The sequence below is a fragment of the Peromyscus maniculatus genome, chromosome 20 (genome assembly GCF_049852395.1).
Source record: "Peromyscus maniculatus bairdii isolate BWxNUB_F1_BW_parent chromosome 20, HU_Pman_BW_mat_3.1, whole genome shotgun sequence".
NCBI classification, from domain to species: Eukaryota; Metazoa; Chordata; class Mammalia; order Rodentia; family Cricetidae; genus Peromyscus; species Peromyscus maniculatus.
Window position 1 is genome coordinate 48659322 of NC_134871.1, and position 140212 is coordinate 48799533.

The following is a 140212-nucleotide window of genomic DNA, read 5'->3' on the forward strand; positions in this document are numbered from 1 at the left end:
ATCTCCTGGCGTTGTAACTGATCAGGGTGCTGAGAACAGAATTCAGTGCAAAAGCAGTACACTCTTTTTTTTGTTTGTTTGTTTGTTTGTTTGTTTGTTTGTTTTTTGTTTTTTGTTTTTTGTTTTTCGAGACAAGGTTTCTCTGTGTAGCTTTGCGCCTTTCCTGGAACTCACTTGGTTGCCCAGACTGGCCTCGAACTCACAGAGATCCGCCTGGCTCTGCCTCCCGAGTGCTGGGATTAAAGGCGTGCGCCACCACCGCCCGGCACAAAAGCAGTACACTCTTAACCACTGAGCCATCTCTCAAGCCCCTGTTGCCAATTTTTCACTGTGCTTAATTTATAAATTAAATTTTATCACAGCTGGCTCTGGATAAGAAGAAACAGATTCGAGGTTCATTCAGCACTGTCCACAGTTCTGAGCATCTGAGCATATGCTACAGAGCCCCATAGGAGACAGTTCAGCTCTTGACTTAGCCCCAAGTTCAGGTCTCCCTCTGGCAAGTTTTTACAAGCACCCAACTGATAAGACAGGGAGATGGCTAAAGGGGTCTGGGGACTCACCACACCTGGGGAACTGGACGTCCCCCACCTCCTGGCCTTGGTGGATGGGCTCACAGCTCTGAGGCGGTGACTCTTTGTGCTTCTCACTAGGGAGGCTTTGTGAGAAGGGAAAACATCTTTAAATACATCAACATGCTTTAAACAGGAGCAACACCACTTACAGATCCATGCAGGTCTGATTACAGAAATAAAGTATTCTCTAAATAATGAAAAGGTAAGACTGACATGCCATATGAGTTTGGATCAGTTGCTGAGGGCTGGGGGAGGTAGGGCTGGTTGGGACAGTGAGGAGGAAGAGCTAGCATATGCACAGCATTCAGGGAAAGGTTGGATGAAGCTCTAGTTGGTAGCATGCTTGCCTAGCACGCACAAAGCCCTGGGTTTGATCCCCAGCAGGGTGTGGAGGCACACACTTGTGATCTCAGCACTCACGAGGTGGAGGCAGGAGAATCAGAAGTTGGTCATCCTCTGTTGCATAAGAAGTTTGAGGCCAGCCTGGGCTACATGAGATCCTGATTCCAAATAAAAGAAAGAAACTATGAGAATAGGCTGTGGGCACTTAGCATGGTGCCCGGCACAAAGGAAGTGTCTCATTGAGGGCACAATCATCATTATTATAAGTTGTCATTAATTACCCATAGTAAGAAACTAGTGCAAGCCTGGTGGTTAGTGGAAGTGTTTTGAGCAACACCAGGTGTCTGAAGGGATCCCTCTTTAGCATCACTTGGCAAAGGGACCCATGGGAATGTGCTGCTGGCCCGGTGCTGAATGGATGTCCTGATGCAGAAGGTGGTGAGGAGGTCCAAAAGACATCAGCTCACAGGGACTGGAAATCAATCCAGAGAACTAGTCCCACATTCTCAGTCTGCAGGCGCAAATGAGACCTAGAAAAATGAACAGCATTCCCTGACCCCAACTGAGCTCTGCTAGAAGTGCAATCCAAGCTGCACCCCTGTCCCCGAACCACTTCCTCTGCTATGAGCCAGAGTCTCGAGGGAACAAGGCTGGGCATCCATCCCCCAGAGTCTAGAAGATGAAGGGGTGGGGGTAGGAGGCGGCAACTGGGCCAGCAACAGTTCCACAGGGCTGTGCAAGCAGAGGTGACTCTCTGTCTCTAGAAACTGACAACAGGGTGCCTCCCTGCACGATGAGGTGTCCTGACAGGGTGAGATCACACCCAGCTTGGTGTGACTAAAGTCACTCACCGTGGGATAAGTAGGTTTCTCAGAGGGAGTGTCCTAGGAGGCATTGGAGGCCTCCTCTGCGTCTCACCCAATATTATTGATTTTCTATTACATAATAAGCATGGTATAAAGGCTTATAGGTGTGAGCGCATGAAACTATTTCCCAGCCCACAGAGCAGGCACTGTTACCATGCCAGCTTGCAGAGCAGGGGAGGTCAGCTGAGCGGGGCAGCCCGGAACACCACTCTCCACCCATCTTGATAGTCTCTAAGTGTTCTCATTATGACATAATTCAAATTCAGAGAAAAATTGTAAGCTTAATTTCCTTAGTATTGTTCTTAAGAGTCCCCAAATGTTGCTATTTGAGCAGATTTTATTGTATTATAGTACCTTCTATCTCTAATTTTTGATAGGGCTGTCATGACGAAATGCCACGGCCTGGATGGCTTCAGAGCTGAAACTCATTTTCTCACACCTTACACTGAAAGCCGAGGACTAAGCTACAGCAGGGTTGTTTTCCCCAGGGGCCTCATCTCCCCAGATCTTTCTCTGTGTGGGGCCCCCCTGGCTCTCCCTGAGTGTAAACATTCCCACTTCTTGTAAGGACCGAAATCAGATGAAGTTAGTGTCCACCCTAACAACCTTCTTTTAACTTATACTTCTTTAAAACTTGTTGATATTCCTGTCTGTAACTCCAGTTATGGGGAATCTGATGCCCTGTCTGGTGTTCAAGGGCACTGCATACATGTGGTGCAAATAAATGCAAGCAAACATTCATGCACAAAAAATAAAACAAGTATCTTTTAAAAAATGTCTTACTTTCAAATACAGTCAATGTTATGAAGTGTTAGGTATCCTTCAATATCCACGACTTGATGACACCATTCAGCCCACAACACGATGTCTTAGGGTTTCTATTGCTGTGATAAACACCATGATCAAAAGCAGCTTGGGGAGGGGAGGGTTTATCTCATCTTACAGCTTGTAGTCCATCATCCAGAGAAGTCAGGGCAGGCGCTCAAGGCAGGAACCTGGATTCAGGAGCTGATGTAGAGGTCACAAAAGAACACCACTTACTGGCTTGCTCCTCATGGCTTGCTCAGCCTGCTTTCTAGGACCACCAGCCCACAGTGAGCTGCTCCCCACCCCCCACATCAATCAAGAAAATGTACTACAGGCTTGGCCACAGACTAGTCTGGGGACGGCGTTTTCTCAATGAGGTTCCCTCTTTCCAACTGACCCTAGCTTGGATCAAGTTGACATAAAAGTATCTAGCACAGGCTATTTACATGTTTGTATCTCAATGCCTTCCGAGTAAACCAAAGACACGAGGTCCCTTTACCTAATACTTGGTGAATAGTTCCTAAAATCAAGAACACTCTCCTACAGCTCACAGGACATCACAGAACAAGCAATTGACGATGCTATGCTATAAGAATACGGTTCTGTCTGCCATGAGCTGTGGTGCTTTCTAATCATCTGTTTGTTCCAGTGCAGGTTTAGCAACTTGGATCACTAGTGAAGCTGGGATCTGCCAAGTTCCTCCTTTGTAGAGTTACTAGTTTCCTTCCATAGTTAATAATTAACTATTCCAGGCCAGCGAGAAAGCTCAGCAGATAAAAGTGTTTCCTGTGCCAGCCTGATGACCTGAGTTGGATCCCTGGAGCCCATGGTGGAAGGAGAAAAAAGAAAGTTGGCCTTCTGACCTGCACACACACACACACACACACACCTTAACACACAATAGTAATAAATAAAAACTTAAAATTAATAGTTAATAGTCTTGTGTAAAATTACTTTGAAGCCCCAAGAGTCTCTTTTTTAAGGTTTATTTATTTTTTTTTTTTTTTTGGTTTTTCGAGACAAGGTTTCTCTGTGTAGCTTTGCGCCTTTCCTGGAGCTCACTTGGTAGCCCAGGCTGGCCTCGAACTCACAGAGATCCGCCTGGCTCTGCCTCCCGAGTGCTGGGATTAAAGGCGTGCGCCACCAACGCCCGGCTTAAGGTTTATTTTTTATCTTTGATTATGTGTACGTGTGTGTGTGGGGGGGGGGGTGCATGTGAACACAGGTGCCAGCTAGAGGCAGAAACCAGAGGTTTCCGATACCCCTGAAGCTGTAGTTACAAGAGGTTGTGAGCCACCCGATGTGCGTGATGAGAACCTCGCTCAGGGCTTCTGTAAGAGCGATACATACCCTTAACTGTTGAGCCAATTCTCCAGCCTGAAATATCTTTTTAAAAACTTTTATTAATCATCATCCTCCTCTGTCTCTGTCTCTCTCTGTCTCTCTGTCTCTCTGTATGTGTGACCCATGTCTAGTTAGGTCAGAAGACAACTTGGTGAGGTCAGTGCCCTCCTTTGACCCTTACGTGGATTCTGAGGACTTGAACTTGAGTCGTCAGACTTGCGTCCTTGGGTGGCAAGCGCCTTTACCTGCTGAGCCATCTCGCTGGCTCCAAACGACGTGAACACCTCGCTTCTTGTCAAACACAGATTCCTGCTGCTGATCCCTGCTGCACTGTGTTATTACAATGGGGTGGCATGATGGTCATTGTCCTATGCCATAGCTCCCTCCACTTGAGGGGCCCCCCCACTTTCGTCTATTTATTTCTACCAGTGTAAACTCAACAATCCTTACTTAATAGGTAATGATCCTTTGTTACTCTCTTTTAATGCCCAAGTTGTCCCAGACTTAGCTAGTCAGAGCTGCTTCAAGCTAGAGAGCCCTGCCCCCCCCCTTTTTTTTTTAGCTTACAGGAAGGCAATTTATTAACAGAAAATAACCTGAGAAGTCCTGTCCACAGACAGTGACCACAGTGGCCTTCCTTCCTGTGGGGGCTGTCAGAGGGGATGGAGGTAACATCCTCAGTCGGCCTGGTCTGTCATCCCAAGTGAGCAAGAACTCTGGGGATTGACAGGTCCTGGGTCCAAGAGCTGTAGCCTGTTTCCTCCTGTGGCCCAGAGTTTGGTAGACAGAACAGCAGTGCCCAGTTCTTGAAGCCGACATGGCACATATGGGAGGACTCGTCTTCACCGTCTTACCAGAAAGATCCATGACAAGGACAAAGGTCTCACTGAAAGATGCAAAGATGTGAGAGATACCAACTAGTTCTCTCCTCCAGCCACCTGAGCTCTGAGGCCGAAGATCCATCCTTCCTGATTTGCCTTCACCTTGCAGGGTACCATTTTCTTCCAGCCATCTCAGGACTGAAAAGAGAGTGTGAGAAGGGCCAACCAACCCCTCCCCCCCCCCTTTTTTTTTTCTGAGACAGGGTTTCTCTGTGTAGTTTTGATGCCTGTCCTGGATCTCACTCTGTAGACCAGGCTGGCCTCGAACTCACAGAGATCTGCCTGGCTCTGCCTCCCGAGTGCTGGGATTAAAGGCTTGTGCCACCAACGCCCAGCCCAACCCCACTTTTAAACGCAACGTTGCACAACATCATTTGCCCATTACCGAGACGAGACCACGTCTAAGGGCATCAGGGGGTGGATGCTGAAGCCTCACCCCTTCGTGCTCCTAGGCTGGGGATGAGGCCAAAGGCTCTAGCCACGTGGGTTCCCTCATGTCATACAAGTCTACTGGATTCCTTCACTAGTTGAGCACCTACTATTTGCCAGGCATGGCCTCAGCTCTTTAAAAGGTAGGGAAGTGGGCATGATCAGGATAGACAACTCATGACTGTGTACTTTCTAGAACTGAGAAATTAGTTCAGAGTTAAAATTTTTAAAAATTCTTGTTCTTATTTATAACTTTTTTTTTTTTTTTTTTTCGAGACAGGGTTTCTCTGTGTAGCTTTGCATCTTTCCTGGAACTCGCTTTGGAGACCAGGCTGGCCTCGAACTCACAGAGATCCGCCTGCCTCTACCTCCCGAGTGCTGGGATTAAAGGCGTGTGCCACCACCGCCCGGCTATTTATAACTTTTATATTTACCTTAAATTCGTTTATTATGTGTCTGTGTGTGTGCACACATGCCACCGTAAGTGGAGATCAGAGGACAGCTTTCAGGAGTCAGTTGTCTCCTTCCGTGGAAGTTGTCAGACTCAGTAACAAGCACCTTTATCCACACGGTGGAGGCAGGCGTCGCTGGGGCGAGCGGAAGCGCAGCAGTTGGCAGCTGCTGGAGTTGGCAGTTGCTGTGGCTCTGGGAATACAAGCCTAGGGTTCCCAGGTACAGAGATGGCATTTAAAACCACGAGACTGGATGAGATCATCCGGGCAAAGGGTGTAGATCCAAGAGAAGAGTCCAGACAGTGAACGGTAAAGTGAAGCAAGTGATACCTCCACTGCCATTCTCGAGAGGTGTCACGTGAATGCATAGAGGACCAAGTCGGGGGTGCGGGGCGGTGGGGGGGAAGGCTGAGAACCCAGGAGGCTCTGGCTGTGGGCCCCTAGAACGGGGCCTACTGGAGGCGGGGCCTCACTTGGGTGTGGGGCGTGGCCTTGGCTCTGGGCGGCAGCTCTGGGGCCGGCCGGCGGCCGGGGCGATGACGTCAGTGCATGACTGGGTTTTTATGAATGAAAGGAATCCTGTGCGTGAGTAATTCCGGGAAGCTCGCCTTACAACTGCGCGCGGCTCCGGCCCCCTGCGCCGCCCGCCCGCCCCATAACAAAACTCGGGAGCGGCGCTGCGCGGAGCCGGGTACCCCGTGAACCGCGGTCCCGATCGGAGAGGAGTGGGGCTCGAGAGCGGCCTGGGACCGCCACCGCGACAGCTGCGGGGACAGCTGCGACCAGCGCGCGCGGAGCGCCGGGCCTGGCGGAGAGCGGGAAGGACGGCGTCAGGGACCGGGACTGCGCTAGGGGTGAGCGCTCCGGGTCGTGCCTGGGGCCGCCCTGTCGGCGCCCCCTGTACTTCTGCCCACCGAGGGGCCCCACTGGTGCTGGCTGGGAGGCGGTGCGCCGGCCGGGGAGGAAGCCAGGGCGGAGGCGGGGGCGGGGGCGGGGCGTGCACGTACGTGACTCTGTGAGAACAGTCCCTGGAGCCGCGCCCAGCACCGTGTGTGCGCGGTTTGTTTACGTCCCCCGGTGGCGTGCATGCGCGTGTGTTCTCTGGGGGAGCGCCCTGGGTCCCGCGGGCTGAGTGCGCACGGTGTACCTCGGGGTGTGTGCGTGTGTTTGTCTGTGGTCGCACGCGCTCCCTGGAGACTGGCACTAGCCGGGTGCACCTTGAAGTGAGTGCGCACCGGTGGCCACTGGAGCAAATGCGGAATAAGGACCCGAGTGAAGGAAGTGGCCCAATCGATGGTCACACCAGGTCTGGAATTTTTTTTTTCTCTCTCCCTCCTCTCCACCCTCTGGCATCCTCCTCCTTCCCACCAGCCGGGAGTGCCGAGCCCCAGTTGTCTCCGGAGTTTCCCCTGGCTGTAGTGTGACATCAGTGTTTGTTTCTCGCCCAGCGCGGGTGCCTGCAGCCTTAGGTAGAGCAGAGGTGAGCGAGCCAGCCTTCTCCTGGCCACCTGGTGGACCTGGTACCGAAGTACGTGGAAGTCCTTCCTTAGCCCCAGGTTTTCTGGCTCAGTATGGGCTGTTCATCGCTGGACTGTCCCATTTCTCCAGTCTCAGGAGAAATAGGGAAGGCCAGAAAGGCCGTGGCAAGGATTGGGGAAGGCAAGACTCCCAGGCTACTCTGGTGGCTACAGTGGCTGGTCTGGATTTCTGAGGCTGCACCTGCTGGATCCTGAAGGATGGCGTGAGGCTGATAGCCACGCTCCTGGTAGCTTCAGTTCTCAGATGGGACTCGTTAGACTGGACCTGCATGTGGACTGCTGGACCCCAGGGCTAATTAAAGACTGGCACACCTAGAGTCCACCCTGGACCAGCAAGATCAGCAGGCAGTGTAATCCCTGGTCTTCCTGCGGGGTAAATGTGGGAGGGGAACACTGCCAGAAGGCACCTGCTTAGGCCGGCAACCCGAAGGATGGCTCGTTCTGGGAACCCCATGATCCTACTCAGACTTTTTCCTTCTTGTTCCCGCTACCTGAGGGTTCTGGAATCCAAGGAGGTGGCAACTGAGCTTGTCAGGGGGCGGAATCAATGATACCTTAACTTTGAGCCCAGTGAGTTCTGCTACCGCTGTGAGGACTGCAGTGTCCACGTCTGCAGCAGGAAGGCAGGAGAGCCATCTAGGGCAGCTGCAATGCACGGCCTGTTTACTGGGGAAACTGGGAAAACAGAGCCAACCCCAAGGCCTGCAGCTGGAGGTGTATGTAGAGTTGGTGGTTGGGGGCCTTGCAGCCAGGGCCACAGGACTTAGGTGGGTCCATCCTCAAAGCTGATCAAGAAACATTCCCCAGTGGGGCTGGGGGTCAGTGGTGAGGGGAAGTGGTTAACTGGCCACTGACAGATGGAAACTTAGCATTGAAAGATCCTATTTCCTCTGAATCCCCAGGGGTCCACTAGGGCCCAGGATCCCTAGATGATGCACTTTTCTTTTTGGTTTGTTTTGCTTTTCGAGACAAGGTTTCTCTGTGTAGCCCTGACTGTCCTAGAACTCACTCTTAGACCAGGGTGGCCTCGAACTCACAGAGATCTGCCTGGCTCTGCCTCCCGAGCGCTGGGATTAAAGGCGTGTGCCACCACCGCCCGGCCGCACTTTTTAAAAAAAGAGTCTTTTACCTGCATGTATGTGTTTGCACCCTGTGTGTGCCTGGTGCCAGGAGAAGTCAGAAGAGGGTCTTGGATCCCTGGGAATTGTAGTTACGGGTGGTTGTGCACCATCGTGTGAGTGCTGGGCACTAAGTCTGGGTCCTCCTCTTCAGGAGCAACACTCACCGCGGCAGGAAGGCCTGGTGAGACCAGTTCTCCTGTGGCCGTGGGTCTGTGGGGCTGCTGGATCCCATCTCAGTGCACAGGGAAGCTTCGCTGTCCTGAGCCTTGCACAGTGGCTGGGCTAGACCCTTAGGGGTGTGTGTGGTGAACAGACAGACAGACCCAGGGACTGCCTTCTGGGAAACAGAGTCCAAGAGCCACGAACAAAGTAGCAGCTGAGATCGGTGCCAGGAAGGGGAAGTAGCAGTAGGCTCCTACTTAGCCAGGGCAGTCACGGAAGGTTTCCCCACGGAGGTGGCTGGGCAGCAGAGTCTGATGGTACGGTGGCTCTGGAACCCAGAGGACAAGGGCTACGATTCCTCACTGGGCTTTCAGGGCTCAACACAGGGCCTGGCATACAGTGGGTGCTTCTTGGATATGTGGGTAGTTGAAGAAATGGGCAATGAATGGGTCCATGTCCTTGGGCTTCAGCGGCATAGGACAGACAGAGGACCACAGGTCCAGGGAGGCAGAAAGCGAGACTGGGGGCTGTAGGGGTCTTGGAGGAATTTCCCCTCAAATGAGCAGGTCCTTCAGGGTGCAGGTGGCTTCCTCCTTCACACACACACACACACACACACACACACACACACACACACACACACACACACAGGAGCCTGTGTTCCTCCTGGCCAATAGTCGTTAGGAAATCCAATCTGCTCACTCATTGGTTATTAACAAAAAGAATGTTGAGAGAGTGGAGGGAACATGTTATCGGCCGGAGGCTCTTCTGTGGCCTGGGGCAGCTGGTAGCATGGGACTGTGGTTTTGATTTTTTTTTTTCAAAGATTTTTTTTTTTTTTAAGTTCATTTTTTATTTACGTAGGTGTTTGTGCCTTAGTGCGTTTATGTGTACCACATGTGTGGCAGCTGGCTGTGGGGGCCAGAGGGTGTCGAATCCCTGGAACTGTAGTTTTACGGGTGGTTATGATCCACTTGATGTATTACTGAGGACAGAAGCTGGGTCGTCCTCTGCAAGGCTCTCCTAAACACAGAGCCATCTCTCCAGCCCTGATTTGGTTTGGTTTTGTGACACAGGGGTCTTATGTAGCCTGAGCCAGCTTTGAACTGCTGGCCTTCCTATTTCTGCCTCTTGAGGGCTGCAGTCACGGTGGACGTGACCACACCCGACTAGCACAAGGTCTCGAAACCTGCCAAACATGGTCAAGTTTGTAGGTTTGTGTCTCTAGTGACCCCTTTGATGCTATTGGAGGTGGAGGCCGAGGAGTGGGTAAGGCAGTGGTGAGGCCATTGTGGTCTTGGTCTGGCTGGAAGAGGAAGTGGTCCCTAGCTGCGCAGGTGGAGGAGAAAGGAGGTTAGGGCTCATAGCCTGGCCGTCTGTGGGCTCATGCTTCTGCCTCCAGGAGGCCCTCCCTGGTTTCCTTTCCTTTCCTTCCAGCGCCTCCACCCTGCTGGAGGCTTTGGAGCTTTACCCTGGGCCAGAATCTGACAGTGTAAACTCAGACATTGCCATTGCTGGGTAGTACCTTAGACTCGGGGGAGGCTGGGCGTGGTGGGCGATCCAGGCCCAGAGAAAGAGAGTGACAACCTGAAGTCACACGGTGAGAGCATGGGTAGCAGAATGGGGCTGGAACCCCGGGGCTGCTGCTTCCCTGCCCTGCTCCCTTCTCCCGGCCTTGCGCCCTTCCAGCAGGGAGGAGGCGCCCCGTGCTCACTGCCAAGACCCAGGCAAACACATTTTTTCCCTCTGTCCTCACTAAGTAAGCAGTCCGGCTCAGCAGCCAGCGAGGAGCCCATGCCAGTGGGTGGGCCGTCTGCAGGATGTCTCGGGTGTACAGCGAGGGGCCAGAGACAGGGACAGGAAGGCCATGGCCCCCGGCTGGTTAGCCGTCATGTCCCCAAGAATGAGCTCATTCCTGGGTCTCCAAAGAATACTAGGAACCTCAGACCTGGAGTTGGCCCTGCTGGCTTCCCCAGGAAGAAGAAAAGCCTTTGAGGGTGGGCACCTCGGGCCAGGCAGACCAGTGGCAGTGGCGTCTCCTTGCCTTGTGTCCTAGAAACTGGGGTCCTGCTGCTAGAAAAGCCAGAAGCCAAAGGTGATGGGAAAATTTGTCCCCCTTCTTGTGTTAGGACATTCCCTCTGTGACTGGCTCACTGCTGAGCTAGGACATTCCTGGGCAAATGTGGGCCTCCATGCACTTTGAGGATGCCCCTGAGGGGCCTGAGGCTAGAGTGGGGGATGTGGGGTTGGAGGAGGATGGGCGGGTCCTAGCCTTCCTAGGGTAGACTGTTCATTGTCTTCTCTTGGGGGGCTGGCTGTGTCGAGAAGGATTCTGAGGCCATGTGAAGGTTCAGTGGAAAACTGAGGTTTTGGGGTTTGTTGTTTTGTTCTGTTTTTTGAGACAGGGTTTCTCTGTGTAGCCCTGGCTGTCCTGGAACTGGCCCTGTAGACCAGGCTGGCCTCGAACTCAGAGATCCACCTGCCTCTGCCTCCCGAGTGCTGGGATCAAAGGCGTGCGCCACCTGAGGTTTTGAAAGATTCAGGGGCTGTTTCATCTCACTGGAAATAAGTGCCTGGTTAGAGTGGTCTGTGCCCAGCCACCCGAGTCCAACCCTGACTTGATCTAAGACTCAAGGAGACCAGAAAAGACAACTGAGTCGTGAGGGGCCAGGCTCTGCTGCTGCCAAGGCTCTGGACCAGGCACAGCACCCAGCACTCAGCACCCAGCAGGTCCTTAGTTAACCTCTGCAGGGAGAGACCCCCTTCTTCCATCGGGTCCCTTGACTAAGCATGTACCCCTCACCCGTCCAGCTGCACACAACTGGCAAGAAGGCCTGGGTATCTGGGGTCACTTGCTCACCCCATCCCTAGCCGACCTAGGTCCGGGCACAGCACAGGTCAAGTGGCCTCCTCTTCACAGAGATGAGGAAGCAGGGCCCGTAGGAGGAGCATACTGTGAGGACGTGTCTGGCTCAGAGTGGCTTCAGTCCTGGGCTCTGTCCTCTGTGGCTGTGTCCCCTCTGTCACCCTCTTTGGGCATTATTTGACCGTGTTATCAGGGAGACTACGAAGATGATGGTAGGAAGGTATCAAGAGTCAGTCCTGAGCCTGCCTGGAGGGGGGGGGGGCGCCTTTAATCCCAGCCCTCAGGAGGCAGAGGCAGGCAGATCTCTGTGAGTTCAAGGCCAGCCTGGTCTACAAAGTGAGTTCCAGGACAGCCAGGGCTACACAGAGAGACCCTGTCTCGAAAAAAAATGGAGAGAAAAAAAAAAAAAAAAAAAAAGTCAGAATTCTGCCTGTATTGCGGACAGGCTGCTGTGTGGCTTCCAGCAAGTGATGTGCCTCCCTGGGTCACTCCTTCCTCTTGGGGTGGTCTCTAGGGCCTTTCCTACACGCAGTTCTGTGGTGACCCTAGCTGGCTGTGCTGACTCAGAACAAGTCCCCAGAGCTGACTGCAGCCCTGACGCCTGGTCAGGCTCAGCCGTTTTACTAAGATGCCAGACCACCTCTGTCCCTCTGTTTATACGACAAGCTTCCACTAAAACTGTGGAAGACATTGTCCCACTTTACAGATGGGATAGTAGAGACCAGAGATGTGAAGTAGTTCTCCTCAGGTTGCACAGCCTGGAGAAAACATGGACAGAACTCAAACTCAGGGCTTGCCTCTCAGCCAGTACCCCTTTCCCTGTCTCCCAAGCCCTGACCTGGGCCCAAGGTCACATGGGTGGGGTCCCTATGCTTGCTCCAATTCTCCTGGCGCCAGTGACATCTGCCTCACGAGGCAGATGGCAAGGAGAAGGACGTGGAGGCTAACTAGCAGGTTTCACTCACACTGTGTTCCCCCATGCTGCTGGTCTTGGAACTTGGCTGGGACACTGACCAGCTGGGTGACCGTGACAGAAACTCCACCCACCCACACCCCCACGGCCTGTTCCCTGCCCCTGTTGAGCCCGGGGCTGACTCAGCTGCCTGGTATAGGGACAACAAGGAAATAAATGGTTACCCCACTAAGGGGGAGAAAGGCTGGGGGACAGAGGGTGCCCGGCAAGACCTGTGGGTCAGGGAGGGCTTCCTACCCTGGGACAGAGAGTGAGCAGGAGCCTGGCAGATAAACTGAGGAGGAAAGTGGAGAGGCGGCAGGGCTTGGAGGCAGAATGGAGGCGGGCTGGTGGGAAGCAGGGTGCGGCTGGGCACGGGGCCTGTCTGGAGCACAACACGGTGTCTGGACTCTGGTCCTCTGGCTAATAGGGATCAATGGGACCCGTGGGGGCGGGGTGCCATGTGGGCCGTGGCATGTCAGATTTTCTTGATGGACAGACACCCTACCCCCCACCCCCTACAGTGTGTAGCTCAGGCAGGGGACTGTTTAAAAAATGCCACCGCAACCAGACATGTTAGCCCACACCTGTAGTCCCAGGCAGGAGGATCATTAAGTTCTAGGCTCTTCTGTGAAATCAAGGAGACACCGCCCCCCCCCAACAGAATCAGCACAGGAAGTCTAGAACTGCCCAAGTCCTGGTCTGGGCCCCAGGTGCAGCTTTTAGATACATCCTAAGAGGCATGGTGGCTTTTGTTTTGTAGAGATAGGGTCTTGCTAGAGATAGGGTCTTGCTTGAACTTGATACGTAGCCAAGGATGGACTAGAAATTGTGATCTTCCTGCTTCCGCCTCCCCAACCCTGGGACCGCAGGGTGTGTGTCACGCCTGACCTAGTGGCTCTTTATCAATCTTAGTTGTGTTTGAGGCGGGGCTCATGTAGCCCAGGTGGCTCTGAATTCATGATCTAACAGGAGGACCTGAACTCCAGACCCTCCTTCCTGTCTGTTCCTGATGCTGGGATCCCTGCCCTGTGGCTCTGCTCCCTTGCAGCCCCCGTAAGACCCTCCTAGCCTTGGGGCCACAGTAGCTGGCAGTCAAAAGTGTCTTGAATGGCCAACTTCCTCTTCCTGCCCCCCTCCTTCCTGCTGCCCGAGCTGCCCCACCGACCCCTAACCCACGGAGAGTTCCTCAGAAGCCCCAGACTGTCCCCACCGCGGCCTGAGTCACAACTGAGAATTCCACAGTTGCCACACAAGCATCTTCTCTGGCCAGACACTGTTCTAAGCCCTGGGGTAAGCCACAGAAGATTCAACAGGGAGACGGGGCATCCTCACAGGACAGACACTGAGCAAGATGCTGCCTGTATGTGAGGGTGGTAAAAGCCTCAGGGTGAGCTGTGCGTGCAAGTGTGTGTGGAGGCCGGAGGTTGGCCCCGAGCATCCTCCTTGATGGCTTGCAGCCCCATATGAACTCAGAGCTCCTGGTTCAGCAAGCCTAGCTAGCCAGCTTGCTCTGGGGAGCCCATCTCCACCCACTCCCATTCTGGGACTACAGGTGGGGTACCACACTCACCCTGCATTTACATGGGTCTTGGGGATCCAAACCCTGGGCCTCTCACTTGCCCTTTTAAATTTTTAACGTTTATTTATTTATTTTTTTATTTCCTGTGCATGAGTATTTTGTCTGTGTACCACGTGTTCAATCCCCAGTATAAAAAGAAAGGAAAAGGATTGGAGAGATGGCTCCGTGGTTAAGAGTGCTTCTTTAACAGGGTCTCATGTAACCCTGGCTGGCCTCAAACTGGCTATGTGGCCCCCACTGGCCTTGAAGTCCTTCTTGATCCGATGCCTCAAATGCTGGGATACAGATGCTGGGTTCGCTGCTCCCCAGTGCCGGGTGCATGGCAAACTCTAGCTCTTCAGGTGATCACTGAAGGAATGAAGGCTTCTGGCCCACGGGGAAGGCTCTGGGTTCACTGGGCACACTCTAGGTTAGGGGATAGCTGCTGTTCCCTCTAGGGCCATGGAGAGTTAGTTACTGGTGTGCAGACCTCAAACAGTTGGGAAATCTTCCCAAAACATGGCCTTGGACAAATGCTGCTGGGAGGACACTGGCATGCTCTATCTTTGTTGTTGTTGTTTTCGAGACAGGGTTTCTCTGTGTAGCTTTCCTGGAACTCGCTTTGGAGACCAGGCTGGCCTCGAACTCACAGAGATCCTCCTGCTTCTGCCTCCCGAGTGCTGGGATTAAAGGCGTGCTCTATCTTGATGGGGTACAGGATGACACATTTGGGCACACGTCTGTAGATAGCCTGTCATCCCAGCACTCAAGAGGCAGAGGCAGGGATAGGGAGTCTGAGGCCAGCCTGGGCTACATGGTGAGCTTGCTGCCAAGCCTAAGGATCTTAGGTGGACACCCTAGCACCTACAGGTGGAAGGAGAGAACTGACTCCGCAGATTCTCCTCCCACCTCCATAGTTGAAACACAGCCAAACGTCATCCCTATGGGAGAGTGGTCAGTGGGAGGGTGCCTGCTCCCTTGGCTCATGTCTCTCAAGTACTTCGTGTCCGCAGGCACCAACTTTGGCGTGGTGAGCCTGTCGTGAAACCGACACGGTACTGGAGAGCGGGGAGGGAGGGGCAAACCACCAGCCTGGATGGACGGTGGTCAGGGAGGACCTCTCCGAAGAGGTGACATTCAGCAAAGACCTAGATAGTGAGTCATAGGGGAGCTGGGATCAGAGGAGGTCCGTCTCAGTTCTGAGGTGGGAGCCTTGAATGGCCAGGGTGTGGAGACTGGATTTTACTCTAAGTAAAACATGAAGAGACCAACTAAGAGACCCGAACTTCGTGCTCTCCTAGGTCTCCAGCCCAGAGGGCACCGTCTGCAAAAATGTCTGTGGATCCCTTATCCAGCAAAGCCCTGAAGGTGAGCTAGCTTCTGGACCACACTGGTTTCTGTGGTCTCTCTCTGCTGCTGCTCCTCACAGAGCGGCGGCATCCCAATTCCCCTTTCCTTCCTGGAAGCCCCAAAGGGTTAGACTAAGCAGCCACAGGGCTAAGGGGCAGCTCACTTCCTTCTGCGCCTGCTGTCCCCATTGAAAGGGGCTTTCCAGGCTGGGTTTCTCAGCTTGGTTAGTTCGAGCCCTGGTGGCCTCCAGTGTGCTGATGGTGGTCTCGGTCACCTTCAAGGTCTTAGCTCGAGTGCAGCAACCGCCAAAATGGGGAGGGAGGGAGGGAGAAAGGGAGGGCGCCCTGGGAAGTGGGGCGGCACCCCCAGCACGGGCCCCGTGCCTCTGTTTCCCCACGGCTCGCAGGTGAAGCGCGAGCTGAGCGAGAACACGCCGCACCTGTCGGATGAGGCGCTGATGGGGTTGTCGGTGCGCGAGCTGAACCGGAACCTGCGCGGTCTGTCGGCGGAGGAGGTGACGCGGCTCAAGCAGCGGCGGCGCACGCTCAAGAACCGCGGCTACGCGGCCAGCTGCCGTGTGAAGCGCGTGTGCCAGAAGGAGGAGCTGCAGAAGCAGAAGTCGGAGCTGGAGCGCGAGGTGGACAAGCTGGCGCGCGAGAACGCCGCCATGCGCCTGGAGCTCGACGCGCTGCGCGGCAAGTGTGAGGCGCTGCAGGGCTTCGCGCGCTCGGTGGCCGCCGCCCGCGGCCCGGCCGCGCTGGTGGCCCCCGCCAGCGTCATCACCATCGTCAAGTCGGCGCCCGGCCCCTCCCCCGCTCCTGACCCCGCCCCCTGCTCTTAGTACCCGCCCCTTCCCCCGACCCACGCCCCTCCGACCCGACTCCCTTCCCCAAGTGCCTGAGTGCCTCCTGCTCCCGGTCCCGTTTCTCTGCCACTGTTACCCGGCGTGATGACTTCACATTCCTTTCCTGGGCTCTTTCTAACTCTTGCAGGCCCCCAGACTGGGACCTGATGGCCCTGGGGAGGGGGCAACTTTGCTAAGTTGTGAGGGGGACGTTGGGGTCCTGGGTTTCCCTGGGCTGAAAGTCCATCTCAGATCGGAAGCGAGGTGGTGTCGAGATGGCCCGGAGAAGAGCTGGCGGGAGAGGCTTTGGATCGACCCAGTATGCCCTCCCGAACTTCCCACGACTTAGGACTAGGTGTGCCTTGTGGGGCTGCCCTGCTGGGAAGCAGAGCTCAAGAGACCTCCCAACTCTGCTTGGGACCTAGGAATGTCAGGCTTTCCCCAGCTAAGTCTTTGGACCGGACCAGCGGAGCTCAGTTGACAGATGGGGTAGCAGTCAGGCAAACGGACCCAAGGCCACACAGAGCTGAGTGGCTGAGCTGCAACCCCATTGGGGCCTTCTCACTGCTGCCCTACCATTCCAGCCGCGGACTGACCTCACGGGGAACACACAGGGACCCCTCTCTGCCTGGGAGACCTTTGTCTAGGTGGTGGGGAAGACAAGCTGAAGGAGAGAGGAGGTGACGCTAAGGAACGAGGCGAGGAGCTGGCCAGCCTGAGGAGGGGCAATGAAGATGACCTCTGTGGTAGGTAGGGACAGACACTAGGGTCCTGACGCAGGCAGATGAGAAAAGGGGGGGTCCCTCGGAATTAGGGCTTCCGCTTTGGTCCGGAGTATCCGTGGTGGTGTGGGGGCTGACCACTGGTCCCCTGGGAAGTCTGGCCCTAGCACCTCCCCAACACTGTATACAGCTGACCTTCTACACTTATTTATTGCACGAATCTAAGTTATTCTCGCCAGCAGAGCCCAGCTTTCTGCCCTGGGAAATATGTGGGCCCTGGGCTGGACTTTATATTTTATATCTACAAATAAATCACATTTAATCTTATATTTAGGGAAAGCTGGATGGCAACAACGAGGTTTTTTAAAAATTGCCCAGCTCCCAGAGTTATTTATTTTCTGACTTAAAGTGAGCCAGTTATCTGCCTTGAGTATTTTGTAGACTTTCTGAATAAAGTCGAGTTCTCTTTTTCCACAGAGAAGTGTATATATCCTGGAGTGTTCTGTGTGGTCTCTGAATGAGTGGCCTGAGACCACTTTTGGGTCTTGGGAACTTCTGGGTCATGGGAGGCTAAGTCCCACGCTACCTTTTACAAGCAGGTGTGGGTGGAGCCTGGGCAAGGAAAAGCTATGCTCAGTCTGTACACAGTCCCAGGTGGAGAGAGAAGTCCTGGGTTTTCAAACTCTGTCTACCGCTTTCGCGTAGGTCTCATTTGCTACAGCCCCGGGGAAACTACTATCCTGTGGACTTGAAGGCCCAGAGAAGTAGATTGCTGAGTTCTGGCCAGCAGGCCCTCAGCCTTAATCTTCCGTCTTGGGAGGGAGGGAGGTGACACCCACTCATTACTCGGTCCTGTCTGGTAAGGAATGGAATACTCTGGTCTTCAGCCAGAGAAATGGGTTGGAACCCAACTGGTCTTTTTCTGGGGGATACTGACTAGTTTCTCGCTGTACCCGTTTCCTTTCAAATGAAGGTGCTATGGACGCATGGTCTAGAAAAGCCAGAAGGGCTGCCAGTCCTAAAAGTGTTAACAAATGACAGGCCATAGGACTAGGGTGAGGACCTTGTCTGTGGCTGGTCAGGAGGGAGAGGGGCCAAGGAAAGGGGTAGAGTTGGACTGTGGGGAAGAGCTAGATCACGTGGCTGGACCCACAGAACTGCCTCCCCTTCAAATTGGGGCTGTGCCAACACTCCTTCCTGAGAGGCTAAGCTCCGGGCCTGGCGGCAGGAAGGGGTGTAGGTGGGAATGAGGGTGCCCAGATGATGTAGCCTTTTACCTTCGCGGAACAGGCTGCCTGGGAAGTTCCCCGCCCACACACATTCCTGCCATGCCTGTCAGCCCCAGGCTAGACCTTAGAACGGCACGGTGCCTGGGCATGGTGCATGCAGGAAAGGTACTAGGGCCTGGTACCCCTGCCTTAGGCCTCCTGGTTCCTAAGGATGGAGGATGGGCTCAGAGAAGCCAAGGCAGGCCTTTGACCTTTTGGGAGATACCGACAAAAAGTTCACCACTTACCTCTGGAAAAAACTGGACTGAGGCCCAGCCCTCGTGGGGATGGGGAGAGGGTGAGCACTTTGTGGTCAGCTGTCTGTGCAGAAAGAAGAAACTGTCCATTGGGGACGTGGAACCTGATTTCAGTTCCAGACATCATAAACACCCCCCATGACCCACATACACATGGAACACAGGAAGAGGGTGGACATCCCCATCCACGGCCACTACACTTCTTCCAGACAAAGGGGGCAGGAAAGAACCTCACCGGCAGGCAGAGGAGTTTCGGTACAATCTATATTATCTCATGTATATTTTTCCTGACTTCATTTGCTGCTTCTGTCACGCATTTAAAATATCACAGAGACCAAAATAGAGCGGCTTTCTGGTGGAAGGCATGGCAGTCACAGGACGAGATACAAAACTAGGGGTTGTCTTCTCATACATCATACAGTTAATTTTCAAGTATTTTCTTTTATGTACAAAGAGCTACTCTATCTGGAAAAAATAAAAAATAAATGAGACAAGATAGGTTCTGCATCCTAGGGAGAAGGAATGGGGCGGTCGGGTACAGGTTCCTGTCCCGTGTTCCCATGGACCACAAGCTTCCTGCCACTGAGCTCCCCCACAGCCTCGCCGACCATGCCCACAGGCAAGTGCCAGGGTGGGTGGGGACCAGTGGGGACAGAAACCAGCAACATCCTTTGGCCTGGAAGGAAGGGAAAAGTCTGAGAAACAGACTGGTGGAAGCCATCCCAGGAGGGAACCATGGCCACGCCCCAAGGAGCTCCCATCTGCCAGTGCCTTCCTGGGCAGCTTGGGACCAGCTGGCCAGGCCTACTGGGTGGGTGGGGCTGAGAGCTGCCCTCCTGCACCCCACATGCTGGCCTCTAGGCCATGAGGAAGGAAGGAGAGTAAGAGGTTGCTAGGATGCAACAGCCCCATGAGGCCCCTCCCCACGGACCCTAGGGAAGGAACCGGTTTGTTCCAGAAGTGACCAGAGGGAGGTCTTCCAGCGAAGGCCACATGGGCAGGGCTCTTCCTTCCACATCACCCTGCCCACCTCCAGAGGCTGCTGAAGCCAAACCCAGGTGCTGTCTGGACCCCACTCACCAGGTCCTCCGCCCGCTCCCTTGGAGGCTCCAGCCCTGGAGGCAGATCCAGGATGTGAGTGTAGAGGGAGCCAGGGGAGAGGATGAGGGGTCCCAGACAAGGACACCTGACCTAGAGTCCTGAGTGCCAGCAGCTCAACACGGAAGTGCCTGGGACTGACTGGGGACTGGGGAGGGGCTTTCATATGTGACTAAGGCACAGAAGAGATGAGCCAGGGGCCAGAGGGAGCAGAACACCAGGCCCTGCATGGCCAGGGGAGCCAGGGGTCTGAGACCACCCCACCTTGACCCCGCTGCACAACCATCCCTCCAGCCTCCCTCTGGAAGCGGTCTGAACGTGGAGACTCAGACTTCTTCCATGACCCAGGAGGGATAAGCCCCAGGCAGAGACCAGGACCTAGCAGGAGTCTGACTGCTCCATCGAGGAGGAGCAAACCCTGGCACAGTCAGAAGTATGGGGGGGCTCTGCCCCAAACTATCAAGAACTGGACCCAAGTGAGAGAGCAGGATGGCCTGCTGGCTGTCCCCAGCAGGCCACAAGAGCCAAAAGGCAGGCAAGCCAAATGGCCACAGTGAGGACACCCAAGGGCCCAGAGCCCCACATGTCACCCAAGGGCCCATAGGCACGGAGGCATCCTTCCTAGGTGGGCCCCGAGGCTCCTGGGGTCTGGCTCTGATCCTTGCAGCATGCCAGGCAGGCCTAGGTTAGGAGAAGGGGAAGGTCCACAGAACATTCACTCTCCTCCTCCTGCCCAGAATGAGACAAATCTCACACTGGACAAGGACGAAGAGGGAGGGGCAGGCAGGTGGGAAGATGAGGTCAGGTCTGGGTACTGCATGGTGTGCGTGGGCTGGGCCTGACAGCCTCAGCAGATAGCTGGCTGGGAGGGGGCTTGGGATGCAGCTTCTGGCCAACACACAAGCATTGGGGCCCAGGCATGGCTGGTTCCAGATGTGTCCCAGTACAGGATGGGCAGCAGAGGGGTGGCAGCTGCAGCCGGCGTCCCCTGCTCTTGCCCCAGGTAGTGCAGGGCTGGCCGTGTCGACTCATTCCTGAGGCCTGTTCCTCTGGAAGCGATATGCGAGTGTTTCTGGTCCAATAAATAAAGGGGCCACAGCAACACTGTGCGGGCGACTCCCCGGCCTGGCTGGAGGCTGGAGGCGGCGCCTCTCCTTCCCGACCAGTGCCCACACTTAGAACTCATCATCGGAGCTGAGCAACAGAGTCTTCTCGTTGTCACGGGCACCACTGAGGCTGTGGGACCGGGAAAGGCTGTGGGTGCCACCGCGCCAGGTGGGCCCAGGCTCCAGAGTAGACTGCTGCGTGTACTGCTGGTAGGCAGGGGAGAAGTTGTGGATGGCATCCTGCACAATGTCATGGGGGTTCATGGTCTCTTTGAGGCTGCTGGAGATGCTCTTCATGGGGGCACAGCGGCCTGCAGGGAGGAGGCGGTGGGGCAGGGCCAGAGCAGGAAGAGGGAGGCTTGGTCAGTCCCCTGCCACTGCTGCTGGGTCGGACCCACCCCAATGCTCTGTTCACCCCCACCCCGCCCCCCACCCCAGACACGAAAGAGGGCAGGAGAACAGTGCTGCTGCTGACTGGGAATGAACACAGGGGGCTGCGAACAGAGCGAAGACGAAGGGAAGAGGCAACTCGTCCCTGCGAAGGATGCTCACAGGTGGGAAGGGACCCGGCAGAAACGGGAAACCCGCAGGCAGTCACCTGGAATACCCCAAACCGTATGCCAGGCCTCTACCTGGGAGGGCTGCTGGACCAGGTACCAGAGGCCCCACAGGAGCAGGCTGGCCTGTTGGCTATCCCTCTAAAAGGGCAAGAACTCACTCCTTTGGCATGATTCCAACCCCTCCACCTGCAGAGGTGCCCTACAGGATTGGGGGGTAGGGGTGGAAGCACAGTGGAGGCCACCAAGGCAAGCTGGAGGGATGAACACAACCCTGGGCCAGGACTCCCGCGGGACTCACAGTCTCTCCACTCTCTGGGTGCTCTGTCTTGGAGACACTGCTAAACGCCCCTGCCATTTCTTTAGTGGACACTGTGTCCCAGAACCTAGCAGGGTGTATTTCAAAATTAAGAACGGAACGAAGCAGCCAAGCTCTACAAAGGGCAGCCCCTTTGGTAGGTGCTCAGGGCTCTTATCCAGGAGTGCCAACTGGGAGGAGATGGGTACACAGAGGAGCTACAGAAACACATGCCAGGGACAGGACCAGACTGACGTGCAGGACGGATGGACGGGCAGACAGAGGAGAGAGCAGACCTACCGTATGGGCCGTATGTCAGCACTGCCCGAGGCCAAACCCAGGGCAAATGCAGGGTAAAGGGGCAGGGAGAGAAGCCGGAGGGATAGAGAAGACAAGAGACAGCTGAGTGAAAATTGCCGCCCACCCCAGGCCCAGTGACACCCCTTCCCCCCCATCACCATACAGCCAGGCTGCTCTGGCTGCTGCTCAAGGACAGTGCCCAGGCGAACTGGGGTCATCCTGGTGGCAGTGGAAGTCCATCCCACAGCTGGGTCGGGGCCTCCATTCCCACTTCTCCCAGGGTTTGCTGGAGCTACACCTGCATGGAGCCCCGTGCCTTGCAAAGCTCATTCCTCTACGTAGATTTGGAAGTCAAGTCGCAGAGTGACTGCAGAGCGGCCTAAGGTGAAGCCGGGAGGAACTGGGGGCCCCGGCTAAGAGGACAGACCGCGGCCTCAGCAACAGAAGCTTGTCCTGGGTGGGCTGCTTCTGCTGCAGGGTAGGGTGCATCTAATGGGGGGAGGGGTGCAGTCTGGGGGTAGTACATGAAAAGACAGCTAGGTCACCAGTAAGGCGTTCCTGGAGAGTCTACAACACAGCACCCCTCTGCTGTAGATAACCCAGCTTGCGCCTGCAAGCAGCCTGGCTCCAGGCCTCAGGGCCTGTTAAGTCAGGTCTAAGGGACGGGGATGAGTGTTATCAGATGTTTCCCACTGCAGTCCAGCAGGAAGCAGGGGGCACCAGAGAGCAAGTGACTCAGCACAGAGTAGGGACGCCACCAGGGTGGCATCTGGAGGCCCGAGTGTGGCAGAGCGCACACGCCAGCAGAGGCATCTTAAGGTTTCTTCCCAATCAGGACAGGAGCAACAGAGGGAAGAGGCAGGGAGTCCTGTGCCTGTGGACCCCTAAGACTCTCCATGCCCAGCACGGGGACCTGTGGTGGGCACTGAAGCCCGGGGAGAGGGGTTGTCTGGCTTCCAGCCCTGGGGAGAAGCTGGCAGCAACTGGTGACAGATGCCTGGGGCAGGAGGCCTCCCTCTCTGGCCTGCAGTCTCTCACTGTGGATGCCAGCCTCAGGCATTCCCCTCAGGAACTGGCCTCTGCCTTGCTGGCCCACTGCCTTCCCAGGCACCAGAGAGCTTCTCAAGGCTTACGCATCACAGCCAATCACAGAAGTGCCCAGGGGGGCCCGACCCACTGAGGTCTCTCTAGGGCGCTCTTCTGTACACCAGAGGCTACAGGAGCCTCTTCAACAAGGATTAGCAGTGTAAAAGCAAGCTCTGGCAACTGCCTCTGCCCGTGCTTCTCCCAGGGAAGCCCTTTCTGCCCTGGGTTCCTTGAAGACTCTCACTCAGCAGACAGGACAGAGCAGACTCCGCACAGTCATGTCTGTTCACTCGTCTCTGTCCCAACTTCCTTCTTTGTTCTTTTTTCTCACACTAACAGTAACCCTCCTGCCTCAGTCTCCCGAATGCTGGGATTACAGGTATACACCTTTCTATAGCACCTGTGGGTCTTCACACTAGGACCTAAAGGGTGAACCTCGCTCCCAGAAACAAACGGGGGTCCCTCTGGGCCCCCCTGTTCTCTGACGTCAGCTCCCTTTCAGAACAGACAGATGCTGGGTGGGGGAGGTTCTGGGGCCAACCTCAGGAGGCTGGGGTCCCGCCCTAGGAAGCTGGCTCGTACCTTGAGCGTCCAGCCTCTTGTCGGCATAGACCTTGTAGGTGAAGGCATGCCGCAGGGCCAGGGCTGCGAAGAACATCTCGATACAGATGATGAAGTCCTGGTAGCCGGCAGCCACGGTGCCCTCGCCCACGGACACACGGGCTGAGTTGATCTTGGGGATGGCCCCACATTTCTCTAGGATGGCCAGTAGCATGCCTGCACAGAAGAAGCACCGTGCGGTCACACACTGGACCCTTCCCACGCCCTTCCTCAGGCTGCGAGCGCCACACACTCCAGGGTACGAGAGGGTTCATCCGCTCCTAGAGGCAAGGCTGAGGACACAAGCCAAGGCCTCCACAAACCCCATCCTCTCAGCTACCTGTCATCAGAACACCGGGACATCACTCACTGGACAAGGCTGCACTCAAGTTTCCTGCAAGCCCCACCCCTCCCAAATGCCCAGTGGCCAAGGTATCTCTGAGTTCCGGGGCAGGACATAAAGGACAGCACTCTGGCTTCGGACCCACAGATCTGGGAACATGGAGGGGAGAGATGGACTCAAACGGAAGTGGAAATAGGCTGTGGTCACCAGGCTGAGAGGAGGCTCACCTTGCCAGAAGGAGAGAAAGATGACGGACTTGATCATGAAGAACTTGAGGACGGGGCTGTAGGGACTGAGCAGCTCCCGTGTGGCGAAGTAGAAGAGGAAGAGCGCGTAAAGGGCCAGGCTGACCGAGATGTTGTAGATGATAGTCACATAGAGGTACCCACTGGCGACACTGTGGACAGGCATGCTGTGGCTGGGACCGACCCAACGAGGGCAGGCCGCCCCTCCTCTGCCCTGCCCACAACCTGTCTCCACGGCTCACAGCTGTGCTCTCCAGCGAGGCACAATGAACCACTGGAGGGAGGGGACACTGGGGATGTGCTACAGGGGTGTGCCTAGGGGCAGGCCAGTCTTCCACTACCAACTCGCTCACTCACATGGTGGCCCTGCTCTGAACCCATTCCTCATGGAGGACACTAGAGGGAAGCCAGGACTATGCTGGAGGCCAGGTCACAGTGGGTACCCTAAGCTCGCTCTGCTCTCTCCTCCCGACCTCGGTGTGCCCGTCCGCCTAGGGGGGCTGTGGTGCTGGTTACAGGCAGAAAGAAGAACTCGGAGCACAGGGCCGGGTGTAAGGCCACCTCACTAACCCGCAAATGAGAAGGTGTGACCAGTTCACACAGTGGGGTCTTTATATCCGGGGCTGATATAAAGGCCTCCCAGGGCTCGTCAGAGCAGGCACCACCTTCTGAGACTCACCCACGGCTACCCCTGCACACCCTGGGTACAAACATGGGCATGACTGGCTAAGAGCTGGCACCAGGACCAAGCGCCAAACGGCCACTGCCAGGCTCAGGCTCAGAGGTTCGGGGAGGAAGATCACAGGTATGGGCTGTACAAGGCAGGGCACCCACCCTTGTGCCAACACACCCACAGGTCCCAGGGGAGGACCCCTGCTTACTCAAAGTCTCCGTCCCGGTACTTGCCGAAGGCCTGGAGAATAACGGTGCTGACAGCCATGAGCGGCTTCACCACACAGAACTGTAGGGTGGCCTGTGTGGGAGACAGACAAGACGGGATGAAGCAGGATGTGGAAAAGCACCAGCCCTGGCAGCTGGGCCTACGCTGGTGGCTGGGGAGGGAACTGTGTGTGTGTGTGTGGGGGGGGACGGGGAACGGGGACAGGGTGTGTAAGGAGACACGGGGCCCAGCGGACCAGGAGGAGAAGACACCTTAGAGACCGCTGGGAGGATGAGGGCCTGCAGGAGGATGGGGAAAGGCAGGGTCAAGGCAGGGGGAGCAGGTCCAGGCCAGTGGGATGGCACTCGTCTGCCAAGCCTGCTGGTGTAAGTTGGATCCTCAGGACAACACGGTGGAAGGAAAGAACTTCCTGCAAGTCACACCCACACACGGACACACAAACAATAAACAAACAAATAAATAAATAAGTGCATGCATACATACACAGAAAGGAGCAGGTCATGGAAAGAACTTCCTGCAAGTCACACCCACACACGGACACACAAACAATAAACAAACAAAGAAATAAATAAATGCATGCATACATACATAGAAAGGAGCAGGTCATGGAAAGAACTTCCTGCAAGTCACACCCACACACAAACAATAAGCCAACAAAGAAATAAATAAATGCATGCATACATAGAAAGGAGCAGGTCACGCAGAGGCTCACCCAGGGCAGAGTGTGAGCAAGGACAGGAGTGGGTACTAGGGAGAGCAGCAGGTCCTGGACCTCATGCTCTGGACAAGTGGGCTCTAATGAGGAGCTGGCCACACAGGGAGCGGGTGAGGACAAGGAGGGGACATCCCTCTAATATGTAGGAGACCCAAAAGGTACATGGGAATTCAGGCCTAGTCAGCTATTGATTGACTGCGGTCTTTCCGGCAATCACCTGGTCTCCAAGTAGCCATCTGGGTAAATGTTAACGTAACCCATGCCCACAGCACAGGGCTGCCAATATGGGATGGAAGAGGGGGACAGCAGTGTCTTCTTGAGGCTGCCCATTCTATGTGCAGTCAGGCTTTTTCAAACTCGCTCAGACCCGGGAGGCCGTGCTAAGCCAGGCCCTACAACTCCTGTAATCCAGTGGGGTGTCCGCACCACCCACAGACCCCCACTGACTTACGAGTGTTCACCCTCAGCCAGGAGCCCTGAGTAAAGGGGTGGGCACGTGAAAGTCCAGCCATGTGGACTGGCCAGCGTGGCTCTGGATAGGACCCGTGGCTGGTAGAAGGGCAGCCTGGGAATGCATCTCTGCCCCACTGACGACCTGGTTTGTGCTGTGGGAGAGCCATGGCAGACAGATGTGACAGGAAGCCCCACAGCATCCCTGGGCTGCGAACCTCCCCCCAGAGGGAGTTCGAGGAGGGAGGAGATCGGGGGTTCACACCCCAGAAACTGAGGCAAAGGGCTGCACTGGCAATCGCAGCATGGAGTCCGAGGCAGCAGGCCCCAGAGTCTGTCCGGCTACACCACGGGTCAGTCTGAGATCCACAGACCAGGCTAGATGTCCAAGTCCTGTGTCAGTCCCAGGAATGGGTAGGCAGTCCTTTCTGACCTTTCAGACCTCTGCTGGGGGGCCAGGGGTCACTGATCCCAAACTCTCTACTTCTCCCCCTTCCTCTCTCCTTTCCCTGCCTCTGCCTCTCCCCCTTCCTCCTTCCCTCCTCCTCCTCACTGGCAGTGCTAGGGGCAGAACCCAGGACCTCACACAGGCCAGGCGAGTGCTTTTCCACCACTTTGTAGCCCAAGCCCAGGAATTTCCACTTCTAACAAGTGCTCCAAAACTCAGTCACTGGGCGCAGGGCCCAAGGACATCCTGGCCCACCCCGTGGCTCTGGAATGAAGATACTGTGAGTGCTGGGGGCGCCTGCTGGGAGCCCTCGGGTGTTCCTGTCCTCTCACTGCCCGTCCGCCATGTCAAGGTTCACCGGCGGCGGAGCCCACAGGGCAGGAATGATCTGTACCTGCTGACAGTGATGGGAGGTTCACTCTGCTCCCTCCGCTGCTCTAGAGGGCAGAACTGCGAGGACAATGTAATGATCAAAAGCGGCTATGAGTCACGCTGGGCCCTGGACTGGGTGGCTGAACCATGTAAACAAAGGCTCTGCAAGCCCCACCCTGGACCAGGACAGTTTTAACCCCTTCTGGGCCACTCCACGAGAGAGATCCTGAGGCTCCCTCAGGGAGGCAGAAGCAGTAGCAGAACTGGAGCCCAGGCATGTCTATACTGTTGTGTTGGGTAGCCATGCTGTGGCCATGAGGCCTTCACAGAAACTGAAAACAGGGTGGCCCTAGGGTAGGCTGGGGTGTCCTGGCAGGAGGCAGGGCGGGCATTTCTCTGGATTATTTGGTCATGCTGGAGGGGCTGACAGAGGGCCTGCAGAGGCCCAGGACAGTCATGAAGACTGGGTGTGGCACCCTCAGATCCTATCTCCCTGAATGAGCCAGAGCTGCACTAAAGGCTTATATCCACTGCCTCATCTGTTCCTTTTAGTCACCCCTTGAGATAAGTATTGCCACCCCCATTTTATAAAAGGACAAACAAGCTCAGAGAGGTTAAGCAAATGGTCTGAGGTCACATAGTCAGACAAGCCGAGAAGTGGTAGCTAAGGAAACCAGAAGCTGTGGCGTTGCCAACTGGAATGTGCGAGGGTAGGGACCACACAGTCCTGTCTGTTATGTATCTTTAATGCCTAGACCCTCTTGCCCAGACACAGGGATGAGTTTTCAAACTGACAGTCTAGAACTCTAGTGTCTCCAGATCAGCTTGGGGACAGCTGGGGACCAGGGGACCTCCACAGGTCGGGAGAAGGTCAGCACGCAACAGGAACTGCCCTCCGAGACACAGGTCGGAACCCGTGTGTCTAGCCTGGTCCTCCTGACCTGGGGCTGCTGCTAGGCACACACCTGTTTGCAGAACCGCAGGAATCCGATGGAGTAGGTCTTTCCCCAGAGGCAGCACGTGCCATACATACAGCTTGACCTAGGAGAGACGAGTAGAGAGGGGTAGGAGATGGGGAGGGTGGGAGGGGGAAGGCTGCCCCCCCCCTCATCAAACAAGCCAGGGCACAGGGTGGGAGCAGAAGCACTGAAGGAAAAGGAAATGCTGTAGGAGGGAGAAACGCCAACAGGAAAGGACAGAGAGGGCCAGGGAGGAGCTGGGGAGCAAGGCACAGCAGGGCAAGGGCACAGGTGTGGTGGTAATCTAATTGTACTGAAATGTGATTTTGATTGTATGTTAATAAATAAAGTTGCCCGGGGGTCAGAGCTATTAGAGCCATAGCAAGAGTGTGGCGGTGGTGGCACACGCCTTTAATCCCATAGATATCTGTGTGTTCAGGGATATAGCCAGCATTGGAGACATATGCCTTTAAGACCTAGGGGGCTGTACATTCAGACAGTGACGAGGCAGTCACGTGTTTGGGTTTACAACCAATGAGAAGGCAGAACAAAATACTTTAAATAGACGAACAGACAGGAAATAGAGCCCTCATTTGGGAAGCTGGGACACCGCAGGCGGAAGGGTGAGATTTTAGCTCTGACCTCTCGGCTTTCTCTTTTGCATTGTTTCTGTGTTTCTTATTTAATAAGACGGTTGGTTACATCTATACACAGGGGTCTGTATGTCCACCTGCAAGGCTGTGAGGGGCCCAGGCGGGCTTCAGGAAGCTGTCATACTCACTCGATGGCCTTCCCTCTGATCTCAGCCATGATGGCACTCTCCCCGCCGAGGTACTCATAGCACAGGCTCAGGAAGTTGTAAATGACAAAGGCTGTGAAAAATCCAGAGCAAAGCAGTCGGGTCAGCAGAATGGTCGCGGGGACTAGAACAACATGAAAGGAGCTGAGCCCAGCTACACTTAGCCCTGCAGTCTTTGCAGACTGTGAACACGCGGCAGGGAGGAACTGAGTCCCGCCTCCGGTACCAACCAAAGCCCCGGTCCCTGCGCCCACAGCCAACACTGAAGGAATCAAAGTCAAGGGGATGGACGTGGGATGGGAAGGTGGGGATGGGCACCACCTAGCCCCAAAGCATCTCCAGCCAAGGCCCAGGGCAGGCCACAGGCTTCCTCGCAGACTGGTTCTCACAGGACCCTCCCTCTGGCAGGCCAGGAAGGAGACCTTCCTCGAGGTGGATCCTCCAGAAAAGTCACAGGGCCCATCATCATCATCATCGTCATCATCATCATCATCATCGTCATCGTCGTCATCGTCATCATCATCCCAGTTCTGACTGAGCTGCTCAGACTACCATAGCATTGAGGCCTGCCTAAGAGCACACGGGCCGGCCGGTCAGTGTACTGTGTCACTCCAAAGAATCACTAGTGAGTCCACAATGGACTGCATCCCTTCTCGGAGAAAGGGGACCAGAGACATGATTTGTTTGGTCAAATCAGCCCCTGACCATCTGGAAAAATCCATCCCCTTTCTAGGAAAAATACAGGCTCACACAGAATAGATCCAAACACCCAGCAATAGCGTTTATACCAGAGGCCTATACAGGCCAGAAACGGAACAAAGAGGGGCTGACATGTGACCAGGAGGGGTGTAACTCAGGCAGCAGGTTGTCACCCTGCCACACTCTCAAAACGGTTCCAGACCTGGTCTCTAGGAAGGCCCCTGTGCATCCTGAATACCTACCACAGCCTATATGCCAGGCTGTGTGCTAGGCCCCAGGACACGTCAATGATCATGGGACCCACAGTCCAGAGGGAAGTGATGGTCTCTCATACTCCTGCCCTGGACTGTTGGATATCTAGAACTTTCTGCTCCATTCTAGATACCACATCTCAAGTTACAGACAGGAGTACACCATCAGGGAAGGAGGGAGAGGATCAAGAACAAACAGGATTATACTGGAGGCTTGTCCACACTCTATACAGGAGCCACACGGTCTCAGACAGATCCCAGGAAGACTTCAGCTTAACAGAATGAACAAACCTTTCTCCCCCCCTTTTTTTCCAGGCAGGGGCTCATCATGTAGCTAAGGCTGGCCCCAAACCAGCAGAGATGCTTCAGCCTCTGTCTCCCAAAAGTGCTGGATTACAGGCAAGTGCCATCACACCTGACTTGGAAAAAATATTTCTTTTTTGTTTTTGTTTTTAATTTTTTTTTTCAAGACAGGGTTTCTCTGTGTAGCTTTGGTGCCTGTCCTGGATCTTGCTCTGTAGACCAGGCTGGCTTCTGCCTCCCAAGTGCTGGGATTAAAGGCATGCATCACCATCACCCAGTGGAAAGAACATTTCTATGAGCATCGTCATCAGAGAAGGAAGCCATGAGCTCCAGGGTGGCCACTAGACACAAGCATCAGAGGCAGGCACCCCTCGGCAGAGATGGGGTCCCTTCTCTAGCCAGTAACTACCTGGACAGAAGGTTATAGTCTAAATCACTAGGGCCCACTCAGTCTCTCCACTGTCAGCCCCACAAACAACAACACACAGTCTGGGAGCTCAGCATGTCGCGAGAACCTGCTCAATAGTGTCCTCTAGGCCCCAGGCCAGGAGCCATACGCTGTTCAATATACACTCACTGACTACTACGAATGTTAGGTGCCGTGGAGAGCTGAGGGTTCCGAGTGTATCCGGCTGCTCCACGCTCTGTCCAGTTTGACTATCTTCGGCTGGTCTCTGCCTCTGCTAAACAGAGACGCTAAGTTGATCGGGAAAGACCAAGTTGTCTGGGACATTCCAGATAACTGAGGATATGTCTGGAAAACTGAATGTGCCTGCTCTGGACAGAAGTCCTTTCTGCTTGGTACACAGAGACTCAGAACGTTCTTTCTTGAATTTCGGGGCTATGTGGCCATCCTAGGCAATCACAGTACAATGAACCAGCTCTGGTGGACAGAGGACCTACCGCTAAGTAAATGTCCCCAGTTCTACACGGCTCCAAGCCCTCTGTGAACCCTGCTTGTCCCTGCTCTGGCAGCCCACATGCTGCTTCGGATCCCTCTTCCATCAGCTCTCTCCCTGTCCTCCCATCCACTGAGCTCTACACGTCTTGTTTGTGAGCTGTGGCCAGCGGCACCATTACCCGTCTGGGTGACCTACTGACCGCAAACTGGCCAATGGCTCTTTTTTTTTAAAATTACATTCATTTATTTATTTGTATATATGTGCGAATACATGTGTGCCACAGCACGGGTGTGGAGCTCAGAGGAGAACTTGCAGGAGTCAGGTCATCAGCTTTGGCGGCAAGCATCTTTCCTGGCTGAGCTGTCTCACTGACCCCCGGCCTATGGTTCTTTGTTCATTCACTGTGGCCTCTGGCAAGAAAGACGGTTCGTTTTGGACCACACGTCAAGATTCAGTGCATCTAAAACTTGAACTCTGAGGCCAGGTGTGATGTTGTACAGCTGTGATGCCAGCTCAGGGAAGGCTGGGGCAAGAGGACCATGAGTTTAAGGCCAGCCTGGGCTACATAGCTAGACTGTATCTCAAAGACAAGAATCTGAACTCAGAAATGGGTAGAGGACACTGCATTCCTCCTATGCATGTAAACTTTCTCAAAGAGAGTTCACACTTCTCTGGGGGAAAACAATGGTCTTTTCCTCTCCTTCACCAAGCCCAGCATCTAGCAAATCCTGGCTGCAAAGAACCAGGTAGGAATCTGGCTTTCCATCGCTATGGGGTCATTCCGGACAAGGTTTGCAGCTCCCTGCAACTCTGTTTTCACACTGTAAAATGGGTGTGTGATACATACTCCACCTGGTAATAGGAGGTGAGAATGTGCTAACGATGATGAAGAACCTGGAGCAAACTGTCAATGCCACATGAACATCTGTCACACTACACAGGGAGGGAGCAGGGGAAGCCACATGGCCACCTCTGGTCACCGACCCTCCAGGCTCTGACCTCACCCCAAACCCAATCAGACACCACAGTGTGTACAGCAATTGTCTCTCACCCCCGCCATGTGGCCTATCCCAGTGCTGGGTGAACTACAGCCCCCAACAGATGAGTGCTGTATAGAGCTGGGGCATCCTGGGAAAGGTACCCAACATCTCTGAGGCTCAGCCTTTGCCTCAGAGAACGGGAACCCTGCCGTCTACCTGAGTACAGATGTGTACTTCCTGGGTGTGACACACAACTGCCCTCTCTTCCCTCTGAAATGCAACCAAACTGTTGGAACCGACCTCATATAAGAAGCAAACCATCAGGGGCAGGGAGGATGCCAGTGGGGCCACTGCTGGGAGAGAGCAGGAGCTCTGGGTGATGCGATGGCTGCTAGCCCAAAGATCAAAAACTAAAGCAGAGGCAGAGATGGCTCAGTGGGGGAGAGCACTGTTGCACCAGCACGGAGACCCGGGTTCAAATCCCGGCCGAAGCCGAGCACGGTCATGTGTGCACACCTGTAACTCCAAAGCTGATGAGGGGGTGGAGAATGTTCAGGGGCACAGCCAGAAGACCGTTAGGGTTTTCTGGCCACAGTCTAGCTCCAGGTTTAGAGAAAGACCCTAACTAAAGGAATAAGGCAGAAAGTGATCAGACACCAGACAGCCTCCTCTGGCCTCTTCACCTGCACACCTGCACACACGCACACGCGCACACGCACACACGCGCGCACACACACACACACACACACACACACACACACGATGGTGGGGGGAGAAAAATCATTATTAGTATCCCTAGAGAAGAGACTACTCAGAGCACCAAGAACAAGGGACCTGAAGAAGAGCAGAGAAGAGCCGCTGACACATCACGATGAGAAACGAAGGGAAACAGGCAAAGAAAGTCAGAGACGATGAAGTGAAAACAGTCAATAAACAGCTCCTGGAGAGCAACAGAGACAGAGCGAGCCACTGAAAAGACACGAGCCTCGGTCCAGGAGCGCATCCCCAGGGCAGAAACCCCAGAAAGAAGAAGGAAAGGAGAGGACGCTTCCGAGGGACTGGGTGGCGGCGGGACAGCTTCTGAACCATAAAGACACCGTCCCTGGGTGGACATTCCTGAAGACCTGAAGATGGAGAAGTGTCTCAAGCCCAGGGACGGCTGCTGCTCCTGCCCAGCCCACAGGGGTCTCCATCCCTCACACTGAGCACGTGAGCAAGGCCGTCCTCCAGCCCAAGACTCAGGTCTGCTAACTTCACCAAGGTCACGGTCTGTGGCTCCGACCTGTGCAAACCTCCAACCAAATGGACACTTCAGCCCCCAGCTAAGAGGAGTGTTCACGCTTCAGAAAGCCGTGAAGGCCTCTGGATGAAGTGAGCGGGACCGGGACACAAAGATTAGGTAGGTTGTGGCTAGTGGTGGGGTGGTTCTGGCTTGCTTTAACTCTGTTATATACTTTATGTTCACGTTAAGCAAAACCTGGGTAGTTTTAAAACCCAACCTTGCTGAACTCTGATGTGAATATCTCTTTCCAAGTTGCTAACTAAATAATAAAGTTTAAATAATTAAATCATTTTTAAAAGGAAAGGAAAAGTATCAAAGACACAAACAAGAAAAGGTCTCAGGTCCTAGCCGGGCGGTGGTGGCGCACGCCTTTAATCCCAGCACTTGGGAGGCAGAGGCAGGTGGATCTCTGTGAGTTCGAGGCCAGCCTGGTCTACAGAGCGAGTCCCAGGAAAGGCGCAAAGCTACACAGAGAAACCCTGTCTTGAAAAAACAAAAACAAAAAACAAAAAAAAGAAAAAAAGAAAGAAAGAAAAAGAAAAGGTCTCAGGTCCTGACCTGACCTGCGGCGTTCAAGCCTGCCAGGTCTCCCAACACAGTGACTATTAGTCTATCTTCTATGAGATTCCAGAACTTGGAGGTTGAAAACAAGACCATTTTTTTTCCTTCTTGGTTTTTTCAAGACAAGCTTTCTCTGTGTAGTTTTGGTACCTGTTCTGGATCTCACTCTGTAGACCAGGCTGGACTCGAACTCACAGAGATTGCCTGGCTCTGCCTCCCGAGTGCTGGGATTAAAGGTGTGCACTGCCACCGCTTGGCCTGAAAACAAGATCTTAAGAGCTGGGAAGAATATGCAAGCACCTAGGGAGGATCAGAATCCAACAGACTTCCCAAGCCGTGAGAGGTGGCCTGCATGACCCAACCCCGAGGTGTGGTCCCTTCCCGGGATGTCAATCACAGAGCAATCAATAAGGACACTTTGGACTTCACACCAGCACCCTATGCACCTGCTTTTTCAGGAGGCTGGTGGAGGATGTGCCCTGATCAACAGAAAGAAGAAACCACAAACCAAGGAGAGGGGACAGGTGGCCCACCCAGCACAGGAGAAGCCAACGCTGTCCAAGGACAGTGAATGACAGAGCCTGGGTGGCAGGTGAGCAGAGGAGGCCTCACAAGCAAGCTCTGCAGACTCCAGAGAAATGTGGACAAAGAAAAGCCAGTAGTGACAGAGTCGCACATCGCCACCTTGGGGAGAGCAGGGCTGGTTATTAAAAACCCAACTGTAGCATTCAGGAATAAATGAATGCTAAGCACAGAAAACTAGACAACTCCCCAATTAAAACAAGTAGCTAGTACCTGTGGCAAACCCCAGACTTCCCATGTAAAGGACAGGGAGGACCAGCCCGAGGCACAGCTACAATCCCGCCTTTAATCCCAGCACTCTGGAATGGAGGGGGGGGCGGAGCAAACATACAGAGCAAGTCACACAACCAATGAGAGCAAAGAGAAGGAGGGCAGTGGGGGGCAGCGCAAGGCTCCGCTTTGGACAATATTTAAACACACAGAATGCAAACACTAGAAAAAACCGTAGTCCGGTCTCCCTGGTAAGGGGAAGAAAGAGAAGTGTTTATGAGTGTGTGTGTGTGCGCACACGCTTTTTAATTTGGTCACGAAGCAAAAGAAACCTGAAGAAGGGCCAGGTGGGAGTGAAGGCCAGGCTGCCAGCTCAAGACACTAAAGCCAGTGACCTCAGGCGGCCTCAGCTCCAGGTGCCTGTGCTGTTTGTGACTCCCTGGGAGATGAGAGGCCAGAGACAATAGTGTTGCTAGGAGATGAGTGGCAGACTTCCTGAGCCAACCTTTCCACAGGCCCGGAGGCTGGTTGGGGCAGGTGGGAGAAACAAAGAGGCCTCTGAAGTGGGGGTGCCACCCACCATCTGCTGCTACTTTGGGGTGTCGAGTAAGGACAGACTGGTAGCTCCCCCATGTCCCCACCATTTGCTAGATGTCCCATCTTCAGGGCCAAGCCAAGGAGGAAGCCTACATTTGCCCCTCGGCTACACAGGACACACAGACACAAACACACACAGACACATGCACAGTAAAGAATAACCTTTGGCTTCTAAGAGAACCCGGTGAGCAGACGCTGTACCACTTGAGGCTGGCACCTGCAGAGAGGGGGATGCCCAGCTCCTCCCTTCCCAGTCAGAGGTTTCCCTGGGGGATTTTCTGCGCTCAGGAACATCAAGCACAGTGCAGCACTGAGCGGGGCCCCCATCTGCCTCTACATTCTCTCTTGGAAGGAATTTATGAGAGCATGCATGAGCCAGGAGAAGGGTGCCTGGGAGACGATGCAGCTGCGGAGGACTGGATAGGGCTCACAGTGCGAGTCTCTTTATTCAGAGAGGATAGCTTAAAGGAAAACCACATGCCTGGCATGTGTGCGCCGCCGCCCCCCCCCCCTCCTCCAACACAAGCATGCACACGGACTGGGGATGTGTTTTAGTTGGTAGAGTGCTTGCCTAGCATCTAGAAAGCCCTGAGTTCCATGCCCAGCACCACACAAAACCAGGTATGGTAGCACACACCTGTAACCCTAGCACTCGGGAGGCAGAGGCAGGAGGATCTCTGAGTTCAAGCCCAGCCTGGTCTACAGACCAAGTTCCAGGACAACCAGGGCTACACAGAGAAACCCTGTCTCAAAAGAAAAAAAAAAGTTTGGAGTTGGTGCTGGAGAGATGGTTCAGCGGTTAAGAGCACTGGCTGCTCTTCCAGATCCATCCTGGCTTGATTACCAACACCACCTCCTGGCCTCTTCAGGCACTGCACATACATGGTGCACAGATCTACAGGCAGGCAAACACTCAGACACATAAAAGACAGACAAACAGACAAAGAATATAAAGTGTACACCTTTTAATTCTAGTTCTCAAGAGGCATAAACAGGCAGATCTCTGTGAGTTCAAGGCCAGCCTTGTCTACACAGTAAGTTCCAGGCCAGTGAGAGCTATAAAATGAGACCCTGACACAAAAAGTTTGAGGCCAGCCTAGGCTGCATGAGATCCTCTCTCAAGGCGGGGAGCGGAGTCAGCCGTTGTCATGTGCCTGGCTGTGTTCTCACATGGAGTGAAGCCTCTTCTCAGCAGAGGCGGACAATGTGTGGACAAGAAGGGTATGACACTGGGAAACAGACAGGATGAGGGTCAGGCCCACCCAGGGCTGGAAAATCAGACCATGCCAGCTCCCAACACCAGGAAACTACCTACTGCTCCAGCTGGGATGGAGGATGCTGTGTCTCCGGTAGAGTGTGTGGAGGAGGCAAGAGAGATGGGGGGGACATTGTGGGAGGAGCTAAGAAGCTGAGGCCCAGGAGAGGGTGCCAGTCCTTTCCTTTGAGACCCGACAGCACACCACATGGGCACACATGGAGCTGCAGGTCCAGCTGCACAAACCCTCTCACCCAGGGATGGACCATTACAAGTTGCTCACCAGCTAGAGAAGCCAGAACTGAGAAAAAAACGAGCTAGAGGTGGAGCTCCTGCCTCCCGGCATCTGTGACTATGTCCTGGGATCCCCCACACCAAAGCACGTCTGTAAGGGGATACTTGGCTACACAGTACGGTTACCCGTCATTAGGGATCGATGGAGCGCCAGGTGGGGAAGAGGAATCCACATTAATTTTCATGAGGTCCAGACTCCAGGGAAGAACTGAGGGATGACACCCCCGCCCCCAGATCCTAGAGTGAGGAGGGGGAGCGCTCCCCTTGCTCCCATGGCCCCCGCTCCCCAGCCTCCCTCCGGTCCTCTCCACACTGTGTCCTCACCCTCGTAGCAGTCACGGATGGTGCCGAAGTACACATAGTACTGGTCGTTGGTGAAGAAGAGGAGGCTGAGCCAGGAGTCGAAGGCGTAGATGGGCACGATGAAGAGGATGCGCACGATGTGGCGCTGCTCGTTGGGGCGGCTGTAGCAGCGCAGATGCATGTAGATCTGGGTGAAGGGCACCGTGTCAGTCAAGACCTGCCGCTACCACACCTGCCCCCCACCATCTATCTGTCCTCTTCTCCCTGCCCCAAGGGAAGAGGGGGGCCCCTGGCTCCTGGCTCCGCCCTTCCTGTTCTATGGCCTGATATAAAGTACCCACCCCGGGACTTAGTCCTGATCAGGAAAATGAGTTGATAAAACTTCCATCCTAAGAGTCAAAGCAAAGGGATCACATAAAGCTGGTATGAGCAGCATCCACGGGCCGCCCTCAGCTCGATGGGACTTAGGTAAGGCCATGGTGGTGCTGACGCTGGGGTCCTCGGTGTGTGTTCATCCTGCCTTCCCAAGGCCAAGTTCCCAGGGTCGCACAGCAGCGGCACTGGGTTAACTGAAGGGCTGATCAAGGGCAAATCGAGGCCATCTGGCTGTGACCCTCCTGCTGTGTCCCTTGGCAGATGCCAGAAAGGGTGGGCCAGACAGGAGCTTCACCCTGGAGGACCCAGGTACACTTCCCGGCCATGTGGCCACAGTGGCGTGCTCACACCATGCCCTGCTCCTCAATCTGCTGGACCCAGGCGGCACTGCTGTCCCCGGGGAGGCAGAGGAAGGCAGCGCAACTCTGAGAAAGCAGAGCCAAGAGCCAGCCCCAGGGCCTGGTCCCAACTCTCATGACATCACTCTTGGCCCAGCCCAGCCCTGGCTGAGGAAAAGGACAAAACATTCCCGTCTGCTGTGAGCCCATCTCTGGGACACTGATAGATCTAAAAGAGACTGAGACGCAGGACAGCTGGTGAGGGACTGCCAGGGGCCCCGAGCAGACTCAACCAGCCTACCCGGGGCATTCATCAAGACTCCTTCTTGAGCGCCCAACCTCCCCTGAGGTCACGAGTGCAGGAGACACGAGACTTGACTTCTCTCCCTGAGCCGCCAGCCACATACATGCGATCAGCTCCTCTGCCACCCACCTCGGGTTCTCAAGTCTCTCCTTCGCAAAGACATCTCTAACATGTACAGTTCTGTGGCTTCGGCTAGACATGGGCATAGCCAATAACTACTAAGCGGAAGTAACAGTGTCACTTCTAGATCAAGGCAGACAAGTATGTGTGTATTTCCTCACATTCCTGCAGCTCTGGTTGTCAGGGGTGCAGATAACTCCAGAGCCACAGCCTGCCCTCAGCTGAGCTGGGGTGTGGAGGAGAAATCACCTAGGAAGCAGAGCACGCTCACTGCTACAGCCCGGCGTGCCTGAAGTATGCTTTGTCGGACTAGAAACCACTCGGGACCCTCATGGAGGTTCCCTCTTCACACCCAGGTACCTGGTGGCAGGTGATGAGCAGAGCTGTCCACACAAAGAAGCCGGAGATGGCCTGGGCGGCGGTGGTCATCAGGAACACGGGCTGCTCCATGGCTGTGGGACTGCCCTCAGGGGTTGCAGAGACCTGGCCAGGCGAAGCTGCTGCGGTCGTGGGTGACGCTGGGTCTGGGGCCAGCGCAGCCCCCCTCACTGTCATGGTGCTCAGCAGCAGCAGCTGCAGCAGCAGCAGCAGCAGCAGCAGCAGTCTTCCTGAGAGAATCTCTTGGAGTGGGTGATGGGCGGCCTAGAAAAGGAATTCGGGTGAGTGCTAGTGCTGGGAACACCCTTCGAGGTCCACATCACTCTGGGCTCAGCCATGCCCTACACTGCCCTTGTCCTGCCGTGTCTAGGACAACACACAACGGCTTTAGTCAGACCAGGACCTTTGTCTGCCAAAAGTCCCCAACAGCTCCCTTCCAAGTCAGGAAACCAAAACATGGGAATGCAGTGGTCCAGAAGAGTGCCGCCCCACAACTGTCAAGAACGTCTGACCCACCTGCTCCCCTGGCAGTGCCCAAGTTCTGCTGCTGCACGCTGGAACCTCATACGGCACACACAACTGCCTCGTGGGTCCTCTTGCCACTCCCCTTTAGAGGCAAGGTCTTGCTATGTATAGCCCAGGCAGGCCTTGGGCTCACAATCCTCCTGCCTCAGGCTCCTGAGTACTGGGATTACAAATGTACCACCCTGATCTGGCAAAAACCATTTTATCGCTATAGGCTTCTATCTGAAGGACTTGGTATTTGAGTTTCCTGACTTCCCTAATGGCTAAGAGTGGTCCATCCCTTGGACCCGGCTGAGCTATCCTCGAGAGTTTATGGCTCTTCCCAATTGTGCACCCTCAAACTTTGAACTACAGAACTACAGAACCCAGCACTCCACACGTGAGGCAAGTACTCTACCACTGACCTACACTGCTGCCCCTAAAAATCATCTTCTAACTCAGCATAAAAACGCTCTTTCTTGAAACCCTGCCTATACACTTTCCCAAAAGATGCTCCAATCCATTTCATATGCCACCCTTACTGTTCTCGAACACGCGGTCTGCATTTGGTCCACATGTCTACCTTCCTGCCTGCTCAGAAGCAGTACCCTATTCCTGTCTTTGAATCCCCACCACCAAACCCAGCACCCAGGCCCTTTATAATGCTCAACTTCATTACTGGCTTTCAATCCATATTCAATCCAGAGAATATGACTAAGGTACTCCACAAACATGGAACAAGGCAGAACTGAGGAAACAGACATCAAGGGACTCTCCAGTGGGAAAGCGGAGCCGAGACTAGATGGCATCTCTGTGGAAGCAACACCTTCCTGGGTAGAGAGATGGAGTCCCATTTGATGTGGAGAAGCAGCTCCCATATGGCCCAGAGAAAAGATGCTGTCAGGTACCCAAGATGTCCACCAATGGAGGCCGAGGCTGGGCCAGAGACCAGAGCCACTTTCAAAGAGCAAAGCTTCCCAGGATCATCCAGAATGTGTGCTTAGGAGTCTGATGCCCCAGACTGATTGCCAAAGTGATAGCATCAGGAGGTGGAGTATTTGGGGTGCTTAGGTCAGAAGGCTGGACCCCTCACAAATGGGATTAGTACCCTCACATGAGACCCCTTGCTTTTTCTGCAACTTGAAGACAGAGTGAAAAGAGTTGCCTGTGAATCAGAAATGGGCCCCACTGGACAGAGTGTGGTCAGTGCTTGGATCTCAACCGCCCAGCCTCTAGAACTGTGAGAAACGGGCCAGTTTCCAGCATTCTGTTACAGCGGCTGGAGAGAAGGAATCCAACTGCCCCCTCCACCACGGCTCAGAGCCCCATGAGTCTCGTCCTCTTCCGTACTGCCACCTACTGACAAGAGGCAGTACCACCCGCCATCAGCTGACCTGGAAGGCCAACTACCCAAACCACGGACTCGGGCCACGCATGGCTCACCCTGCACCAGGGCACACACAGCCCAGAGGGATAACTGGAGAGACAGTGAACAGCAGAGACACTGGGGAGCTGACATGCAGACCAGAATGCAGTGACACCTGCAGAAGACTCTCCAGGGTCTTTGTGGGGTCCAAACAACGCACGCCTGCCCTATGACCTGGCCACACTTGCCTGCTGTCCACCCACACCTCCTGCCCGGCTCCCCTCTAACCCATCTCCACATCTGCCTGTCGGCCCCTGCAGGACACTGGCCCAGCCAAAGTCCCTTATGCTGCTGTTTTCTTTCACATAAACAATCCCTAACCCACCGCCTAAAAGACAGATCCAAGACTCAAAAACAGAGAAGGCACCTAAATTGGGAAACTCAAAAACGGAGAAGGTGTCTATATATAAAGACTGGTGGCAAGTTCTGGAAAAAAGACACTGTGTCAGCCTAATAATAGCTGCTGTGGGCATGGCTGCCAAGCTGAGAGCTAGTGCCTGAGACGCTGCTTTAGGAGGCTTTCACTGTAAATCAACGTCTTTGCCTGTCACCCCAGATTAAAAGAATAAACATGGGGGTGGGCAAAACACGAACAAACGCCCCTCAATCGCCAGCATGTCCCCCAAATACTATCTCATGTTTATTTTCTCTCTTGGCAACGTTAAAGTAAGTGACATTATCTACAGCTTGGAAATAGAAAAAAGATGTGGAACTTGGCTTTCAGCCCCCTACCAAATGATCTGAAGGTTTCTAGAACATTCTCTCAGACAACAGTTAAAGCAATGCCCTCCCTCATAAACATCTAGTCTCTGGTCCCCTGGAAAGGCAGGTGTAGCAGCTCCTCCACCAGACCCAAGACCCACATGGAGGCTTCCGACATCTGCAGTCCAGTCCACAACACACTGCACTTGCAAACTGTTCCCAGTGTGTACAGAGGGTGAGGAGGGAGCAGACCCTGGGTTCTACTCTTCACACTGTGTACAGAGGGTGAGGAGGGAGCAGACCCCGGGTCCCACTCTTCACACCGTGTACAGGAGAGGAGAGATACTGGGTTCCACTGTTCCATACCTAGGACAGACAGATGTTTCCCTGGGAAGGAGCACTTGCTGGCCTAGAACTAGTAACAAACAGAGCATGGCCTGGCTCAGCACTTGAGCCTTGACTGTGGCTGGGACAACTGCAGCTGGTACAGCTCCCGCTAATCCATGTGGTCTCTATGGCCCCCCTATAAATACAGTCCATGTTCCTCAAGGTAAGAGGAGACATACAAGACAACGCTCCAAATTCCAACTGCTCTAGCAGGTTGCCTTTTCCTTCCTTCCTTCCTTCCTTCCTTCCTTCCTTCCTTCCTTCCTTCCTTCCTTCCTTCCTTCCTTCCTTCCTTCCCCCCTCCCTCCCTCCCTCCCTCCCTCCCTCCCTCCCTTTCTTTCTTTCTTTCTTTCTTTCTTTAGGGGAGAGGTGTTCATCTGTGTGTTTTTCCAGACAGGGTTTCTCTGTGTAGCTTTGCGCCTTTCCTGGAACTTACTTTGTTGACCAGGCTGGCCTGGAACTCACAGAGATCCACCTGCCTCTGCCTCCCGAGTGCTGGGATTTAAGGCGTGTGCCACCACTGCCAGCTAAAAATATCTTTCCTTAATCACCTCCAAGTCTCTGATTAAGAAAGGGGAGAAAGAAAGAGTGAACGCTTTCATACTGTGAAAGATGCACTGCAGGCGGAGAGTGTCTGCAGCACAAACCTGGGGAACTGCCAGCATCCTGGGCGAACAAACAGTCAAAAGCTCAACTACACATTCCAACCTGAAAAGAGACAAGAGACACGAAGAGCATTGGCTAAGTAGATACACAGCCGGTGAGCACAACCTCAAAAGATAATGGAGAAAAAAATGAACGTCACACTGAGGTACCCCAGAACTACAAAATGAGAAACAGTGTCGGTGCCAAGGCGGGTGAGAAGGCAGAGGAACCGCACCCCGAATGCACACTGGTGTGAAGACAGTGCAGAACATGCTTCGGCCATTTCTTACACAGCTCCATAATCCCAACCCTCAGGAGGCTGGGGCAGGACGATCACTTGCGCTCAGGAGTTCACCTACCGCTGTGAGGTCAGAATCAACCGTTAACTTGACAGAAGATGGGAGTCTGCAGGGATTGTCTTGATTGTGTCAACTGAGGTGGGAAGGCTGACCCATGGTGGTGACACCCTTCCCTAAGCAGGGCGTCCTGACCGTCTAACAGCGGAAAAGGCAAGCTGAGTACAAGCGCACACGACTGAAGATGTCGTGCTGACCAGCAGCTTCAAGGGCCTGATGCCTGACCTCCTCACCACGGTGGACTACAACCAGGAACTGGGAGCTGGAATAAGCCTGTTCTCCCTTCGAAAGCCCGAGAACAGCCCAAATGTCCATCAACAGGTGAAGACTGAAAAAATCTCTACATCCTGATCTCAGACTACTACTCAGCATTAAAAAAGGGGAAAGTTGCCGGGTGTGGTGGTGCACGCCTTTAATCCCAGCACTTGGGAGGCAGAGCCAGGCGGATCTCTGTGAGTTCGAGGCCAGCCTGGGCTACCAAGTGAGCTCCAGGAAAGGCGCAAAGCTACACAGAGAAACCCTGTCTCGAAAAAAACCAAAAAAAAAAAAAAAAAAAAAAAAAAAAAAAAAAAGGGAAAAGTTGCTGGGTGTGGTGGTGCACGCCTTTAATCCCAGCACTTGGGAGGCAGAGCCAGGCGGATCTCTGTGAGTTCAAGGCCAGCTTGTTATACAGGATAGGCTCCAAAGCCTGTCTCGAAAAAACAAAAAAAAAAAAGGGGGAGAGAAAGTCTGCCTGTGGTGGTGGCGGTGGCGGCGGCACATGCCTTTAATCACAGTGCTCTGAATTCAAGGCCAGCCTGGTCTACAAAGTGAGTTCCAGGACAGTCAAGGGCTACACAAGACAGACTGAATTCTGTCCAGAAAAACAAGAACCCCAACACTAGTCACAAGCAGCTCTCTCTGTTGACCAGGGCTACGCAAGAGACTCCTGAAACATTCAGCCTGTTACTACGGGCCCTGGTTGCCCTCCAGAGGGGGAAGTTAACCTCTGCTGCTGAAGACACCATGAACCTCAGTCACAGGCCCAGGGGCCCGGAGTCGAGCTAACCTGAACGCCTCCTCAGGGACTAGCGTCCATGGTACCTGTAGGCGTTACGTAAGCTTACAGAAGAGGGAGGCGACCAACAGTCCTACCCAAGCACGAGGCCCACGAGCCACCACAAACAGTGTGGCACCCAAGGGGGCAGTAGCAGCACAAGTACTGTGGCAGTGACCCGCGGCTCTCTAACTGAACTACGACCTGCTCAAAAAGAGAGAAGCGAGAAGTCATGCCTGGTACTGGAACCCTAGCCAAGAGGAGGAATTGTAAAAGGAGAAAGTATCAATACACCCAGCACTGGGCTGCCTCCAGGGCATATGCTTAGACCCTTCTCAGTGAGACAAGGCTGTAAAGGGGGAGCTCAGGTGGGCAGGGAGCACAGGCCAGGGACAGAGAGCAGCAGTGTGTGCAGGCAGGTTTCTTCCGGCTCTGAGACAGCTGCTATCCTGACAGCGGGGACGGACCCACAATTCCACAGGAGACAAACCACACAGAACGACACGCAGACACATGCATCCCACGGCGACAATGGCGAGGAACCGAGGAATTCTCACAGCCTGGTCCCTCCTGCTGCCTGCCCCCTGTGGACTGCCTCCATGAACTACTCTGGTGTGGCTACAGCCAACAAGGCCATGGCCAACCGAGGGAGCGCTGCACCTTCTGTACAGCTCCGGACTTCCTGGGGCTCTCCTTGTTTCAAACAGAGGGCTGGTTTTTGTATTTGCTTTTAGGTTATTTTTTCATTTTACTTCATGCGTGTGAGTATTTTGTCTGCATATGTGTTATGTCACCACATGTGTACCTGGGACCCCCGGAGGCCACAGGACGGTGCCAGATCCACCAGGAGTAGAGTTATGGGCCTCTGTGTGGGTGCTGGGGACTGAACCTGGGTCTTCTTCAGGAGAAACAAGTGTTCTTAACCGCTGAGCCACCTCTAGCCCCCAGATTTTAAAGATTTTAAAGTCTCCAGCATGTAGAGATGCATATTGGCCTATTATGTGGGAAAAAAAAATAGCATGATGCTATATCCCACGCCCATCCCCACTGCCCAAGGCTGGCCTTAAATCCTGTGTCCTGTGTTCAAGGGGTCCTCTGGACTGGGGTGAGGCTTAGTTGGTAAAGCGCTCGCCTAGCATGCCTGAAGGTCTAGGTTCAGCCACCAGCACCACACAGAAATGGATGGTAGTACACGCTGGGAATCCCAGCACTTGGGAGACAGAGTTCAACACCATCCCCTGCTACTTAGCAGGTTCAAGGCCAGATTGGGCTACATGAGACTGTCTCAAAAAGGAAAAAAAAAAAAAAAAAATCTCCTGCCTCGGCCCCTAAAGCCTGAGCACAGCATCCAGTTTGGAAGAGAGAAAGATGGAATAAGATCATATGGAGTAACTGCTAAGACTCTGGGGCGGGAGAGACCGGCTTTTCAGCATGTAAGGAATTTTCCATAATGAAACACTCACTAGGCAGAACATGAAAACCTCCACAAAAGCTGAAATTGAGTGACTCTGGAAACACCTACGGGAGAAACTGTCTCCTTACCTTGCAGGAAAGCAACCTGAGTGGCTAAACCTAACAATAGGGAAACTGAGGCTGGACTCAATGCCAGGTGCTTCCATCTTAAGCACCAAAAAGAAGAGTAAACTGCCCCACGTGTGGACACTTAGTTCTACACTGGCTGTAGGAGGTCAGCCCTCAGGCACGTGGGACACTCCTTCACAGGAAAGAGCCCTGGTTTAGAGGCCCTAGGCCGCCACCGGCAGAGGCTACAAGCATGGACGGTTCTACTGGTGCAAGGCTTTGTGACCAAAGCTGTATCTCACATAGATTAAAAAAATAAAAGCTGTATCTCACATAGATTAAAAAATTTAAAAGTTTTCAAATCTGAAATTTTAAGATACTACGAAGTAGAATTTTTTTAGCTGATTAAAAAACCTCCCAGCGAATCTCAGCTGTGTTAGAGACCTAGAAGCAAATGCCTGTCTGGTGAATAAAAACACCTGAATGACAGGAAATGGAGATGTTCCAGCTAAACTCTCAATTCCTTTACACAGTCACTGGCTGGGATGGGCGTGAATAACCTGATCTGAGAAGAGCCCGGGAGAAGCACTGTCTATTGCGGCATGTGGAGGGCAGGGAGCTTTGTCAGGGAAGGCAGCCAAGAAAACCGGGCATGGAAACATGGATGGCAGAGTCGGGCCTTCCAGAGGCTTCCTTCCTCACTGCGCTAAAGCTCACATTGCCAGAATGCACTGGCCTGGGAAGCCGGAGGGCTTGCACCCATCAGTGACACCAACTTTAAAACTCATGACATCTTCAGCTTGTCTTGTGACCTCAGTGCCGAATGGGTCTTACAGTTACAATGGAATGGGAAGGGTGAGTTGTCTATACTACTCAGTACATCAAAACCCAAACACAGGAGGTGCATGCTCAAAAAGCCTGGTGTTTGTCCAGCTGTGCATGTGTGCTGTTTGTGTGTGCACCCATGTGCACATGTGCAGGAATGGAGGAGGGAGGGGTCAGGTACCCTCTATTGCTCTCTGCCTTGTTCCCTTGGGACAGGTCCCTCAGTGAACCTGGAGCTCGCTGTTTTCTGGCTAGATTGACAGCAAGTCCCAACAATCTTGCCCCACTTATGCTGGGGTAACTGGCATGCAGGCCACAGCTGGCTTTTTATATGGATGCTGGGGAACCAAACACAGGTCCTCATGGTTGAAACAGAAAGGGCTCTCTACCCACTGAACCATCCTACAGCCCACATCTGGTCTTTGTTTGTTTTGTTTTGAGACAGGGTCTCACTATACAGCCATGGCTAGCCTGGATCTCAGAGATCTACCTGTTTCTGCCTCTGGAGTGCTAAGATCAGAAGCATGGCAAGTTTGGGGGTTCTGTTGCTGATAAAAGTGTACAGGCACAGCGAGCAAAGGTCACTTGCATGGCGCATCTTCCTGCAGAGGTCTCTGTCCTTACTTCTCTAGCACATTCCCTTAGCCCCCTTGGTCCCAGGCTGCAGATCACACAGGAACTAGAGCCAAGCACTTGCTGGGTCCCTCCAGCGGCCCACCTGCCAGTGGGTACTGTCACCCATCACCCACCACTCACCTTGTGGGGGACCTGCTCCCACTTTTTCCCCCAAGGTACTCTTGAGTAGGGAGAAGTGAGAAATATTTAGATAGAAATATAGAAGGGAGAGAGACAGATAGAAACACAGGATAGCCTCGGGAGGGTCTAGGTCAAAACCCACCAGCCCCTTCTGTCTCTGCTAAAGGAATGCCAAGGGGAGGGGCAAAAGACCTCCCCTTGCTAGATCAAAGAATATGGCACGACACAGGCAAGTGTAGACCTTTCCAAACACCTGGTAACCAAGCACATGGTCAATCCATCCCCTTATGCAGTCCTGCTGGGTAAAGCAAGCTCAGATCTCACTAGGAAACCTCTGTGGACCTCAACATCACCTGCCAGCCTGCAACTGTGAAGAGGCCAGGCCTCAAGCTGGGATGTCACCCCACCATCCACCACTCCCCCACCAGCCTGCAACTCTGACGAGGCCAGGCCTCAATCTGGTACTTTGTCCCCGGTACTGAGTCCTGGGTGGCTGAGCTGGAATCTGTGCTGTCACCTGAGCTGGACCAAACAAGTGAGCAGGCTCTTATCTTGGGAGCAGAGCAAAGGTACGTACTGTCCTGTTGCCATGGCCTTTGAGCCAATGAGCTTAGCAAACCAGAATTATCTTTTAAAAGGGTATTGGGGCTGGGGACATGCCTCGGTGGTTACAATGGTTGCTCGGCGTGCACAGCACCCTGGATTCCATCCCTAGCGTATACACTAGACATAGTGGCTCATGTCTGTAACCCCAGAGCTAGAGGTGGAGGTGGAAGCTTAAGACTTCTGTTGGCTACACTGAGTTTGAGGGCAGCCTGAGGTGTGTGACACTGTTTCAACACAATTAAATAGTAAGTAAGTAAGTAAATAGGTTACAGTGTTGCACGTGGTCTGACATTCACACAGGGTCTAGGCAAACCCCTAAGCCTCCCGTGCACAGCATTCCCACAGCGGAAAATGGAGCTCACCCACCTGGGTACAGTCTTTTTAAAGGTTATAATTAGCCTCACATCAATTCAGGTCAGATTTTTGCTGGGAAATGAGTCTGCTGCTGAGTGAGGAGGAACATCTGTGGTTTCTGCAAGATCTAGAGTCTGCCATGGTGGAGAAGGGGCATGGCTGTGGAGCCCTGGAGCTACAAGGACTGACTTCTACGTCCACTCGGAACTGTCAGGAGTGGGCTGTAGTCTTTGACTCCTCAGCGACCCAGGCCTCTGGTCTCCTTCCCAGCCTCCTGTCTGAGCATCAGCAACAGAAACCCTACCACCCCACATGTGTGAGCACTTTGCAGCTTGAGCACCCGAGTGTGCGGCTGGAGGGAGGTACGGAGAGGGCAGAGGATGGGAGCTGAGTCACATCCATCTTCCGGCCTGGAAAGGCCACACCAAGGAGAGCAAAGGACTGTTACAGCCTGGCAGGGCACACGACAGTGAAGCTGTGAAGACAGATGCTTTCACCAACTGGAACACTCTGGCAAGGGGCTAGCTCCTTTTGGAGGAAGGAAGTTCCTTGATGAGGGACACTGACCACAGGGGAGCTCCTCCTGCCTTCTCCACGACAACACTGCAGCCTTCTGGAGGTCAAAGGTCATGTCTTAGAGCACCTGCCTTGGGGTCTAGAATGTTCTACCATTTTCACTAAAGAACTCTGTCTCCAACTTCGTGCACATCACCACCCTCTATCACATCCACGGTGTCACATCTTCGCTGGCCCGGTCTTTTCTCTCAGTCTTTTCAACTCCGACGCTATCTGGTCACTCGACACCTGCCTTCCCAGTGAGAGGAGCTCCATGAGAGCAGGGGCTATGGAGCTGAGGCTGGCTGACAGCGAGGGTGTGGAGGCTGGAAAGGAACTGCCGAACACTGCTTTGGGGGAGGGGTCACAGCATGGACAGTGGTGTGGAGCTAGCCTGGGTCCTCTTGATTTCTGAGCAGGCTTGTGCAAGAAGGCCTCACACAGGGGCAGTGCAAGGCAGTGTGACACGCCACATACGGCCTTCTAGACACATGTGAGATAGAGCTCGCTCATCTGGTCAGAGCGCCCAGACGGAGCCCCTGGGGGGCCACCATGACACAGGCAGGGCTCCTGTTGGGGCTGGGGCCTGGGGCTAATGGGAAAGAAGGAATCGAGCCTGAGCAAACCCAGCTCCAAAACAAGGGGCAGCCAGCACAGTGTCCCCTCTACCGTTCATCAGAGGGTCAAGGGAGCTGGATCCGAGCCAGAAGAGACTCGAGAGCACAGACTCGGTGGGAAACAGGAAGGAAGGTCTGCAATAAAATTCAACCAGGCCCTGGCCAACAAACTATGTCAAATCCAGAAACCAACTCCGTAAAGCTCCCCCTCCCCCAACCCATGCCCCACCTTCAGCCTCCGCTAGGAAAAGACAGGGCACTGGTCCCTCCGTGAGGACACCCTCCTCACACCGCCCTCGTCACACTGCCTGACCTTCTTCAACCCTGAGCCTTGGAGCTACATCACCTACACCTGGCTCCAAGCTCTGCCACTCCAGCTGTGTGTCAGAGACGAATTATGCAACCTTTCCCTGCTTGGCACTAAGGGCACAGTCACACCCAAGTGAGGGGAGCTTTCAGGAAAGAACAGGATGCAGGTACCACATGCTACCACCGTTACTATTACTGGTCTCACTGCACCACGTCCTCCCATCACGGGGTGTGGGGTGGGGTGTCACATTCCTGTCAGTCTCTGAGCCCAGGCTGGCCCTACCTCTGGTCACTGGTCTTCAAATCGTGTGTGTGTGTGTGTGTGTGTGTGTGTGTGTGTGTGTGTGTGTGTGTGTCTACATATGGCATATGTCCGTTTGGTGCGTGTGTATGTGGTATATGTGGGCTATGTGTATATGGGGTACATGTAGGGTGAATATGTGGTGTACATGGTGTGTTGATGGTGTATCTGTGGTATATGTATGTGTGTTGTGTGGATGTGAATATGGTGTAAGTGTGTAGTACATGTATGTATATGGTACATGTGTGTGTGCTGTCTCTGTATGTATTACACACATGCAAACAGACAGTAAGGTGTCAGGTATTCCTCTGAGGAAAGCGCTCTCTCTAAACCTGGAGTTCATGTGTTCTGGCTATGGCCGCAGCCAGCAAACTCCAGCAATCCTCCTGGCTCAGACCCCCACCCCAGCACTGGCTACAACTGCATGCTGAGATCACAGCCAGCTTCAGTGCGCGCTGGGATCCAAACTCGGGTCCTCATGGCTGTGCATGCAGCAAGCACTCTTATCCACCAAGCCCTCCCTCTTTCTTGAGACAAGGTTTCACTGTAGCCCAAGCTGGCTTGAACTCAGGTTGATCCCCCTGCCTCAGCGTGAGTGTTGGGTTAAGCATGAGCCACAACACCCAGCCAGCTATCTGCTCATTCATTTCAGATCTGAACCCTTGCAAGCTGTAGCCCTGGAATGCCTGCTCAGGCAGCTGCCGCCCACAGGCTGTCCTGGCAACAGGTGGGCAGGCACTTCTCTGGAATGTGAATACACACACCCTAAGAGAGAGTTTGCTTCTTATTTGTTTTATCCCTTGGAGGAGCGTCCATTTTTACACGCCTCCTCCTCGCCCCCCATAGGGGCTCCCTGCTCCTGAGCCTACAGCCTGGGAATGCAGAAACCCTTTGGCCTCGGGGAGCTGCTCGGCTTGGTCACCTCCAGTGGCTGCCTTTGGAGTGAGGCTGACCCACATCAGAGACAGACAACAGCCACAGGCTGGCCCTTCTCCAGAGGGGATTAGAGGAAAGAGTGGCTGGCCAGCAGCTGGCAGCTCTGCCTGGCAAGCCTTCTGAAAAAGGTCACATGCCTCACGACAGTACAGGGGTCCACCTCCCCCACATGCTATTCCCCATCAACACCCCCAGACAGTCCACTGTGGAGGCTCCACACCCCCTTCTCCCAGCCCACATTCCCTGAAGCAGGGAGGAAAATTTACCCAACCTGGGCCTGTCTGCCACTTGCGGGGGCGGGGACGTTGAAGCAAGAGGCAACAAGAGAGGAGCCGGTCCTCAGCAAGGGGTTACTTAGAACTGCTTTGCAATCAGTGCCTTTGCTTCGGGTCTTTGCTGTTGTTTTGTTTACTTTTTTAATGTATTTGATTGTATGTATGTGAACATTTCTTCGGCATGTTATGTCTGTGTACCACATGCATGCCTAGTGCCTGTGGAGATCAGAAGAGGAAATGGATCCCCTGGAACTGCAGTTAGGATGGTTGTGAGCACCATGTGGGTGCTGGGAATGGAACCCGGGTCCTCTGCAAGAGCAAGTGCTCTAAACCACTGAGTCCTCTTTCCAGCCCCGAATTCAGTGGGGGTTTTTGGTTTTGTTGTTGGTTTCTCTAAGACAGGGTCTCACTACGTAGCCTTGGCTGACCTAGAACTCTCTATGTAGACAAGGCAAGCTGTTTCTGATCTGCCTGCCTCGTCTCCAGAGCACTGAGATTAAAGGCATGCACCATCATGCCCAGCAAACAAACTCTGTTTTTGTTTTTTGTTTTCAACAGTACTAGGCTGAGTTCTGGTTACTCAGTTCTCTTCCACGCTGAGAACAAGCAGATCAATGTGCAGCCTCTAGGGCTTAGCTTTGGAGCCTCTCTAAAGTGAAAGCTAGCTAATATCCCATCTAGTACTGAGCACATGGCTGCAGAACCCTGAACCCCAACAGCCCCACAGCCTTTGGGGAGCAGGCTGCCTCAACAAAGACGGGTGCAGGTGCCCATTCCCTAAGATGCTGTCAGCAGAAGCCTCCCTTCAGTCCAGGATCAGAAGGTGGCAAAGCCCAACCAATAAACGCCATTGGCAAATGTGCAGAGAGCAGGCAACCCACGCTGGTGCATACACAACAGTGTGTGCATGGGGCTGGAGACAAGAGCAGAAGAGGCCCCAGGCCAGCTGCCTGTCCACACGGGGAAGGCTACACAAACAGCATCGAGCTCAGCCAGAGGACATGTCCACAGCAGTGGAAAAGAACAAAGGCCAGTTCTACAAAGCTGGACAGACGGCCCTCCTGACACACGGAGGGGCAGCCGGGCACCAGAGCCTTGCACGGCCAGGCACCGGATGCTCAAAGCAGGCAGCCGACTCCCAGGTACTGAGCCGTGAGCAGTTCTCACCTGGGAGGGTAAATGACCACGAGGGGGCCCAGGGAAGAATGGGGTACCTGAGACAATGTCGACAGTTCTACGTGACAGCAGCAGGGAGTAGACAAGGCTGTGGGAAGGGCAGAGGGCAGTGCAGAGCAGACACTCGTGGACACGGAACTGGTACCCAGGGCGGCTACGGAGGGAAGGAGAGTGGCCGAGGAGCAGGGTGAGCGTGGGTGTGGAGGTGGGGCATCAGGGACAGCAGTAGCTCAAAAAGCAGCTTCTCAAGCAAGCAGGGCTGGGGGGGGGGCACTAGAGGGGGGCCTGAGACACCCAGGCATTAGCTGCCCATGGGGAAAGCCCTGGAGGCTGTGGAGGAAGCGAGCTGACCAAAGCAGGGACTTAAACTCAGCCAACAGCAGTTGGGGAGCTGGAGGTCCTATTTCCTAGGGAACCCCACACGTTCCTTCTCAGACCCTTTTGTGAAAACTAAGTGTGTGTTTTTACTGGATGAGGTCAGGGGGCCTAAGTGAGGCTGGCTGCTCATGAAGGGGTGGCCCGGGTCTCCCCTTTTATGTACTCTCTCATGGTGACACTTCTGTAGGCTAATTCCTCGTGTAGCTTCTGGAGGTTCAGAAACGTACCTTTCAAACAGAGGCGGAGTACACTTCAGTTCACCTAGGGACGAGTCTTGGTGTTGAGAAGGACACTTGAGGTGGTGGTGGGGGGGAATGGCAGAGAAAAGCTGAGTTTTCAACAGATAAGGAGTGAGGAAATGGTACTGGACCTAGGTCAGACTCAACCTGCTCAGTGCTCTGCCTATGAACTCACTTTTCTCACCTACACATAAAAGGGGAGCCCCAGGGCTGGGGGTGCAGCTCAGCGGTGGAGCCCTTGCCTAGCAATGCACAGGCTCCAGGGGCCATCCCTAGCATTGCCAAAAAGGAAGAACGGAAAGACCAGACCCAGACTGTCGTCCCTTCCCAGCTCCAGCTCTGATGCCCTGACCGGCAGCTATAACAGACGTCTCTGGACGAAGGTACCAGTGTGCAGCGGAGGATCAGGTGGGCCCGGCAGAGGAGTGGGACAGAGAACCGAGGGGCTTGAGCTTCCAGTCTAGCCTCCCCAAGTGAGAGAAAAGCACCTCTTGTCACACCTCCTGCCAAAGCTGTGGGGACATCACCGTCATGCGAACACTCACAGGACATGACATTCGCCCTCCCTACTCCCGGTCCGTCACTACCTGTTACATAACTCATGTGCCCAACAGCCACCCTCCCAAGCATCGCCCTCCAGCCAGGCAGTCCTGGGGGATGGGGGCCATCTCAGGCAGGAATCAAAGTGTCCTCCCCGAGAATGAGGGCAACCGAGGATGTGTGACCAGCAGGACCTGGCTTCCTCCTCTTCCCTAAAACAGGCCCAGCTACTAGAAAGTGTGGATGAAAGGAAATGTCTCCTGCCCCTAGCTGAGTGGGAGAGACCTCCACTGGAGAGCCAGGCAGCGCACCTGTCTCCACACACGGGCCCTCACCTGACAGAGACATCCAGGACCTCCAAACACCACGGTCCCTAACTGCTCTGTGGCTGCTTCACAGAGCAAAGATTCAGCTGAGGCAAATCCCGACTGTCACATTCCCGCTCCCCTAAACCACACTCATTCATGCATCACGCAATGCCTTCCTGGGGGTGAGGCAGAACCCCAAACCATGAAAGAAGGCTCACTCCACCTCGTGCTCTGTCGGCTGCCTGTGTCCCAGGCCTCCGTGTGTGCTCCGCATGGCCCCCCCATCTGAAGGTCTTCCCTCCCTCTCCAACGCGATGACCCACTATCTACCATTCTGGCTCAACTGCCCACCAGCCCACCCTAGGCAGAGCAGACTGCTGCTGCCTCCTGGGTCCCCACAGATCAACCAGGACCCTCATTATACATTTTCCACCTCTAGCAACTTGGTATTCCAGGCTTTCCCAGGAGGCTGCAAGCTATCTGGGGGACAGCAACATTGGTGGACACTCAGGTCAGGCCAGGAAGAGTCAGAAAGCCTGGTACTTCCTTCCTAGGACCACAGGCAATTCACCCTCTGAGTCTCAGCCTCTCCATCCACAGAACAAGATTAATGATTCCCAGGGCCAAGACCACTGGGAAGTGGAATTTGCAAAGCCCTACACAAATCATGTTGAGGATGGAATTAGGGTAATTACATGGCAACATTAACACTATAAAAATGATCACACACACACACACACCTTTGCTAACACCCATCACAGTGCTGTGCAGACACCCACAGTGGGTGCTGCTGGGATCCTCCACTTACTGCTCACAGGAGATAAACAGAGATGCAAACCAGCAAACCAGAGGCTAGAGCAGTGCCTTCAGAGCTCTTCTGTAAATGACCCACCAGCCTTGGAGAACAGCTGCGCCCGTAGAGTGAAGTCCTCAGCCATTTGCTACAGGACAGGGCCCCTTCTGGGGATCTTGCCCATAGGTGTTCACCAGGAGAAAAATGCAGGTGCTGTATCCTCAGGGTGGGGAAGGCATTTGACCTGAAAATCCCTTTCAGAGTGACAGATGCAATCAGCTCAGTGAGGAGGGGAAAGAGGAGAACAGCCATCTTGGAACAGGCCGTGACACCAGCGTGAAGGACTTGTGAAACAGAGTCTTCACAAGATCACTGTTCAGACTTCAGGTTGTGACAGAAGCAACAGGTGTGTGTACACCCTTCTTCACAACCATGTGACCTGTCAACCCTCCAAACTGGGTGTGTCCCTTATCCCGGTGACCAGGCTTTTTGACCTGGGAAGCTACCTGGCACAGGGAGGTGGACAGAGGGCTAAGAACCCACTGTGAAGTAAAGCTTAGGACTAGCAAGTGGTCTGCCCAAGGTCACTCCAGTTTCTAGCTCTGCCAATGCCCTGTCCATCATTCAGGCCACAGCACTGGCCAGGATGGAGGCTGGAGACCTCATCTTTCCCACAGAACTGCAAGCAAAGCACCAGGACCATGGATCGCTCTTCTCTACCTGTGGCCAACTTCCTAACAACCTAGGCAAATGCTTGTGACCTCACACTCAGTAAACAGTGAGGCGGTGTGAGCTCCTACCTAGAGTGAACTTCAAACTCAACACCAAACTCAGAGGCAATTCCTTCTTTTATGGGGGAGCTTGGAGGGTTAAACTGGGTCTCCTGTGGCCCAGGGCGGCTTCAGTCATCAGGAGCCACTCCACTGGCGCCAGCAGGGCACAGGCCACAGCACCAGATCCCTGTGGCAGACCTCCTTGCTAAGACGGTGTTTCTATCTTTGTGTGACTAACACACAGGAGAGCTGGAAGTGACGCCGGTCAGGCACAAAAGCTTTCTGGGTGGGATCTTCCCCCTCCGGTTTCCACTCCAGAGGAGGAAAAGGGGGTGTCTGCTGGGCTTCCTGCCTTCTCGCCAGCCTGAGGCCTCCCTCACCCCTGTAGGTAGAGACTGGGCACTGCCCGCCCCAATGATGCAACCTCAGTCCTAACAGACAGACCCCTTCTGAGCTGGACACGGTGGTACATACTAACTAGCACTCAGAAGGTGAGGGCAAGATCAGGAGCTGAGCCAGCCTGGGCTACATCACACCTTGCCTCAAACAAACAAACAAACAAACTAGGTATGGTGGTATACACCTTTAATCCCAGCACTTGGGAGGCAAAAACAGGTAGATCTCTGTGAGTTCAAGGCCAGCCTAGTCATGTAGAGAGTTCCAAGCCAGCCAGGGTTATGCAGACAGACTGGTCTCGAAAACACAAAACAAAACAAATAAACAAAAAACAAAAACACTGCCAGTGATTTCTCAGTGTGTGTTGGGCAAGACATATATCCCACAGTCCATACAGCAGAAATAGCACAGGAGGATTCAGGATTCAGGAGAAAACCTAAAACCAGGGGCCCACCCAGACCCCTCCATGATGCTCCCAACTCCACTTCTTCCCTTTCTGGTCTCTGTGAGGCAGAAATCACCTTCAATGAACATTAATGACAGTTCTGCTAGGTAATTATTTATAAGGTTATGCCCATTTGTAGGGCCACGGGGTTGGTTTTGTGACATCGATCCAGACCTTTGTCCAAGCTGCTCCCTCTGCCCGAAGCTTACTTTCTCCGCCTTCCCACACAGTGACATCCTAACTGTCACCTCATCAGGAGAGCACCTGCCCAGGCAGGAATATACCCTCAGAGCATCCAGGACAATTATAACTGCCCTGCAGCTGGTGTCTCTCTCCCCAGCTGGATCAGCTCCCCACAAACTGCCTGACACACAGGATACCTGAAGAAATTAAACAGCCTGCAAGCCAACAGTAAAAGCTGGTAAGAACAGGAAAGACAGCTTGGTTGGAAAAGTCCTAGCCACACAAGCCTGAGGATCTGAGTTCGGTCCCCAGTACCTACGTAAAACACTTGTTATTCTAGACTGGAGAGGCAGGGACAGGCAAGTCCCTGGGGGCTCCCTGCCAGTCTGCCTAACCTGATTGGAGAGCCCCAGGCCCTAGTGAGAGAGACCTGTGGTAAAAACCAGGGTGGATGAGGAGCAACACTCAAGGCTGACCTCTAGCCCCCATGTACATGCCGTGCACCAATGCAAACTTTGGGTCACGATGCCCTATGATGCCAGTGCTTTCGGCACCTGCATTCTACAGATGAGGCGAACTGCAGCTCCTGTCCTTCCCCGGGCTGGCCTTGACCTCATCCTCCTGCCTCAACCTCCCAAGTAGTAGGATTACATAATGTGCAACAATACTACCACCTTAGCTTTATCTTTTATCTAATTTATTGCTTTATAGTTTGAGACAAACCATCATCTCAATAAAACAAAGTCTCACTCTGCAGCCTGGCTGTCCTGGAACTTGCTATGTAGACCAGGCTGGCAGAGAACTTGGAGATCCATCTGCTGTGCCCCTGCCTCCAGAGTGCTGGGATTAAAGGTGTGTGTGCCACCATGCCTGGCTATCTTTATTTTAAAAACCATGAGTTACACCTCGTAAGAAACGTGCCCAAGGACACAGTGCTAATAAAAGCAGGGATTTGACCTGCAATTCCTAATTCTCTTTCCAGGTCACCAGAACTGCTCAGCTCACTAGCTCCCTCTCTTCTGCTCTCACTGACCATTTCCAATGCACCTATGAAATCTCTAATTTTAAACTCTAGTTTTATTATTACGTGTGTGTGTGTGTGTGTGTGTGTGTGTGTGTGTGTGTGTGTGAAGGTGGACACAGAATGCCACAGCACACATGTGGATATCAGAGGACGACTTTCAGGGGCTGGTTCTCTCCGTCCACCACAGGCCCTGGGGATCAAAGCCGGGTCACCAGGCCTGCACAGCAAGTGCTTTTTACCCACTGGGCCAGCGCTGGCCCAGATTCCTCAACTCTCAACTGCTTACCCTAGGGCACTCAACTGGACAATCTCCCCCAACTCTCATGCTCACATCCCACAGCCCATGTGTCCCCACCTCCTCACACAGCTGTGTTTCAGCAGTAGTCTGCAAAGACCCCCTAGTGGAGTATGTAAATCTCATAGCCGCTGTCCAGAGAAGGGATGGTGTCTAATTCTTCATCAAATGCCAGCCCACCCAGCCCCTGGCAAAGTGGAGCAGGCATGTCTTCACGGAGCTCAGAGGAAAGCCTGCAGCTATATCCAGCTTGCCTGGCCCCAGTACTGGCTCTATCCACTGCTCCTTTCTGCCTACGTTCATAGCGCTAAGTGCTCCAAGCATGGACAGTGGGAGACAGACCATACCTCCCAAGGATACTTGAGATCTGTGACACGAGAAGCTATGACCCCAGGAGACCTGGGAGAATCGGGAGTTCAATCCTTAAGAAAACAAGTCCAGGGCTGGCTCAGTGGATAAAGTGCCTCCCTGGCATGTGCATTACTACATACGCTGCGCAGGTGGCACATGCCCGTGATCCTGGGCATTGGGAGGCAAAGGCAGGGGGATCAGAAGTTCAAGGTCATCCTCAGCCACATAGTGAATTCAAGTTCTGCCTGAAATACATGAGACCCTGCTCAAAAAAACCAACCAACCAACCAAAACAAAACAAGTTTTTGTTCAGTGGAGCCGAATGACAGAGACCAGAAGAGGCCAGCAGGCAACGGTATAAGGGAGGGTCCAGAGGCCTGGCCTGGGGCACAGGGACCTTCAGCCCAGAAGATGCAAAAGAAAAACAGAAGCAAAGACTACAGAGAAACTAGGGACCCAAGGGGCAGCCAACAGGAAGGAGGCAGGTCATCTTGGAGTTATTTGCCAGAATGAAGGAAGCAAGATGCAGGCTGACGATATGGCCTCACGATACAGGGCAGTGCATGTCACTTCCTCTCAAAGTTTCAAAGGCTCTTTGTTGACCACACCAGGATCGAATCAAAACCCTCTGAGAGGGGAAGCATGACAGGCCTCCACATCTGCTCAGGGCTCCTGCCTGCGGCCTAGAGCTCTCCTCTTCCTCCTTAGTACCGAACCCCCAGTCCTTCAGGACCGGGAAGGCATGCAGCACACCCCATGACAGAGGGAGAGGGCAAAGCTCACCTGTGATCTGAAAGGTGAGCCCCACCTCCCGCGCTGGACGATGGAAAGATAATTCACGGGAGCACTTGGGACTGGGCCTGGCTCAGAGTAACAAGCCGTTGTTCCTCTTCCTCTGGCCCCTTTCAGAGCCCTCTTCCTACCACAGGTAGAGAGCACTGTCTCAAATGCATTAGTTACACGCTGGGCTACCTCGGCCAACCACAGCCTTGGACAGGGGGGGCAACCCAGGACTCTGGCCTCCCTTCCCTGATGGCCAGCAAATTCAGGGCACACAGGAGATATTCAGGAAGTTATTTGCTGCCCCACCCCCCAAAGCCTCAGCCAAGGTCCTGGGGCAGACCCCACAGAGAACTCTGAGAGCCCAGCTCCCGGCCTCCCAGCACTCACACCAAATCCCCAATCTCATTTGCTGCCTACTCGCTGCTTTCAAAACAATCAAGGGCTGTACCTGCCTTGCCGAGCCGTTTCTCCTCCAGGGAACGGAGGGAGAGAAACGAGCACAACAGGGACTGGAAATAGCACTGAGCCCCTCTTGGGGAGAGGACTGGGCAGGCCGGCCAGCCAACAGGAGCAAAACCTCAAAGACAGAACGGGAGGCGAGCTGGGGACATAGCGCGGGGGGGCACAGCCCTGCCTGGAGTGCCTGAGCCCGAGTCAGTGCACAGGACTTTTAGAAAAAAAGAGAGAAAGGGAGAAAGCAACCCCTAGACAAGAGTCCAGGTCCACAGAACTAGGACAAGCTGCTTACTCACGTCCTTCCCATCTAGAAGCTCTTCTGTTCTTTCCTAGTACAACCCCACTACCCTGGGAGCAACTTAGAACCCATCCCCCAGGACTGCAAAAGGGCACCCAGGTCAGCCCCTGGGAGATATATAGAGCCTCTCCACTCACACCGGCCAATGGGGTCACCATCCATGTCCACCTCCCCGACAGACTGGGAGCCTCTAGAGGCAGGTAGCAGGTCTTCTACCCCAGGGACTGCAAGGAGAGAATGAGCAGAGCAGAACTGGAGAGAGCCCTGAGCCCGGCACACAGCAGATGCTCAGTAAGTTCCAAGGCAACCTGACAAGACAGTCCCTGACTCAAGGATGACGGAGTCCACCAGAGCCTACTTGTATCACACTGACAAGTGAGTCACTAATCCCCTCGCTGCCTCAGTTTCCTCATCCAACAACTATGCACAATACTTTGCTCACAGGGCTGCTGTGAGAACGAACTGGGAAAATAAACATGGGAGGCAAAACGGCCCTGAGGAATGTCAGTCACCCAGCTTGGGCTCAACTGTCCCTTTGCGCTGAAGTCTTTTTTGCTGGCCTGTTCCCCCTCCCCATACCCAGCACTAAACCCACCTCTGTATTCTTCTGCCTTTGTCTTGTGCTTTCTGGAAACCCTGTAGTTACTTATGTCCAAGTCTGATTCTACCCAACCACCCGAGAGTTCCCAGATGCCTGGATCATCGCATCTGTGTCCTGGTGAACACCAGCCTGGCTTCCGGGGCTCCCACACCCTTCTGACTCTGGCACAACACAGAACTCTCAAGATGTTCAAACATATAGAGCCCAAGAGCCCACCAAACTTGTTGACGTGGGAAGGGATGCTGCCAACAGCCTGTCAAGAAAGCCAGACCTCAGCTGTGGTGGCACACACCTTTGATCCCAGGTCTCAGGAGGCAGGAGACAGGGGCAGGTGGATCTCTGAGTTTGAGGCCAGCGTGGTCTACAAAGTGAGTTCTAGGACAGCCAGGGCTACACAGAGAAACCCTGTCTTTAAAAACAAAACAAACAAAAGAAAAAAAGAAATCCGGACCTCCAAGACCTGTACCTCTGATGCTGCTCCGGCTGCTGAGTGTGTGTGTGTGTGTGTGTGTGTGTGGTGGCGGAGTCTGCAGCATTAGCCTCCAGGGCACAGATTGCTACTTCTCTCCTTACATACAGCACCTGGCAGTCAGATGAATAATACATGGCCCTTCACCTCACACAGAGGTATCAGGCAGGGAGACACCTGCTTTGCCCCACCACGGCCTGCAAGAGAGGGAAGGATGAGATGCCCCGGCCTCAAGTCCCCCAGAAAGGATACAGACTAGAAACCCGGGCCCATTCCCCAGACTCTCTTGCATTGCCACTGCCTGGATCCCCTTAGAAGTGGAGTCTTATCCAAGCAAGGTGTCCAAGGGCGTGCCCAGGAAAACAGGCACAACACACAAGTCGGACGCACACACTCAAAACCATCTCCGGGGTTCCTTTGAACACCAACATCCTGAGGGCCCCCCGCATTCCTATCTGTCCCCCTCCAAATCTACTGACCTGTGTGCAAGGCGCTCACAGTCCCCCACGTATGCTCGTACCGCCTCGAGGGCCGACTACCTGGCCAGGTCAAGGCCACCGCACCGGGGACCGACGCCTCCCCGCCCCGTTCGGCCGTGCCAGGCTGGATGCAGCAGCACACCCACCGCGGCGCACACCGTCCCACCGGTAAGAGGCTGGGCCCCGCGCCGCCCACCCCTGCTCCCCCACGGGCAGGTCCGGTTACTCTCAGGGCCCCGCCACGTTGGCGGAGCGGGCACACCCACGGGCCCCGCGGGGGCCTGAGAGTCCCTTCCTCCCCGCGGGGAGCCCCCAGCGTGGGGCTCTCCCCCGAGACGCAGCCCTCGCCGGGTCCCCGCTCATCCCGCGCATCCCGCCGCCCGGGTACCTCAGGAGCCCATGGCGCTGGCCACTGCGGGCGGAGCAGGCGGCGCCGCAGCCCGGTACCTCCGCCGCCGCTGGCGCGTCCCGAGCCCCGCCGACTGCCGCCGCGACGCGCCTGCGCACTCGGAGCGCCGCTGGCGGGGGCGGGGCCGGAGCGCGCGGCTGAGGTCACTCGCCGAGCCTTAAAGGGGCCGCTCGCGCGCGCGCGCGCGCGCACTGCGGAGCCGCGTGAGCGAACCCCGGGGTCAGGAGGACGGCTCTGTCCTCTTCGCAACTCGCAAACGCACTGGGAGAGAGAGACCGGAGGCCCAGATTTCCGAGTCCCACCCACCACAGCCCTGGGATGCACAGACTGACCCGCTGGGTACCGACTCTGCCCCGGACACCCGCGGGATGGCGAGCGCTTCAATTCTCTGAAGCCTCTTCTGCGCCTATGCTGAAGGTGAAAGGAGAGATCTAGTGGCCGTTTGCGACGTGTAGGGTGGGTGTGGGACTATGGAACGGACTTCCACGGAGCGTTTTGTGCAGTTATGCAAAATGAAACTGCAAAGCTCCAAAAGAGGCTTTTTCTTTCCACTCCATCCAGCTCCCGTGAGTCCTGCCCCACCTCGTTCCAAGCCGCCTAAAGTAACTGAATTCTGCAAGTGTTGTACCAGCCCCCTACCCCATTTTGATTTGCGCGGTCCCCACGTCTTGCTCAGTTAACTGAAATGCGTAATATGCAACCAAGTTTATTTTTATCTCCAGCTCCAACTGTCTACCGACGCCTCTTACTTACAGGGCTCAGTCGCCTCCCCTTCCACGCCCGTTTTCAATCAGCATTTCCCCCATCCTTGCTTCCAGGTCAGAAGGTCTGGAATCATCCCTGAATCTCCCCTATCCACTTGGGCAGGACATCCTGTATCCTAGACTCTGACCTCCTCCACCCCACCCTACTGCAGCCATGTGATCCAGGCTCTGCCCAGGTATTGTGAACTAAGACAGCCCCGGATTTTCCAACCTTTTCCTATGCCAGTCTGTGTCAATGTGGAAATCAGAAGGATTCCTTTAAAGCCTGGATCTAAGCCGTTTAATCCTAGCACTCCAGAGGCAGAGGCAGGCAGATCTCTGTGAGTTTGAGGCCAGCCTGGTCTACAGAGGGAATTCCAGAACAGCCAAGGCTACACAGAGAAATCCTGTCTCAAAAAAAAAAAAAAAAAAAAAACAAAAAAAAAAAAACAAAAAACAAAAACAAAAAAAAAAAAAAAACAAGCAAACAAAACAAAAAACAGCTGAGGATCACTTGCTTAGCATTCATTAGACCCTGGGTTTGATTTGTTTCACCATGACAATAAAATAAAATAAATAAATAAATAAAACCCAAGTTAAACTATAGCACTTTGCTCAAAACCCTCCACGAGTTCCTCACTAAATTCCAGATAGAAGCCAACATCTTCCGATGTCCCCCAGGCATGCTGACCTCATCTCCTCCTTTTCCTGGACACAGGCCTCTAGCTGTCCCTACAGCCAGGTGAAGGCATTCAGCTTCCATGCCTTTGCACCTGCTGGGATCTCAGTTTCCCCAGACGCGCCTTCAAAGGCTTGCTCTGCTGCCTACACTAGGGAAGCCGAGGCAGTGTTGTTCTGAGACAAGGATCTACCAGAAGACTGCTGAGCCCCTCCCATGCGCTCCACATTCATGGAGCCCTAGTCTCCTATAAGCACATCATTTTTTATATTTTATTCATCTTCTTCCAGGAGAAGATAAGTTGACTGTTGCATTAACATTTTCTCTGTGGACGTGAACAAACACCCAGCTCCAAGTAGGAGGGCGCCCACAACAGACCAACAATCCCACACAATTCTCCCTCCATGAACCCGTGAGTTTATTGGGCTCACTTACGGCCACATGGGTGAGGGGTGACTGACAGCTGTCATATGTCAATCTCCCAGTGCTGCATGTGGCCTCTGGGAGTGTTGGAGTATTTAGGAGGTAGAAAATGGAAGGGAGGGGAACTCCTATGGAACTATGAGGAGGTCATTACCGTGCTGGATTGGGACCTTTTGGTGGCATGGCTCTTTTTTTCCTTCAATCACCCATGCATCTGTAAGCAACCCTTCACTCTTGCTCCTCAAGGCAGCTGTAATAAATTCCCTGGTTCACCAGTTAGACTGGGCAGAATCATTCCTTCATTCTGTGGCTGGTGTCTTACCTGGGACGAGTAGATGTTCACATCTTCCCAGGAAAAGTGCATGCAGCAAGGACAAAGATGTCTGACCTTTTGTTTCCTGACATAAACCAGTACTCAGCATTGGGGCTGGCATGGCAAACATGTGCAGAAAATACCTGTGGACATGTACAGCTGTCCTAGCTAGGTCCGAAGGGGAAACCCCCGTGCAGGACACAAGGAAGCTCAGGGGTAATGGTACTTGACAACCTGAGTTTGACCCCTTGGACCTACATGATTGAAGGAAAAAACCAGCTCCTACAAGTTGTCCTCTGACCTGTGTGCACACACAGTCACACACACACACACACACACACACACACACACACACACACACACAAAATAAATAAATAAATAAATTTTTTTCCAAAGGGGGAAAAAAGCCAGGAATAGTAGCACACACCTTTAATTGTATCACTGAGGAAGCAGAAACAAGTGGATCTCTGTGAGTCGATACCAGCCTGGTTGTAGCAAGTTCTAGACCTGCCACGGCTATGTAAGTGGTGAGAGAGTCGCTCAAAAAAAAATTAAATAAATAAACCGGGTGGTGGTGGCTCACACCTTTAATCTGAGCACTTGAGAAGCAGAGGCGGTGGATTTCTTAAGTTCAAGGCCAGCCTGGTCTCCAGAGTGAGTTCCAGGACAGCCAGGGCTACACAGAGAAACCCTGTCTCGAAAATCCAAGAGATAAATAAATAAATAATCAGAAAGAAAGCATGACGTCTTCCCAGCCCAGGTTAGAAATCCCCATTTGTTCACAGCCTCCTGGTTCCCCCTCCAGACTTGCTACCCACCTAGGGCAAACTCCTTGTCCCCAACTGTCACCATATCTACCCCACTGACAAACCAGACTGATTTTGATAGCCCTCCCCCTTTCCAGAGCTTGTTCATTCCTGCACCCCAGGGGTACTCATGGCTCTCAACTTACAGAAGTTTTGTCTAGCAGGGGCACAGGCAGGTGGTGGGTATTTTAGGCACGAGTTACCAGAAAAGGCCCCCCAAACAGAAAGTCACCTGACCTGGTAAAGCTTTTGGCAGGTGGCACGTGGAGGCGGGGGGGGGGGGGGGGGGGGGAGGGACGACCGGGGCTGGTCGCTCCTCTTTGGAAGAAAAGCTCCCCTCACCACTTAGTCTGTCTAACAAAAAGCCGAGGGCCAGCTTTCTCTCCACATCTGCAGCCACCACCCTGCTTGCCCCCTTCTCCTCTACACCTGCCCATCAATGACGGAGGGACGTCTTTTCCCACCCGCAGCTCCACCCCCTTTCTATTCTGGGAACCACCAGCTTCCTTCGGGGACCACAGCAAGTACCGGCTTCTTGTTCCTGTCCGTCCTTGTTTGTTTACTTACGCTGCGGCAGTGACTAGAACCCAGGGCCTCGGCATGCAGGGCGCACTGCTGTACCCTGAGCCATGCCACAGCCGGTTTGTCTTTGGGCCGCACTCTGTTGCTCAGTTCAGCCTGGAATTTACTACGGAGCCCACCCACACTGGGCTCTAATTTAGGGTGATGCTCTTTCCTTAGCCTCCCAGGGTTACAGACAGCTCCCTGAACTTCTTTAATTCACTTTTCCCTAAGGAAACCTCACAAACAACCTGGCAGCCACTGAAGAGAGGTTAGTGAGTGATCCACACAATGGCATTGAATGTAGATATTAAAACAGCCTTTTTTTTTTTTTTTTTTTTTTTTTTTTTCAAAACAGGATTTCTCTGTGTAGCCCTGGATGTTTTGGAAATTGTAGACCAGGCTGGCTTTGAGAGATCCGTCTGCCTCTGCCTCTTGAGTGCTGGGATTAAAGACATGCACCATCACACGCTGCTGGGATAACAGCCTCTTCATTATTATTATTATTGTTGTTGTTGTTGTTGTTATGTGTATGGGTGTCTGCCTGCAGGTCCATGCCTGGTGCCCTCACAAGGTGTCAGGGCCCCTGGAACTGGAGTTACAGATGGTTGTGAGCTGCCATGTGGGTGCTGGGAGTCAAACTCAAGTCCTCTAGAAATAGCACCCAGTGCTCTTAACCACTGAGCCATCTCTCCAACCCCCTTAAAACTGTCTCTTAAGGGCCGGGCGTTGGTGGCGCACGCCTTTAATCCCAGCACTCGGGAGGCAGAGGCAGGCGGATCTCTGTGAGTTCGAGGCCAGCCTGGGCTACCAAGTGAGCTCCAGGAAAGGCGCAAAGCTACACAGAGAAACCCTGTCTCGAAAAACCAAAAAAAAAAAAAAAAACTGTCTCTTAATGCAGCTGGAGAAAGGCTCAGTTGCTAAAAGCATGTACCACTCTTGCAGAGAACAGGAATTCAGTCCCCCGCACCGCTGCTGTGGCCTGCATGGCATCGGCACTCATGTGCTTGCGTGTGTGCATGTGTGTGTGTGTGTGTGTATGCATGCATGCGTGCACACGCGCACACACACATACACACATATACAAAATTAAAAGTAATTACACAATCTGAAAACATATTCTGTCACCATGATTAGTCTTGCTATGAAGGAAATTATTAGGAATAATATTATATGATAAAGGCCGGAAGAAGTTTGTGGGGCAGCCTGGCTTGAACACTATTTTTAAAAAGTGCTGAAAGGTTAGCCGGAGCTATAGCAGATGGGCTATCAAAGGATCCTCCTAAGTGGCAGAGTTATGAGTAGTGATTTTTTTTTTCTAATTTTCCAAAGCATGTAAGATCTTCGAACTTAGCAGAGAGTTATTTCCAGAAGTGATGCGTTCTCCCCATCTGCGTTTCCTTCTCATTGTGCATCACAAGTCATCCGTCTGCTGGGGAGACGGAGGCTCTCTGCAGGGTGGGGGTGCCGGTCCCCTTATCCCTGTAGCCTCCCATCCCGGCTCAGGAAATAGCAACAGCCAAAACGTCCACCCTGATACTGGATACCGGGAAGGAGACTGGAGTCCAATGTAAGGTTCCCCCTCCTTCCAGCCCACTCCAGGCTTCTGACAGGGAGGCGTGGAAAGAAGAGCAGGGGCCATGCATGCTGATGGGGAGCCCAGCTCCCCCACAACCTCTGTGTTGTCCTCGGGTGTCCAAGCACACTGTAAGAGATCCAGTCGGGGGCCCAGACAGTCGCTATGAGTAGCAGGCAGAAGTGGTTCTCAGCAGAATGACCTTTGTTCTCTGAGCCTCAGTTTCCCCACCTGCCAGTATTTTACTGGTGTGTCCAGAGCAGTAGCGGCTGAAACCCCCAACTCCAGCCCTGTCAGAATCAGATCTTCTGGTTGAAGCAGACTGGCGTCTAATGCAAAGTAAACTAAACACAGGGTCGGTGGGCTCACTTAAGTTCAAGGTGGAGGATCTGAAGGCTCGTACAGGGTCAGTAAAGCCTTGCTTTATTCCTTCTGTCTCTTGCTTGCTCTCCCACTGTGTGTGTGTGTGTGTGTGTGTGTGTGTGTGTGTGTGTGTGTGTGTTGGCCGCATTCCCAGCTGGCCTTTCACCCCACTGACCGAGAGTGCACCTCTTTCCCAAGAATTCCGGTCTGTCCCAGGATTGCCTGATTGGTCCCATTTCTGAGCCAATCCTTGAAGAGAGGAAATGCCAGGCCTGGATGAAGGTCCCGCCCTGAGAGACAGTAGGTGGGCTGAGCTCTCTGGAGGGATGTGGTGAGTACCTGAAGAATGTCTGTATTACAGCTGGAGGGAGAAGGAGCCATTGGGGAGGGAAGAAACTGCCTGGGGGCAGGGGAGCAGATCAGGAAGTTGAGGCCACTCTCCTAGGGTCACCCAGAAAAGAGCAGGGTGGGACTGAAGTGCAACCTCACCCAGAGCAGAGAAACCGTAAGTAGGGCCAAGCCATCAGGTTGGGGTGGCTCTTTGGAGGCCTGTAGCCTGTCCAGTGGCCAGACCACCTGGTCTGAACCCCAGCTCTGCCCCTGGCAGGTGAAACAATCTTAGTCCTGAAGCCCCAAGAAACCTCTGCTTCCTCAGCTGTCCCAGAAGCCAGTGCCGCAGTCTGATTAAATGAAAGCAATGCCTGTAACATCAGCACGTGAGAAAGTAGAGGCGGAAGGGTCGGGAACTCAAATCCAGCTTTGGATACATAGCAAGTTCAAGGCTAGCCTCGGGTCTCAAAAACCCGAAAAGAGAAAAGCTGCGTGCAGCAGCTCACACCTGTGCTCACACACTTACAAGTTGAAGCAGGAGGATTGTCACAGGTTTGAAGCCGGCCTAGGCTACGTGGGGAGTTCAGGTTACCCTTGGCTACGGAGTGAGAGCCTGTCTCAAAAGAGAGGGGCTGGTGAGATGGCTCAGTAGTAAAGGTGCTTGGTGTCCAAGCCTGATAACCTGAGTTCAGTTCGGAGAACCCACACATCAAAGGAGAGGACAGAGCCGGGCGGTGGTGGCCCACGCCTTTAATCCCAGCACTCAGGAGGCAGAGCCAGGCGGATCTCTGTGAGTTCGAGGCCAGCCTGGGCTACCAAGTGAGTCCCAGGAAAGGCGCAAAGCTACACAGAGAAACCCTGTCTCGAAAAACCAAAAAAAAAAAAAAAAAAAAAAAAAAAAAGAGAGAGAGGACAGATTCCTGCAAATTGTCCTTTGACACCTGTGTGCAAAAAGCAGGAAAGAAACAGGAGGAAAGGCAGAGAGACAACTAGAGAAGATAAGAAAGGTCAGCCTCGTTTGCACAGTGAGTTCCAGGCCAGCCAGGATACACAGCCAGACATTGTCTCAAAGGCAACAGTATAACAGCCCTGGCTGGCCTGGAACTCATTTTGTAGACCAGGCCAGCCTGGAACTCGCAGAGATCCGCCTGCCTCTGCCTCCCCAGTGCTGGGATTAAAGGTGCGTGCCACCACTGCCCGGCTGAAAAAAAATATTTTTTAATTATGTTATGAATTATGTGTATGTGTGTGCATGTGTCTCTGTGTAGGTATGTGCAGTTAGTTGCCTACAGAGGCCACAGGGGTCAGGTCCTCTGAACTGTATAGTATGGGCAACTGTCAGCCGCCTTTTGTGAGTGTTGGGATTCAAACTCAGAAAAGGGCATCAGATCCCCTGGAACTGGAGTTACAGATTCACAAAGCTTTGTTAGCTTAGCAAGCAGCAGTGACTGCCACTTGGCAAATGAGAAAACCAAGATACAAGGACTCCGTGTTACTTTGCAGAAGTCACCCTGAGTGACCCTGCACACAGTGAGCCTAATGGCTTTTTGTGAAATGAATCTAGGACACTTCCCAAACATCACCTGAGGTGGTGACAATCTGCAAGAAAAAACCCAGGCTACCCTTCTTGTTGAAGTGATGACATTTGTGGTGACATTTAGGACACAGATGGCCATTAGGAAGCCGAACAAGGCGTCTCCTGGGGCAACATCTGGGGATGTGTGAATGAATCAGTGATGTGAGCCTACATCGGAGACCCAGAGAACTCTGCTTTGTCTCCCAGCTGCACCCATCCCGACCCCGCAATGCTGGAGAGGTGAAGCCATCTGCAAACGCAGTCAGCACCGACAGACATGCTCACGGGAGCAGGTCCAGGGTCCGACCTTCTCCCCAACCCCAGGCTGCAGCTGCCGAGAGGTAGCAGATGGCTAATCCCTTGAAGGGATTTAGAGCCTCTGGGTGTGTCCGCAGAAAGCTTTAACTGAAGAGGGCAGCATTGTCCTCCGGACTGAAGAGAGGGAGCCGGCAAGCTGAGCATGGGCCTTCATCTCTCTCTGCTTCCTGACTGTGGGCACAGTGTAGCCAACCTCTTCCCGCTCCTGATCCCATGATGCCCCCCAACCAGGACAGGCTATACCCCTACAATATGAGCCCAAATCAAGTTTTCCTTCCTTAAGCTGTGTCTGGGATTTTGTCCCAAGAGGAAGAAAAGCAACTAATACAGGAGAGGTCCCCCTTGTAGGTCAGGGACCCCACCTCAGGAGCGGAGGGGCTAGTCCGGAATGCCTGGGTGTCCCAAGTCTAGAGTTAGTTGCCTCGATTTGTTGGGCCTTCTGCGTGCCCAGGGTTTGTAAACCTGAATGATTTGACTTCAAAGGCCAGGGTGGGGCTCACGGGAATCAAGGATGCTTTGAAGGCACTGGATGAGAACCCAGGAGGTATAATTACCTAAGCAGCATTCTCCAAAGGGCAGGGGGGAGCCAAGCTGCTGCCTACCAGCACCAAAGAAAGAGTTTCCAGTGAGGCCTCCTTAAAGAGACAGTGTTCCTTCCTGCATGGCCTGCCTGGGTGGGAGGCAGTGTACAAAACTGGGATCCCATCCCATCCCTCCAGCCTGTGGTGTGCGGGCACACAGCTGGGTGAGACCCTTTCGTTAGAAGAAGAGTCAAGAGGCTGGAGAGATGGCTCAGTGGTTAAGAGTCCACTCTGCTCTTCCAGAGGACCTGAGCTTGGTTCTCAGTGTCCTCTCCAGCTTCAGGGAACCTGACACCTCCTTCCTGCCTCCAAGGGCACCTGCATGCACATGTGGTATACACTACCTTTAATACCAGCACTTGGAAGACAGAGGCAAGTGGACTTCTGTGAGTTCCAGGCCAGCCTGGTCACAAAGAGAGTTCCAGGACAGCCAGAGAGGCTATACAGAGAAACTCTGTCTCAAAAAACCAAAGAGAGAGAGAGAGAGAGAGAGAGAGAGAGAGACATAGATACTCAAAACGAAAGAAAGAAACAAAGAGTTACACTGTAACTCAGCTCCAAGGGATCCAACACCCTGTGTGGCCTCCATGGGCACCTGCATGAACATGTACACACACACCAATGTATACATTAATTTGAAAAAAAATTTTAGAAAAAGGATTGGAAGAGATGGCTGCCAATAGTGTCTGTAGCCTGAATGTGAAGACCTGAGTTCCACGGCCAGCACGGAGTCAGGGCTGGCAGCACACACCTGTAACACCAGTGCCGGGCAAGTGGAGACGAGCTGGCGCCAGTCTAGCCATCCGGAGAGGTCCAAGTTGAATGACAGACACAGAAAATAGAGAGCAACAGAGGAAGACACTCAACATCAACTTCTAGCCTCCACGAGTTCATACATGCATGCATGCTAACTGCTTGCACATTTACACACACACACACACACACACACACACACACACACACCAATGTCAAGTGAGACTAAACCTCTAGGCCTCTTTTCCACTTGTTTCCCCTGCTTCCCACGCAGTGCTCATTTCAAGGCCCAGGGCAAGCATCCTTGGGGCATCTCCTCCGAAGGATACTCCTCTTCTTCCTTGGGCCCTGCTTGACCTGGGGCCACCCACAGGATTCTCGCGCTGTCGATGGAACCCAGGGCCTCATATATTCTGGGCAGCTCTGTCACCGAGGCACATCCCAGCCCGCAGCATGTTCCAGCGCGGGATGAACCACTTCCTTACTTGAGAAGCATGTGCAGGTGCCTACACTAAAGTTCCAGAGACTGGGCTGTGGAGCAGGAACTTGTTTCGTTGCCTTGGTGGACACCAAGGTAGACATCCACAAAATGGAGACTGAGACCCTAGCTATCCTTGCTGGGGTGTCAGGGCTCAGCACAGGTGCCCTTTGTGAACTGTATCCATCTAGACTGTTTAGTTCTCGAAAGTGGACATCCATCATCCACCTCACCTTGCACAAGAGGTATTTATTCTCTGGAATCCATCTGGGGCACCCTGCTCCACCTCTGCCCAGCACACCTCTGACCCACCAGTGTTTGCCGCGTGAGTGACAGTGACTCACCAGGTGGCATGGCTGCCCTCAGTCTGAATAAAACTTCCTGCTGTTTGTTTGGCCTGCATAATTAACCGAGCTGTCCTCTGGCCTCAATGTCCCTTCCCTCCGGTCAGCCACTGCCCCTTCTCTGGAAGGTCCGCAGAAGGGGAAGCGACAAGGTTGGGGAGGAGCAGGTGGCTCGGACGGGGCTGATACTGTTGTAACTTTTTGGGGGTTTAGCTTCTGTGTTTTGGGGAGACAGGGTCTCCTCAGCTGCACCTCAGGTTCATACCACGGTGCACCTGTCACCACAACACACCTTGCTTTGATTAGGGTTGTTGTTTAATAATGTGACTTTCCTATATGTAAACACTGCACCTCCAGATAAATGAAGCCAAATTGGGAGGTGGAACAGGAACTCATTAATTAATTGATGAGACAGCCACTCAATGGATGATTTCAAGTCACGTCTGAACACACCCAGAAACATCCTAAGAACAAGGAAATTGACTTAAATTATTTACTTGATATATGTATTTATTTTTTTTTTCTTTTTGAGACAGGGTTTCTCTGTGTAGTTTTGGTGACTGTCCTGGATCTCGCTCTGTAGCCCAGGCTGGCCTGGAACTCACAGAGATCCACCTGGCTCTGCCTCCTGAGTGCTGGGATTAAAGGCATGCGCCACTGCCGCCTGGCGACATATGTATTCTTAAATATATCTTCAAGGTCTCACTATGAAGCCCTGGCTGGCCTCGAACTCAGAGATCACCTGCCTCTGCCTGCTGAGTGCTGGGATTAAAGACGCCACCATCGCCATGGGCTCAGAGGCTGCACTGAATAAGACCGACAGGTGCTACTTCGAGAACCTTGAGTTCTTGAAGGCCCCTGGATGTACAAGACAACATGTCTCAATGGCCTGGCCACAGCTGCCTCTGAGGCTAATGGCTTCTCTCTGATGTGCTGTCCCTGACAGAAACCCCAAGAGTAAAGAGGTAGACAAAGGACGGCCTACATCACTTTATCCTTTTCTACTTTATTACTTCAAATTAACAACCACAATAAAGCTCAAAAAAGTCCAATATTTACACAGGAAAAAAGTACAAAATTCCCCCCAAAGTTCTTCAGTAATTTTTTTTCAGTTTTTTAAATTACAAAGTAATAAAAAGTTTTGCTCTTTAATTAAAAAAAAGAAAGGGAAAAAGAGGTAAATAAATTAGGAAATACACACCGAGAAAACAAACAAAAATAAAATAAAATTAAAAAACCAGGTGTTAACCAGGAAGGGTAAATTCAACACTTAGCCCTGACCCAGGGTCCTACTCAGAAGTCAGGCCTGGGAAGAGGGGTGACCACAGGTGACTGTCAGGACCAGGGAACTAATTGGTAAGTCAGAGCCGACGCCATCTGGGAGCAGACTCCGTGAACTTGTCCTAAGATCAGGTATGGAAGATGGGGTTGCCACACACTGGCATCTGGGAACAGGTGGTGGCAAGGACTCTATGCCCTGAGGGATATGGAGGTCACTGTCCACCCCACCTTGACTTTAGGGGGATGAGAACAGAAACTTGGCCAGGCAGGCACAGCAGGCCACCTGCTGCCCTGGAAAATACAGGTGTCTCTCACACACTCACGCACACACACACACACACACACACACACACACACACACACACACACACACACACGACATCATGGCCACCACCTCATCGCCCCCTCGAGGTCTCTGCACAGAGGTGACGGAGGGGGCGGGGGTGAAGGGGGACCAGGATGCTCAGGGGGACTCTGGGAAAGCCCAATACGAAGCTGGCCACTTTCGCCGCCAAGGGGCTGCAGCCCTGTGTGGCTCCTTGGATCCGAGGCTCACGAAATCTCCTGGGACTTGTCTGTGACTGGCCAAACCGCTCCCCGATGCGAGCTCCTCCGGCACCTCCAACGGCTGCCCGGCACGTGGTGGGTGGTGGTAGGAACAGGTGGCTGGAGCGTGACCCAGTGTGTCAGCAGAGGAGTGTTGGCAGCCTTCAGGTTGGGAGCAGTGGACGAGGCAAGGGGACAAGAAACCTCAGTGATAAGGACATCTTGTCTTTTTACCATTGGAAAAATAAATCAAAGAAACAAAATCCATTGTCGACTTTGTGCTGGGTTGTGGTTTTGTTTTTGTTTTTTTTTTCCTTTTTGATCATTCGAGTGGTTGGTTCTTTCTTTCTGTCCTTTGTTTTATTTTGTTTTTAGAGAAAACGCAGTGAAGATACTAGAAAGGAAACAGAGACCACAGGTCAGGGGGCCCGGCTGCCTCAGTCTACCCCGACACCAGATCCCCTCCGTGTCTCTCCTGGAGCCCAGAGTTTGGTTTCAGGTCCAGCACACAGTGCTCCACTGTCTGAAGAGAGAGAAGCAACATGCTCCTCTGTCCTGGTGGGCTGAGCGGCCATCCCAGCCACCTCCCAGCCTGAACAGACCAGCTGTCTGGGGGAGAATTTCTGCAGAGTTACTCCTGTTGAAGGCCACCTGCTGGGAAGCCAGTCCCTTAAAGAGTGGGCTGCTTGCCAGGGCAGTGGTGGCTCAGGCCTTTAATCCCAGCAGAGGCAGAGCCAGGCGGATCTCTGTGAGTTCGAGGCCAGCCTGGTCTACAGAACGAGTTCCAGGAAAGGCGCAAAGCTACACAGAGAAACCCTGTCTCGAAAAACCAAAAAAAAAAAAAGGGGTGAGCTGCTGCCACCCCCTTCTCCAGGGAGCCCAGTCAATATGTATCAAAGGAGCCTGTGGCCCCTGCCCCCAAACCGAACTAATGGGTATTTTGCTAGATACTGCCTCCCAAGCCTCAAGCAGTCCAACCCTAACTCACCTCGGCCAGAGGGCCTTTCCTGCGTATAAAAGCACCAAGGCCCTTTCTACATTCTGGCCCCCTTTTGGCTTTGCACAAATTAGCTTATGTAACAGCCAGAAGGCAGAATTAGGCCAAAGCCTTGGGAGCCCACGTGACTGGTACCCTGGTCTCTCCAAGGAGCCAAGGGGACAGAAGAAGCAGGGCTGAAAACAGGTTCCCCGGAAGTGTTAATGGACAGATGCAGGACGGCTTGTAGGAAGCCACAGTCGGATGGCAGGAAGGGGCGGTCCACAGTGCCACGGACCACGGCACCACGGACCACTCGTTTCCCTCCCCTCAGAGACCCCAGCGGGCACCGGCACTCACCTAAGCGAACACTGGTCCGTGTGGCTCCCCTCATTTCCCGAGGTGGTCAAATGGCACGCTTGTCTTCAAGAGGGGCCAGAGAGAGGGGGGGGGGAAAGAATCCAGTCAAGTCCTCAGGCAGCTGGTTACAGTGATTCCCCAAAGCTCTCCCCACCCAGAGCCCCACCCACCACAGCAGAGCACTCAATCCGAAGGCAGGCTGCATGATCTCAGGGGTGGGGGGGGGGTTGGAGGCTGCCCCTGGCTTTATAAAGCAAAGCGACCGATGCAGGCCACACCCAAACTGGAGGCCAAGGATGGTTCAACCCCAGGTCTGGGGTCCACAGAGGCTCGTCTCCCAAAGGAAAGAGGGGGTTAGGTTAGATCTACCTCCGCCAAGCCCCTTTTCCCTCCGTGCTGAGTCTAAATGGGACCATTAAGTGGGGCCACCACACAGGACGGGCCTCCCTCCAGCATCCCTTGCTGTTATCAGTGCTGATGGGAACTCCAGCGGGCTTCCCTACCCAGACTGGGTCCTGGGGGTGCTGAGTGCTACCGCTTACTGGGCCGGCTTATTTCTGAGCCTCAGTTTCTCCGTTTGCTCAATGAAAGAGGGCTAATTAGCTCTGGGGTGATGATAAGGGGAGGAAAGGGACCACAAAGTCAAACCGACACCAGGAATACCTAGGTCCACTACGTCCCAGAGATGCTTGGCAAGAGGCAGCTCACCTGTGAGGCTGAAATCCGGGAGACCTCTTGCCGCCCAGTGAGGTCTGAGGACGAGACATTGGCAGGCGCACCTCTGTGGAGTCTCATGCTCACCTTCCTCTCCCGGTCGGCCCGTGAGATCGCTCTGGGAGAAGTATTGCCTGGGAGGGAGGGAGGGAGGGAGGGAGGGCAGGGAGCCACCCTCAGTGTGGGTACAAGCAGTCCCCTAACTGCCCTCGGGCCCAGCCCCAGGCCCCAGGCCCCCACTGACCAGCTTGTTGGATGCGGGAGGCCGGGGTGGAAGCCACAGGCTCGGCTGCGCTCCGGAGTCGGTTGGCGGTGGTCCCCGTAGGGGGGCCAGGGGGCAGGGCTCTGGTCGCGGACCCCCGCAACTGCCCCATCCTCTCTTCTCGTTCGTGTTCTCGCCGCTCCCGGTCTACGTCCTCGGGATTCCGGGCTGCACCCTGTAAGGACACGAGAGAAGATCTGAGTCAGCCCTGTAAGGATGCCGCTACATTGCAACCCGGAACCCTAGCAGCGCAGAGGAGTAAGGGGGGGAGGTGTGTGGACAGCTCAGAGTTTCACCTTCTTTCCCAAAACTCCCAAGAAGGCGGGAGCTTACCCTCGACCATAGCACCCAGGGACCAAGTCACCCAACACCTAGAAGAGGGAACTGCAGAGGAGAAACAGAGAGAGAGAGCTCAGCCTGACCAGGCTGATAGCTACAGGACAACCAAGGGTACCGCTGGGTCCTTCCAGCCTGGCCCCCTCTGTGTTCCCAATCAAGCAGGAGGGCATTCAGGGGCCCAACTAGCTGACAGACAGGCCATAGCCAGGGAAGAAAGTGCAGATTTGGAGTCAGAACTCCAATGAGAGCAGAGCCAGGGCTGTCCCAAGGTCCCCTGGTGCCCAATCACAGGCCACCTTTCCCTGGCTCCCGCACCTGGCCATTACTCCTACTATGGGGTGACAGCCAGGAGACCAAGGGGACCCCATTAATGCTGTTGCCGGAAAGCCTGGGGAGTAAAAGCCAGGCTAGATGTTCCATGGAGCAAGGAGGCCCTCGGGCAAAGTAGAGAAGACGCCTTGAGCCCCCCGAGGGCCGGTCCTCTTAAGCTGCCACCCCAAGTACGAGAGGAAGGAAGAAAGGACCAGAAAGGGATGCAGGGCTGGAGCAGGGCCTGGCTGAGTTACCTAGCTGGTCCTGAGGCCGTCCACAGGGAAGGGCAGGGGGCTGGCAGAAGGGGGGCCGCATCTGTGAAGGAGAGAGCTATAGGCTGAGACAGGAGCCTGTTCATGGGCCATGGGGTCTGGGCTCTGCAAACCCGTGACTTTACTGGTACTAAGAAGCTCTGGGAAATGGGGAGGGAGCTGTCTTCAGGGACCCCTGGAAGGAGTGGCTTGATTCAGAGGATCCCCTGAGTCTTATTAGGGTAGCCAAGCCAGGCAGGCACATGGCTGGCACTCTTCACTCCTTGTCTGGGCCCCCCTCTAAAGGGGCAGTACTGACATCTTTGTCCTTCCTTGGCCTGGTCGGAGGCCTTGTGACCTCGTTGAAGTTATTCAGCCAGGAAAGCTAGGGCTGAACACGTTCCTGCCACCGAGTCCCATTCTGCCCCTCAAAAGGACACTGTTCAGAGACCTGCCTTGGACATTGCTAGCCCTCCACTCGGAAACCAGGGCTTAGGACTGCCAGAGCGCCACCCGCTTTCCGGCTGCCTGGTTTGGCAGGAACACAGCCCAAGCTGACAGAAACAAGGGCAGCTGCATTCAACAGCAGCAATTTCAGTCTCTTGTCAAAAGAGAAACTGAGGCCCGGTGAGGCTAAGAGCTTCACCCAGGGGTGCAGGGCCCTGCTATCAATAGCCACAAGGATGGCTGGGGTCTCAGCAGCTCCGTTAGGCTCAGGCCAGACCTGGCCCCTCACCCTGTTCCATCTACTCAATGTGATGGACGCATCCAGAAAGGCACACCAGAGAGTTTTCATGGCCTTTATTTACCCACAAGGAAACTCAAAGTCAGTGTCAAAGTCACACAAGCATCTGGCTCTACTGTGTGGCCCTCTGTCCTTGGCTGTGTGGCGTCTCCTCCTGGCTAGAACAGCGGCTGTTGTTCTCAGAGACATCCCAGGATTCCAGCATCTGGGGACTCCAGTCCCCTGGGGTGGAACATGGAAGGTCATTCCAAGGTCAAGCGGATCTTCCCAGTCTGGTGGTGGCTTGATTATTGCAGGGCAGATGGGGAGGCCTGGTCTTGGGGTGATGGCTGTGAACGTTTCTCGTGTGTCCTGTAGATGTTCTTGGTAACGGAGCTGGCCACGGTGGTGACAGGGTCGCACATGGTGGAGGCAGGGGCTGTCCGGCTTTGAACTCCAGAGTCTACCTCCAAGAAGGCTCCAGGGAGGGGGGTCAGGCAGTGGGGCAGGGAGGGTGGCATCTGGCCAAGTATGAAATGTTGTCAGCTGGCCAATCACACCAGGGGCCCTGTGAAGGAAGCATCTACAGCAGCTGTCCGCCGACCCTCCCGGAATAACAAATGCTCACACTTGCCACGCTGGACGCAGCAGCCACTTGTGGCCTTCTGAGTGCAGTCTGGTGAATGACTGAGGGGCCAGCGTCCATCTCCGATAGTTTAGTGAGTGGAAAAGTCAGCACTACGTGGCCAGAGGCTATGAGAGTGGGCTGCCCTGATCTAGAGAACACAAAATCCGTTCTTCGAGTTTTACTGAGAAGGTTGAGCCCATCCCCAAACTGGATTCTGTAGCACACGTCTGGTGCCCAGTGCTTTGGACATCCTGTGATAAGAAGAGCCAGCCCTGTGACTAGGCCCTTGACCAACATGCTCTGAGGCAGAAGGAGCCTACTGCCCACTTTCCCTCCAGCCTCAGAGATAAAAGCCACAGAGGTTTGTCCCCAAGGTCCCTGGCCTGTGAAGCTTCCTCAGAGAACAGACCCAGGCCACTGACTGGGGCCCAGAGAGAAGAGGAGCCCCAAAAATTAATGTGTCCATCTTGGTGTCCAGAAGACAAGACCTATGTTTATTCTTAACACTGGATGGAGCGGGCCAAGGGCCATTCTGGGAAGAGAGAGGCACACGAGGTCGAAGAGAAGGAAGTATTTAATGAGCTCAGAATCAGTACACAGGCCAACGACGAGGTCTAGATGGAGCAGGGTCCTATGATGCGCCACCAAGCCCTCCCAGACAGCGTCGCTCTCTCTTCTTCAGGCTTCTTCTAGTCCTCAGGCAGCTGGTTCGTTCTTGAGAATCCCATGCTGTCACACCCTCTCCACCGGACAGGGTGTCTGTCACTCCGGCCCCCCCAAAAGGATGCTTCCTCAAGCTCGGCTGAGAAGGGCTGAGACACCCCTGGCGGTGTCAGAACTGGGGCCCTGGAGTCCAGACCACGGGCCAGTATCTTTGGGGGGGCAGTGGCTCCGCCTCCTCCACCGGCCTATCCGGGGGCCCTTGGGTGCCCAGGGGCGCCGGGCACCTGGAAAGCACAGACAGAGAGCCCAGCTGAGGCTCGGCCCTCGTGCCCCCTGGGCTAAGCTGCCAATGTCGGAAAGGCCAGGCCTCGGAGGGTCCTTACCAGTAGGTGGGCGGGCACGTGGGCCCAGCGCAAGGCCGAGGGTGGGGGCGGGGCGACGCAAGAGCTTCGCTGTTTCGGGGCTGAGCCTGGCTGGAGGGAGCCCCCTTTTCCAGAAGAGATGCGAAACAAGACATACAATTGCACGGACTCCAGTGCTTGAGGCACGGACGGTGAACGCTTCTCCCTAACCCCCCCCCCCCCAGGACCCTTAAAAGAGGGAGACAGAACTGCCTAGTAAGACCCAGGGTCCCATAACCAGGAACAAAGAAGCCACTCTGGCAGAGTCCAGGCTGGCCGTGGAGGCCTCAGAAAGGGCCACCACCTGGGGGATGCACAAGAGGAGCAGGCAAGTGTAGACAGCTATCAGGACGGCGGTGGGTCCAGCCAGCGCCATCCACGAGCCGCACCTACCCAAAAGGGACCGGAGGCCAGGCCAGGCCCTTTTCCACCTGGTAGGGAGCAGCAGTGCCTTCCCTGGGCCCTGTCCCTCGGGATGGCCCGCCAGGTCACTCACACGGTCCAGCTCATACCTCCCGTTTAGTGGGAGCCCGGCCCCCCACCAGGTCACTCTGGCCCTCCGAGTCAGGGCCTGCCCTGTCCAGTCCCCCAAGCCCGCCTTGGCCTGCCGGTGACTCACGAATTTGAGCATGTTCCAGTCGAAGACGTAGTCGTAGGAGAAGCCCTGCCGGTGGAAGAGGTTTCGGAAGAGCTGGCGCAGGTAGGAGTAGTCGGGCTTGTCGTCGAACCGCAGGGAGCGGCAGAAGTTGAGGTATGTCGAGAACTCGGCTGGGGGGGGAGGGGGTCACAAGAGGCCACCGTGAGGCGCACTCCCCTGAGAGCCTCAGCCGCCGCCGCCCCTGTCCCCGGCACCCACTGCCCCTGCCACAGTGCCAATCTGAGAGGAAACTACGAGGCTCACAGCTTGCCACCTGTCTGACCCGGAGGTCACGGCCACCGACCGGGTCGACGGCTGCCCTAAACTCAAAAGGGCCGTTGCAGACCCTGATGGGGTGCAGAGTCCCATCATGACCCAAGCCCAGCTTCTACTTCTTCAAACCATCCGGGCTGAGAGTGAGCCTTCAGGATAAGGCAAGAGATGGGGGTGGGGACACCTGGTATGTGACAGCCGGGTGTGGGGTTCAGGTATCCCAGCTAGCTCCTAGGCAGAGATCCCAGTGACTGTCCTAAGCATTCTGGTGTCAAGGTCAGGGGTAACCCCATGGGTAGCGTGTGTCCCCCCCCCCCCCAGTCTTGCCCTTAGAAGGAAATGCCATGCCCGCTGGCTACTCACAGGGGTAGCCTTTGCAGAGGACCTCAATGGGCGTTGACATCTTCTTCTCACTGATGCGCTCATACTTCTGACGCTTGGTGGCTGCTTTGAGACCCTGCCAGGGCAGGGAGCCCAGGTTGAAGTACATGAGCACGTAGCCCAGGCTCTCCAGGTCATCTCGACGGCTTTGTTCTGCACAGGTCAGGAGGTCAGGGGCCACAGGTCAGGAGGTCAAAGTCCCAGTCAGGCTGCACTCCCTCGCTGGGCACCCCCACCCCCTACCCCCGCCTCCCAAACACTGTAACTGGTGCCCGATTCTCCTCCTCTTCTAGACGGCCTGAGGCAGGGTTTTCTCATGTCTGTTCCAGCCAGTTTTTCCAGCCCAGGTGCTATTTCATTCAACAACTGTGTGTGGGCACCCACCACCCCCTCACCCAGCCCGTCTTGTGCTTACAGCTCACACTAGAGCTTGAGCCAGGACTGGGGTCAAATCCAGCTCCGGAATTCATTACGCTCCATGCCCTTACACGGCACGTTACAACCCCTGGGCTTGCATGTCTCAGAGGTTATGAATGAGGAAACCCTGCCACCATACAAGTGGACTGCCAAGGTAGACAAAGACACACAGCTCTGCTTATGAAGGGGTCCGTGGGGAACAAGTCCAGACCTGGGCCAGACAGGGTGGGGGAGCTCGGTAAGGCTCACCAGAAAAAAAACCTCTGGGGTCGCCGACCCAGGCTCATCCTGGCCAGCAGCCATAGCATGCCTGCTCAGGCCCAGCCCACTCACCGATGCCCAGGTGGGTGTTGATGGAGGCGTAGCGGGCAGTGCCAGTCAGGTTCTTGTTTTCCCGGTAGGGGATATGCTGGTGGGTGCGGGCATCGCGGTACTTCTTGGCCAGGCCAAAGTCAATGATGTAGACCAGGTTGCCTTTCTTCCCCAAGCCCATGAGAAAGTTGTCAGGTTTCACATCCCGGTGGATGAAGTTCTTGGAGTGGATGTACTCGATGCGGCTGATCTGGGGGAGGTGAGGAGACAGCGGGTCACTCCACAGAGGGAGGGCAAAAGTACGCGAGACCCCCTCGCCCTGGCCAGGGGGAAGAAGATCTAGCCTCGGTATAAAAGCGTGGTTTCAGGGGGCGGGCCAGGCCTTCCCGAGCAAGGAGGACAGCCATTGAAGGAACTCACAAAACACGGTGAGAGACAAGAAGAGGAAGGTCAAGATCTAGGGGAAGGCAGGCAGAAAGGCAGCCTCGTCCTATGGAAGGAACCCTGCCTGGCTCGACCCTCCCAGGGCCCGAAGCCAGAGACAGTCAACCAGACGTGGGGTGAGGTCAGAGAAATGGAACACAAGCCAGGACTCATCACTATCACTCGGCTTCCAAACGCCACCAACAGTCCAACAGACCCACAACTCACTTCCCTTTACGAGGTTTTTACTAGTGAGTGATCAGTACAAGTTCAAGTGAGAAGTCCAGAGCGAAACTCTTTCTGAGACAGAGAATTTGTTTGTTTGTTTTTCCAAGACAGGGTTTCTCTATGTAGCCCTGGCTGTCCTGGAACTCCCTACGTAGACCAGGCTGGCCCCAAACTTAGAGATCCACCTGCCTCTGCCTCCTGAGTGTTGGGATTAAAGGCGTGCGCCACCACCGCCTGGTGACACAGAGGATTTTTAAGAGCTCAAATTAACATGAATGCATGTGACATGGCTTCTGGCAGGTTGGCCTCGTGTCTTGGCATGGCTGAGTACCTCGAGGATGTTTCTGGGTTTCGCTCTGTGAGAATTTGCCCATTCTTCTCTGTGTGCATGCAGGTGTACTAAAAATGCACAGTGGCTGTAGACCAAGACCTAAAGCCTATAACAAGACCTGCACCTTCCATGGGAGGTGCAAATTTCTAAGATTTCTTTTTTTTCCCTTTCTTTTGGTTTTTTCGAGACAGGGTTTCTCTGCGTAGCTTTGCGCCTTTCCTGGAACTTACTTGGTAGCCCAGGCTGGCCTCAAACTCACGAGATCCGCCTGGCTCTGCCTCCCGAGTGCTGGGATTAAAGGCATGCGCCACCACCGCCCGGCAAGATTTCTTACTTATTTGTGTTTATGTCTGCCTATGGGTATGGGTGCCATAACATGGGTGTGAAGTAAGAGAACACTGAGGGAGTCAGTTCTCTCTACCACATCCCGGGGAATCAAACGCAGGCCCTCAGGCTTGGCAGCAAGCATCTTTACCTCCGAGCCATCTTGTCGGCCCCAAGGCTAATAAGTTAATACAGTTACTTATATATGTGTGCACAGGCTTACATGTAAGTGTGGGTTTTAGTGATTTTTGTTTGTATTTTGAGACAGGGTTTCTCTGTGTAATAAGCCCTGACTGTCCTAGAACTCACTCTGTAGACCAGGCTGGCCTTGAACTCACAGAGATCTGCCTGGCCTCTACCTCCCCAGTGCTTGGTAGAACCTCAGATGGTGGTCCTGAGTTCTGTAATAAAGCAGGCTGAGGAACAAATCAGTAAGCAGCACTCCTCCATGGTCTCTGCACTAGCTCCTGCCTCTAGGTTCCTGCCTGGGTTAAGTTCCTGTCCTGACTTCCTGCAGTAGACTGACTCGGGATATGTAAGCCAAATAAACCCTTTCCTCCCCAGCTTTTTTTTTTTTTTAAATCATCATAGCAATAGTAACCCTCACTAAGGTAGGGATGGACCTACCAAAGAGGGGGCGTGGCCTGTTTTACCTTTAGACAAGGCTTTCTTTCCTCTCTTTTCTCTGTGGATCGCCAAGGGCTGCAGGACCCGACACCTGCTCTGGCTCCCTGCCCCACCCCACCCCGGCATTGCACAGCACCCCACTTAATCCCCATGACAACCTGGCAAAGGGAAAACAAGGTGGCTGAAGCCCCAGGAATTAGTCAGGTCCGGCACTGGGACAGAGCCTGACAGCTGAGCAGGCAGCAGCCTGAGACTTAGCAGGTGACTCAGTAGGTAGGGTGGTTTAAATCAGAAATGGCTTCCCGCCACCACACCTGCCTTCCCCACCACCCGACTCCCTCTCTGGAACCTTATGCCCAAATCGGTTCTTTCCTCCAGAAGTTGCTCTTGGTCACGTTTTTTTGTTTGATTTTGTTTTTCGAGACAGGGCTTCTCTGGGTAGCCCTGACTGTCCTGGAACTTGTTCTGTAGACCCGGCTGGCCTTGAACTCAGAGATCCCCCTGCCTCTATCTCCTGAGGGCTGGGACTGAAGGTGCACACCATTGCTGCCTCCTGGATTGGTCACATGTGCTATCATAGTAACAGAGATGTAATTAACACATCGGGTTTGGAGCTGAGCCTGGAATCTACATGTCAATGAGGCACTCTCAAGGTTCCACAATGGGTAGTCAGCGCCCCTTGGTCCCTAAAACGGGTCCAGCCGCAGGAGGTGGAAGGCAGGGCTGGACCCACTGACAAGATGGCTGAGAGCAGCGGCCAGCGGCCAGCGGAGGGAGAGACACCTGAGGGGAAGGGGAGGGGTGGGACTCACCATCTGGTCGGCCAGCAGCAGCACCGTCTTGAGGCTGAACTTGCGGGAACAGAAGTTGAAAAGGTCCTCGAGGCTGGGCCCCAGCAGCTCCATGACCATCACATTGTAGTCGCCCTCAGCCCCGCACCACTTGATGGACGGGATCCCCACTGGGCCGGAGGAAGAGAGGCCAGGTCAGGGTCACTCCCAGCCACGTCCTCTGCACTGTCTCTCCCCTGCCCTGCAACAGGACTGCCAGCCTCCGCCCGTCCCCCATCTTCTGCATCCTCCCTCTGCTCCCTCCCTCTCCCTCCTCTCCTTCTGCACCTCCCCCCCCAGCCCCACCCCTGCCTCACCTCCTCCCTGCATCATCTTGTAGAACTTGCTCTCAATGTGGAGCTGTGGGTGCTTCGTCTTCACACATTCCAGCTTGATGGCTACTTCCTCACCAGAGGCGATGTTGGCACCTGCCAGTGTCAGAGGAGGCAAAGGACCAGGGTGAGTCTCAAGTGACCATGTGGTCCCTACCCATTCAGCATTTGCGGCTGCTGTGACTCAGGCTTGAGGCTGTCTGGGCATGAGCAGCACCCGGTGAGGCTGGAAGGAAGCCAGGTCACCGAGGAACCAGGGAATGTGTGGGAAGGGGACCCCTGTGCAGCATATGGGAAGTATATGGATGGGAAGGATTTGGCACACCCTAGGCTGCTTAGAGGCCACAGGTCAGGTGCATCCAGACAGACTGACACCTGTGGGGCGTCAGGGGATGGACAATGACACACACAAAGGCTTGCAAATCACCAGGGAACAGAACTTGACTCTAGAGATGGGCAGGCCAGCGGGTGTGTTTGGTCTGAAGGGCCACAGAGAGCCCAGTGGGGATTGTTGGGGCCAGGGATGTCCCCCACAACAACTCCTAGAAGAAGGTAGTTCAATAAAGAAGTGGGCCTAAACAACCAACCCCTCACTCTCCATCAGAGGCGGTCACCACACTGGACCCCAGCACCTTCTCTGATCAGATTCTCAACCCCATTATATAGATAAGAAGAAAACAGGCTCAGCCAAGGCCACATGGCTGGATGGAGAAACGGAGAGTGAGCCCAGTCCTCCTGGCTTCTGGGTCTAGGCACGAGTCCTCCTGTCTGTATCACTGCCCACCCCCCCCTTGCAGCAAGATGTTCCATCTAGGGAATTACACACTCCAAGGCCTAGCTCTCAGCCACAAGCTGTGACTCAAGAAGTCACAAGACAACCTGGGCACGGTGGCTCACACCTGGAATCCTAACACGGAGGATGCCAAAGCAAGAGAACTTCCTGGTTTACACACACGGGTTTCAGGCCAGCCTGGGCTATTAATAATTTCTAGCCTGGGCTACAGAGTGGAAGGGAGGGAAGGAGAGGAGGGATCAAAAGTGGATCCCTGTAAACGCTGAGAGAACTGTAGTTACCAGGGGCTGCGTGGAGGAGAAGACGGGGTGGGGAAGGGAGGGGGTTCCCGGCAAACTGGAGACCGGAAGCAGATCTGCGGCTGCGGCACGCTGGGAGAGGCAGCCGCTGCTCTTGGGAATGATGCCAATGTGGGACTTAGCCGGGGCAACAGTGCAGTGAGGGTCACCTAACTGCACGCTTGCCGGTTTTGATCTCACGATGTACCCCAGGCTGGTCCCAAACCTGTGATCCTCCTACTTCAGATGGAGATAACTGACTTCCACACATATGCCACGGTACACATGTGCCCACACACACGCACACAAAACAAATTTTCTCAAAAAGACAGAGGGTGCTGGGCGGCAGCAGCGGCGGCGGCGGCGGCGGCGGCGGCGGCGGCGGCGGCGCACGCCTTTAATCCCAGCACTTGGGAGGCAGAGGCAGGCAGATCTCTGTGAGTTCGAGGCCAGCCTGTTCTACAGAGCGAGATTCAGGAAAGGTGCAAAGCTGCACAGGGAAAGTCTGGAGAGAGAGAGAGAGAGAGAGAGAGAGAGAGAGAGAGAGAGAGAGAGAGAGAGAGAGAGAGAGAGAGAGAGAGAGAGAGAGGGAGGGAGGAAGCTAGGGGGTGGTATGCTCAAAGAGATGGCAAGATGGTTCAGAGGTAAAGGTGATTGCTGCCAAGCCTGATGATCTGAGGTCAATCCCCAGAACCTACACAGAAGGAAAGAGCTACTTCAAAGAGCGGTCCTCTGACCTCCATGCACACAAGCTTACACATACACAAATAGAGATAACGAGGGAAAATGTCAAAGATTCCCCTCTCCTTCGAGAACATTCAGCATCCTTTCACACTGACCAAAGCACCAGGAATAAGGCTGCAATAAAAACACACAGTTCTTATCTCAGGCAAACAGCTGATGGGCAGGAAAGAGCCGAGGGGAAACGGGATGGGGGATGCGAACGGACAGTGCCCACGGGGAGAGTGTGACCTCTGGACAGCCAGGACAGCCACAGTCCCACGATGCTCACGCTTCTCATGGGCCACCGGGCTCTCCTCCCTACACAGCTGGAAGGCGCCTTTCCACGGCCCAGCTGTGACCGGCACCTCTACTTTAGGAGGGTGGCTGACAGTCCTTCAATAATTTTCTTAAAGATTTTAATTTCTGCCTGGTGTGGTGGGGTACACCTTCGACCCAGTACTCTCTGAGGCAGAGGCAGGAAGATCTCTGTGAGTTGAGGCCAGTCTGGTCTACATCATAAGTTCCAAGCCAGTCAAAGCTACATAGGGGAGACCTTGTCTCAAAAAACAAAAAGTTGTTTTAAATTATACCTATCTGTGTTTGGAGGGGAGCAGCATATGGACTTGCAGAGGCCGGAGCATCCCATTAGATTTCCCTAAAGCTGGAATCGCATGCGGTTATGAGCCACCTACCGTGGGTGCTGGGAACCGAGAGCCAAACTCAGGTACTCTGCAAAAACAGTATAAACTCTTACTTTTTCTTTCATTTCCGTCTTTATTTATTTATTTATTCATTTGCTTTTCTTTTTTTTTTTTCTCAGACAAGGTTTCTCTATGTAGCCCTGGCTGTCCTGGAACCAGACTGGCCTCCAAAACAGAGATCCGCCTGTCTCTGCCTCTTGAGTGCTGGGATTAGAGGCATCCCCGTTACTTTTTCTTTTTAAAGGCAGGGCCTTAACTATGTAGCCTGGCTGGCCTGGAACTCAGAGATTCACCTACCTCTGCCTCCCCGGTGCCCGTCCCGTGAGTACAAACCTCCAGAGCCATCTCTCCAGTCCCATGAGCCAGCATCCTTGTATGCTGTACAAAGAGCCTGGCCAAGGCTGTCCACTGTCGAGTGCTTGCAATACCCCAAAGCTTGGAAACCACCCACGTGTCCGTCTCTCAGGACTGGCTAAATAAAGAACAGCTGATCCCTAACAGAACACAATGGTGAGAGGAGGAAGCTCACTCCACGGACAGTGCAAGGTCTCCAAGACACGGGAAGCGAGAAAGCAAAGCACAGACCACGTACTCTGTCTGCGCTCTTTCAGACAGGGAAGCGGCTGTGCTGGGTTGCAGTCACATGAAGAAACAAGACTGGCTGATGGGGTGGGGGGTGGGGACACTTCATGGACACCTTATTATGTCACTTCTTACTTGTGTGCTTCTGTTGAAATGTAATGTGTAAACTGTGAGACACACAGTCACGGGCATTGTGAAACTATTTAGATGTTCACAGGCGTGTACACTCCATTCATTGCACAGTCAATCTGAGAAAATGTCCAACAGAGCCTCAAATGCCCATGCTCTTTAGTAATTGTGACCCCAACTTCCTTCCCAGAGCCCCTAGTGACCACTTAACTACTTTTTGCTTATAGATTTGCCTATTCTGGGCATTTCAATGAAGTGAAAGTACCCATTATGTGGTCTTCTGTTTCCTTTCCCTTAACACATTATTCCAATTTTTTGCATGCATACTTTTATTTCTGAGCTACATAAAAGAAAAACAGATTAGATGACTAAATCCTGGGAGCAGCTGGAGACTGGTTTGCAAACTACTTTAAAAAATTTGAAGTTGTTATTATTATAATTATATCATTACTATTATTATTATTTGTGTGTGTGTGTTGCATGCACTCATGTTTACGTCTATGTGGAAGCCAAAGGTTGGTGTTGGGAGTTTTCCTCAATCACTCTCCACCTTATTTTTTAAGACAGTGGCTGAAGAGATGGCTCAGCACTTAAGAGCACTGGCTGCTCTTCCAGAAGTCCCTGGTTTTGGTTCCCAGCACCCATATGGCAGCTCACAATCATCAGTAACTCCCGCTGCAGGGCATCTGATGCCCCCTCTGGCCTCCACAAGCATTACAACCGAGTGCATAGGCACACAAAATAAAAATAAGTAACTCTTTTGAGAAGTGTCTCTCACTGAACTTGGAGCTTGTCAATCAGTTAGAATGGCTGATCAGCAAGTCCCAGGGACCCCCTCTCTCTGCCTCTGCATCCCCAGTGCTGGGATTAAAGTCATGTGCCACCACCACCTGGCTTTTTTTTTTTAATGTGTGTAAATAGGGGACACTGTCGCTCAGGTTCTCATGCTTTTGAGGACCTCAAACGCTTCATTTTCTCCCCAGCTCCCCGTAAAGTACTTTTTACACATCAGCAGTCATCATTCCAGAGCCTGGAGTTTTTCATGTGACCATAAGGTTATGGCACAAAAAGGGACCTGAGGTGACCTGGAGTCCTGTGGTGTACCTTGTCTTGCCATGGGCATCAAAAGCAGTAGAACGGAGCGGCTGTGAGGGAGTGTGGTGGGGGTACACTCGCAATCCCAGCACTTGGGAGGCTGCGGCTGGAGGATGGGGAGTTAGAAGCCAGTCTGGTCTTCATACCAAGAGCCTGGCTGCTATGGAGCCACGCTGCTGGACCCTAGGTCCTGAGCCCGTCACCGGCTGACCAGGGGACCTCGTTATCACCTGGCGCATGTGCACGCACTATGTATACGGCTATGTGGAAGCCAGGGGTTGGTGTGGGGGGGTTTTCCTCGATCACTCTCCACCCCATTTTCTACGACAGAGGGCCTGGAGAGATGGCTCGGATCGCCTACTTCGGAGCCCAGGTGCCCCTCCCGCAAACTGCTAGCCAAACTCAGCTTGCCGGGCCGTTTAGGACACAGAGGAGCTCAGCAGAGCTCCATGGTGATGAGGACTGATGAGGAGCAAGGCAGCCCTGCCAGAGGTGGGATGAAGTGGGGTGGCAGAGGGCAACACCAGCCCCACGGGAACCAAGGAAGAGGGAGAACAGTGTTCTGGCGGGGGTGGGGGGGGCATTTCCCTAGAGAAAAGGCCGTTGAGCTCCTGGGACAGGGACAGGGCTTTGCCAGACACACCAGGGTCACAGAATATGCCAAGGCTCGGCAGGAAGGGTGCAGCTGAGGGGCGGTGGGACCAGGGACAGCTGAAGAGTGACAGAGGTAGACAAAGGTGAGGACTGGGACCTGAGGGGCTAAGGTCCTGGCCACCCAGCTGAGGGTCCCAACGGGTGACAGAGACCGGTAAAGACACGCAGTGACAGAGTTCCCAATCTCACCTCGGCTGACATGGGGTTAGAAGACTCTTTATGCACCGTCGGGGGTTTGTATATCCTTGACCTCCACCCACTGGATGCCACCTTTACCACACACCCCCACCCCCTCCACCCCAACCCACCCCGCCGCTCCGTGTCGTAATAACCACAATGTCTTCAGAATTTACCAAATGCCCTCCAAGAGACGAAAGTCACCTCTCACTAAGAATCACCAGTGTATAAACCAGGGATGGAGGGGACTTGAGGAGGGAAGGGAGGCCTGGCAGGTCACAGCAGGGTGGCCATGCCCTGGCAGAGGGCAGAGATGATCCCTACACGCACTGGTGACTCAGCAGGGGCTCTTCATCCCTTTGAACTCTGACACCGCCCTGCAGGGCTATGGTGTCTCTGTCGGACACAGGGGAAACTCAGCAAAGGTTGAATGACCACCTGCCATACAACTTCCCAGGCCATGGGCCTGGGACCTGAGCTGTTAGGCAAAGCCTTCTGACCTCCCCCTCTCAACACACACACACGCACACGCACACGCACACGCACACGCACGCACACACGCACACGTGTGCGCGCGCACACACACACACACACACACACACACACACACACACGCACGCACGCACGCACACGCGCACGCACGCACACACGCACACCATGGCTCCCTCCCCCATAGCCAGGCCTTTGGCAGTCTGATTCCCATCGGGAGGCGGCTGGTCTTTTCTCTGACTTCCCTTAATCCTGCCAACCACTGAGCTACGGTTCAGAGAGGCTAAGTGACTGGCCTAGGCCAGACAGAACTGGCTGGAGCAGAGCCAGGACTTCACATTTCTCCCAGGGCGGCCGCTTCTTCGGCCACTCCAGTTCCCAAGCACACGGGTTCATCACTGTGGTTGCCGATAGCATGGAGCCGGCCGGGCCGGCCTGAGGCTCTGCTCACCTTCTGTGGGAGTGCTGTAAGAAGAGGTCAGAGCAACCACAGAGGCGAGATGGCTGGCATGGGTGCCTCACTGAGGGGCTACATATGGGAAGGCTTGGAAGCCAGAAGAAACGACCTGCTTCCTGGCCCACAGTTCCACACAGCACCGACCAAAATGGAGGAACTGATGGTCCCCCAAACAATCTTGGACATAGGGAAGGTGTGAGCCTGGTTGGCTCCAGATGGACTAGAACCTAGAAAGAGACCACGGGGAGTGGTGAGCAGCCCCTTCAGCTCACTATGGCCACCTCCACAGACACAGAGACGGCGGAGGGACGCGCAGAGCCCGTCCAGGCCAGAACCGACAGCAGCATCAACTTGAACTCCCATGTCAAAAGGCTAGATGCTGGACATGGTGGTGCACATGTTCAATCCCCCAACAGGGAGGCAGAGGCAGTCGGATCTCTGAATTCAAGGCCAGCCAGCCAGGACCTCACAGTGAGACCTTGTCTCAAACAACAAGACCATCCCTATAACCACCTGCTCCACCCCCCTTGCAGAGTTGAGGCACAGAGGTCCTCCCCACCTTCCCAAAGATCTAGAGAGCCCCCAGAATGCACAGCTAACCTTAGACCCTAAAGGGAGGGTGTTAATATTCTGACTTGCCCCTGGGGGCTGCCCTGCGTCCTGACGTAAGAGCCGGATTTAAGGAAAAACCCCTCCCTCCTCTCTCTTCCGCTCTCTCTCCATTCCCGTGAGGCGTGCACCCTCGACACCCCTCCCCTTCTTCCTCTCTGTCCTCCCCTCTCCCTGTCCTTCTCCTCATCTCTCTATTATAATAAACTCATTTCCACGCGGATGCAGCGCCTGGGTTGTGAATGACGTGCCGCTGCCCGCCACCACATCTGCCCAACGTGTTTTCCCTCACCCGTGGCATACCTTGGCCAGCTGGGGTCCCCCCTGCACTCAGTATCACAACAGAGGGGACTATGGATGGTCATGAAGGAGGGCCTCGGGCCTCACGATCACTCCACAATGCTCTCGTCCCAAGACTTCCTCGAGGTCAATCCTGGAAAGCTAGCTGTGGAAGCCGCGCCTGGCCCCACCTGTAGAGGCCATCTGGAGTCAGGCCCTGGCCCAACACCACGATGAGAATGTGGCCAGCACTCTGAACAAAGGGTGCCAGCAAAGCCCGTCAAAGAGGTCCCTCAGCCACCACTGTTCCCACACAGGCAAGACAGGGGTCTAGGATGGTACTGGCGTGAGGTGCTCACCACGAACACCCCAACATAGGTGCGCCCCGTCACAGCTGGACAGAGGGAGAACTCCCCTCCCCTTAGGCCCCCGGAGGACTGAGATCCTTAGAAGGCGTCGGCTCCCCAACAGAGCCGAAGTTGGGTGCAACGTAAAGGTGCCAGCACAGGCAAGGGGTTCACACAACACGGCCCGACTACTTATCTCACAACTCCATCCCAGATGGGGAAGTCGAGGCTGGCAGGGAACCAGCGTTTACAGTAGGCAAAAGGGAAGACCAGGGTCAATTCATTCCAGAGCAGACACAGGCAGGGGCAAATCTGTTCCTGGCAGTTAGTGTAACAGAGGCGACACCACAGATAAACAGGAAGTTCTGCACCCAGGGAGGTAGACCACAGGAAGCAGGGACACTGGCCTTTCTGAGTGACCTCGGGCTGCACCTCTCCATCCACAAGCTTCCATGTCCCTTCTGCAGAAGAGGGGTCAGGAGAGTGTATTGTCTCACAGCTGGTCCCTGACTGTGCATCAAGAGCAGCACACACGCACGGACACACACGCACACAAGCACGCACGCACCCATGCACGCACACACCCACGCCAGGCTCAGAGAAAGGGACAGTTCTGGTCACACAGTAAATGAGGATCACTAAAAACAGGAACCAGGCCCGCCCAGTTCCCAGTCCCAATCTCCTGGCCTCCCACAGCAAGGCTTTTACAGGCTACAGTCCCATTTCCTTGCTCTCCGAGTCTCTCAAGCCTTCACTGGATATCCACTGTGGATAGGCCACATACTGGGCACTGGGGTGGGGGTGTGGGAGCAGATGCAAGCTCTCACCAGCTTCTCCTAAAAGGCATGAGAGGACCCAGAAACATCTTATTCTTTGAGCAGAGTTATCTCACTACTTTGCTATGGCTTGGCCATGATCTCCTGGGTTCCAGCAATCTTCCTGCCTCGGCCTCCAGAGGAGCGGGGGTCTACAGGCACACACCACCTCCAGAGAGAAACACCAATCTGTTTACAGGACATAGTGAGCTAGCTACCGGATGCTAGGTAGGAAACTGTACTTCATGGTTGGCTCACTGGTGTTCGCCAACAGCACCTGATGATCTGGGGACAGAGACGGGGGACGTTGAGGTCCCGGGGCGGCTGCACAAGATGAGGTGTAGGATCCAGGTTTGTCTGTGCGCCGCTCTTCTACCCTTGCACGCAGTGGAGCTGTGGGGTCAAGGCCACCCCAGCTGGGTTTCTGGAGCAATCGCCAGCGGTCACCTTAGCCACAATGCATCTTCTGCCACCAGAGGTTCTGGGGCTAACTTGAGGGTGACAGTGTTCAGAAAGGGGCCTGCAGGTGGGAGCCCAGGAAGGCCTGTGCCGGCCCCGCCCATCGCTTCTGAGGCTTACTGAACAGAAGAATGCATACTCAAGGGCCAGGGACTCTGAGCACTGGGGAAGAGGAACCCTAGAATGAACTAATTAATGACTACAGTATCCTGCCTTGCCCATTCTCATGGCCCAGGACAGAAGTGATTTTCATTCTCTAAGGAGGAAAACGAGGCAACTGGGTCCTACTCTTGAGGGCACAGGAGCAGTGCCAAGGGTGACCTAAGGAGGCTTGCCAATCACTCTAGCAACTCCAAGACTCCCAACTCCACCTACGCAGTTACCAAGCAAACTCCCCTCCAGGCCAACAAGATGCAAAATGGCACAGGACAGGGCTAGGAAAGCCAACGGACAGACGGAAGGGGATGGAGGGTTCACTTTCCTCCTCACTAGAGGCTGAGATGCCAGCAATCTCCTTAGAAAGACATCAGTGCAAACGCAGATTTCCAACAGGAAACACATCCAGAAGATAGAGATAGAGAGCACCCAGAGGGATGAGACCTTCCTTGTGTCATCCCAAAGCAGCCCAGGCTGCATTCCAGACAGCCACATCTAAGCAGGAGGGGCCTGTACTTCCTGGGGAGCCTCCCCAGGGGTCCACGATACCAGTATCATCCTGCCAAGACCCAAGGGGTGGGGATGTCTACCCAGCCAGGGCTTTCCCACGCCCCAGTGGAGACCCAGGTCAGCTGCAGCTGGAAATCTGCTAATTATCGCCTCTGCTGTGGCTGCCTACAGAGCCCTGCCGGCCCAGCTGTGAGAGGCATCCCCAGACCACCTGAGCCTCCTTCTGGAGCTAGGCTTGCGAGCCATGCCACGTGACCAGAGCAGAGTTCTGCCCTCAGATCATAAAATCCCAGGTTCTCCCCTCCTCCTTTTCCTCCTCCCCATCCCCAGAGCTGTCCCAGGGGCCACAGCCCGAGGCGCGGTTACTTACCCAAGTAGATGTCACCGAAGGACCCACTGCCGATCTTCCGGCCCAGGCGGTATTTATTTCCTACACGCAGCTCCATGCTTCACCCTAGTTGTGGAAGCAGAAACAGGTCAGAGAAGGGACCTCGAGCACCCGAGAGCCTGGACCCTTCCTTCCCCCGCCAGAGGCTGGCATTCTCCCTCCCACTGTCTGGGAAGTGATCTATCTGGCTTCACTTTGCTCAAGGGCAGCCAGGTATCAGGTAGTCCTCATGCCCACACACCTGGGCACGGCTGAGGCAGGTCTAGAACAAGCTTCACTCAGTCCAGAAAAGGTGGAATCAGAGCCAAGGCCCAGGAGGAGAAAGCCAAGCGGACCATCCAACGTGAGCCTCCTCAGGGGGGAGGCTGGTGACCATGGGCTAACGCCCTAAAGGAACATCAAGGACAAAGAGGGAACAGAGAAGAGCTAGGGGACCCAAGTCCTGCTTCCGGGGCTCAGCAGCGTCTCTCCACCAACCCTAACAGGCTAAAGGCCAAAGGTCTCCAGCGTGCTTCATCTGCATGCACACTCTAGAGGCACCTGAATACCCCAGGGAGGTCCTGAACCCCAGAAATCTGTCAGAAGTAGGAAGAACAGGGTCCATGGAGCAGATCATCCTGAAAACTACCAGAGCCACCACCAAGATCCAACCTCCAGGGGTGGGAAGAAGAAAAAGGGACTATGAGACGCCTGTGGGCACAGGGTACCACCTCTATCATGCCCCTGGGATGCTAACACAGGGCTGGGCTGGCCTGTTCGGGTAGGCCCCACATGAGAAGGTCTGATCCCCACTCAGGAAGGGGAGGCAAGGTCCCTCATAATGCCTCTAATGCCTCCCAGGCTCTATCTACCCAGGATGTAGAGGACCATTTCTAGGCCTCTCTGCACATGTCTCTTTGGGTGGGTTCTCAGGCAAAGCTTCCTTGAAGTCACTGGTCCCCACAAGGGTGATCTAAGTAGCATCCCTCCTTCCTGAGATAACTGGATGCCCCAAACCCTGGATAACAAGGATTGGGTCACCATGGCAGGATCCCTCTGTACTAGCCTGGTAGAGGTCTGGGTACAGTTCCAGGCCAGCAAAAAAAGAAGACTCCAAGACTGGAGGGCAGTTTGGGCTGCCGGAAGATGGGGAGGCAGGGAAATGGGGAGAAAACGGGTCTCTGAGACCTCCGCTTGTTTACAGATGAGCTAATGTGAGCAAACAGGAGGGGACTCCTTTTGCAGATGGGACCCAAGCCTGGGGTGACCTTGCTGCCTGCCACCCAGCAGCAGCAAGTCGAAAGCAGAATTTCACCGAGGATCAAAAGGGGTCAGGTTTGCCCACCTGGTCCCAGGCCTCCTATCCAGAACTTAATTTCACTCTAGGCTTGAGAAGTAAAACCGGGAGATGGTAGGTAGCTGTGCCGGCTTGCTCGGGGAGGGGCCTGCCCCTTCCCTGTGCCAAGCCTACCCCTAGCTGCCAGGCCTGGAAGGAAGCCGGGAGAGATTCACTAGCTCTCCCCTTGAGCAGCCTAAGAGCCAAGAGGTCCAAGCCAGGAGAGCCACCTCAGCCTAGTACTAGCTCCCAGAGAGCCACCAGTCCTTTCACAAGGAAGTGGCTGCCACTGGACGCCAGCCAAAAACTCTGGGCTCTTCATCTAGGGCCTCTGCCCACATGGCTGGCCTGGACTCAGCTGAGTTGCCCTGGTTGCCAACAGCAGTACTTACTGCACATCTGTGGAAAACCCACCAGCCTGGCACCACAGGTCCACACATGGTCCAGCTTCCTAAGTGCACACCCCGCCCCCCGAAGACGGGAGCAGAGGCTCACCCTCGTGATCCCTAAGGGAAAGGGGGGCCCTGGGTGTGTACTCACAAACATCCCCCCCACACACACACTCCCCGCCGGGTTTCCACCAACGCCAACTCAGAGACCACACATGGCAGCTGGGGAAGCCACAGGTTAGGAAAGGAACATAAATATACTGCATCCTATATTACATAAATACCCACGCCAGGTTATATAAATACCAGTGCCCTCTGTCTGGGTGTCTTACATAAATACACTGCACATGACCCCCCCCCCCAAGCCCCTCTCTGCTCACGGCTGTATGCACAGAAAGGCGGCTACAAACCACCCACCATGCAGGACCCCACCAACGCCAGGGTCTCCCCACCCTGGAGACCCAGAGCCCTAGAGAGAGTCTAGCCTATCCCAGCCCTCCTCCACTTAAAAGCCCCCCACCCGGAAAGAAAAAAACCGGCTTCTTTGAGGGCTTCTTTAGGGAATCAGAGTAGCTTTCCAATTCTTCACTCCCTCTCCCCTACGGGAGGGACGGGGGGGGGGGGGGGGCCCGCGGGGGGAGCCGGTAAACAAAGTTTAAAAAAAAAAAGGTGGTCATGAGGAGTCAAGACTTCTCAGCTGGTTAGAAAAAAATTACAAAGTACAACCAGCCGGGCACACAGGTAGTCCCCCCACCCACCCCCTCACACACACACCACCCACCTTCCCCCAGGGCCAAGACCCTGGTTAATGAAACAGTAAAATAAAAGCTGAAGGAATACCCTCAACCTAGGGAAGGCTGGCTTCCCAAACACAAGTATTCATCGGAACTGTACCCCTTTCTCTCTCTCTCTCCAGAACCCCTTCCCAGGGGGAGGTTATGCCAAGGAAATATGTGGGAAAACTCTAGGCAAAGTAGGGGGAGGGGGCTGGCCTAAGTCGCAGCCCTGGCTCAGGCGCCCAGGCACCCCGCTTCGGAGGCTTGCAGCACAAGGCTGTCTCACACGCCGCAATGAGAATCCAGGCGATAAATAATCCCCTCCCTTCTTCTCGCCACAAAGGAAAACAAAGCCGGTGGCCTGGGTGACCACGCACCCCATCACTTAGGACCCCCCGGGCGCCCCCACCCTACACGCAAACGGCCTCGCTGACCCGGAGCCTAGGGCGCAGAGGAGGGGCCGCGGCCGGCCCGGAACCCACGCGCCCCCGGGACCCCGGCCAGGCCCCTGCCGCAGGTCCCCCACCGCCCCAGCCCGGGGCCGCCTCGGTGCAGCCGGCGGCCTGCAAAGCGCCCGTCCCCTCCGCGTCCCCGGCCGCGCCTTTGTCCTCACGGGCGGCGCCCCCAGCCCAGCGCGGACGCGCGTGTCCGCCCCGCGCTCGCGCAAAAAGAAAACACAAAGAGGCGGAGGGAGCCCCGCTTCCCCGGCCCCCGATGCTCACCGCGCCGGGGCGGCCCGCCGGGGCGGATGCCAGAGGATTCGCGGGGCCGCGGGCGCGCCAGCCTCTCCCCGGCCCGCTGCGCTGCGCTCGGCCCGGCCGGGCTCAGGCTCCGCGCTTCACCGCCGCCGCCGCCGCCGCCGCCTCCCGCCGCCCGCCCCCGCCGCCGGCTCGCGCGCTCCCGGCCCGCGCGCGCGTCCCCGCGGCTCCCATTGAGCCCCGGGCCCGCCCGCTGATGTCATCCCCCGCCCGCCGCCGCCGCCCCGGAGGATTTAAAGGGCCCGCAGCCCCCGGGAGCGCCGAGCTGACGCTGCCACCCTGGATGAGGAGGGCACACAAAACTCGGATTTCCTATACTCCGGCCTTCTTGCCCTATCTCCAGCCAAAGCTACGGGCTCCCGGGAGGACTGGCCAACACGCCTGGCGCTGCAAAAAGAGATTTGGGGCTCGATCGCCTGCCTGAAGGTTGTGGAGAACACGGGCCAGGCGCTTTGGGGATAGGGGTGGAGGGGCATGGACAACGGAGGTAGCCAAAGAAAACTTGGACAGACCCTTTTCTCCCTGCCGCTCCGCTCCAATGTGGCAGGCCCTCAGATCCCAAAGTATCTCACCCATTGAGTCCCCTGCCCCCACCAAGAGCTCACACGTGAGTCAGGGGGCCCAGAGGTGCCCATTCAGCCATGTCATCCCCAAGACAAGGCCTGGGTTTCCTTAACAGCAAAGGAAGAGGAAGAAGGACTATCCCCTGCTCAGGTCACGGGAGAGTTAATGAAGGCTTCCCACCAGCTTCCAGCACAGCCATGAAAGGTCCCAGCACAAGGCTATTAAAATGATGATATTTACACTGGGTCATGCAAAGCCCCAAATTGATGACACACCTACATTCTCTCACACACAGCTGTGACTGTGGACCTCTGATCACCTCATCCCATCCCGGAAGCACGTCTCTGAAAGAGTCGCTTCATAATAACTGCATCTTTTCCCCAAGGCTGAGGGACTTAATCAGATGCTCCCCCAAATTGTTGGGAGCCCTACAGACCAGGTCCTTTCACAGGACGCAGAACTTGTGGCCCGAAGAGGGCAAGAGGTGTGCCCAGGCCCACACAGCCCAGCAAGATGGCCCTGTTCTTCTTCTGGTGGTCCTGGGGAATGCTGACCAGAGGGCAGAAGAGTGAGGAGGAGCTGCTTCCAGAAGGCATCTGTGATGGTAAACTGGGCACTGGCTCTCTGGACCACCTTTGCCCAGGCAGAGACCATCAGCCAGATGGTGGGTTGAGCTTGAGCCTACATGGTGCTCCTTGGCTTGGTTTTTGTCAATCAATTCCCAATTGGCAGATTTTTGTATTACAGGCCCACATTCCTGACTTCTCTTGAAGCCTTGGCCACTCTGGGCACAACTCCTCAGCAGAGGCAGCTGGTCCCGGCAGCAGCCAGCCCCTGTGGTCAGAGCCCAGGCAGGTGGAGCCCTGGCAAGACTGAACAGAACACAGCAGGTACCAATGTCCTCCTGTCTCCACCACCCCCAAACCCTTCCAACCTGGGCCCAGCTTCTTCCAAATGTGGGCCTGCTCTTCTTCAGCGCCAGGAGAGGCAGCTAGCTCCTTTAAGCCTCCCCAGTGAAGACAACAGGCATTCATTCCAGGGCTTCCAGAAAGGGAACTGGAGGCTCCTTAGCGCTCACTCAGCAGCACAGGTTGGCCTCTCTGGAGACTGGAACCCATCCAGCTCTTCCTAAAGCCACTCTCCCCCCAACCCCCTCTCTCCTGGACATCGCATGCCCTTTGGAACAAGACTTGTGTCTGCGGTTCACTGTCCCAGCTTCCTCTCTTCATCCCGTCACCTGCCCTCTCCATTCCAGGCAGGACTTGTAGCCTCTCCCTGGTCCCCCCTCCACTATGGAACCTCTGGTAGGTGTCCGGGGGGAGCTGGTCTTAGAGCCCCTAGCTCCAACACACACATCAGACCTGCTGTGGGGTACAGGGTCGCTGGGCCCCCTAGATTCTTTCCCAGATCTGCCCCCCCCTTGGAAGGATGCTCCCCACACAGTTGCCTGTGGCCTGATCCTCTTCCTTCCTACACCCCCATAAGTCCAAGCTGTGAGTCCTCCACACAGATCTGCAGCTGAGCTCTAAGGGGAGACAGCCGTGACGCAAAACCCAGCCGAGGAGAGGAAGGAAGGCGGGAGACTGCTCCCAAACAGAAATCCTGCCTAATGCCAGCAGCAGCAAGGGCCCGCCTCAGTCTTCTCTGCTTTACCTCTCTCTCAAAGGTACCCCCTCTTCAATTTCCACCTTTCAAGCCCAAAGGTATATCCTGATGGCATCCCCTAGCCACCCTCCATTCACCCACAAGCTCGCCAGGGGCCACACCAGCTTTTCACAGTTCTGTGTTGTTGTCAGGGGTGACGGCTCTCTCTGCTCCTCTCCACACTGGACATTGCACTGTTTCTTAATTTCACACGCCTCAGCACCACTGGGCACCCCTGAGCACTGCGCTCGGGGCTTAGGCACAGCCCCGGGCATGCAGCACAGTGCAGATGAGACCAGGACCTCGCAGAGAGGCTGGACTCTTGACTGCGGACATTCTGGCTTACCAAGTGTTCGGGACGGTCCTAAAAATGACCTTCCCCTGCATGGCCTGCCTGCAGCATTCTTGATTTTGGTTCCTCCGTTAGGAGTCACTGTCCTGGCCCTGGCCACTCAACTGCCTGGCACACTTTCCTGAAAGCCATACACTTACCCAAGCACTTCCCTGGGGCTCCTTGCTCAGTCCTTTCAAGAAAGGGCTTCCCTGTCTCCTGATTTAAAATTTTATTGCTGGCTTGGCAAGGTGGCTTACTGAGTCAAGTACTTGCCCCACAGAAAGCCTGAGGACTCCAAGTTTGAGCCTCAGAACCCATGTTAAGATAGGAAAGAACGGCCGGGCGGTGGTGGCGCACGCCTTTAATCCCAGCACTTGGGAGGCAGAGCCAGGCGGATCTCTGTGAGTTCGAGGCCAGCCTGGGCTACCAAGTGAGCTCCAGGAAAGGCGCAAAGCTACACAGAGAAACCCTGTCTCGAAAAACCAAAAAAAAAAAAAAAAAAAAAAAAAAAAAAAAAAAAAAAAAGATAGGAAAGAACGGATTATGTAGGGTTGTCCTCTGACCTCCACACGGACTCTGTGGCATGTATGTACCCCCATGCACATATCATCGAACCAAATTTAAAATCAATTGTATAAAATTCCATCCTGAGCCGGGCAGTGGTGGCGCACACCTTTAATCCCAGCACTTGGGAGGCAGAGGCAGGTGGATCTCTGAGTTCAAGGCCAGCCTGGTCTACAGAGTGAGTTCCAGGACAGCCAGGGCTGTTACATAGAGAAACCCTGCCTTGAAAAACAAAATATAAAAAACAAAAAAACAAAAAGACTGTGTGACTCCTTATCAATAATAAAAAAAAAAATTTAAAAGAAAAAAATTCCATCCTGGACCCCGGACCCGGTGGGGTTAGCGTCTCTCCAGCACGCCACTATCCACTGCCACTCGGCACCCAGTAACATGGGTGCTGCCCCTGTGCTGTTCACCTCCGTCTCCCACGTAGAGGACTAAGGTACATGAAAGCCGGGAGTCGGTGCTATTTCGGGTCCTGCTATGTCGTGAATATCTGTAATGGTGTCTGGCACCTGGGAGGCATTTAACAGATAGCTGGTGAGGGAGTGGACTGTGAAGAGGCCTCTGCCCTCCCCCTTCCAACCAAACACGAAGTGCTGTCCCCCAGCTTCAGACCCTAGCAACAGGCCACACTGCCAGCCTCGATTCATGAGACGCTCACATCCACCCTGGGAGGAGGCGGTGGCCTGCCAGGGCTTCTTCAGCCAGGCTTGTGAAGGAATAAGCCCTTGGCATCCTCCTTCTGGCTCAGGCTCCATACTGTCCAGTAAGGAGGCCACTCCGGAGATGCGGAGATGGGACAGACACCTGCAGCCGAGCCTGGCAACCTGCATCTGGTTCCTGGGACCCATTCGATGGCAGGAGGTGTCCTCTGTCCTCTACACACACGCCATAGCCCACACACAATCAATAAATGTAAATTTAAAACATGGAAGTGACTGGAGAGACTGCTCGGCAGTTGAGGGCCACCAGAGCTATTTCTTCAGCCCTCACACACAGAAAAAATTTAAATTAAAAATAAACATTTTCAGGAAAGGCGCAAAGCTACACAGAGAAACCCTGTCTCGAAAAACCAAAAAAAAAAAAAAAAAAAAAAAAAAAAAAAAAAAAAAAAAAAAAAATAAACATTTTAAGCCGGGCGGTGGTGGCGAACGCCTATGATTCCAGTACTCAGGAGGCAGAGGCAGGCGGATCTCTGTGAGTTCCAGGACAGCCAGGAATACACAAAGAAACCTTGTTTCAAAAAGCTAAATAACACTGAATAAACAAACAAACAAATAGATACTTTACAACTCCAGCCTCCCGGTTAGAGAACTGCAGGGTCCCAAGGGCCCCGTTCCTTACTCCCCTGCACTGCCTGCCACCCCTACAGACCGATGATGTCTAAGGAGGACAGGAACCTGGCTGGGGAGCTGGAAGCAAGAGTCCCTGTAGTTCTAAGAGGCTGGTTTCAGGGAATGGGCATAGTAAAGCATGCTCTCCTAGCGTTTCAGAAGCAGAGTCAGGAGTGAGTTTGAAGCCAGCCTGATCTACACAGCAAGCTCCAGACCAGCCAGGACTACATGGTGGAGACCCTGTCTCAAACAACAACAGAACCAAGAGACTGGAGAGATGGACCAGTAGTTAAGGGCTCATACTGCGTGTGTGGGAAGCCCACGTCAAACACAATCACCTTAACCCAGCCAGGGGATCCAGTGCCTCTTCTGGCCTCCATGAACACCTACACTTATGTGCACACTACCCCGCCCCCAACATAATTAAAAATAAGTATTAAAAAAAAAAAAAAACAACAACAACAACCAGAAAAGAAGCTGTCTTCAAAGGCTGAAATTCCTTAAAGCCTCCTCATCTCTTTTGTAAAGTGTGGATGACATGGATTAGAAGTCCACAAAAGAGCCAGGCAGTGGTGGCGCACGCCTTTAATCCCAGCACTCAGAGGCGGAGCTAGGTGGGTCTCTGTGAGTTCGAGGCCAGCCTGGTCTACAGAGTGAGATCCAGGACAAGCACTAAAACTACAGAGAAATCCTGTCTCGAAAAACCAAAACAAAAATAAATAGATAGATAGATAGATAAAATCCACAAAAGTGGCCTAATGGTGCAGGTGGATCTCTATAAGTTCAAGTCTAGCCTGGTCTACAAAGCTAGTTCCAGGACAGCCAGGGCTACACAGAGAAACCCTGTCTCAAACAAACAAACACCAACCACACAAATAAATAATAAATCCTCAAAAACAACTTTGCCCAGAAGAAGGCCTGAGTAGTAGTTACTTTTTCTGTTCTTAGGAGAGCAGACTTAAATCAGGGTCTCTTAACTGGGTTTCCTTTTAGTGCTGTAAGCTACATCCTGGTCACTTCCTGCCTCCTCCTCCTCCTCCTCCATCCTCTGAAGGACCACCAGCAGCCCCTTCAGGGGTGGACCAGGTTGGAAGGCTGCAGGCCTAGTTGGAAGCACTTAAAGTGTTACCCATCTTGCTCTGAGCATCTGAGGCACCAGCAGGCAGCCCCTGGGTGTCTCCCCAGCCCCCTGAAGTGTATAGCTCACCTGTGTCCTGAAGAGTTCGCCCAGGGGCTTGCCAGCCTGTGAATGCTGCCCCACTGCTGAACGGGACACCAGCTCCCTGTCCCCAGATGTTCCCCGAGGCTCTGGCTGCCTCTCAGTTCTTCCTTTTAACACTCAGGCTGCTGGGTAATCCCACAAGCTACCCAGGTCAGGCTCCACCTTCAGAGCCTGGAGCCAGAGCTGCAAGAGGCCTGCCTAGGTTTGAATCCCATGTAGTCTTCGGACATCAATGGAATCTTCGAGAATTCAAGTCTCTCTCTGGAGGCTGAATGAGATGACCTGCCTGCACAGGTCCTCAGTCTCCCTGCCCTGTGCCCTGGGGTGGAGCTGATGGGAACCATCTCTGTGTTCCAGATTCCAGGGTTCTGTGTTAGCAAATTCTCTGAGGATACATGAGCCTGGGCTCAGTGGGAAAGGGCTCTCTCCCCCCTCGCCATCCCCCACTTCAAACTGGGCTATCCTCTCTCCTAGTACATCCTCACTGTACTCTGAATCCTGCCGCCAACCTCTGCCTTTTACCCGGACAGCTGTTGAGAACCTTCCCTCAGTTATCAATAAATACAACTACAGATGAAATCCACTCTCTGGGCTGCGGCGATCTGGCTCCTAAGCGCCTCCAGCCCCACCTCACACCTCACATACTGGTCTCTTTCATTTCATCGGACTGCAAAGCCTTTGCCTAGACCGACCTGCCCCAGTCTCTTTAATGGCTACCTGTACATAGCTCAAGTCACCTCCACGGTCCTTCACCACTCACCAACGGACTCTGGTACTGTGGAGTTGAACCTAGGGCCTTGCAAAGCTATGGCCTCAGCCTTAGCCTTTTTTTTTTTTTTTTTTCTTTTTTTTTCCTGACTTTTTGACTTTTTGTTTTAAGGCAGAGTCTCAAAAAGCTTGCCCAGGCTGGCCTTGAATTTGCAATCCTCTTTGCCTCTTGAGTACCTGGAAATCCAGGTCTGCACCAATAAGTATGACTGTTGTTGTTTGTTTGTTTGTTTTGGTTTTTGTTTGAGGTTTGTTATTGTTGTTCGTTTTTTTGAGACAAGGCTTCTCTGTGTGGCTTTGGAGCCTTTCCTGGAACTCACTCTGTAGACCAGGCCTGCCTCTGCCTCCTGAGTGCTGGGATTAAAAGTGGTGCCACCACCATCTGGCGACATTTTTAAGGTTTACTTATTTTATGTGTATGAGTGTTTTGCCTGCATGTATGTATTTATCTATAGATGGTTTTAAACCACCATGTAGGTGCTGGGAACTGAACCCGGGTCCTCTGCAAAAACAGTAAATGCTCTTAACTGTGGAGCTATCTCTCTGGCCTCCAACCCCATGGTCATAAGTGGGCTTTTCTCTGTCCTTTAGAAGACAGCCTGTGGCTGGCAGTGGTGGTGGCGCACGCCTTTAATCCCAGTACTTGGGAAGCACAGCCAGGCGGATCTCTGTGAGTTCGAGGCCAGCCTGGTCTACAAAGTGAGTTCCAGGACAGCCAGAGTTGTTATACAAAGAAACCCTGTGTCTCAAAAAAACAAAACAAAACAAAAAGAAGAAGAAGAAACTCTAAAATCTCCCACGGACCCCAAAGACTCTTTACTCCACCCCATCTCCTTACATTTTGCCTGTCACCTCCCTGCCCCTCTGGGCTCCTCTACCAGCCGCTCAGCACAATGCCCCTTGTTTGTAAGGCTGTCAACAGTCTCCAAAAAGATGCTTCTTCTATGCTGGGAAGTCAGGAGTCCCTCCCCAGGAGTGCACAACCACTTATTATCTGGGGCTGGAGCGAAGCTGATGTCCCCTCTTCCTCAGCTCCACGTGACTCGGGTCCTGGCCGGGTCACATGCCTGTCCACAAACACTTCCTGATGCCAGCTCCTTTGAGGGGCCTGAGAGACTTCACCCAGACTTCAGATCAACAACAGGGCTTGTGATACATAAGAAAGATGGGCAGCCAGTCTAGAAAGAACATTACAGACAGGAGTTGTCCTCTTGCTCTGTCCCCAAGGCATTCCATGACGCCACTGCACCACCAGGCTAGTGCCACCACTGAGACACACACACACACACACACACACACACACACACACACACACAAACACATACACGCAAACACAAACACACACATACATACACGCACGCAGGCACGCACGCACACCAGTGCCTAGATTGGTCTCAAAGTCCTAGACTCAAGGACCCACTCCTCGGCTCCTGAGTGTCTAGACAGCAGGTATACCATCATATCCAGCCACATTTTTTTTTTTCCGTTTTTTCCCCTCAAGACAGGGTATTTCTCTATAACAGCCCTGGCTGTACTTGAACTCTCTTTGTGGACCAGGCTGGCTTCGAACTCACAGAGATTCACCTGCCTCTGCCTCCAGAGTGCTAGGATTAAAGGTGTGCACCACCACTGCCCGGCACTTTTGTTCTTAAGCTTAAGTGAAACACTGCCCAATGTTCCCACAGTCAGACTGCCCCCTAAAATCCTACCTACAGAGAATCTGGGGGGTTGACCGTGTGGCAGAGGGAGCTGGTGGGGCAGGAGGAAGGTAGGATTTGAATGGTAGGGGAGGCAGGAGTCAGGGAAATGATCCCAGCAAGCACTCTACTTCAGCCATTTCCCTCTGGGGAAGCCAGTCAGCTGACGCCCATGACCCCCTCTCCCCCTCTCCTCAGATTCTGATGGTCACTCTCTCCAACAGCCCCAGGACTCTGAGTGAAACATCTAGATTGCTGAGAACAGCTTTGAACCTTGCGTGAAGATGGGGTGGGAGAGGACAGTCAGCATGTATGGAACGGACAGTATGTCTGGTCGCCCCTTGGGTATTTCTAGCGCATCTGGTGTAATCCCACAGTAATTCTATGGGTGGAAGGTAATCCCTCTCCTTGTGTATAGGGAGAAAGCCCAGGCTCAGAGAGCTGAGTTTACATTCAGGAAAACCATGAAAGACCAATGTGCTTCTTTCCATGGACCCAGCTTGGAGCCTGGTGGGTCTCTGCTTCCTCAATACATGACAATGGGGACCTGCCCCTGGTACCTGAGATCCCTACTGAAAAGTCCCTTTGCTCTTCTAGATACCACAAATCCACTCCCCAAGGATGCTGGTGACCACCCAGGGAGCTGTGTCTCTCAAGTGTGGTGGTGCTCACCTTGAGGCCTAACTCTCAGAGGGTAGAAGCAGGGATATTTCTGAGTTCAAGCCAACCTGGTCTATGTAGGGAGTCCCAAGCCAGCCAGGGCTATATAGTGAGACCCTGGAGAGAGAGAGACACAGACAGACAGACAGACCACAAACAATACAAAATTAGCTGTGTCCATGGTTGGGCTTCTGCACCTAGCAAGAACTAGTGAGCATAGACAGAAAGAAAAATAGAAAAACTACAGCTTGTGTTCTTATTCAGCATCCAGTTTGGTCTTCTAGATGTTATTTGTTTGCATGTAGGCAGGTACATGTTCACATGCGTGTGCATTCAGATGGAGGCCAAGGGCTGACGATGGGTGTCTTCCTCCATCAACTTCCACCTTATTTATTATTATATTATTATTTTGAGACTGGATCTCTGTGTAGCCTGGGCTATCCTGGAACTCCCTAGGAAGACCAGGTTGGCCTTGAACTTCTTTCTGCCTCTGCTGAGAACCACCTTCTGGAAGCTACCTTAATCTTGACATGGGGTCAGTCAGAGAACCTGGAATTCTCTGATCTGTCTAGACTGGCTGGCCAGCAACCCTAAGGGTCTGCCTCCCCAGCTCCAGGAAGAGAGATGGCAGCTGCCACATCTGCCTTTTTCACACAGTGTTGGGGCTTAAGCTCAGACCTCATGTTTCTCCATCTCCCCAAGCCATCTCTCCAGCCCCTGGGGATTCTATTGTAATATTTATAATGTATTCCTAACATAGTAGAACTTACATGCTGTGAACATGTAAGTATAAAACTACAAAATGCATGCTCTAAGTATTTTTTACAGGCTAGACAAGTGGGTCGCATGTGCCCACATGTTCTTCCCCGGCTACTCCAAGGTCATGCTGGGAGGCTGATTTTCAAAATCTTTCCTAATCGTAGTTTCCTGTCTCAGAACTGGCCTGGAAATGACTCAGTGGATAAAAAGCCAGGCTACTTGAGTCTCATCCCGGGAACTCACAGAGGAAGGAGTGAACTGAGTAGTCATCTTCTGATATGTATGCTACACATGTATGCTTGTGGCATGCTCCCCATTCACACACGCACTAAACAAACCAACACGTAAATAAATGTATTTAAAAATTGTGGGGTTAGCCGGGCAGTGGTGGAGCACACCTTTAATCCCAGCACTCAGGAGGCAGAGGCAGGCAGATTTCTGAGTTCCAGGTCAACCTGGTCTACAGAGCAAGTTCTAGGACAGCCAGGGCTACACAGAGAAACCTTGTCTGGGGTGTGTGTGTGTGTGTGTGTGTGTGTGTGTGTGTGTGTGTGTTTGTGTTTGTGTTTGTGTCGGGGGTGGGGGTGGGGCATGAGAGATGGCTAAGTGGTTAAGAGCACTTGCTCTTACAGAGGTCTGGAGTTTGGTTCCCAGCACCAACATTAGGCAGTTCACAACCAACTGTGACTCTAGTTCCAGGAGATCTGATGGCCCCCTCTGGCTCTGCCAGAATCAGGCATGCACCTCGTGCTCAAACATACATGTAGACAAAACACTTATACAATAGATTTTTTTAAAAAACATTAAAATAATAACAACAACAATAATAACTTTGTTTTGTTTGTTTTTTAGGGTCAGCGTTTCTCTGTATAACAGCCCTGGCTGTCCTAGAACTCAATTTGTAGCCCAGACTGGCCTCAAACTCACAGAGATCCGCCTGCCTCTGCCTCCCAGTGCTGGGATTTAAGGTGTGCACTACTTACTACCCAACAAAATAAATCTGTCTTAAAAATTGAAAACCTGAGCCAGGTGGTGGCACACACCCTTAATCCCAGCACTCGGGAGACAGAGCCAGGCATGTCTCTGAGCTCAAGGTCAGCCTGGTCTACAGAGGGAGTTCTAGGACAGCTCTACAAGGCTACACAGAGAGACTCTGTCTTGGAAAAAAAATAGAAAACAAACTAACAAACAAAGAAAATCTGGCTGGGTATTAGGCACACTCAGAAGAAAGCCAATCAGAAGAGAAACAGCAACATGTTGCCGGGCGGTGGTGGTGCACGCCTTTAATCCCAGTACTCAGGAGGCGGAGCCAGGCGGATCTCTGTGAGTTCCAGGCCAGCCTGGTCTCCAAAGTGAGTTCCAGGAAAGGCGCAAAGCTACACAGAGAAACCCTGTCTCAAAAAACCAAAAAGAAAAAAGAAAAGAAAAGAAACAGCAACATGCTGGTACTAGATGGCCTAGGATTGGATCCTGGCTCTATTCTGGGCCAGTCTACTACTCTGTGCCTCAGTTTCCCCATCTGTAAGATGACAGTCTACCTCACTGGCATTGCTCTGAGGGCTGGATGTACTCAGTGCAAACACAAGTCCCTGGGTTCGACTTCTAGCACAAAAATAAAGTACGGACGGGATGGGGCTCGCTTGGTGGGGTGCTTGCGGAGCATGCAGAGAAAGCTCTGGGTTTAAGTCCCAGCACCACATAAACGGGGCATGCTGCTGACACACGCCTGCACTCCCAGGGCCAGAGGACCAGCAAGTTCAATGTCATCTCAGCGCTATAGCAGGCTCCAGGCAAGCCTGGGCTACATCTCAACAACCAACAAGCTTGGTACTGCCGTAAAGGACACCAAGAAATGGCCAGGTAGGAGACGAGGCTTGCCAGGAGCGTCAGTGGTCCATTGTTTTTGTTATCCTCTGTCTCTTCAGACAGGCAGCGCCGCTAAGGGAAGTGTGGACCTCTCAAGCTCGAAACTCTTCCTCCTGCCTCCCCCTTGAGTACTGCCGGCACTACGGACATGAACCTCCACGCCTGTCTGGAGGTTTGGTTCTTGACCAGATCAGTGGAGGAGAAGTGAATGGGTCTCAGGCCCAAGGCAAGGGACTTGATTCTGAGTCCTGGGCCTCATCGGCATGCTAACTGTTAAAAAATTGTAGCTATAAAATGAAACCTATTGTCTGTGAACAGGGAGGTGATAAAGTCAGAGCACCACCCTGCTTTAGGTCCCCAGGTATAAGGAGGCCTGGCTACCTACCACCCTGATGTATCTATCAGGCCATGTGGGAAGGGACACCTGACGGTCTGCTGGCCCTAACTGCACACTCCTGAAGCTTAGCTGCTACCCCAGAAGTTGGCTTTGCTTCTCATCTGCTGGGAAGAGAAGGACCGAGCACAGGAAAGCTCAGAACCCCAGCGGGCAGCTGCAGGGCTGGGAGCAGAGGGATGTGACCGCCCACCCTAACAGGCAAAACTGCGGCTCCCCCTGAGTCCACCGCCACTTACTTCTGAAGATGGTTCGTGAGCTCAGAAGGTGAGAGGCAGGGTAGGGCGCATGACCAGAAGTCGATGGGACCTTCTGAAGTAGGAGGCCTGGCTTCCTCTGCAGGTGGAAACTGTCAGACCCAGTTCACAGGGGAGGAAGTGGACACTCAGCAGAGACTCCTGTTTTCTCTAAGTAAGCCTCAGCTGGTCCCAAGGACAGTGATGATTCACGCTCTCTCCTCTTACCCAGTCAAGCTCTGAGATCCTGTGTGCATGTACCACAGCAGCCTGTGCAGAGGTCAGAGGTCAGAGCTCTCTCTTCCTACCATGTGGATCCTGGGAGTCACACTCAGATCTTCAGGCTTGGCAGCAAGTCGTTTACCCTCCGGGCCGGTTCACCAGCACCTCCCCCGCATGTGGAATTTTAATTTTGTTTTTTTTTTTTTCAAGATAGGGTTTCTCTGTGTAGTTCTGGCCGACCCTGGAACACACTCTGTAAACCAGGCTGGCCTTGAACTCGAATCCTGAGTGCTGGGATTAAAGGCATGCACCACCACACTCGGCTTTAAAAACATTTCTAATGATTTCTTCTTTATGTGCACTGGTGTTTTGCCTGCATGTATGTCTGTGTGAGGGTGTCAGATCCCCTGGCACTGGGGTTACAGACAGTTGTGAGCTGCCATTGGAACTGAACCTCGGTCCTCTGGAAGAGCAGTCAATGTTCTTAACTGCTTAGCCATCTCCCCAGCCCTGGGTGGGGGTTTAAGACAGAGTCTCATGTATCTCAGAGTGGCTTCAGACTTAAAATGTAGCTGAGGATGACCTTGAACCTCTAATCCAGGCTGCCTCCCCGTCCCTGGTGCTAGGATTGCAGGCGTGAGCTACCACATCCAGCGGAGTAGTGGTAGAGACCAAGCCTAGGGCTTCGTTCACCTAGGCTAGCTGTCTACCGATTCAGCTACTTCCAGCGCACCTCCCTGATATCTTCTTTTCTTTCTTTCTTTTCTCCCGGAGACAGGGTTTCTCTGTGTAGTCTTGGTGCCTGTCCTGGATCTCACTCTGTACAGTGGGCTGGCTTCGAACTCACAGAGATCCGCCTGGCTCTGCCTCCCGAGTGCTGGGATCAAAGGCGTGTGCCACCACCCGCCACCACCGCCCGGTCCCCCCTTTGATAATTTAAAGACAAGGGCTCATACAGCCCATGCTAGAGCAGAGAATGGCCTTGAACTTCTGATCTTCCTCCCTCGACTTCCCCAGGGCTGGGATCACAAGCCTGTACCATCTTGCCCACTTGGATCTTGAACAAGTCTTATCCTCCTAGTCCTCGTCCACTCAGGAGTTGATTACAAAGCCCTCTCGCCTCCTCTACTTCCTCTTCTTCCACTCTGAAGCTCTTCCTTAGCCTCATACCAAGAGGCTGACTCTACACGCCTTGTGCTCACTGGCCCTGCCTCCTAGGACACTGTCTGCCCCACAGAGCAGACCTGACTGTCTCTCATGGGGCCTGCCCATTTGTTCCAGACCAGAGACCACCCCTCCACCCCCAATTCTGGGAGTCCTCCCTTTCCTCAGGACCTCCCTTGGTCCAGGTCCCAAACAAACAGCCTCCATCTGTTCTGCTTATTAGCCCTTTATGCCTCATACACCTGGGAAAAAAGTAGATGCCTCAAGTCCCCAGAACAAGAGGCTCTTTTCCAAGATCCCACGGCAGAGGGGGGGCTCCTGACCTCTGCGCCCCAAACAGCAGCTTTCTATACCACCTCCATCTCTCCTCACTTCCTTCCTCTGGGGTTCAGAATGCACCCAACCACCGCCCATCCCTCACTTGTAACACTATGCAGCCATTAAAAAGGATGATGACATGTACGGGGATGACTAATAGCAACAGCAGAGGATGCTTCTACGATGTCGAGAGAAAAGCAAGACATGGGAACTGTAAATACAGTACGAGAAAGCGACGCCAATATCCCTGGGCACAGAAAAAAAAAAAAAAAAAAAAAGAGATTGCAAGGACAGGCACCCAAATCCCACAGCGGTTCAGTTTGTCTCAGTAACACTGAGGACTTGGTCCCTAGCTCTCTCGATTTAACAAATGGTCAGCACTCAGTGCACACTCCTTTCTAAGGACAGTATCCCATAAAACACGAATAATGCATTTGTAAAGTATCTGAGACTGGCTCCTTCCGGTTCAACTTCCCGAGCCTCAAATCCCTCCAAGGCCTACGTTTTCAAGTGCAGGTAAGTCTGTCTAAGAGACAAGGAGAGTTTGGGAGCGCGGGACCTCCGGCCACCCGGCCCCAGCTCTTTTCCAGGCTCTGCCCTGCCGGGCCTCGGAGCCTCTCCTGTGGGGCTTACCTGATCAGCAGGGCTTACCTGATGCAGGGAGGTCAGCCTCCGCGGTTCGAAGACGCGCACACCTGTCACTCCAGGGGAGGACTCGCCAGCGAGCCCAGAGCCCGGGAGGAGGGAGTCGGAGGGGGCGGGGCGTGACGTCACCCAAGCCCCGCCCCTGACCTCCCGGTCCCGCCCCGGCTTCCCAGCCCTGGGGGTTCATGATTCTCATGCTTGTTGGGTGAGGTGCTGGACACTTCTGTCGACACTCACGCCCTGCGTGCCTGGGCTCCCGGCCATCTGCCCCGCCTCCCCCCCCCCCCCCGCCCACTCCCCTGTTAATACAGAGCCGTCAGACTCCAGGCTGAAGCTGTCTGTGGGTGAGGAGGAACCTGGGACTGGGATCAGGGATCTGATCCCCAGGACGTTTTTTCTTCTTTTTGTACCAGCTCCCTGTCCCGCCCACCGACGGTTCCCTTCCACCCATCCCCCAACCCCCCCACCCCCGCTCCACCACCACCCCTCACCACCACCACTAAGGGATCCGGGATTATGGAACGCTCTGAGTTGGGTAAAGGTCTCCTGGTTGAGATCGCCCCTACAAGAGCTGTCTTTGGAGAAATTTGCGAGTACCCCCCCAAAGCTTTGAAAAACGTGTTTGCCTTGGACCGGCAAGTCTACTTTTGGAAATCTGTCCTAACAAAGTCATCTGGAACACATGCATTGTAGAGATCCTTATGCTGGTAAAAACCGGAACTAATCTAAATGACCAACAGAGTGGAGGACTGCTGAACAGTGTAAACGTACAGTGGAATATTATGCAAGCATCAAAGGGCATGTTTACAAACAGCTTATGATAATATGAGGAAATGTTATCATATTAAGAGAATTAAGAGCAGGATGTGGATACAGTCACAGTTGAAAACAAAAACACAATTTATGCACCGGGAAGAAAATGCTCGCTGCGCCCTTTGTGGGTGGAGGCACGACCAGGCTTGTTGAGCCTTTCCTCCCAACATCTAATGGGCTTATTTCACGTTCTTTTCCTTTGTTCTTGTGCTGAGGGCTTTGTCCATGCGGATCAAGTCCTCTCCCACCAAGCCACCTTCCAGCCTTCACCTCCTAAGAAGTTCCCTTTAGCTGGACGCACCTCTCCACACACAGCCCTCGCACACAGCCCGAGGGAGGAAGAGTTAGACTTCCTATGTTAGGAGCAGGAAATGAAGGTCTGAGAAGCGGCTTCTCCAGTCACCTGACTACAGAGGGTCAGACGAGGGCTACTCTGTCCCGAGGCCAACAAGGCCTCTTAAGCCGATTTCTGGGAAGTACCCAGGCCAGAAAGGCCGCCAGTCTCAGATCTGGGCTAAAGGAACTGGGAGGTGGTCCGTGACTCGGGGAACCACCTTGTGCTGGACTGTCCTAGCCTGCCCTCCTCTAGAGGCCCTGGGGCGACAGCTGCAGCATGGGACAGGCTCTTGGGGACAGGTGTGGGCGCCCATAGAGAACCTGCTCCCAGGTCCTTCAATGGCTCTCATAGGCTTTCTGACTAGGTGTGGCAGTTAAGTTCAACACTTGGAGGGCTGAGGCAGGAGGATTGAGTTTAGGGTCAAACTATCCAAAAAAAAAAAAAAAAAAAAAAAAAAGGTGAAGAAAGGAAACAGACGCGCTTCAGGGAATATCTTTAACAAAAAACTGCTTTGCTAAGACCAGAACACCAGGTCTTAGCATGTCCCATCATTCCATACTCCACATTCAAGTTTCCCTAATCTGTCTTTTTAGTGTACACTCACACACACACATACACACACACACACACATACACACATACACACTGCATACACTATGCACACCATACACACCATACACACCACTCACACACATACTGCATACACACACACTATTCACATACCACACACATACCATCACATACCACACACACACACACACACACACACACCACACACACACCACAAATACACACACCACACACACCACTCACACACACACCACAAATACACACACCACACACACACCACTCACACACACACATACACACACACCACAAATACACACACCACACACACACCACTCACACACACACACACACCACTCACACACACACACACCACAAATACACACACCACACACACCATACACACCACACACACACACACCATACATAACCCCCCACCATACACACACAAATACACCATACATACCACACACACACACACACCACACACACACCACCACCACCACAAAGTGCCCTTTCAGGGGTGGAGAGATAGCTCAGTAGTTTACTCTGCTACGGGCTACTCTTACAGAGAACCCAGGTTCAATTTCCAGCATCCACATGACGGCTCCCAACCATCTGTAACTCTAGTCCCAGGATCTGACACCTTCTTCTAACCTCCATGGGCACTGCATGCATGTGTACAGACACACATCCAGGCAAAGCACCCAAACAACTAAATAAAATAATTGTAATACATTTTAAATCCTAAAATAAACAAACAATATCCCTTCCTCCCTGCCCCCCCACCCACCCTCTGGACTCTTCTGCAGGAAGCTAACATGTTTTGCCAGAGATGACAACGGAATGTATGGAAAGGTTGGGTTTCACCCCCAAGCTCCCCCACATCTCCGCCCACCTCACCCTGCCCATCCCCCACATAGTCACCAGCCCCAGTTTGCCTTTTTCTTATTTTTCTTGTGACCAGCTACTGGCTGCTATTCTTAGTCATATCTACACTACATTGGTGGCTTATTTTTCTTATTTATTTCTAGGGATTCTTTACATATTAAGGAAAGCATGATTTGTCCCCATTTTTTCTTCTTCTGGACCCCTGCAGAGATTTTGACGGTGGGTGCTTGCAACTGGAGTTACAGGGTTCTTTTGGGATCTGTGGCCCAGAGATCTGGGCTTCGGCTGGGGGTCACAGAGCTGTGGCTGAGGTTCTGGCCTGGGGCCTTTCCCCTTTTGGAGGTAGTGCTACTGACTGACCCTCCCAGCTCTCTTTCCAATGTTTTGTGGTTTGGTTTTAGACAGAACACAGGCTGGGCTGGAACTCACCGTCCTTCTGTCGTGGCCTCCTGAGCACTGGAGTTATCTGTCCATGGTTACTTGGTGCCCATCACTTCTCAGGGCGGGACCCACAGCTGCAAGCAGACCCAGACTTTGCCCTCATCCTCTGACACCTGGCCAGGGCCCTGAGAACTCCTCACTCCTTAACAATGTCCACCCACCCCAAGCATGCCATGGCCCTGTATCTCTTGCCCAAGGGCAGACATTCGTGGTAAGTTGTCCTTGGCCACATCACATCTCAAATCACACCTCAGGCCTTACTCAGGTGGCAGACCAATTCCTCTGCCTTTACTCCATCACGGCAAACTCCTATGCATACTTTGAAGCCCAGCTGTGGTGCTCCTTCCTCTGGCAAGATTTCCATGATTGCTACCTTCTCTCTTTGATCTCTGATGGCCCCTCCATGTCTGTACTCACCAAAGCAGGAGCTGAGGCAAACAGACTCTCCTGACACGAATTATCAAATGATTCATCAAAGGCAGGCCCCCTGGTGTTCCGGGCCTCCGTTTCCTCGTTTTCAAAGGACTATCATAGTGTAAAGCCAGCCACAAGAGATTCAAGGAGTCAGTTTGTGTCAAGCATTGAGCTCAGCCCCTCTGTAGGAGCCCCACAATGTCTCCCTGGTGAGGACTGGTTGAAAGAATAAAGATAAGGGCCAATGAGATGGCTCAGTAGGTAAAGGCGCCTCACCGCTAAGCTTGATGACCTGAATTAGATACCCAGGCCCACATGATGGAAGGAGAGAAATTCAGACTGAAGAAAACAGGCGCCACCTATGTGGGCCAAGCCGGCTTACCTACCGGGGAGCACAGGAGTCTACCAGAACCAGGAGCAGAAGCTGACCCGTGGCTCCAATCAAGCCCCAGACAAGCAGGAGGATCAGAAGTTCAGTCTAGGTTTTCTGGTCATTTGCCCAAAGTAGACCATTGTTTGCCTAATTCACTGCATTTTTGAAGGGCTAAACAGCCTGAGTGTCACAGGATTATAATGGCTGGCCCTGGCTCACCAGCGATTTGGAGTTTACACCAGATGAAGCCAGCATGTTCTGGATTTCTGAATAGGCCAAAATTTATCAAGAATGTAATTAACTGGTTTTTTGTTGTTGTTTGTTTTGTTTTGTTTTCAAGACAGGGTTTTTTGTGTAGCTTTTGGAGCCTGTCCTGGAACTCACTTTGTAGCCCAGGCTGGCCTCAGAGCTCACAGAGATTCACCTGCCTCTGCCTCCCGAGTGCGGGGATTAAAGGCATGTGCCACCACCGCCCGGATGTTGTTTTTTTAATTAAAGCATCGGGGTGGCTTTTCTGATTGAATTATGGCTTCTCCTTTCAAGATTTGCTTCCCCCTCCCTCTAGATCTTCCCAAGCTGGCCTAGAACTCTCTATGTACAGCAGGATGGCCTGTGTTACGAACAATGAATTATCTCAGTGTCACACAAAGGAACACACAAAATGAAAGCTCTCCACAAGGCAATTCATTTTGCAAAGCTTGGGCTCCAGAGCTCACGTGGGGCTAACGACACACCAGGACCACCATGGCTTCTGCCTTTCACGCCTGGCTTAGGTGGTGATTCAGTCTCCTCCCCTTGGTAGGCGCTCAACATCACAAACTGACAGGACTCGCTAACTCCTTGCGGAAATGTGACTCCTTTCTGGGTTAATGCCTTCAGTAGAAAAAAACAAAACAAAACAAAACTACTTCTTTTTGTTTGTTTGTTTGTTTGTTTCTCTGTGTAGCTTTGGTGCCTGTCCTGGATCTCGCTCTGTAGACCAGGCTGGCCTCGAACTCACAGAGATCTGCCTGCCTCTGCCTCCCGAGCGCTGGGATTAAAGGTGTGCGCCACCACCCAGCCAAAACTACTTCTTATACTCCATAGGCCAGGCTGGCCTCAAACTCATACAAAACTACCTGCCTCTGCCTCTTGAGTACTGGGTCCAAAGGTGTGTACCATCAGGCCTGGCCTACAGGCAACTTTTGACTCCGTTTTAAGGGAGAAGGATGCTAGCAGCCCTTGGGTGGACTCAGAAACAGTACCACCCATCGGGCACAGACAGATACATGACTTGGGAATGGAGAGGGGACTCCCTACAAGTTTATTGCGAAGAATTGAGACTCTGGGGTCACATAGCTGGGCTTTAGACCTTGAATAGGGATTGGTCCTTTCACAAAAATGGTCTGTGGCCATCCCCAAACAAGACTATGAACATACAAAAAAAAGGGGGAAAAAAAAAAAGAAAGAAACAAGACTATGAACTTTGTGTACAGGAACTTCAGGGACCTCTTCTTACTGTGGGACCTCGGTCTTCTCAACTGCCCACCCCTTAGTGCTCCTGTCCTGGGTTACTTCTTGTCTGGAGAGGTGGAGGGAAGCACAGGCTGTAGGGCAGGCTGGGAGGAAGCCATGTCTTCCCCACGAGGGCTCCAGGCCTCAGTTTTCCCACCTGTAAGTTGGGGGTAAGAATTCCACCTTGAGGACCTCCCAGAGCTAAGGCCCAGTGCAGACATCTGGGGCGGGGGGACTCCTCCCTCTCACCTGTGAAGGGCCAGAGCAGACTCTGAGAAGTCTGAGGTCCCTATACCTGCCCTATCCAGAGATCGGCCTGAGCATCCCCATGGGGAGGCTCTCTCTAAAGAAGGAAGTTCTTTGAACTTCTTCAGGATGATGGGACAGTGATGAAGGCAGTGATGTCATAGCTCTGGCCACGCCCTGACATTCCAGCAGCTAGGGCAGGCCCAGTAAATGCTGAGCCGGTGCCCAGCCAACTGCTGCAGGGATGATGACCTTGGCTCTGTCCTCTGGTATGCCCCACCCACAAGCTTTGAATCCTGACCACACCCTCTCCGGCTGACAAAGCACATCCTATGGGAATGACTGCTCCGTAGGCCACATTTTCTCCGTTGTAACCGAAGCCCAGAGAAGGGTAGACACTTACCTCAGGTCACACAGTAAATGTGGGACAGGGCCTGAACAGAGGACGATGTTCTCTCCTGATCCTGGCTGTACATTCAATGCATGCTGGGTAGAATCTGGAATTTGATCTGAAAAGCACCTGTGTCCACATGGGCCGCTCTTTGAAAAAATCAAGGTCAGCCTTGAAGGCTGGAGGTCATTCCCAGAGTAGAGAGGGTCTGGAGGTAGGGACAAGGCAGACTTCAGGGTCTAGACTGTAGCAGGGGATCCTGGGGAGGTCACTTCTTCTTCTTCTTCTTCTTCTTCTTCTTCTTCTTCTTCTTCTTCTTCTTCTTCTTCTTCTTCTTCTTCTCCTTCTCCTTCTCCTTCTCCTTCTCCTTCTCCTTCTCCTTCTCCTTCTCCTTCTCCTTCTCCTTCTCCTTCTCCTTCTCCTTCTCCTTCTCCTTCTCCTTCTCCTTCTCCTTCTCCTTCTCCTTCTCCTTCTCCTTCTCCTTCTCCTTCTCCTTCTCCTTCTCCTTCTCCTTCTTCGTTTTTGTTTGTTTGTTTTTTGAGACAGGGTTTCTCTGTGTAGCCCTGGCTATCCTGGAACTCTCTCTGTAGACCAGGCTGGCCTCAAACTCACAGAGATCCTCCTGCCTCTGCCTCTTGAGGGCTGGGATTACAGGTGTGCGCCACCACCACTTGGCTGGGCCTCTTGAGGCAGGTGCGGGTGCCCACAGTTCAGGGTCTGGCAACCCCACCCCAGAGGTGTGCACAGCAACTGTGTGGGGAGACAGACGGACAACTCCCCAGACGGACAACTCCCCAGCTTCCTGTGTGCAGTGCTGGAGGGTCTTGTTCAGTGTGACTCAGAGGCTCTGGGGGCTGGGCAAGGGGCCAGGCAGGACGTGGGAATGTTGGCTGTGTCCCGCCTCACCGGCCCTACTTCCTCACCTTGTCTAATTCAGTGTCCACACGCCTTGCCATTACCTTTTTGGTTTTCCGAGACAGGGTTTCTCTGTGTAGTTTTGGTGCCTGTCCTGCATCTCGCTCTATAGACCAGGCTGGCCTCGAACTCACAGAGATCCACCTGGCTCTGCCTCCTGAGTGCTGGGATTAAGGCGGAGTGCCACTGCTGCCCAGCTGCCATTACCTTTTGAACACAATCTCTCTCCCCTTCCACAGTTTTAGGCAACTGTCTTATGTATGTATTTTCCCCGGCATCTCACTGTGTACAGCACTCTGTGTATGGAGCTCTCTATGTAGATAAATAGATGGGGTTAGCCTAGAACTCACGGAGCTCTACCTGCTTCTGTCTCCCAGTGCTGTGATTAAAGGCTTGTGCTGCAGCCACACATAGCTCAACTTTTTTTTTTTTTGGTCTCATATATCCCTGGTCGGCCTCGAACTCCTGATCCTCCTGCCTCCACCTCCTGGGTGCTGAGTTTATAGGTGTGTGCCACCACAGACAGCTTTCTGTTTACTTCTTTTTAGTTTTTTAAACGAAAGTAACTATTAAAATAGTGATGACGCAGACACCACGTGAAGCTTGCTATTTCTAAGGTCTAATGATGTCATACACATTCACGCTGCTCCGCAAACATCACCGCCATCTGTCTCTGGAACTTTCCGTCACCTTAAACCAAAACTGCACCCTTAAAACACCAGCTCCTAGCCACTCGCAGCCTCCACAACTCGCCCTTCCTCTCTCTGTCTCTAGGAACTTCTTACCCCAGCTCCCTCACAGGAATGGACCCAGACACACAATCTCCCCCTCTTTTTTTGGGGGGGGAGGGAGGAGAGTGTGTTAGGGTTCCAACCTTACATATGCTAAGCAAGCACTCTAACCTGTTCATTTCTGAAACTCTGGGACAGGTGCCTCCTCTGGGAATAAGACCAGGTATTCAAACAAGAAGCTTTAGGGTTCACTGGCCTCCAGTCCAGACCCCAACTCTGGCTCTCTGGCTGAAGCTTCAGATCTTCACCGGCCTTGTACGCCTAGGCTCTCTGCTCACAGCTGGAAATTCTTCCCATTGCTTTGAAGTCCATAAGAGTGATGAAGACGATGACGAAGATATGATGACGGTGATGACGTGACGATGATGATAATGGTGATGATGATGGTGGAGGTGGTGGTGGTGATGATGTTGATGGTGGAGGTGGTGATGATGATGGTGGTGGAGGTGGTGATGATGATGTTGATGGAGGTGGTGATGATGATGGTGGTAGAGGTGGTGATGATGATGGTGGAGGTGGTGGTGGTGGTGGTGATGACAATGAGCAGGAGGAATCTCAGGGACTGACACCCTCTCTGGGACTGACACCCTTCTTGGCCAGGGTGACCCCCAGAGGCCAGCATCATGTCTTTCTCACTCTCTGACAAGACTGGGCCCAGCTGAGTTGAATGTAGGGTGGTGGGAGAGGAAGTCTCCAGTTCTCCCCTTAAAAGCACCAGCTCCCCGCCCCAGACACTTTGGTTGTCCCTGCTTTTCTTTTTCTCTTCTCAACTTGGGGGCCCTGGAATCCTGGGATGCTCCCAGCCTCCCCCCACCCCCACCCCCACCCTCCACTTCCGGCCCTGGGTTCCTGTGGCTGAAGGGCCTTCACAGTCTTGGCTTGGTCACACAGCGGAGGAAGATGCTCACAGACAGCCTGTAACCGTCACATGCTACCTGGGCCACTGGGGAGGGCTAGGGAAACTGAGGCATGGAACAGTGTGCTCTCTAGGTCACCTTTGATAAACTCACTCTCCTCGACATCCTCTGGGCTCAGGGGCTAATAAGGAAGGGCCCCGGCACAAGGAGATATCCAAAGCTAAGCTGGGTAGGCTCAGTCTTCCCAGGTGGTGTGGCTGAGCCTCAACTAACTATAAAGAGGATGCGAGATGGCCACGCCCCTCAGTGGGTGGAGCTGAAATACCCAGAGAGACAAGTCCTTCAGGTCAGGTCTCTGGTGCATATCTCCCTTTGCTTTCCTTTTCTGTGGCAGCTCATGTAGACAGGCCCAGAGACAGGGAGGGTCAGGCCTCTGCGGCTCTCTGAACCTCAGGATCTTCCTCTGCCTTGGATGACTGCTGTGCTGTGGGTCCGGGATGGCTGGGTCACAGGGGCTACAAAGTTACATCCTAGCTTTGTTCTTCCTTCCCGAGAGCAAACGGAGAGCCAATCAGCGCTGGTGAAGGCAGTGGCTGAGATGTTGGAAGGGAGGAGCAGAGGCCGCGGCAGTGGTGAAGGGTGGTGGTAGATGAATCCAGAGTCCCCCGAGCAGCCCTTCCTGTGAGCACCGCGGTCTGTAGAGAGTAGACTGACAATGGACAAGGACCAGCAAAGGGTGCTAAGTCCTCAGACCTTGAGGGAGGCATGAAGCAACCTCTGTCGGTCAGGGTCAGCACTAGCCTGTCCTCATGTCAGAGGTAAGAGGTGGCGACTCCCTGGCCCTTTCAGGACTCAGTTTTGGGTTTTCCTTAGGCCCAAACCTGAACCTGTGATTGTGAGGCCTCCCGGAACTGGTCTCCCGCCCACAAGCTCCTCCTCTCCCTCTGGACATGCCAGGCTTTTGTGAGAAGGTGGAATCCCACTTTGTGGGCAGGGATACCGGTCCAAATCCTCGGGGATTGACAGACCTAAAATGTCCTTCCACACAACATAGTTCATTTGATACATGGGGAAGCTGAGGCTCTTTGGAATGAGACCACTGAAAGATCTGAGCCCCAAGATGTCCATTGGCCCCGGTTCCCTGTGCCCCTTACGACCCAGCCCAGGCTGGAGCACTCAGCCTGCGCTCAGCTGCTGCCCCCGTGTGGTCACCTAGGGAAGTACAGGCAGGGCGAGATGCCATTCGGTCATGGCCTGAGCATGCACAAGTTCAACTTGGCAGGTATTTTCTGAGCCATTATTTGATGGAGAAACATCCATTGTTTCCTCTTTTTTTTTTTTTTTTTCAGAAAGAAAAGCCCCAGCTCACGAAGGTGGCAGCTAGACTTGCCCCTTCTGGATGAGCGTGATAAGAATGAAGGTGTCCGAGCGGCGCCCCATAGAAAGGCCTGAAGACAGGCAGCACCTTGCTCCTCCAGAATCATAATACACATGTGTGCAAAGTGACCCCTTGGTATCTCAGCCATTGGTAACCATGGGAGCCTGCACCCACTGTGGAGATGTCATTCACTCCTACTCCCCTCCAGCCCCCCACCTCCCGTTTACAGTTGGTCTGCGTGGAACTGAACCAACCCGTGCAGTGATGAAGTCAGGGGGTACCCAGGGCTCTTGCTGGAAGAAGCTGCAGCACCTGGGGGCTAGCAATGGGACCAGGAAAGGGTGACTCTAAGAGAGCATGGGGACTGTGGGACTAGCCTGGGGAAGAGGGGTGGGAGGTACAGCCGCTCTCAGGGATTGGAGTCCTCGAAGCCTCGACCCCAGCCACCATCGAGGGGAGAGCAAGCCAGGCAGGCCACCAGTGATGAAGACTGATGCGCTTCACCATCCCAACCTCTGCCCTGCAGCATTGCTGCTGGGACCGGGGCTCTAAGGCAGGAGCCCAAGGAGAGCCCAGGGCAGACCCTGAGCACCCACGGAGACAACGTCATCGTTTTGGAGTCGCCTAGCCTCTTGGAGGATCAGTTCTAAAATGATAGGAAATACCTTCTCAGCCAGGTGGTGGTGACTCATGCCTTTGGCCCCAGCACTCAGGAGGCAGAGGCAGGTAGATCTCTGTGAGTTCGAGGCCAACCTGGTCTACATAGGAAGTGCCAGGCCAGCCAGGGCTACAAAGAGAAATCCTGTCTCAAAACAGATGAACAAAAAGCTATCTCTAGAGCGGTTGGGAGGGTTCTGTCTAGGTTTGTTTATGCTATGCTGAGATCTTTTGCCTGCTAGGCAATGCTGAGCCACACTCCCAATCCTTGGGTTACAGGATTAGAATTTTTTTTTTTAAAGAAAGAGTGTCTCTGTATATAACCCTGGCTGTCCTGGAATTCTCTATGTAGACCAGGCCGGCTTCAAACTCCCATTGCCTCTAGGAATGTTGGGATTAAAGGTGTGCACCACCGCCTGCCTCAAGAGCTCACATCTTGAACCACAAGGACAAGCAGAGAGCAAACTGGGAATGGCAGCTGTCCTTAAACTCTGAAAGCCAGAGTGGCACACTTCCTCGGTCATGGCCACACCGCTAAACCTCTGTCAACAGCGCCGCCAACTGGGGACCACGTCTCAGATGCTGGAGATGATAGGGCAAACCACCACACCACCTGAGATGGAGTGAGGGTCCTGCCGAGCCCAGGCACTGGGGCTGCAGGGTTATAACCATTCGACGGCACTGCCTGTGCACACACTTGGCTCCCCCTTGAACAGGACTCCCTGAGGACAATACTTCAGCTTCCCCTTGTGTTCAGCCAACGTGTGGCCTTCGGCAAACCTCTGGGGAATTCTGAGTGAATGGTCAAAGGCGCAGAGGAGTAGCAGTTTGGCTTCCGAGTGGCCTAGAGGCATCACGCGGAGACTCCCCAGAAGCTGTGGATTTGAAAGACCTGAGGCTGGATTACGTGGGAGCCTTGCAGAGAAGCTTCCAGAAGGACACACCTTCTGGAACCGGTACTGGTTGTTGCCTCTGGGGACGGGGGAGGAGAATGCAGAGGAGGAAGGCTTACTTTTCTGTTTGAATGTTTATATTATATATTGTAATGTGCGTAGATCCTAATGTGTTATAATTATAATGAATTTCCATGTGCATGTTTAATAAATGGATGCAGAAATAAACACTCACCTGGCGAGCTCCCTAAACACGGGCTGCAGCCCCAGCAGGTCTGGGGGTGGCAGGCAACCAGGATGAGCTCTCCAGGTGATGCTGTCACAGGTGGCCCTGGACTACACTTGAGGAACAAAATCACCAGCTGGGTCCTCTTCCTGCCGGCCACTCAGCCAGGCTCATTTACATGATTTTGCATATATTTGCATGCCTCCCCTAGTTCCAAATAAAGCCTGTATTCTCCTTTATCCTTGCTTCTCCCACTCTAAGGAACACTTTCCTGCTCTCTCTCCTCCCTGAGACCTGGCTGACCCGGACAAACTCCCCTTACCCTCTGTATCCCATCCAAACATGCCATCTCCATCCCATGTTCTCCTGGTCCCCTGAGGTTCAGCACAGAAGTCACTTCCTCTGAAGCCTCCCCTACCCCCAGCCAAGCGTCCTCAACCCCCCCCCCCCCCCCCCCCCCGCATCTGAGCTGCCCAAACGCTCCTCCCACCTTTCTCTATTTGCCCACATTGTCCACCTAGGCTGTCAGGGACCAACGAGACCAGACCTCATTAGACTCATTTTGAAGATTTGGAAACTGGGCTTGGTGAGGTCACCTGACCCGTCTCTAGGGAGGGGGCTGCCCTGACACCACCTCTTCATGCTGCTCTTCTCTTTTATGCCCTTCTTTATCTTTGAGGGGAGCAGGCACGTGTCACAGTGTATGGTAGTGGGGGTCAGAAGTCAGAAGAGTTGGTGGGGAGGAACAGTTCTTTCCTTTAGACGTGTGGGTCCCGGGGATCAAACTCAGGTTGTCAGGCTTGGCAACACACACACACACACACACACACACACACACACACACACACACACACGCTTTCGTCTGCTGAGCCAGCTTTTATTTATTTATTTAGTTAGTTAGTTAGTTAGTTAGTTAGTTAGTTAGTTAGTTAGTTTTTTTGAGACAGGGTTTCTCCACATAACACTGGCTGTCCTGGAACTCACACTGTAGACCAGGCTGGCCTTGAACTCACAGAGATCCACCTGCCTCTGTCTCCCAAGTTCTGGGATTAAAGGCATGGGCTACTACGCCTAGCTCCATCTTTATTATTATTATTATTATTATTATTATTATTTGTATGTGTGGGGTGTGCAGTATGTGTGTGTGCGCGCAAACTCACAAGTGTGTGTGTGTTGTGTGGTGTGCGAGCATATGAAGACCAACACCAATTGCTTTTCCTCAATCACTCTCCTGCTTGAACTTTGAGGTTTTTGTTGAGACAGGGTCTCTCACTCAGTCCAAACTTCAAGGATTTAACTGCTTCCATTCTGCGTCCAGCTTTGGGGTTAGAGGCTCGTCCGGGTTGTTATATGTGCTCTAGGATCTGAACTCAGGTCCGTTGCTATCCTGGCAGGGTCTTTACTGGCTGAGCCATCTCCCAGTGCCCCGTTTTACTCTTTTGGTTTGTGTGAGTGCTGGGGATCGAACCCAAGGCCTTGTGCGGGCCAGGCTAGCACTCTACCACTGAGCTGCATTCCCAGCCCTGAGTCAAAGTCATTTAGATTTGTTTTGCTCTACTTGATTTAATTAGGTCTAAAATTACCAAGTCATCCACACTTAAGTAAAAATATTCCAACCCTGAAATAGCTGGGGGGAAAAATAGACTCCCCCCTCTTCCCCGTTTCTCCCCCAGCCACACTCTCTAGGATGAAACACTGCACAATCTTGGGTCCCCTGCCACACCTCATTTGCATTTATATACAGATGTGATGCATGCAAATATGTAAACATAGCATTTTATTAGAACATATACATGCAAAAAATATATAGAGACAACACAGGGGCCGGAGAGACCACTCAGCACTTAAGAACACATGTCTACAACAGAGGACCCAGGTTCAGTTCCCAGCACCTAAGTCAGGTGGCTCACAACCGGCTGGAACTCCAGCCCCAGGGGAATCTGGTGCCCTCTTCTGGCCTCTGTGGGCACTGCACTCATGTGCACATTACTCACTCCCATATCCATAAACAATACAATAAAAAAAAAATTGCCGGGCGGTGGTGGCGCAAGCCTTTAATCCCAGCACTCGGGAGGCAGAGGCAGGCGGATCTTTGTGAGTTCGAGGCCAGCCTGGGCTACCAAGTGAGTTCCAGGAAAAGGCGCAAAGCTACACAGAGAAACCCTGTCTCGAAAAACCAAAAAAAAAAAAAAAAAAAAAAAAAAAAAAAATTAAGGTAGGTGGTGGTGGTTGGTGATAGCACACACCTTTAATCTCTGTACTCAGGAGACAGAGGCATGTGGATCTCTGTGAGTTTGAAGCCAGCCTGGTCTACAGAGAGAGTGCCAGGATAGCCAGGGATACACAGAGAAACCCTGTCTCAAAAAAAAAAAAAAAAACAAATAAGCAAACAAACAAACAAAAATTAAAATAAAAAGGAAACCAGTAAAAATACACACCTTTGTACTCATAGCTCCTGAAAAATCACATCTTAGGACCACACCCCGAAGCCCCTCTATACATGTACATCCTCTCTCCTCCTTTGGCTTTTCCTTACAGATGGGCCACATAATATATTTCCCTAAATAATAAGCTGGAGATGAAAATTGCTAAATTATCATTCGTGCAACATGTTCAACTTTATTAGGCAGGACTGAACTATTTTCCAAGGAGGGTAAAACAGCTTATACTCCCACCCAGAGTGGATGAGTGTCCCCACAGCTCTACATCCTCATCAAATCTGGCGTTCCTCAACTTCATAATTTCTGCCAAGGTGGTGGGAGTAAGGTTCCAACTCATTGTGGCTCTGATTTGCATTTCCCTGATTACTAATGATATTGAGTTTCTGGTTTGTTGATATCTTCTCTATCCTTAGTGATTTTTTTTTTCTTATTTTTCATCTGTCAGTCACTGAAAGGCTGTAATGAAAATCTGTAATTATGTTGGGTTTATTCATGTCTCCTTGTTTTGTCATATATATACATTTAAAAACAGATTTTATTTTATTTATTATTATTATTATTTATTATTTATTTATTGTTTTTTTGAGATAGGGTTTCTCTGTGTAGTTTTGGTGCCTGTCCAGGATCTCACTCTGTAGATCAGGCTGGCCTCGAACTCACAGAGATCCGCCTGCCTCTGCCTCCCGAGGGCTGGGATTAAAGGCGTGCGCCACCACGCCCCGGCCTGGTTTTATTTTTAATTATGTGTGTGCAGTTCCCTTAAAGGCCAACAGGGGGCGTGAGATCCCCAGCTGTGAGCTGTCCAATGTGAGTGCTGGAAACGGAACTCAAATCCCTACAAACAGCTGAGCTCTCAAGCCCTCGCCATCTCCCCAGCCCCATGCTTTGTGCCGTTTAAGCAAACGTTAGGGAGTGTGTAAGAGTGTGTAAGGGGTTAGACTTGTTACACCTTCCTGGAATTTTCTCCCGGCATCTATTCTAAAACCGCTCTTGCCTTGCAGCCTGGTTTGTCTGACATCATGATAATGACAAGGCTTTTGATCTTTTCCCAAACAAAGAACGGTAATTCATTGCCGCCCCCTCTTCTTGTCTGACTCAAATCACTTCCAAGTTGCCAGTTGGCCTTAGTAAGAGGTGACTCAATTTCTTATTTAAAAATATTTTTTATCATAGAAAATTTCAAGCACATACAAAAGTACAGAATAGTACCCAACCAGCCCCTGAGTAACTCAGCAGCTGAGACCCAACACCTCTAGCTCCCATACTGACTCAAGGCAAATCTCATGTCCTGTAGACCAGCTCTAAATATGTGGGTGTTTGCCTCAAGACATATATATTTATTTATTTTAAAGACAGGGTCGGCTGGGCAGTGGTGGTGCACACCTTTAATCCCAGCACTCTAGAGGCAGAGCCAGAAGTCATACACACAATCATCTTTAGTCTATAGAGTGAGTCCCAGGAAAAGCGCAAAGCTACACAGAAAAACAGTCTTGAAAAAACAAAACAAAACAAAACAAAAAAAAAAAAAAAAAAAAAAAAAAGACAGGGTCATACTATTAGCCCTGGCTAGCCTGGAACTCACTCTATAGACCAGGCTGGCCTCGAACTCACAGAGATCTGCCTGCCTCTGCCTCCCCAGTGCTGGGATTAAAGGCGTGCGCCACCACTGCCTGGCCAGGTGTCATATTTTGGTCAGTGTTGGAATGTAGAAGAAGCCCGGAGACTGTCAATGTTTCTCAGATCCTACGGACAGTGGTGTGTGCCTCGATGAGGAAAGCACTGGACTGCCCTTCTCAGGGAAGTAATCTGCACCAAAGCAACCTGACCCAATATGGCGGAGCACGCGGGCACTAAGGCGGTGGGGCTGGGGGTGGGGGTGGGTGGGTGGAGGTGGGTGAGGGGAGTGGAGGGGACTTGTTAGGAGGAAGGGGTTCCACAGGAGGGTTGGGGACAAGAGAGGACAGTAGGGGAAGGTGACCAGATGTCTCTGGCTCCATGGTCCCCACTCTGCCTTGTACTTTCCTTGTGATTTGTTTGTTGAAGAAGTTGGGCTTTGTTTTGTAGAAGCATGTGTTGTTTTAAGAAGTCATGCACACAGTCATCTTTAGCAGCAGATAGGATCTGGTGGCGGGTATGGAAAGTGTTAGGAATTAAACCCAGGTGTGGCGTTTGGTTTGGTTACCTTGACAGAAACTAGAGTCACCTAGAACGAGAGAATGCCTGTTGAGGAATTACCGTCACCAGCTTGGTCTGTGGGCATGTTTGGGGGCGGGCATTTTCTCGGGCAGTCTCATCCCTAGGCAGGTTGAGCCTGTGCTGTGTAAGAAGGAGTGGCTGAGGGATCCAGGGATCCTGGGTACCAGCCAGTAAGCAGCATCCTTCCGCCGTCTCTGCTTCAGTTCCTGTGTTGAGGTTCCTGCTCAGGCTTCCCTAGACGATGGGCTGGTACCCAGAAGTGGAAAGTGAAATAAACCCTTTCCTCCCCAAGTTGCTCTTAGTCAGAACACTTTATCACAGCGACGGGCAGCAAACTAGAGTACCAGATGTCACCAATATCAGACAAGCATTCTACCATTGGGACACATTCCCCAGCCAATGCTTGTGTGTGCACGTGCAGGCGTGTATGTGTGTGTGTGTGTGTGTGTGTGTGTGTGTGTGTGTGTGTGTTAGGTCACATTTATTTTTAGTACCGAGTCTTTGAAATCAGTAGGTTCCTTTCCACACATGGTACCTCTCCATGAGAACAACTCTGAGCCGGGTTAGGATCATGGTTACCAGGCTTTGCCTCTTATCCCTGGGTCTGGGGCAGCGTGGGACCAATGGAGGGCAAAACGCACTTTGCAAGTCCAGGCAATTCCAACAGGGATGTCGTCACAGCTTTGCTGAAATCCAGCCTCTCTGCTGCCCAGCCCCCTCTCCTGAGAGAGGGCTCTGCAGCTTGAAGTCCCCAAGACTGCTACCTGGCTGTGCTGTGGGGAGAGACACCCCCAGTATTTCTCCACTGCCTTCCCACCCCTGCCGGCCACACTTCCCTGACTAGTAACCATTTTGGTGGGTGGGTTTTCCCTGGAAGGAGAGAGTGAGATCATTCTGAGACAGGAGGGGAAACTGAGGCAAAGAAGAGCACCTCCATCCCTGTAGTTCAGCTGCTGTAACAGTGGGACCTGGGACTTCAGTGTGGAAGGTTGGCTGAGATGTGAGGTCTGGCAGGCGAGGGTCTCAGATGCCCCTGAGGTGGCTGGGCCCATTCTCCCACCCAGCGGACAGGGTCCCAGGATCTCTCAGGGCGGGAGCCAGCCACTGCAGAAAAGGTCTAGAGAGAGCCTTTGCGGTTGTCTGGTAGCCTGCCAGAGTCGACCCTGCGCCTCAATTGAGAGGTGAGTTTTGAAGGATGCGGATAAAAATAACAGCCATTAGCTGGGGCTGAGTGCTTCATCTGGCCACTCAGAGCAGTCCCAAGGTGGCGGTCCTCATGTCCTCCCCCTGCAGGCGAGCAAACAAGGCCTCGGCCAGCTGTGGAGAGGCTTGCCTGCAGCCACACAACCCAGAAGAGCTGCCCCCAGCTTCCAGGTTCTGTGGGACCTCCGGCAAGACCTTGGTCCGAGGCTCGCAGAATGGACCTTTGTGTAGCCCCCTACCTTCTCTTTTTCCTCTGTGGTCTCCTCTCGGGTTCTCTGTCTCTCTGGCCTCCTCTGACATCCTCTCCAGGTTGCCGTGGCCCTCAACTAGATCCTTCGGGACTCTCAGTCAGATGGGTGCCTCTTCCATGCCTGCAGCTCACGCCACCATTCAGAGCGGTCGCTGGGGCGATGTGGTGGATCTGCTTTCAGTATTCTATCTCTGTGACAAAATGCTTTAGAAAATCATCTAAATGGGGAGAGGTATATTTTGCGGTAGTTTTTTTTGGGGGGGTGGGGGTGGGGAGGAGCAGGGCTTCATGCAGCTCAAGCCAGCCTCAAAAAAAAAAAAAAAAAAAACTGTAGTTAAAAATAACCTTAAATTTAACTGGGAGGTGGTGGCGCACGCCTTTAATCCCAGCACTCGGGAGGCAGAGGCAGGCAGATCTCTGAGTTTGAGGCCAGCCTGGGCTACAGAGTGAGTTCCAGGACAGCCAGAGCTATACAGAGAAACCCTGTATTGAAAAACCAAATAAATAAAATACCCCAACACACACACACACACACACACACCTTAATCATTCTGCCTCCACCTCTCAAGTGCTGGGATTACAGGTGTGCACCGCCACATCTGGTGAGGCACTGGGGATTGAATTTAGGACCTTTGTAGGCCAGGCAAGCATTCCATCAACGGAGGCACAGCCTCAGACTGAAAGCTGTACTCTGGCTCTTGGTGTTCAAGGTTTTCTCCTGTAGCAGGTCCCTGTTGGGTCTTTAGACACTAGATTGTATGCATGTACACAGCAAATGCCCTACCTCAGGGTGGCTTTCAAGACCATGCCCCAAGGACCTTCCGATGACCTCCTAAAGGTCCCATCTCCTGTCAACAGTGCCACCGAGTGGCAACAAAGCCTTTTACGTAGGGACCTTTGGGGGGAACATTCTAGTCGCAAATGGTATCATGCCCATAGGCTGAGATGCTGTGAGCCCAGAGCCTGGGGCTGTGACCATATTGTTGGAGTCCGGGGTTCACTTCCAGCAATCCACCCACCCCGCTCACTCCCATCCGTCACTCACTGCCCACCCCCCATTCTCCCAAAACTCCCGCGTAGACCTAGCATTCCTTGCTCCATTGCTGGAGTCCTCTGCCAGTCACCAGGGTGTGGCAAAGCCACCAAGGAAGGGAAAGCTTCCTTACCCACGCCTTCCCTGCAGGGACCAGACCATAAATAGCCTCTCTCTTCTTTCCACTTCTGCGAGCTCAGTTGCCCATGTCCTGCCTCCTCACCTGTCACGAGGGAACTGGAACCTGTCCATCCCTTCCACCCCCTGTCATTAGCCTGTCTGCGCCTCTCCACTCCCCACCCAGAGACTCCTCACAGGCTTGGCAGGTCCTGTGGTTCCTGAGCCCCAGGCGGGCCCCTCCCATTCCTGCTCTCTCCTCCAGCTTCCTTCGGGAGCCTTGAGACTGGGAGATTGACAAGGGTCTGTAGGCTCTCATCGCCCACCCCACTCCAGCCCCCTCAGCCGCCAGAGCTCGGCTTCCTGGATTCCACCACCTCCCTTCCCACTTCTGCTACCAGACAGCCTGCCCATGGCTCCCGCTGCCTGAAGAAAAGGTCCTAGAGTCTCCGTTTGAGGGCGGCGCTCCCGGGTCCTGCTGTCCTCACCCCATGCAGCCCTTCCTCAGCTCTGCTCTGCTATGGCTCTGGCTATGGCGGGAGAAAGAAAGAAGTCTGCCAGCCCACCGTCCCAGGCTGGCCCCCTCCTCATACATCGGGGACCCACAGTGCTCCTCTCTTGCCTCCCATCATGCCACTGGGAAATCTGACATCCGACCCCATTCAGCAGGGTAGGAATTTGTGGTCCCAGGCCCGAGCTCTTTCTGAACATCACGCCCCAGGTTCCAGGCACAGCTTTGGTTGAGTGCCAAAGCCCCTTGCCCGAGATTGAACCTCCCTTGCTTAAGGCAGGGCCTCATAAATTATTTGTTAGGTACATGAGCTTTTTAGAATCAGTCATGGTCGCTTCTGGGCCCTGCGCTAAAGCCAAGGGCAGAATGCAGGGTGGCTGGTGCTGATGTCTGTGCTGACCACAGGGACCCAGGCAATGCTGAGGGCTGGGAGACTCCTGCCAGGTCTGTGAGGCGATACTTGGTCCACGCCATACTTGAGGGAGTCGGGAGACAGATGGGGTTAGCCCTGCGGGTCTCCAGGCCTGAGAGAGGTCGGACAGCCTCGGCTGACTTTACTAAGTGCCAGTTCTGTCCTGGCCCGCTCTCTTCTCAAGGCCTCCCTCCATCCTCAGAAAGCCGGGAACAGAATCCACGCTTGTGCAACACACCAGAACCCCAGGGGCTACGAAACCCAGCTCCTACCTTGAAGAAGAGGAGATGGAGGCCAGAGAAGGGACGAGATGCCCCTGGATGCCACAGGGATTCAGGAATCCAGTACTCAGAGCCCAGATGCAAAGTGCTAAGTAATACTCCAGGTTTCTGTTTTCCCCACTGTTTCCAGGAAACTCCAAGTCTGCTCTCAAACTAATTGTGTCGTTTATTGTTAAGTTAATCAAAACCTTTTCCAAAGGCCACTCAACATTTATTTAGGTCATTAATGCGCCTGGCCCCATACGTGCCCAGTCACATACAGGATCTCATTTAACCCATACAGAATGCGAGATAGATACACGAATGCCCTACACACACACACACACACACACACACACACACACACACACACACACACACGCATGCTCAGAGACAATTAACCTGTCCAAAGTCACACAGCTGTTCAGTGGCAGCGGCAAAATTGAAACCTAGGTGCCTCTGGCTCTCACATCCATGATCTTTCCTCTCAGTGGGGGACAAGGAAGAGCCAGGGGTCTTCTTGACTTACTTGCCTCTTGCCAGCCAATCTTCCCGGTGACGCCAGGAGAGGAAGCTGGGTTCTGAAGCTCCTCCCTTCCCAATCCTGAAAAGGTCTAGCTTGTTTCTGGGGAAGGATGTGGATGCCAAGTCTACCGTCTTTGGGTTTTTGTTTGCTTTTTGAGACAGGGTCTTTCGATGTAGCCCTGGCTGTCCTGGAACTTGCTAGGTAGAACAAGCTGGCCTGGAACTCACAGAGATCCTCCTGCCTCTGCCTCCGCCAAACGCCCAAAGATGGAAGACTTGCCTGGGCACGGTGGTGCACACCTTTAGTGCCAGCCCTTGAGAGGTGAAGGGCAGGAGAGTCAGAAGTTCCAGGTCATCTTCAGCTACATACTGAGTTTGAGGCCAGCCTGGGCTACATGTGACCTAGTCTTAAACAAACAAACAAAAAATAAATAAAATAAAAAATAAAATAAAATCCTAACAAAACAAACCATACTGTTATCCAGAAAAGATAAGAGAAGCCACATGCAGGAAGAAGCCTGTGTGATCTCAGAAAGGACGGACCGTGACAGAAAGCAGTTGAACGCCACCTGGGCCCCTCTCTAGTTCTTTCTAAGCTGTTTAAGTTCTTAAGGAAAACTCGATTCCAGAAGCCACGGGTGAGCCAAGACTATTCTTGAATGGTTGGTGGCTTTTCGGCTGCGGTGCGGGGGCGGAGCCTCGATGAGGCCACACCCTCCTCCCCTCCTGTCCCTTCCCACACCCGTACTCCCGTCAAGCCTTCCAGGGTCCCTCTCCCCGACGACGGAGGAGCAGGCGCCAGGCCGGACCAGTCTGGCTCATCTTTCCAGGGCCAAGCAGAGAAGGGCGTGGCCGCACCTCCAAGGCCCTGCAGCTGCCAGTCAGTTTGCATGACTGAGCACCAAGGTATCTAAGCTGCAGCCGCCCCCGGATGCAGCCACCAGGAGCGCAAGGAAGGAGAGATCAGGGGAGCTGGGAAGCGGGTGGGAGGGCTGCGAAAGGGGAACAGGTGGGAGAGAGAAGGTTAGTCAGCAGAGCTGAGGCAGCAGCTGAGCCTGCAGCCTGCATGGAGCCGTGCAGTCTGAGCTCTCTTGCACCCTGGGTCTGCCTGGGGGCCCCACACTGGCACTCCCCTGCAGCTCTGTACCAAGGCCAGGCTTTGGGCTCTTGCCACATCGGCTTCTCTCAGGTCCACAGGACATGTGGCCTGTGGCCTGAGGAATGGGGTTGTCTGAATGGACGGTTACCTCAGGAGTCTGAGCAAGTGGCTCTCTGGTAATGATGTTTCTAGGGGGACCCTGGAGTGCTTGTCCTGGGGTGGCCCTCTGGTCAGCTTGGCCTCTTGCCAGAGTGGACATCGGGATTCTTGTTCCACCTGGGCTGAGTGCTGACACTTCCCATCACCTGAAGCAAGCATGAAGAAGGTCCCACCCGTGTTCTCCCAGGGCCTGCAGGGCCGGACAGTAGGACATCCCTGAGAAGCTACCTGGGTCTGGGGGAGCATGGGTGGTTAGGCAACGGAGATTTTTCTCTTGCCGAGTGCCACCTCCCCACCCTCGCCTCCAGCCCTCTGAGGCTGCTGAAGGTCACTGGTGCACTTGAGATAACAGGATGGGGACAGAAAAGGGTGGCAGACAGCCTCTGTCCGTCACTGCCCTCAGAGGATGGGAGAGAGGCCGCCCTTTGACCTCTGTGAGTCATCACACGGGAGAAGCCAGTCTTCAGTCCTCTCCTCCTGCATCTATGTCTTCATCCATCAAATGAGACCTCAGTTCTGGACTGCCTGTATAGCAAGCTACTGTTGGGGGCCTTGGACCCCCAGCTAGCCTCTCTCCAGGAAAGAGCCCCCAGATCCCCTGGTAAAGCTGTTAAAGCATGCTGGGGGTGCAGTGTTCACCCAGATGGTAGTCGTGGCCAGTGCTGGTGATGTGTGATCCTTTCATACACCAACCCACCTTATTCCACCGGGGTAAGCTGGCAAATTGGCACAGAGGTTCCTGAGACTACACAGAGTTCTTTCTGCTTCTCTATAGCCTGAGTGCCAGGCACAGAGCTGGCATGTGGAACACAGTGGCTGAAGGCAGCCCCTCAGAAAGGGGCTAGGCATCCCCCAGGACAACACTTGCCACGCTCCTAAAGATGGAGTCTGACTCCCCCCCTCCCCCGCATCATCAGAATGGTCTCCTGATGACCCTAATCACCCAATAAAATGCATCAGAAGTGATGTTCAAGGTGAGGCTCCCTAGCAGCCCTCCCTCTTAGATTCCTCCCGTAAACACCACCAGGGAGCCTGATGGAATGGATGCATGTGAGGAGGAAGGGCCGCAAGCCCCAGCTCAGCACCATCAGCCAACCTGCGGCCGAGGCTACCTTGGTTCCTTTCCAGAGTGGACATTCCAGCGCGGCTTCCCACAGACCTTGAGGAGCAGATGGTCGCCTGAGTGAGGGTGACTTTTCACACAACACAAGCTATGGAGCCCAGAGGGGAGGGATTGTCAGAGGTCCCCCAGCCAGGCAGACGCCACATCCGGACTAGGAGCAGGCTTTCGGTAGGTTTCTGGAGCCTCTCACACTACAGTGTCCTGCGGGCTCCCTCAGCAGTGTGCAGAGACATGAATGTGTGTACATACGCATGTGTGCAAATCCCGTGGGCACTTCCTACTTCCCCTGAGTTGCGAAGATTTGATTTAGACCTAGCTTCAGTGATGCTCACGCAGGGTCCTTCCATTGCCCGCCAGGTGGCAGAGGTCCCTGTGAGGGTCGGTATCTCGGAAGGGTACACACCCCTGAGACAGCTCATTCAGTAAAGTCAGAGCATGAGGACCTGAGTTCAATCCCCAGCACCTATGTTTAAAAAAAAAATAAAAAGCTGCCACTAGGAGACAGGTAGATCCTGTGGCTCTCTGGTCAGCTAGCTTACCCTAACCATGAACTCCAGACTAGTAAGAGACCGTGTCTCAAAAAATAAGGTGGACAGGGCTAGAGAGATGGCTCAGCGGTTAAGGGCACTTGTTGCTTTTGCAGAGGACCCAGGTTTGATTCCCAGCACCACACAGTGGCTCACAACCATCTGTAACTCCAGTCCCAGAGGATCCAATGCTCCCTTCTGGCCTCCACACGCCTCAGGCACGCACACGGTACAGAAACATACATGCAGGAAAAAAAAAATGCCCATGCCTATGACATGGAAATAAGTCTGTTAAAAAAGATGGATGGCTCCTGAGGACAACAGGTGAGGTTGTCCTTTGGCTTCCACATGGGCACACACATGTGCGCACACACATGTGCGCGCGCGCGCACACACACACACACACACACACACACACACACACACACACAGATACTCACATGCTTTCTCTCTCTCCTCTCTACCAGCCTACGTCTAGCGGACCATATGCTTTATTAAAAATAGTTACAAATGCCATCATTAATCTGGGGACTGGAGGGACTGCAAGGAGAGAGGGTATTCATCCCACCTCTGGGGTCCCCTCTGAAACCAAACCCAACACCATACAGAGCTGGCTTCAAGGGTCTCAAGGGACCAGCCAGCTGGGTAGGGCTGGGGCTGGGCCGGGCAGGGGTGCACAGAGAGGAACGGTGACTTCTCTGTCCCCCAGGTAGAAATGGGCAGAGGTGGACTTGTGTCTCCATCTCTTCCATTGGTAGATATTTACAAAAGAGAGTCAAGAGCACAGACCACAGTCATGCAAAAGAAACACACCCCTTCCCCTCCCCAGACCCACCCTGCCCACCCAGAACCCCCGTGATGCCCACCCCCCCAGCAGTCCAGCCGCCTTCCCCAAGGTCCTGAGAGCAGAAGGAGCACATCCTTGAAGGGTCAGTGGGGAAAGGGTGGAAGGTCCGGGGACCCAGAGCCACCTGTGGGGAGGTGCCCGGGGGCAGGGCTCAGGCCAGCAAGGGCTGAGTACCTGGGTCCTTCCCAGTCCTGGGCTCTGCAGTCAACAGGAAGGGATCGCCCAGTCTCTGAAGCCCCCACCTTCCTCCAGCTCCACGGAGCCAGGTTCGACTCTGTCCTGAGAGCAGGAGGCTGGTCCTGGCACCCCACCCCTGGCAGAGGCTCTTGCAGGAATAGAGGAGGGCAGGGTCTGGAGGTCAAATGGCGGACTCCCTGCGGTAGGAAATATTGTCCAGCGGGAGGGTGGCTTGCATGCGCTCCAGATCCAGATGGCTACCAAACTCAAGCATCCGAATGATGCCTGCCTCCTCTTTGGAGCCCGCCTCCAGGCCCAGGCCTGCAGCCACGGCTGCTGCTGCAGCGGCTTCCTCTTCCATTTCCTCTTCCTCCTGGCTCATGAGGGCCAGCTCATTTTCGTAGCAGAAGGCACTGGGAGGGGGCGGCGGGGCAGGCAGCACCGTAATCTTGCTCTCCTGCAGCTCACGGGCCGAGCAGCAGGGCGTACCAGCCACCTCATAGGTCTTGTGGAATCGTGAGTAGTCCACCTTGTAGTGACTCTTCTCCTCAAAGACCACGGGCTCGAACCGGTGACCCCACAGGATCTCACTGGCCAGGTAGGAGCTGCGGGCCTGCGTGGTCATCGCCGTGGCCTCCACCATGCCCTCCAGGATGACCACAATCTCGAAGTCTTCCGACTCCAACTCCTCCTTGCCCATGCCGTACAGCGGACTGTCCTCATCAATCTCATGCACGATGATGATGGGCGACACCAAGAAGATGCGGTCCAGGCCTATGTCGTAGCCCACGTTGAGGTCCCGCTGGTCCAGAGGCAGGTACTCACCCTCTTGGGTCATGTAGGGCTTGATGAGCTGAGCGCGGACGTGGGCCTCCACAATGTGGCTCTTGCGCAGGTTGCCCACGCGCCACATCAGGCAGAGCTTGCCGTCCCGCACCGAGATGACCGCGTGGTGGCTGAACAGCAGCGTCTGTGCCCTCTTCTTGGGCCGTGCCATCTTGGCCATGATAGTGCCGATCATGAAGGAGTCGATGACACAGCCCACGATGGACTGGACCACCACGGCGATGACGGCCAGCGGGCACTCCTCCGTCACGCACCGGAACCCGTAGCCGATGGTCGTCTGCGTCTCCACCGAGAACAGGAAGGCTCCCAAAAAGCCGTTCACATGCATGATGCAGGGTTTGGGGGCCGTCGGGGCTGCCCCGCCATTGCCCCCCGGGCCTCCTGCAGCAGGCACCGAGGGGCTGGCCTCCAGGTCACCGTGGAAGAAGGCAATGCACCAGAAGAGGAGGCCGAAGAAGAGCCAGGAGACGAGGAAGGCCGCGGAGAAGATCATGAGCATGTAGCGCCAGCGCGTGTCCACGCAGGTGGTGAAGATGTCCGCCATGTAACGCTGGGACTTGTTGCTCAGGTTGGCGAAGTAGACATTGCACTGGCCGTTCTTCTTGACGAAGCGGTTGCGGCGTTTCCGCCGGGGCACGTGGGCCTGCCCGTTGCGACTGTGTCCGAGCATGACCTGAGGCCGGCGTGGTCACCTGGGGAGATGCGGGGCCTGTGGAGAACAAGGGACAGGTGAGGTGCTGGCGAGCGAGGCTGCTTCGGTAGAGACTACCAGACTCTCGGGACCAGAGAAGTCTACACGGGACCTTAAGACTTCCTTTGACGCTCAGGGGGATGTGGTCAAGCCCTACATGACCCAAGAGGGTGAATACCTGCCTCTGGACCAGCGGGACCTCAACGTGGGCTACGACATAGGCCTGGACCTCATCTTCTTGGTGTCGCCCATCATCATCGTGCATGAAATTGATGAGGACAGTCCGCTCTACGGCATTATTTTCATTATGGAAAACTAAGTCAAGCTTGTGTCCCTGAGGCTGATCCAAGCCCCCTGGACCGGGGTTTGCCCAATGAAGAATAGGATCCAGGTCCTAATGCCAGCTGCTCAATGTGGCCCTTCCAGCTTGCCGCTGTGCTGGAAGCTTCTATATCTGTATCTTTTCTTTTTTTCTGGTTTTGAAGCAGCGTCTTGACCATGTTGCCTTGGCTAACCTGGAAGTCATTATGTAGACCCGGCTGGCCTCAAGCTCAGAGATCTGCCTGCCTCTGCCTCCCGAATGTGGAACGAAACTGGTGCACCACTACACTTACCCTTCACTTCCATTTATTATTATTACCATCATCGTTATTATTCGTGGGAGGTGGAAACACTTGCCATGCTGTGTGTCAAAGGCAGAGGACAACTTTCAGGAGTCAGCTCCCTTCCCCGCCCCCCCTGCCGTGGGTTCCGTGGCTCAAACTCAGTCTGTCAGGCTTGTACAGCAACCGAGGTCATCTTTTTATTTTTGGTGGTGCCAGGGTTGGAACCCAGGGCCTTGGGCACATCGAGCAAGCACACCACCACTAAGCCACCCTCCCGTCCTGATGCTCATCTTGACTCTGTGTCCTGCATGCCCGGAGTTTGACGCCCATTTGCCTCCCGGCGGCGTACAGCCTCTGCATTGGCCACCTAGCGTTACTGGTTTATTCTAATTCATTACATTCCAGCTCTTCATCTGCATTGGTTTCCCAAATGCTCAGGGCTCCCTGTGGCTAACAGTTACCATGGGGTGAGTGTCCCCAGACAGTGCCATTGATCCCCAGATTCCTGTCCTGTCCCCAGACTTGCTGGGATCGGGACAGGGGCTGACAGAGTACCCAGTGTGCTGGTCAAGACGGAAGAAGGGAGAGCCTGGCATGTCTGTCCCTGTATGGGTACATGCAGCGGGCTGAAAGAGGAAGAGTGGCCTGCTGGGAGGACAGTGGACCCAGGTCAGGAGGCATCCCCTTCCAGGAACTCCGGGATGAAGACTGGGTAGAGATGAGGCGGTTGCCGCTCTTTCCTCCTACCCACCTCCGACCTCTCAGCATCCTTCCTCCAAGCCTTAGTGTCCTCATCTGCAAACTGAGGACTGAAACCCCTACCTTAGGAGACCCTGGAAGACAAAGCCATCCCTCTGCTGCTCCCCACTTGCTGGGCGCCTGCGAGAGGCAGGCGGGCCTGACCGTGGTTGCCAGCTGTTCCAGCAGAGGCTTGTTACGCCCACGTGGTGTGCCCACCAGCTGGACCCACCCCGAGGGCACACTCTTCTGTGCTCCCAGCCACTGGGGTCTGAGCACAGGTGCCTCTGGTGCAGTCTCAGGGCCCGAGGCCGGCGGCAGGGCCAGGACCCAGCCTGGGTTCCTGATAACATCTTGGCCTAGAATTATATAAGTCTGGAAGCTTCTATTTTCTGTTCTATTCTTCCTGGTCTAATTGTGCATCTGTGGCAATGTTTACACACTTCCCTGGTTCAGGACAACTTGGTTGCCGCAGCAACCGGTGCGCGCCAATGCTATAATTTAGATATCAACAGCCCTTTCCCCTGCCTCTTTCTCCAGAGTCTCCCTCCCCCAGCTGCCCTATCCAACCCTGCTTCTCTCCCCAACCTCACCCCAAGGGGCTTCCTCGGTCAAAGTCCCAGACCTGCCATGTGATTTGGTTGGACCTTAGCTTCCTGACCTGGACCATGAGACTTCTGGGGTAGGAGCTGGAATTCAATACTGGCCCTTCAAAGCCTTCAGTCGCGGGGGTTCCCTTGCTACTGAATGGCCCCCAACTCCTTCATCTGCACCAAAGCCACAGCTAGGGAACACAAGGGAGGCGCGTTCAAGACCATTGTTTTATAGCTGAGGCCAAGGAGGCCCAGACATGGAAAGGGAGCCACTGAGGGTCTCAGAATGGCGCAGGCGGGAACTGCCCTGACCAGGTTGTTCACACCCTCCCTGATATTTGGAAAGACAGGCCTTCGGCTCTTCGTCCCTTCTCTCTGGAGGACTGAAGCCAGGAAAAAGTGGGTACTAACCCCACCATGACAGGCTCTGGAGCATAGCCTGATCCTCTGCAAGAGAGGCGGAGGATAAGAACTGACATCTCGCCAGGCGGTGGTGGCGCACGCCTTTAATCCCAGCACTTGGGAGGCAGAGGCAGGCGGATCTCTGGGAGTTCGAGGCCAGCCTGGGCTACAGAGTGAGTTCTAGGACAGGCGCAAAGCTACACAGAGAAACCCTGTCTTGGGAAAACCAAAAAATAAATAAATAAATAAATAAATAAATAAATAAATAAATAAATAAATAAATAAATAAATAAATAAAATAAAGAAAAGAAGTGCCATCTGGGCCTTTGATGAATGAATGCCACTAGGTGTCCAAGGAGGGCCTGCCTCCCACGGTACCAAGAACAGGACCCTCTGACTCACTGGTAGGACCAGCTCCCTTGTGCTTTGGAGATGGTTCACTGTGGGGTCCCTTCTCACAAGGGGGTCTGGGGTGGGTAGTTCAGGGGGTTCCCTCCCTCAGCACTGCCAGGGGCTCTGAATAAGTGGAGAGGGCCCCTGCCAGCATCAGCCTCGAGGCTTGTCCCCTGGCCACATCAGGTGCTCCCCCCCTGCTCAACACCAGCTCCCAGTCTCCCATCACCTGCCCCATAGTCCTGCAAGCCCCCCGGGCCTTTTTTCAAGGCCCCAGCAGGCTCTCGGGGCCTCCCCTGTGCCTGGGGCTTTTAATGCCCTCGCCCATCCCAGTGCTCAGGAAAGCCGGCTCCCAGCTGTGTTCCCTTGGGTCGAGCAAGGAGTGGCTGTGTGCAGTCAGTCCAGTCTCCTGCTCCGACAGGCAGCTCCTGTGGCCGCCACGAGCCCGTTCAGTAGAGCTGGGAAGCTCACCCTGACCGTGTGTGGGCTGAGTGCACGACTCTCCAGTGAACAGTGTGTCAGCTGGGCATTTGTCAAGATCTTTCTCTGACCACATGGGGTTTCTGGGGGGAAGGACAGAGGCCGGAGGGAAAGCTCAAAAGAGAAGAGACACAGGTGACAGGAGGGGACACAGAGCACCGGTCAGCATCTTCCTCCTCTGAGTAGAATTTACTTTGGAAAAAAGGAGTGGCCTGCTTGTCCAAGTAGAGGCATTACCCCAGCCCGTACACTCCCGGAAGGCCGGGGACCAGTCTCCGTCCTGTCCATCAAGTGGACTAAAGGATGCTGGCTGTGTGAACGAAGGAGGCTGGACCCTTCTGCAACACCTTGTGGAG

At 53.7% G+C, this 140212-nt stretch overlaps 4 protein-coding genes across 14 annotated transcripts in view; 1 reads left to right on the forward strand and 3 right to left on the reverse strand.

The window, feature by feature from the left end:
- The first annotated feature begins 6283 nt into the window (after positions 1 to 6283).
- Maff (MAF bZIP transcription factor F) lies at positions 6284 to 17302 on the forward strand. Of its 2 annotated transcripts, none has more exons than XM_006979145.4 (3): positions 6284 to 6550; positions 15198 to 15264; positions 15653 to 17302. In XM_006979145.4, exons 2-3 carry the CDS (start codon positions 15229 to 15231, stop codon positions 16085 to 16087), a joined length of 471 nt encoding a protein of 156 aa, XP_006979207.1. In that variant the 5' UTR covers positions 6284 to 6550; positions 15198 to 15228; the 3' UTR covers positions 16088 to 17302. The 2 variants fall into 2 exon arrangements, with proteins under 2 accessions (XP_006979207.1, XP_006979206.1); XM_006979144.4 differs by lacking the exon at positions 6284 to 6550 and adding an exon at positions 6807 to 7002.
- A 1285-nt stretch (positions 17303 to 18587) lies between these two features.
- Tmem184b (transmembrane protein 184B) lies at positions 18588 to 60954 on the reverse strand. Of its 3 annotated transcripts, XM_006979146.3 has the most exons (10): positions 60835 to 60954; positions 38331 to 38612; positions 36855 to 37020; positions 28597 to 28687; positions 27822 to 27897; positions 24852 to 24943; positions 23953 to 24122; positions 23365 to 23559; positions 21697 to 21717; positions 18588 to 20852 (listed from the first exon to the last, which is right to left on the reverse strand). In XM_006979146.3, the coding sequence occupies exons 2-10, from the start codon at positions 38523 to 38525 to the stop codon at positions 20611 to 20613; spliced, it is 1248 nt and encodes a 415-aa protein (XP_006979208.1). In that variant the 5' UTR covers positions 38526 to 38612; positions 60835 to 60954; the 3' UTR covers positions 18588 to 20610. The 3 variants fall into 3 exon arrangements, with proteins under 3 accessions (XP_006979208.1, XP_076412444.1, XP_076412445.1); XM_076556329.1 differs by lacking the exon at positions 21697 to 21717 and having other exon boundaries at positions 60835 to 60950; XM_076556330.1 differs by lacking the exons at positions 21697 to 21717; positions 60835 to 60954 and adding an exon at positions 53909 to 54611.
- A 10731-nt stretch (positions 60955 to 71685) lies between these two features.
- On the reverse strand, positions 71686 to 110648 carry Csnk1e (casein kinase 1 epsilon). 8 transcript variants are annotated; one of them, XM_076556332.1, is made up of 12 exons: positions 110551 to 110648; positions 92895 to 92978; positions 83257 to 83367; positions 82922 to 83070; positions 80198 to 80426; positions 79430 to 79600; positions 78776 to 78924; positions 75744 to 75804; positions 74821 to 75013; positions 74571 to 74710; positions 73863 to 73925; positions 71686 to 72920 (listed from the first exon to the last, which is right to left on the reverse strand). In XM_076556332.1, exons 2-11 carry the CDS (start codon positions 92968 to 92970, stop codon positions 73909 to 73911), a joined length of 1296 nt encoding a protein of 431 aa, XP_076412447.1. In that variant the 5' UTR covers positions 92971 to 92978; positions 110551 to 110648; the 3' UTR covers positions 71686 to 72920; positions 73863 to 73908. The 8 variants fall into 8 exon arrangements, with proteins under 8 accessions (XP_076412447.1, XP_076412446.1, XP_076412448.1 ...); XM_076556331.1 differs by lacking the exon at positions 110551 to 110648 and adding an exon at positions 96115 to 96253; XM_076556333.1 differs by lacking the exon at positions 110551 to 110648 and adding an exon at positions 93154 to 93284.
- Positions 110649 to 134557: 23909 nt separating this feature from the next.
- Positions 134558 to 140212, reverse strand: part of Kcnj4 (potassium inwardly rectifying channel subfamily J member 4) — a 21926-nt gene continuing 16271 nt past the window's right edge. Inside the window, exon 2 of the mRNA XM_006979149.4 lies at positions 134558 to 136663. Coding sequence (XP_006979211.1) covers positions 135290 to 136624 — 1335 coding nt within the window. The 5' untranslated portion in view covers positions 136625 to 136663 and the 3' untranslated portion in view covers positions 134558 to 135289. The remainder of the gene's footprint in view (positions 136664 to 140212) is intronic.

What these genes read in the sequence shown, in the direction of transcription:
- Maff (XM_006979144.4), top strand. Translation starts at nt 6,950, where the DNA reads ATGCGGAATAAGGACCCGAGTGAAGGAAGTGGCCCAATCGATGGTCAC. An exon ending in CCAATCGATGGTCACACCAG is followed by an intron (nt 7,003 to 15,197) that starts GTCTGGAATTTT and finishes GTGCTCTCCTAG; the next exon opens with GTCTCCAGCCCAGAGGGCAC. An exon ending in TATCCAGCAAAGCCCTGAAG is followed by an intron (nt 15,265 to 15,652) that starts GTGAGCTAGCTT and finishes CACGGCTCGCAG; the next exon opens with GTGAAGCGCGAGCTGAGCGA.
- Tmem184b (XM_006979146.3), bottom strand. Translation starts at nt 38,525, where the DNA reads ATGACAGTGAGGGGGGCTGCGCTGGCCCCAGACCCAGCGTCACCCACG. An exon ending in ATCAGAGGGAAGGCCATCGA is followed by an intron (nt 27,898 to 28,596) that starts GTGAGTATGACA and finishes CGTCTCTCCTAG; the next exon opens with GTCAAGCTGTATGTATGGCA. An exon ending in CAAGAGGCTGGACGCTCAAG is followed by an intron (nt 21,718 to 23,364) that starts GTACGAGCCAGC and finishes GGCCTCGGGCAG; the next exon opens with TGCTGACATACGGCCCATAC.
- Csnk1e (XM_076556332.1), bottom strand. Translation starts at nt 92,970, where the DNA reads ATGGAGCTGCGTGTAGGAAATAAATACCGCCTGGGCCGGAAGATCGGC. An exon ending in CCTCTGCAAAGGCTACCCCT is followed by an intron (nt 78,925 to 79,429) that starts GTGAGTAGCCAG and finishes CTCCCCCCCCAG; the next exon opens with CCGAGTTCTCGACATACCTC. An exon ending in CTCCCGCATCCAACAAGCTG is followed by an intron (nt 74,711 to 74,820) that starts GTCAGTGGGGGC and finishes CCTCCCTCCCAG; the next exon opens with GCAATACTTCTCCCAGAGCG.